We start from the raw sequence: 135,365 nt of genomic DNA, 5'->3' as shown, positions 1-135,365 counted from the left end.
CCGTGAAATCACCACAGTGTCTGTGCTGGCACTGCCCCTCCCCGTGCAAGGGGCCGTGAAATCACCACAGTGTCTGTGCTGGTAGTGCCCCTCCCCGTGCAAGGGGCCGTGAAATCACCCCGTGTCTGTGCTGGCAGTGCCCCTCCCCGTGCAAGGGGCCGTGAAATCACCACGGTGTCTGTGCTGGCACTGCCCCTCCCCGTGCAAGGGGCCGTGAAATCACCACGGTGTCTGTGCTGGCACTGCCCCTCCCCGTGCAAGGGGCCGTGAAATCACCACAGTGTCTGTGCTGGCACTGCCCCTCCCCGTGCAAGGGGCCGTGAAATCACCACGGTGTCTGTGCTGGCAGTGCCCCTCCCCGTGCAAGGGGCCGTGAAATCACCACAGTGTCTGTGCTGGCACTGCCCCTCCCCGTGCAAGGGGCCGTGAAATCACCACAGTGTCTGTGCTGGCAGTGCCCCTCCCCGTGCAAGGGGCTGTGAAATCACCCCGTGTCTGTGCTGGCAGTGCCCCTCCCCGTGCAAGGGGCTGTGAAATCACCACAGTGTCTGTGCTGGCAGTGCCCCTCCCCGTGCAAGGGGCCGTGAAATCACCACAGTGTCTGTGCTGGCAGTGCCCCTCCCAGTGCAAGGGGCCGTGAAATCACCACAGTGTCTGTGCTGGCACTGCCCCTCCCCGTGCAAGGGGCCGTGAAATCACCACAGTGTCTGTGCTGGCACTGCCCCTCCCCGTGCAAGGGGCTGTGAAATCACCCCGTGTCTGTGCTGGCACTGCCCCTCCCCGTGCAAGGGGCCGTGAAATCACCCCGTGTCTGTGCTGGCACTGCCCCTCCCCGTGCAAGGGGCCGTGAAATCACCACAGTGTCTGTGCTGGCAGTGCCCCTCCCCGTGCAAGGGGCCGTGAAATCACCCCGTGTCTGTGCTGGCAGTGCCCCTCCCCGTGCAAGGGGCCGTGAAATCACCACAGTGTCTGTGCTGGTAGTGCCCCTCCCCGTGCAAGGGGCCGTGAAATCACCCCGTGTCTGTGCTGGCACTGCCCCTCCCCGTGCAAGGGGCCGTGAAATCACCACAGTGTCTGTGCTGGCAGTGCCCCTCCCCGTGCAAGGGGCCGTGAAATCACCCCGTGTCTGTGCTGGCAGTGCCCCTCCCCGTGCAAGGGGCCGTGAAATCACCACAGTGTCTGTGCTGGCAGTGCCCCTCCCCGTGCAAGGGGCCGTGAAATCACCCCGTGTCTGTGCTGGCAGTGCCCCTCCCCGTGCAAGGGGCCGTGAAATCACCACAGTGTCTGTGCTGGCACTGCCCCTCCCCGTGCAAGGGGCCGTGAAATCACCACGGTGTCTGTGCTGCCAGTGCCCCTCCCCGTGCAAGGGGCCGTGAAATCACCACAGTGTCTGTGCTGGCAGTGCCCCTCCCCGTGCAAGGGGCCGTGAAATCACCACAGTGTCTGTGCTGCCAGTGCCCCTCCCCGTGCAAGGGGCCGTGAAATCACCACAGTGTCTGTGCTGGCAGTGCCCCTCCCCGTGCAAGGGGCCGTGAAATCACCCCGTGTCTGTGCTGGCACTGCCCCTCCCCGTGCAAGGGGCCGTGAAATCACCACAGTGTCTGTGCTGGCACTGCCCCTCCCCGTGCAAGGGGCCGTGAAATCACCACAGTGTCTGTGCTGGCAGTGCCCCTCCCCGTGCAAGGGGCCGTGAAATCACCACAGTGTCTGTGCTGGCACTGCCCCTCCCCGTGCAAGGGGCCGTGAAATCACCACAGTGTCTGTGCTGGTAGTGCCCCTCCCCGTGCAAGGGGCCGTGAAATCACCCCGTGTCTGTGCTGGCAGTGCCCCTCCCCGTGCAAGGGGCCGTGAAATCACCACGGTGTCTGTGCTGGCACTGCCCCTCCCCGTGCAAGGGGCCGTGAAATCACCCCGTGTCTGTGCTGGCAGTGCCCCTCCCCGTGCAAGGGGCCGTGAAATCACCACGGTGTCTGTGCTGGCAGTGCCCCTCCCCGTGCAAGGGGCCATGAAATCACCACAGTGTCTGTGCTGGCAGTGCCCCTCCCCGTGCAAGGGGCCGTGAAATCACCACGGTGTCTGTGCTGGCACTGCCCCTCCCCGTGCAAGGGGCCGTGAAATCACCACAGTGTCTGTGCTGGCACTGCCCCTCCCCGTGCAAGGGGCCGTGAAATCACCACGGTGTCTGTGCTGGCAGTGCCCCTCCCCGTGCAAGGGGCCGTGAAATCACCACAGTGTCTGTGCTGGCACTGCCCCTCCCCGTGCAAGGGGCCGTGAAATCACCACAGTGTCTGTGCTGGCAGTGCCCCTCCCCGTGCAAGGGGCTGTGAAATCACCCCGTGTCTGTGCTGGCAGTGCCCCTCCCCGTGCAAGGGGCTGTGAAATCACCACAGTGTCTGTGCTGGCAGTGCCCCTCCCCGTGCAAGGGGCCGTGAAATCACCACAGTGTCTGTGCTGGCACTGCCCCTCCCCGTGCAAGGGGCTGTGAAATCACCACAGTGTCTGTGCTGGTAGTGCCCCTCCCCGTGCAAGGGGCTGTGAAATCACCCCGTGTCTGTGCTGGCAGTGCCCCTCCCCGTGCAAGGGGCTGTGAAATCACCACAGTGTCTGTGCTGGCAGTGCCCCTCCCCGTGCAAGGGGCCGTGAAATCACCACAGTGTCTGTGCTGGCACTGCCCCTCCCCGTGCAAGGGGCCGTGAAATCACCACAGTGTCTGTGCTGGCAGTGCCCCTCCCCGTGCAAGGGGCTGTGAAATCACCCCATGTCTGTGCTGGCAGTGCCCCTCCCCGTGCAAGGGGCTGTGAAATCACCCCGTGTCTGTGCTGGCAGTGCCCCTCCCCGTGCAAGGGGCCGTGAAATCACCCCGTGTCTGTGCTGGCACTGCCCCTCCCCGTGCAAGGGGCCGTGAAATCACCACAGTGTCTGTGCTGGCAGTGCCCCTCCCCGTGCAAGGGGCCGTGAAATCACCACAGTGTCTGTGCTGGCACTGCCCCTCCCCGTGCAAGGGGCCGTGAAATCACCATGGTGTCTGTGCTGGCAGTGCCCCTCCCCGTGCAAGGGGCCGTGAAATCACCACAGTGTCTGTGCTGGCAGTGCCCCTCCCCGTGCAAGGGGCCGTGAAATCACCACGGTGTCTGTGCTGGCAGTGCCCCTCCCCGTGCAAGGGGCCGTGAAATCACCACGGTGTCTGTGCTGGCACTGCCCCTCCCCGTGCAAGGGGCCGTGAAATCACCATGGTGTCTGTGCTGGCAGTGCCCCTCCCCGTGCAAGGGGCCGTGAAATCACCACGGTGTCTGTGCTGGCACTGCCCCTCCTTGTGCAAGAGGCCGTGAAATCACCACAGTGTCTGTGCTGGTAGTGCCCCTCCCCGTGCAAGGGGCCGTGAAATCACCACAGTGTCTGTGCTGGTAGTGCCCCTCCCCGTGCAAGGGGCCGTGAAATCACCATGGTGTCTGTGCTGGCACTGCCCCTCCCCGTGCAAGGGGCCGTGAAATCACCACAGTGTCTGTGCTGGTAGTGCCCCTCCCCGTGCAAGGGGCCGTGAAATCACCACGGTGTCTGTGCTGGCACTGCCCCTCCCCATGCAAGAGGCCGTGAAATCACCACGGTGTCTGTGCTGGCAGTGCCCCTCCCCGTGCAAGGGGCCGTGAAATCACCACAGTGTCTGTGCTGGCAGTGCCCCTCCCCGTGCAAGGGGCCGTGAAATCACCACGGTGTCTGTGCTGGCAGTGCCCCTCCCCGTGCAAGGGGCCGTGAAATCACCACGGTGTCTGTGCTGGCACTGCCCCTCCCCGTGCAAGGGGCCGTGAAATCACCATGGTGTCTGTGCTGGCAGTGCCCCTCCCCGTGCAAGGGGCCGTGAAATCACCACGGTGTCTGTGCTGGCACTGCCCCTCCTTGTGCAAGAGGCCGTGAAATCACCACAGTGTCTGTGCTGGTAGTGCCCCTCCCCGTGCAAGGGGCCGTGAAATCACCACAGTGTCTGTGCTGGTAGTGCCCCTCCCCGTGCAAGGGGCCGTGAAATCACCATGGTGTCTGTGCTGGCACTGCCCCTCCCCGTGCAAGGGGCCGTGAAATCACCACAGTGTCTGTGCTGGTAGTGCCCCTCCCCGTGCAAGGGGCCGTGAAATCACCATGGTGTCTGTGCTGGCACTGCCCCTCCCCGTGCAAGGGGCCGTGAAATCACCACGGTGTCTGTGCTGGCACTGCCCCTCCCCATGCAAGAGGCCGTGAAATCACTGTGGGGTCTGTGCTGTCTCTATTCTGCCTCTGCCAGCAGCACTGGCGTGCACCAAACTCCCTCCCCCAGCGCAGTGCTCACTGCCCGTGCAAACAGGCCGGTGTCCTGGGGCCCCGCAGCTGCTGCCAGGCAGGGACACCGTCGGCTTCGGAGCAAGTTCCCCACTTCGTGGAAGCAACGCTACTGAGTGTGCAGCCAAGGTGCAGGAATGCACCGGGTGATGGAGCCATGCATGTGGGGGACAGAGCCACGCGTGGGGGGGATGGAGCCACGCACTAGGCGATGGAGCCATGCAGTGAGCCATGGAGCCACGCACCGGGCCACGGAGCCACGCATGGGGGGGGGTGGAGCCATGCACCAGGCGATGGAACCACGCACTGGGCCACAGAGCCACGCATGGGGGGGATGAAGCCATGCACCAGGCGATAGAGCCACGCACCGGGCCACGGAGCCACACATGGGGGGGATGGAGCCATGCACCAGGCGATGAAGCCATGCAGTGAGCCATGGAGCCATGCATGGGGGGGATGGAGCCATGCACCAGGCGATGGAGCCACGCACCGGGCCACGGAGCCACACATGGGGGGGATGGAGCCATGCACCAGGCGATGAAGCCATGCAGTGAGCCATGGAGCCATGCATGGGGGGGATGGAGCCATGCACCAGGCGATGGAGCCACGCACCGGGCCACGGAGCCACGCATGGGGGGGATGGAGCCATGCACCAGGCGATGAAGCCATGCAGTGAGCCATGGAGCCATGCATGGGGGGGATGGAGCCATGCACCAGGCAATGGAGCCATGCACCGGGCCACAGAGCCACGCATGGAGCCACGCACCGGGCCCTGGAGCCGATTAGACCAGCCAGTGCCCAGGGAACGTCGCTCCAGTTTGCAAGCCAAGTGCAGCCAAACTGAAGCCACTTTTACAGCGAAAGCACAGACCCGCTTGGGTGGCAGTTTGAATCCCGGTTTCAGGTCACACCTTAGCACCGCTGGCGTGAGCTGCTGGTGCGGACAGGCCCTTGGACCCCCAGCGCCGGGGACCGGAGGGGACGAGATGGGACCAGGTTCCCAGTGCATTTCGGAGGCGCTGACGTCGTTTCGGACGATGGGCCCCTGGACTTCCCAGCTTTTCCCTTGTGCCCTTTAGCCCCTGGGGCTGACTGCATGGCCCGCAGGCTGCGACCGGCTCCGATTGGAACAGGTCCCAGCAGCAGGAGGGACCCGGGGGATGGGCAGGCCAATTAACCCGGGAGCTAAATGGCAGGTTGCAGGGCGGCCAGCCCCTCCCCTACCTGTCCGGCTGCAGGTGGGGCCTATTAAAGCCCCGCCCCCTGCTGAGCCCAGCACTAGCCCGGGGTCAGACCCCCGCTGAGCCCCACAGCCGAGGCCTGGGCTGCTGGGCAGCAGGAATCCGGCTCCCCCGCCCCACTGGGGCCGAGGAGGGCCTGGCAGCGCCAGAGGGGCCGGTGGGTTGCAGCCCCCGGATGCCTGATGCAGCTGGCAGGTCGGGGGGGCCCGGGCACAAGGAGGCAGGGTTGCTGGCACACGATGCCCAGCCGTGGCACCTGCCTGGCCGCCAGCGCTCGCTCGGCAGCTCCCGGGCGGGGTCTGGGGGCAGAGGCTGCTCTCTGCCCCCCAGCGGGGCTGGGGGTGGCCCGGACGAAGGGCCGGGAGGGCGAGAGAGGCGACGCCCTGGGGTGACCGGTCCCTGCTTTTCCAGCCCGGCCCCGGGCGCCTGCCCGGCTGCCCCCAGCCTGCCTGTGCATCGACAGGGGAGCTGATGTGGGGCCACAGGGATGCAGCTGCGCTGAGCCCCCCCCGGCCCTTCCAGCCAGTCACTGCTACCCACCGGCCCCTCTGGCCGGGTCCCCCCGCGCTGCCAGGCCCTCCTCGGCCCCAGTGGGGCGGGGCAGCCGGATTCCTGCTGCCCAGCAGCCCAGGCCTCGGCTGTGGGGCTCAGCGGGGGTCTGACCCCGGGCTAGTGCTGGGCTCAGCAGGGGGCGGGGCTTTAATAGGCCCCACCTGCAGCCGGACAGGTAGGGGAGGGGCTGGCCGCCCTGCAACCTGCCATTTAGCTCCCCGGTTAATTGGCCTGCCCATCCCCCGGGACCCTCCTTCCGCTGGGAGGGGCTGGGGCAGCAGGAGCCTGATGAAGGGGTGGGGGGGCGATTAGCTGGGCAGGGCGTTGCTGGGTCATGACAGGCTGCAGGGGCCTTGGCTTCTGCCTCCCCACCCCCAGCCCCGCCGAGAGCAGCCCAGGGCCCCACGGACGGATAACGCCCTGCCCCACACCGGCCCCTCCACCGCGCCGTGATTGCTGGGGCCAGGAGAGAGCCCCGAAGGGGGTGTCGGGACGGGCGGACGGACGTGGTGTGCGGGGACAGATGGACGGAGGGACCCTGCCTCTCCCATAGCTCCAGTGGGCGCCGCACGCCTGGGCACCTGGTGGGTCTGTGGCCGCTCTCAGGGTCCCCTGGGGTAGGAGTCAGGGCTGCAGCCACCTGCCCTCTGAGCTACGCTGGCTCCCCCAGCCCTTCCCCACAGTGCCCAGGAACCTCCCAGGCTGGCACACGCCCGGGCCAGACAGCAGCCCCCCCCGAGAGCTGGGCGGGTCCCAGGCCGAGGGTCCCCCGGCCCGGCTGGGTGATGCCTCCCACAAGCAGCAGAGTCGGGCGCCCTCCAAGGGCCTGGCCGTGCCGTGGTCCCGCGCCCGCCGGGCTGGCCCAGCCTGGCCACCTGCTGACCGGGCAGGGGCTTCGCCCGCGTCTGCCGCTAAACTCCCGTCTGCGGGGAGCCCTGGCTACCCAGCCCTGCCCCGCCCCCCATCCACCGAGTCCCCCAAAGCAGCCCCCTGGCCTTGGACGGGCATCCCCGGGCAGCAGAGCCAGAGCCTGGCAGAGCCGTGCCTGCTGGATTCCCCCCGCCCAGGTAACACACAAGATACACGGGGCGGGGCGGAACCGGCGGCCAGGGCAGCGGGCAGTGCCGAGTGTGGGAACCACCAGCACTTCGGGACACGGACTCTCCTGCTCCGTGCATATGCCTGCGCGCATGCAAGTGTGTGTGTGTGTTCATGCATGCATGTGAGAGCATGTGTGCATGCACGCAAGTATGTGTGCCCAAGTGTGCATGGGTTTGTATGCACATGTGTATGTGCATGTGTGTGCACTTATGTGTGTATGTAAGCATGTGTGTATGTGTGTGTGCATGAGTGTGTGTGTGTAAGCATATGCACATATGTGCATGTGCTTGTGTGTGTGAATGTGTGTGTGTGCATGACTGTGTGCACATGCATGTTTCTACACAGGGCGCTTGCAGACGCTGCACACAGCCCAGGCTGCCTCGGGTGACAGGGCCCCGGGGACTGGGAGAGCTGGCTGGTTTGTAGTTCCCCACGGCCAGGGGCCGCGTGTGTGTGTGTGTGTGTATGTGTGTGTGCACAAGTGTGTGCACGCCCTGGGCCGCCCTTGCCCACACACCTCCCTGGGCGGTTACCCCTCCCCTCTGTCAAACTGCTCCGGAGAAACCACGGACTGGCGCAGTCTGCCCCACGCTGCTTCAGCTGAGCCCAGCAGGACCTTGGTGCAGCGGGGCCCCACGGCACAGCCGGGTGCCAGGGCTGGAATGTGGGGGGCTGACATTCCAACTAAGAACATGGGGTTCGAGCTCTCCATCATCAATCTCTGCTGAGGAAGCCGCTGCTCAGCCACCCACCCACCCACCCACCTGAAATCTGCCAGCACAGCACAGTAGGGGCCACGCTCCACCCCAGAGGCAGCTGCATTTCAGCGATAGCTGCAGAGCATCCCCATTCCCGGAGGCAGCCCTCAGCTGCACTGATGCAGAGGGGCGGCCCAGGAGCTCCCGTGCCCAGGACGAGCTGGCGCAGTGTCCTCCGGCCAGGGCTTTGCCATGGGAACCCGGCTCGGGCACCTGTTTTTGTTGCTGGGTTTGCTCCCCTCCCACTACTCCGCCCCCAGGCCAATCAGCTGGGCTGGGCAGGGCACCCGGGCAGGACCAGGCGTGGGTGCCCAGGGCCCCGCCCCATGCCCGCTAGCTGCCACCCTGCCTGGCGCTGCACAAACATTCCCTTGCTCAGGCCAGGGTAAATATTATCACAGGGCAAACAGTGAGTCAGCCCCTTTGTTCCAGGGGAGCCAGGGACCCGGCCTGTCCTCCGGCTGCTTAATGGCCCTGCAGCTGCAGACCGGCAGCTACTTATTAACCTCGGGCTGCAGCTGGCGCGGGGGGCAGCGTGCCAGCGGGAGCAGTTTGCCAGCGCAGCGCAGGGGCAGCGCGCACATAAGGGAAGCCTGTGGCTGGCGCTCGTGCCTGTACTGCATGGAGGCCCCCGGAGAGCCCATGGGACAGACGGACACGGCCCTGAGCCCCTGGCAGCCAGCACGCGGCGCAGCCCCGACGCACAACACGCCCAGTGGCAACGGCGCAGCAGCCGCTGCAGCGTGAAGCAAGCCCTGCCCGTCCCCAGCCTGGGCCCCAGACTGCCGGGGTGCCCGGCTCGCCCTCTGACAGCGCCCAGCGGGGGCTCGCTCCTCCCCGCCCCGCCAGGCTCAGCCTGGCACCAGACCAGGGGAGCCGGCTGCACGGGGTGTCCGGCTCAGCTTTCCCCGTTAGCACACCAGCCAGTAAGGCCAGGCTAGCGGGGGGCAGGAGGGAGGGACTGACTCTTCTGCCCCACAGCGAAGCCTGGCCCAGGGCGGGGGATTAGCCCATGGGGGCCTGAGGCCACAGGAGCTGAGGGGCAGGGCTCTGGCATCACACCCCTGTGAGCGCTGGCTGGGGACGTGCCCCCTCCGCCCTTGGCAGGCGGGCAGGAGCGTGGCCCCTCCCGGGCCGTATCTGGATCTGGACACGGCTCTCAGGCCTGAACTCTCCAGCGCCGGCACCACCCGTCCCGAATGCACCTGCAGTGGCTGCTCCGTCCTTCCCCAGGGCCCCAAGTCCCGACCCAGGGCTGAGGGTGGCACCTGCCAGGCTCCAGGGGGTGGCTCCGTCCCGGCCAAGGGGAGCACCAGCATTTGCAAGGGGAGGGGCCAAACAGCAGCCCGGGACTGAGGACGCATCAGAGCATAAGAACCTAGGAACAGTCAGACCCAAGGTCCATCCAGCGCAGTGTCTGTCTGCCCCAGTGGCCAGCGCCAGGTCCCCAGAGGGAGGAAACCGAACAGGCAATGATCAAGCGTCTCTCTCCTGCATCCATCTCCACCCTCAGACACACAGAGGCTGGGGACACCATTCCTTACCCAGCCTGGCTAATAGCCATTGATGGACGTAACCTCCATTAATGTATGTAGCTCTTTTTAAAACCCTGTTACAGTCCTCGCCTTCACAGCCTCCTGCGGCAAGGAGTTCCACAGGTTGACTGTGCGCTGTGTGAAGAAGAACTTCCTTTTGTTTGTTTTAAACCTGCTGCCCATTAGTTTCATTTGGTGGCTCCTAGTTCTTATATTATGGGAACAAGTAAATGAGGGTATGTCTACACGACAGCACTAATTCGAACTAACTTAATTCAAATTAGTTAATTCGAACTAAGCTAATTCGAACTGGTGCATCTAGACCTAAAAACTAGTTCGAATTAGCGTTTTGCTAATTCGAACTAGCAAGTCCACACTGAGTGGACCCTGAACTGAGGTTAAGGCTGGCCGGAAGCAGTGCCGGCAGGGCATCAGATGAGGACTTAGAGTGTGGAGCTGCTGTCTCAGGCTAGCCGAGGGCTGTGCTTAAAGGGTCCCGACCCCCACCCCGGACAGACAGTTCTCAGGGGTTCCCCGCTTGCAAAGCAGTCCTGGCTTGGAGTGCCCTGAATGCCCACACTCGGCACATCACAGCACTCGGCCATCAGCCCAGCTGCACTTACCGCAGGCTGCCATCTGGGGGGGGTGTCAATCGGGGGACTGCAGGAGAGCTTCCACCCCCAGAAGCCCGCAGAGCCAGCCCAGTCCTCCCCATCGGGGGCTCGTACCCCATTCCTCCCTCACCTCCTTCCACTTACCCTTCCCTAGCCCCTCTTCTTGATGTACAAAATAAAGGACACGTGTGTTCAAAAATAGAAACTCTATTGAACAAAACTCAGGGAGACTGGGAAAAGGAGGTGGGAGAGGGGAAGAGAGAGGGTGGGAGAGGGGAGGGTAACTAAAATGATCAGGGGTTTGGAACAGGTCCCATATGAAGAGAGGCTAAAGAGACTGGGACTTCTCAGCTTAGTAAAGAGGAGACTGAGGGGGCATATGATAGAAAGTTCTTTTTCACAAAGCAAATAGTCAACCTGTGGAACTCCTTGCTGCAGGAGGCTGTGAAGGCTAGAGCTAGAACAGAGTTTAAAGAGAAGTTAGATAAATTCATGGAGGCTGGGTCCATGGAGTGGTATTAGCCAGGGGATAGAAATGGTGTCCCTGGCCTCTGTTTTGGAAGGCTGGAGATGGATGGCACGAGACAAATGGCTTGGTCATTGACTTCGTTCCATCACCTCTGGGGTAGCTGGTGTTGGCCGCTGTCGGCAGACAGGCTACTGGGGCAAATGGACCTTGGGCTGACCCAGTACGGCCGTTCTAAGCTCAGGGCTCAGGGACGGGGGTCTCAGTGGACCACCTTGATTTTCATGCAAACCTGCTCCTGGCTGGCCAGGCTGGTAGCTCTCCTGCCCTAGACGGCCACTTTCCTGTGCCTAGTGCGGAGGTCGTGGATGAGGTCCACGATGTCCGCACTAGACCAGGCGGGCGCCCGCCTCTTGCGGCCCCGGGCAGGCTCCCGGGAGCCGCCAGCCTGGTCCCGGGAAGAGGGGGAGGGCTGGGTGGCAGCGGGTGGCTGGTTCATGCCGTGCCAGGTGCAGGGTCTGCTGGCTGGATGCTGGCAGGCTTGCACCTGGCACGGGCACCGTAGCCAGACCGTGACCCTTTAAGGAGTCCAGGGCTGGGAGGGGGGCAGACGAGTTTCCCTGGTAGTGCCTCCCACTAGTTTGAATTAAGTGGCCACACAGCCCTTAATTCGAACTGCTTAATTGGAACTAGGCTTAGTCCTCGTGGAATGAGGTTTACCTAGTTCGAATTAAGCGCTCCGCTAGTTCGAATTAAGTTCAAACTAGTGGTCTGCCTGTGTAGCGCCTAGCAAAGTTAATTCGAACTAACGGCTGTTAGTTCGAATTAACTTTGTAGTGTAGACATACCCTAACTTTTCCTTATTCACTTTCTCCATGCCACTCATGATTGTATAGACCTCTGTCATATCCCCCCTTAATCTCCTCTTTTCCAAGCTGAAAAGTCCCCGTCTCTTTAATCTCTCCTCATATGGGACCCGTTCCAAACCCCTCATCATTCTAGTTGCCCTTCTCTGAACCTTTTCCAGTGCCAGTATCTCTTTTTTGAGATGAGGAGACCACATCTGTACCCAGTATTCCAGATGTAGGTGTACCATGGATTTAGATAAGGCCATTCTCTATCCCATTTTTAATGATTCCTAACATCCGGTTTGCTTTTTTGACTGCCGCTGCACCCTGCGTGGACGTCTTCAGAGAACTATCCATGATGATGCCAAGATCTCTTTCCTGATTAGTTAAATTACCCCCATCATACTGTATGTCTAGTTGGGGTTATTTTTCCCAATGTGCGTTATTTTACATTTATCCACATTACATTTCATTTGCCATTTTGTTGCCCAGTCACTTAGTTTGGGGAGATCGTTTTGAAGTTCTTCACAGTCTGCTTTGGGCTTAACTACCTTGAGCAGTTTAGTATCATCTGCAAACTTTGCCACCTCCCTGTTTACCTCTTTCTCCAGATCATTTATGAATAAGTTGAACAGGACTGGCCCCAGGACTGACCCTTGGGGGACACCGCTAGTTACCCCTCTCCACTCTGAAAATTTACCATTTATTCCTCCCTTTGTTTCCTGTCCTCTAACCGGTTCTCAGTCCATGAAAGTGTGCTGGGCCCCGGCGCAGGGTGGGCTGGCTCGGCCACCCACAGGCAGGTCGGACAAGCAGGGCCCAGCTCCGTGGAGGGTCAGCCACAGAACCCACCTGCCCCGGGCAGGGACTCCCCTTCCCCCTGCAATTCCATCTATTTCCTTGCTGCAGCCCCACCCCCATTTTTCCGGCTCCGCCCCCACGGGTCTGTGACTCCGCCCCTCATGAGTCCCTGCCCCTCCTACCTGAAGAGGCCAGGATGGAGGTAGTCTCCTGTCAGCCCCAGCCTTGCTCCTCCCCTGAGGATGCAGCACCAGCGGGCATGGTCCCACCATGCCCAGCAGGGCCTGGAACTCGTGCCCACCTGGCTTTGGCCCCCAGGCTCCCTCCGGAGTGTGGACCAAGGAGAGCAGAGAAGCCCAACAGAGCCCAGCACCACCCCTGTGGGGCGAGACACGCTCAGCCCCCCTCAGCAAGGAGCAGGGAGAACACGCTCCTGCCGGGCCGCCAGGTCCCTCTGGTCGTAACATCTCGGGGGGGGAGCCGTGGGGTGCAGGCCCCCCCAGACCCGGCCCCACGTGCGCGGCCCTGCAGGTTCCCGTCCCGCTCTGCCCGCACGGCGCACACAGAGCCCTGTTTGGGCAGGATCAGCTGGGAAGGAGGCCCCGGGCAAACCGACGGGTCGCTCCTTTGGCAGAAGCAGCAGTGAGAGCCATGGGGCACCCCCAAGGGAGCCTCCTGGCGGGGGGGTTGGAGACAGTGCCGGGGCACAGGTGGGGAGTGCCGGAGGGCTGGGCGCAGGCGCTGGGCGAGGATGGCCAGGGCGCCGGGCGCTCGGCAGCAGGGCCTCGCCCACAAACATCCACCCGCTTGGGTTGCAACCGGACAAGGCAGGTTATAACCCAGCCCCCGTCACCCCCCCACTCTGGACCCCTGGCCCCAGGGGCTGCCTGGCCCGGCTCCCCCTGATCTCTGCCAGCCGGCGCCTGCAGGAAGCAGGCCCAGACCTTGGACCCGTCTGACCCCCCCGCATGCAGCGCAGCGTCACCCAAATGCCAGGGGCCCGAGCCCTGTGGCGCCCATAGCCCGGGGGGGAGAAGGCGGGCGGGGGCTGGACGCAGGAGACGGGCGCCGATTCCTGCACTAGCGGCTCTCGGACCCTGCCACGCCCACGAACGGCTGGGGGTGACGGGCCCCAGGCCGGGACAGGCAGGAGCCCAGATGCTGGTCCAGCCCTGTCCTGACCCAGGGTCCATTCCCCAGGGCTAAGCCCGTCCCGTGCGGGTCAGCCCAGCTCACAAGAGACTTTGCACCCCGAACGGCGCCTCGGCCCCAGAGCCCCCAGGGCCAGGAGGGGCAGGTGGCTGGCCGGCGTCGGCCGGGTCCCCTGGACAATGAGAAAGGGCTGCGGGTCCCCCTGCACCCCAAGGGTCTCACAGCCCTGCAGGGGGTGCAGCTGGGACGGGCGCAGGCAGTTGGCAGGCCCTGTGCCCAGGGCCACGGCCCATTCGGAGGGGCAGGCACCCTGCCCAGGCGGGGAACACACACGCCGGAGCCTGGGAGACGGGCCAGTTCTCTGGGCGCCTGGCTCCCCCTTGTGCTGAGAAAGGGGTTTGCACCAGCTGCTCCATCACTTTCTCAAGCGCCAGGCACAGGGCCCCGGGCTTCTCAGCTGCCCAACGGAAGACTCCAGGCACAGCCCCGGACCCGGCGCTTGAGGCCAGAGGGGCCGTGCCAGGGGTGACCACGCCAGCTCGGACCTGGGCAAGGAACGCAGGGACGGGGGCTTTTTGGGGCCCTGGAAAGCGCCGAGTGGCCCGTGCACCACACCAGGGGGTGGGCGTTCAGTGGCGGGAGCAGCCCATCCTGGGGTGCATTCGGGGAAGAGGCCCGCTAACGCCCCTCCAGTCGCAGGGGGGCGAGGGCTGGGGAGCAGTGGGGTGATACAGGCTCCAGACTGCTGTGATAAGCCATAAACCCAGGGCCTCTGCCCAGACCACGAGCGACAGGCTGCAGCCCCCACCCCCTTTTGGAAAGCAGAGGGCAGGTTTCCTTTCAGCATGAGGACTGATAGGCCGGGAATCAGGAAAGAGACAACGTTAACCTGTGGAACTCACTGCCACTGGATGGCCACAAGGCCGGGACAGTGCAGGTTTACAGCCAGGCAGTGCAGCCTTTGGGCAGTGAGAAGACGTGAGTTATCACGGGGGAAACCGATAACCGAGAGGCTTGGTCAGGCTACAACCCGGCCCTGCTCAAATGCACAGCATAGGCCAGGCTTTTCCACCCCGTACCGAGCCCACGGGACTTGGCTGAAGCACCCTCCTCAGAGGCAGCGTGGCTGGGCCGACGTCCTGCAGGACAATCGGGGGAGGGCTCAGCCACCTCCCGGCTGGGCACCGGTGCCTCCTTTGGACTCCGGCCGGGTCTGGATGCCGCTGCCAGCTCCTAACTTGGCAGAGGGTCGCATGGGTAGACACTAGCTTGGCACCTGAACCCTGCTCTGCTGCCTACCTGCCCGAGTGGGCACAGCCCTCCGTGCCTCAGCTCCCATCGATGCAATGGGCATGGCACACACCTAGCCTGGGGATCTCACTGCCACTGGATGGCCACAAGGCCAGACCTCCGCTGGGGATTTGCTCCCTGGGAAGGGTTCATGGCTCAGGTTTTTCATCTGAACAGGCTGCGCGGTTCCTGGAATCGGTCAGTGCCAGGGGTTTTCCTCAGCCCTGCAATCCCAGGGGGAGGGTGGCCGTATTTCCCTAGACCAGCGGTTCCCAAACGTTTCAGCATCAGGCCCCCTTTTTGACTTTTGAGAAAACCTCCCGCCCCCCGCCCCCCAAGGAAATATAGCAGCCAAACTTGTTGAGCGGATGCCTGAGCAGACAGACGGACCAGGCTCTTTCGTGGGAGGGGATTGACGGGTGGGAGGGAGGGAAGCTGGGTCACCTCGCGCCCCCCCTGGAATTTCGGCACGGCCCCCCAGGGGGGCACGCCCCCTAGTTTGGGAACCCGTGCCCTAGACTAAGTCTGGGGCACCTTGAACAATGAATCATATTCAAATGGGTTGGTCAAACACCCATTAAAGGGTACAGGGCCAAGAGTGAAATGCCTGCAAGCTGCATGGAAACTTTGTAAAGACACCGTCACAGCGGCTCAACTGGAGCATACGCCCTGGACTAAAAACTATAAAAAGAGAACCCAGAAAAGTGCTGCGGCGGCTTAACGCCCAAGCAAGGGTGCGTCTAGACAGCGGCACTATTTTGGGGTACTTCCAGTATCCCGAAATAGCGTTTTCTGCATCTTGACACCGCGCCTGTGATTTCGAAATATCTTTCAAAAGAACGGGCGCGCCATTCCAATGTCTCTGTAGACCTTGTTCCGCAAGGGTTAAGGGACGTTTCGGAATAGCGCTCTAGTTCAAAAGTGACTCAAAATACACTACACAATGTGCATAGCTCAAACTGTGCAGCTTATTTCAAGCTACAGGTGTAGATGCACCCTAAAAGGTCAAAAGATATCATTTAAAAAGTGGAAGTTAAATCCTAGAGAGGAAACTAGAAAGGAGCAGAAACTCTATCAAATGAAATGTTAACATAAAATAAGAAAAGCCAAAAAGGAGTTTGAAGGGCAGCTAGCCAAAACCTCCAAAAGTAAGAGCAAAAAACATGTTAGTACATCAGACGCAGGAAGCCGACTAAACAACCAGTGGGGTCCTTGGACGATCGAGATGTTAAAGGAGCCCTCAAAGACAATAAAGTCATTGCAGAGAAACTAAATGAATTCTTTGCTTCAGTCTTCATGGCTGAGGATATTGGGAAGAGTCCCAAACCTGAGCCATTCTTTTTAGGTGACAAAAACTCAAAAGGTAATAGCAAAATGTTTTTAAGCACATCAGAAGCAGGATCCTTTGGCCGACTGAGATGCTAAGGGAGCACTCCGAGATGATAAAGTCATTGCGGAGAAGCTGAATGAATTCTTTGCTTCCGTCTTCACGGCTGAGGATATTGGGGAGATTCCCAAACCTGCAACATTCTTTTTAGGTGACAAATCTGAGGAATTGTCCCAGATTGAGGTGTCAGTAAAGGAGGTTTTGGAATTAATTGATAAACTGAACAGTAACAAGTCCCCGGGCCCAGATGGCATTCGCCCAGGAGTTCGGAAAGAACTGAAATGGGAAATTGCGGAACTATTAACTGTGGTTTGTAACCGATCCTTTAAAACAGCTTCAGTACCTACTGACTGGAAGATCGCTAACATGATGCCAATATTTAAAAAGGGCCCTAGCAGCGATCCTGGCAATTACAGATTAGTAAATCTAACATCAGTACTGGGCAAATGAGTTGAAACTACAGTAAAGAACAGAATTGTCAGACACATGGATGAACATAATTTGTTGGGGAAAGTCAACGTAGTTTCTGTAGGAAAATCCTGCCTTACTAATCTACGAGAGTTCTTTGAGGGGGTCAATAAGCACGTGGACAAGGGGGATCTAGTGGATCTAGTGCACTTAGATTTCCAGAAAGCCTCTGACAAGTTCCCTCACCAAAGTCTTTTAAGCAAAGTAAGTTGCCATGGGATATGAGGGAAGGTCCTTTCCTGGATTATATATCCATGGGGCGCCCACATCTTGAATAGTGTGTACAGATGCCATCACCTCTTCTCAAAAAGATCTCTTGGCATTGGAAAAGGTTCAGAAAAGAGCAACACAAATGATGAGGGGACTAGAACAGGTCCCATGTGAAGAAAGATTAAAACTATTGGACTTTCCATCTTGGAAAAGAGGAGACGAAGGGGGGATATGAGAGACGTCTAGAAAATCATGAGTGGTGTGGAGAAAGTGAATAAGGAAAAGTGATTTACTTATTCCCACAATATAAGAACTAGGAGTCACCAAATGAAATGAACAGGCAGCAGGTTTAAAACAAGCCAAAGGAAGTTTTTCTTCACTCAGCGCACAGTCAACCTGTGGAACTCCTTGCCACAGGATGTGGTGAAGACCAGGAATTTAACAGGGTTCAAAAAAGAGCTAGATACATTCATAGAGGACAGGTCCATCAATGGCTGGTAGCCAGGCTGGGTAGGGACGTTGTCACTGGCCTCGGTTTGCCAGAAGCTGGGAATGGGCAACGTGATGATTCCATTTTGTTCACTCCCTCTGGGGCTGTCACAAGACCTAAGGACGTCAGAACGGCCACACGACGTCAGACCAAAGGTCCATCTAGCCCAGGGTCCTGTCTGCTGACTAGGGGTGACCCATGGAGAACACGAGGGGGCACATGGCCCCAAACGCCATAGGGGGGAGGAGCAAGGGGCCAGCTAGCAGCAGGCAGGGCCCCTGGCCAGTCTGGGGCACTATCGGGGAGGAGGGGGAACCTGAACCAGCTGCTCCAAGAAGCAGTCTTTTAAGGTATCAAGAAATGTTATCTCTGCGTCCTGTGCTGAGGTGACAAGTACCCAGCCAATATGGGGCTAGTTGAAATCCCCCACTAGTTTTGAGTTTTCTAATCTCCCTTAGCATTTCACAGTCACTATCACTGTCCTGCTCAGGGGGTCAATAATAGATCCCTGCTGTTCTGTTCTTACTATCGGAGCATGGAATTTCTATCCAGAGAGACTCTATGGAACACTTTGGCTCATTTCAGATTGTTACTTGATTTGATTCTACATTTTCTTTCGTGTATAGTGTCACTCTCCCACCAGCACGACCTGCTCTGTCCTTCCATCTAGCAACCAAGTCTGCTTGCTCAAGTTTATCTTTTGTTTTGTCATAACAATTTCTTCTTTTAAGGTGAGAATTTGATGAGTGTGTCCTGTGGGTACCTGCAGCCCTCTGACAGAGAGGACAGCTTCCAGAGACTGCAGCTTCTTTTTCTCTTATCTTTATCCAGCTCTTTTGGGGCAAAGGAGCTTGGGGTACTCCTGGGGGTGACTGCAAGTGTTCACCCATTTTGTTAGGGGATCAAAGCACTTGATGGCAGCAGCAAATCCCCCCAAATCTGTGAATTGGGATTCTGGGGAGAAGTTTTTTTGACCAGGGCCAGTGGAGGGAAGGTTTTGAAGCTCTCTTGCACGTCCCCCCTTCTGCACTCAGAGTGGGGAACAGCCCTGACCCGCCACGTAGCAGGCATGGCACTCAGGTGGGACGGCGCTCGTTGTTGTGTATCACACGCCCAAGAAATGCCTCAGGGCACCATGGCTCCAGTGGACCAGTCTCGCCCCTCGTGAGATCCCACTTCAGTGGCTCCTGCCACTACAGCCTCTCTGGGCAGCCCAGCGGGGGGGCCTGACAGACAGAGCTCCCTCCCCACACAGACTGCTCCTGGCTGCCTGGGACTCCCGAAGCTAACGCCAAATGGGACCATCTAGCCTGAACCCCAGGCTGGAGACCTGCCCCGAGCCCAGTGACCCGTGAGCCTGAAGCCATGGGTCCGGGTTTAGCGACTCCCCGGGACAGAAGGCGCCTCCACCCTCAGTAAGCTACTGCAATGGCCACTCGCCGTCCCGGTCAGAACAGGCATCTAATTCCCAGGGAGCTCGCCTGGCTTAGCTGCAAGCTGCTGGCTCCCAGCCACCTCTGCCTGCTAGATGGGAGAGCCCCGTGTGCAGTGGGCTCAGACCCTGCTCCGCTCACCCCCAAACCACCTCCTGACAAGCTAAACCCAGTCAGCTCCTTCAATCTCCCCAGCAGCACAGGCTCCTGGAGCTCAAACCCTTCTTCTGGCTCTGCACTGAGCCTCCCAGGCAGAAAAGCACTAAAGGAGATGTTGTGTTTCCCCAAAAGCACACCCCCTCCCTCCCTTCCACTCAGCCTGCCTGCACCACACTGGCCAAGCTACCTGTTCCCTGCCTCTTATATAGCACCACACTGACCACACCCCCTTTTCTGTCCATTGGCCTTCCCTTCCCCCAGGCTGATATGGTGCAACATCAATTCCCTTCCCCCAGAAATGCCCCCAGCTGCAGAAAGGTTCCTAGCCAATAGGAACCTCAGGCTGATTGCTAAGCACTCCTGTCTCACATACCGCTGCCCAGGGCTACTTTAGGGCTACGGCTACCCTGGCAGCTTCTTGCACAAGACCTCTTGGCTGTGTCTACACTGGCATGATTTTCCGGAAATTCTTTTAACGGAAAAGTTTTCCGTTAAAAGCATTTTCAGAAAAGAGCATCTAGATTGGCACGGACGCTTTTCCACAAAAGCACTTTTTGCAGAAAAGTATCCGTGCCAATCTAGACGCGCTTTTCCGCAAAAAAGCCCCGATCACCATTTTCACAATCGGGGCTTTTTTGCGGAAAACAAATCTGAGCTGTCTACACTGGCCCTTTTGCACAAAAGGGACTTTTGCCCAAACGGGAGCAGCATAGTATTTCCGCAAGTAGCACTGATTTCTTACAGTAGGAAGTCAGTGCTTTGGCGGAAATTCAAGCGGCCAGTGTAGACAGCTGGCTAGTTTTTCCGGAAAAGCAGCTGATTTTCCGGAAAAACTGGCCAGTCTAGACACAGCCCTTTTGCAAAAGAGTTCTTGTGCAAAATCTGTTCCACAAGAGAGCGTCTACACTGGCATGTGCTTTTGCGCAAGAGCATCCGTGCCAGTGTAGACGCTCTCTTCCGCAAGAGTTTCCTTGTGGGGAGAGGAGTAACTCTTCCGGACGAAGCCCTGTTTTACAAGGCTCTACTGTAAATTTACTTCTGGAAGAACGCTAGTGCAGTGTAGACAGCCGGCAATTTTTTGCAGAAGAACGGCTGTTCTTCCTCAAGAAGCTGCCAGTGTAGACGTAGCCTAGGAGTGGATCCCCAGGGACAGATTCCTGTTGCCCAGCCCCACGCTGGGTGCTGGGGGAGAGCTGGGGGAGCCCTGCCCCACACTGGGTGCTGGGGGAGAGCTGGGGGAGCCCTGCCCCACACTGGGTGCTGGGGGAGAGCTGGGGGAGCCCTGCCCCACGCTGGGTGCTGGGGGAGAGCTGGGGGAGCCCTGCCCCACATGGGCACTGGGGGGAGACCTGCAGGGCCTGCATGACGGAGGCAGGGAGCCGCTGTGGTGTGGCCAAAACTCGGCAGCCACGCCTGCTCCATGCTGGCTGTGTGATCGGAGCAAAGCCCATTCCCCCACCCCAGGCGCTGGCAGGGGAGAGTGGCTGCCAGGGGTGCAGCGCCCTCTCCTGCAGCCCCAGAAAGGAGCCCTGGGCAGAAGCCCCCTGCCCTGCACTGGGACCTGCCCCCCAGCACCTGCCTGGGGGAGGGCAGGGGCAGTGTCGCCCCCACAGGCCAGGAATGGGGCAATGTGAGCTGGGGGGCGGGTACTGTAGCCAGGTGCATGGGCCAGGCCTCGTGGTACTGACACCCAGCCGGGCACGGCTGGCAGGGGGGCTGTGAGGGGGGGGAGGGCTGCAGGCTGGAGCTCCCTGGGGTCGGCGGTGGCAGCCTGGCAGCGGAGGGACCCAGCGGGTGGGCGTATTTATCCCTTGCTCCGTTTGCCAGTTCACCCACGGAAATCACGTCCTGCAGGGCCCCGTGTGCCGTGCCCCTCGGCTGCCACTAGAGGGACTCCACGCCCTTCGGAGCCACGGGCTGCGGGCACCAGGGCTGCATGTGGGGGCCGGACACTTGGGGCCCGGCCCTGGGCTGTGTCTGTCCCCAGGCGCTTGGCAGCCCTGGGGTTTCTCAGGCCTCCCCCTGGTGCCCACGGCTGGGACTCCAGGCAGCGCCCGGGCTGTGGGGCGAGGCGGCTCGGGCCGAACTGGGGAGGCAGGGTCCTGCCCCTGTGGCCCTTTTGGAATCCCCCTCCGCCCCGCATCAGGAACACGGCCCCACGCGGCCTGTCGGTGCCCCGTGGCGGGTCCAGGCAGACCCCTGAGGCACCGGCAGCCAGACGTGTGCAGCCCCCTGGCCTGGCGCACCCCGGCCGAGAGGTGCAGGGAACGGAGGGCACACTGAGATTGGGGCATCATGCACCAGGCCCACAGCTTCCCTCCCGCCCCAGAGAAAGCCCCCACCCTCTCCGGAGCTCAGCCCGCGGGGGCGGGGGAGGGGAGCCCAGGGCAGGGGGGCCCTGGACTATGGGGGCCGTGGGTGCCTGGGGGGCGGCTGCAGCCTGCCTGGTCTGGGGCCACATACTGCTCCCCTCGGGGTGGGCGGGAGCACCACAGGGCAGGGCCTGGCACCCCGGGGCCCTTGCGGGGGGCCTGTGGGCACCGGCACAGGACCAGCAATGTGAGCGGGTGGCAGGGAGCTGTCCCCTTTGGGGGGCTGGGCCGAGCTGGCCATGGGCGTGTGGCTCACGCTGCCCCCAAGCCCACTGGGCACCCCAGGAACCGGCAGGGCCATTCGTCCCAGCCCCACAACCAATACCGGCCCAAGCCCCATGGCCAAGCACCCGGTGACTGGGGCCGTGACGAGGGGCTCGCCTCCCAGCCAGGCCATGGTGTGCTGGGGTGATGCAGGAACTGGAGGGGGGAGTCTGGGGGCAGCACCAAGAGCCGCCCCACCCCAGCCCCCAGCTTGCCCTGGCCCAGGGACCCCTTGGCCGAACTGGAGAGGCTGGGCAGCTGCCGCCGGCTCTCTGGGGAGCTGTCATGGGAGCGCTCTGCCGGGCGGGCAGGCAGCTATTCTGGGCAGCACCAGGCACTTCAGCTGTTGTGCATCCCACAAGGGAGCGGGGAGGCGGGCGGGTGCCCCCTGCCGGGGCAGGAGAAGCCAGCACCCAGAGCCCCAGGAAGGGCAGGGCCCCCCTCCCCGGGGAAGGCGGGTGGCCCAGACCCGTCCCACCTCCAGCCACGTTTTCCTGCTCGGTTTGCCCCCCGCCCTCCAAGGGAGGCGCCCGGGATGGGGAAACGGGGCACGCTCACGGGCAAGCGTCTCTGCAGCTCATGCGCTGCCCAGCTGAGCGGCTGGTTATCGCCGGGTCAGGTGCAGCCGGGAGTCACCGGCTCCCCAGCCCTCTTCTCAGCATCTCCTGGGGCTCGCAGAGGGAGCCCTGGCCAGGTGCAGAGACCGGGCCCCCTCTCGGCCAGCGGGGCAGAGGCTGTCACAGGGAGGTCTGCACAAGGCAGAGGTGACCCGGGGCCAGACAAGAGACACAACCCACAGGCCACTTGTCCCAGACCCCCGGGGAGCTGTGTTTGCAGGTGAGGGTCTTATGGGTTGCTAGGGGCTACCAGTGTAACCAGACGGTTCCCTTGGTTTCTCCTGGAAGCAGGCACCTGAAAATGGCAGGAGAGAGGCCTTGGCCTTGGTTCATCCATGTAGCCTGTTACCGGGACATTTAGGAAACAGAAGTCTCAGGGGGGTCGCCGTGTGAGTCTGTAAAACCCGCGAGGGGTGCGGCACCTGAGAGATGAACCAAAACATGTAGAATCAGGAGCTCTCTCGGGCAAACCCACCTCCTCAGATGGGTTGGAGTGGAAATGACAGAAACGGAGAGACCTAGATAACAGCAGAAGCCGTCTCTGTCAGTGTTAGGACCCCTGTGAATGAGGCTAATTAGACAGGATGCGTCCCGGTCAGAGCTTGTGATGTGGAAAGGTGCACACTGAATATAAGCAAACAACACGGGAATGCAGGGGCAAGATTAGAAAGGCGAAGGCACAAAATGAGCTCAAACTAGCTACAGGCATAAAGGGAAACAGGACGACTTTCTATAAATACATTAGAAGCAAGAGGAAGACCAAGGTCAGGGTAGGCCCATTGCTCAGCGAGGAGGGAGAAACAACAATAGGAAACTTGGAAATGGCAGAGGTGCTTAATGACTTCTTTGTTTCAGTTTTCACCAAGAAGTCTGACATGATGGGATGCCCAACACAGTGAATGCCAGTGGGAAGGGGGGAGGTTTAGAAGATAAAATAAAAACAGAACAAGTTAAAAATCACTTAGAAAAGTTAGACGTCTGCAAGTTACTAGGGCCTGATGAAATGCATCCCAGAATACTCCAGGAGCTGACAGAGGATGTGTCTGAGCCTTTAGTGATCATCTTTGAAAAGTCATGGAAGTTGGGAGAGTTTCCAGAAGACTGGAAAAGGGAAATCTAGCGCCCATCTTAAAAAGAGAAATAAGAACAACCCAGGAAACTACAGACCAGTCAGCTTAACTTCTGTGCCAGGAAAGATAATGGAGCAAGTAATTAAGGAATTCATCTGCAAACACCTGGAAGATAATAAGGTGCTAGGGAACAGCCAGCATGGATTTGTAAAGAACAAATCATGTCAGACCGATCTGAGAGCTTTCTTTGATTGGATAATGAGTCTTGTGAATGAGAGAGAACTGGTGCATGTGGGATACCTAGACTTTAGTAAGGCGTTTGATACGATCTCACACGATCTTCTTATCAATAAACTAGGGAAACACAACCTAGATAGGGCTACTGTAAGGTGGGCGCATAACTGGCTGGCTAACAGTTATTAACGGTTCACAGTCATGCTGTAAGGACAGAACAAGTGGGGTTCCGCAGGGGTCTGTTTTGGGACCGGTTCTGTTCAGTATCTTCATCCACGATTTAGATATTGGCATGGAGAGGATGCTTATTAATTTTGCCGATGATCCTAAGCCAGGAGGGGTTGCAACTGATTTGGAGGATGGGTCATAATTCAGAATGATCTGGACAAACTGGAGAAATGGTCTGAGGTCAATAGGATATGATTTAATAAGGACAAAGGCAAAGAACTCCACTTAGGAAGGAACAATTTGTGTCACACATACAGAATGGGCAGCGACTGTCTAGGAAGGAGTCCGCAGAAAGGGATCTAGGGGTCAGAGTGGACCAAAACCTAAATATGAGTCGCTGTGTGATGCTGTTACAAAAAAAGCAAACACGACTCTGGGCTGCATGAACAGGAGTGTTGTGAGCCAGACACGAGAAGTCCTTCTTCCGCTCTGCTCTGCGCTGATTAGGCCTCAGTTGGGCTGCGTCTAGATTGGCATGATTTTCCGGAAATGCTTTTAACGGAAAAGTTTTCCGTTAAAAGCATTTGCAGAAAAGAGCGTCTAGATTGGCACGGACACTTTTCCGCAAAAGCACTTTTTGTGGAAAGGCGTCCGTGCCAATCTAGACGCGCTTTTCCGCAAAAAAGCCCTGATTGCAATTTTCGCCATCGGGGCTTTTTTGCAGAAAACAAATCTGAGCTGTCTGCACTGGCCCTTTTGCGCAAAAGTTTTACGCAAAAGGGACTTTTGCCTGAACGGGAGCAGAATAGTATTTCCTCAAGAAGCACTGATTTCTTACAGTAGGCAGTCAGTGCTTTTGCGGAAATTCAAGCGGCCAGTGTAGATAGCTGGCAAGTTTTTCCGGAAAAGTGGCTGATTTTCCGGAAAAACTGGCCAGTCTAGACACTGCCTTGGAGTACTGTGTCCAGCTCTGGGCACCACATTTCAAGAAAGATGTGCAGAAATTGGAGAGGGTCCAGAGAAGAGCAACGAGAATGATTAAAGGTCTAGAGAACATGAACTGTGTTTAGTTTGGAAAAGAGAAGACTGAGAGGGGACATGATGGTGATTTTCAAGTATCTAAAAGGGTGTCACAGGGAGGTGGAGAGAAAAATTGTTCTCCTTGGCCTCTGGGGATAGAACAAGAAGCAATGGGCTTAAACTGCAGCAAGGGAGGTTCAGGTTGGACATTAGGAAAAACTTCCTGCCTGTCAGGGTGGTTAAACACTGGAATAAATTGCCCAGGGAGGTTGTGGAAACTCCATCTCAGAGCAGATTGGACAGACGCCTGCCAGGGCTGGTCTAGACGGGGCTGGGTCCTGCCGCGAGGCAGGGGACTGGACGCGATGCCTCTCAAGGTCCCCCCAGTTCTAGTGCTCTGTGATTCTATGTTAAAAGCAAGAGCCCACAGCTTCTACTGGCCACGGCTCCCCATTACTGAGCAATGGGAGCGGCAGGAGCGGTGCCTGCAGGCCAGGGCAGCCTGTGGAGACCCCCTGCTCTGCCTGTCTCAGGGGCTGCAGGGACACGCCACCACGTCCGGGGGTGCAATTCCCACCGGGCTAACGGCTCCAGCCAGGGCGGGTTCGGCGCTTGAGAACTCCCCGCTCCCAGAATTCGGCGGCAGCGTAAAGGAGAAATGAAAGTGGTGAGATGCACAGAGCGGTCGGGACCCAGCGCGTTGGGCTGGGAGCGGAGCAGGGAGGCCGGTGTGTGTGGGTGAGGGTGTCGCGCACACGCTGTGGGCATGTCTAGACGACATGCTCCCCTTGCCGACCGAGCCGCGTCTTCACTGCCGCGCTGTGCCGACAAGCCGCGGAGCTGGCACCGCGCGGCGGCCATTGTTATTGGAATGACGTGGGGGCTATTTAAATCCCCGCCTCGGTGACTGTTGGTTTGGCTAATTTACATGCCTCTCTTGGCGGAGGCTGTAGTCTAGACACACCCGTGTGTCTCTGGCAGAGATTTGCACTGCCAAGCTCCCTCCATCCCCCCCACCCCCGTGTGGAGACAGGGTACAGAAGGGGGGAGGGACACCCTGACATCAGCCCCCCCTTCTCCCTCCCACACCCTGCACAGCAAGCAGGAGGCTCCAGGAGGGCAGCCCCAAGGCAGAGGGCAGGAGCAGCATGACAGTGGGGGGAAGGGCAACTGAAGTGCCAGCGCTTGACAGCTTCCCGGCCAAACCAGTGGGGATCACCCATCAGAGGTGCCAAGATCTCCCGGTAGATCCCGATCGACTGGTTGGTGACCACTGAGTTAATGGCTTTGTGGCGGCCCAGGACTGCTGAGCTGGGGGTCAGTGGAACAGCCGAGCTTGGGTCAGTGGGGCAGTCTAGCTGCTGGTCAGTGGGGTGGCCAAGCTGAGGGTCAGTGGGGCAGTCTAGCTGCTGGTCAGTGGGGTGGCCAAGCTGAGGGTCAGTGGGGCAGTCTAGCTGCTGGTCAGTGGGGTGGCCAAGCTGAGGGTCAGTGGGGCAGTCTAGCTGCTGGTCAGTGGGGTGGCCAAGCTGAGGGTCAGTGGGGCAGTCTAGCTGCTGGTCAGTGGGGTGGCCAAGCTGAGGGTCAGTGGGGCAGTCTAGCTGCTGGTCAGTGGGGTGGCCAAGCTGAGGGTCAGTGGGGCAGTCTAGCTGCTGGTCAGTGGGGTGGCCAAGCTGAGGGTCAGTGGGGCAGTCTAGCTGCTGGTCAGTGGGGTGGCCGAGCTGAGGGTCAGTGGGGCTGTCGAGCTGGTGGTCAGTGGGGTGGCCGAGCTGGGGGTCAATGGGGCAGCCGATTTGGGGGTCAGTGGGGTGGCCGAGCTGAGGATCAGTGGGGCTGTCGAGCTGGTGGTCAGTGGGGTGGCCGAGCTGGGGGTCAGTGGGGCTGTCGAGCTGGTGGTCAGTGGGGTGGCCGAGCTGGGGGTCAGTGGGGCTGTCGAGCTGGTGGTCAGTGGGGTGGCCGAGCTGGGGGTCAGTGGGGCTGTCGAGCTGGGGGTCAATGGGGCAGCCGATTTGGGGGTCAGTGGGGTGGCCGAGCTGAGGGACAGTGGGGAGGCCGAGCTGAGGGACAGTGGGGAGGCCGAACTGGGGGTCATTGGGGCGGTCGAGCTGAGGGACAGTGGGGCGGCCGAGCTGGGGGTCAGCGGGGAGGCCGAGCTGGGGGTCAGCGGGGAGGCCGAGCTGGGGGTCAGCGGGGATGTGAGTACTGCGAGTGGCTGGTGGGCCTGTAAGGACGCAGCTTTTTTCCGTAGCCGTATTGGAAAGCCAGAAGCCATGGGCAGTGATGGGCAACCAAGGCCAGTGCGCCAGCCGCACGAGGGGCCCTCCTGCATCTCAGGGGCCGCAGGATGGCGGTAGCCGCGCCGGTCCCCTAGCAGGGGTAGTGTGCTCCCTGCGCAGGCACAGCGGGAACTCGGCAGGGGTGCCGACTGGCCAGAGCACGCTGTGACTGGGCGCGGAGGGAGCGCGCCGCTCTCGGCCCATGGGGGGCGATTCACACGCCCCTCCCTTCACCGGCCCCGGCCTGACGTGCGCGTGGCGTTGGTAACTCAGCCCTGTGCCGATGACACGGGGCGGAAACTGGAGCCCCCCCGACGGCCCTGATCCTGCCTGGCCAGCGAGACAAGCCCTGTGGGGAGCGGGGAGCCCTGGGTGCCAGCGTGGACGCGCCGTGCGGGGCTGTCGCTAGCGAGGGGACGTGGGGATTCCACTGTGTCAGGGCTCCAGCAGTGGGTGAGGGTGGGGGCCCCCAGAGCGTGTGTCGATGGCAGAGGACTTTGTGCGGGTACCAGGCCAGGCTGGTCCCTGCAGGGGCCGCTCCAGGACCTGAGGGCGCGTGTGCCGGTTGCTGAGCCTCAGAGAGACAGTGGGGCCAAGGGGGCAGAGCATGTGTTGGGGAGCTGACCCCTGGCTGGCACAGACAGGGACCTGTGGGGAGGCCTGTGGGCGAGGGAGCCCAAGGGGGCTGGGAGGCTGCGTGGCTCTGGCATCCCGGGGCCTGTGTGGGATGCACCAGGCCCGGCTCTTCCAGCCCGTGGCGCCTGAGGAGTGAGCGGCAGAGCCTCCGTAGGACATGCTCGGCACATGTGTGGGGGGGTCTCTCTCCGGCCCGGGGCTGACCCAGCGGACGGGACGGGTGGGCCAGCACTTAAGCTGAGCAGAGCCGACATTACAGGAGCAATTCACAGCCCCCCCACGATCATGATACACCTGGGGCAACCCAGGGCGTCGCTGCGCGCTACAGCGATTCCTGGCTTCGGCCGCGTACGTGGGAGTCGCCAGATGCAGCGTCCGGGGGCTTCCAAAGAGCCTTTGACTGAGCCCCCAGGAGCGGCTACTGGGCGAACAGGGCGGCACGTGTGGTCGGGGGCCTGAAACCTGCCGGGGACAAAACACAGGGTGACAGAGGACATGGTGTCCTGCATCGGCCCTGGGGTTCTGTACCGGGCCCTGATTAACCGTATCAGCCCTGGGGTCTGTACTGGGCCCTGATTAACCGTATTGGCCCTGGGGTTCTGTACCGGGCCCTGATGAACCATATCGGCCCTGGGGTTCTGTACCAGGCCCTGATGAACCATATTGGCCCTGGGGTTCTGTACCGGGCCCTGATTAACCGTATCAGCCCTGGGGTCTGTACTGGGCCCTGATTAACCGTATTGGCCCTGGGGTTCTGTACCGGGCCCAGATTAATCGTATTGGCCCTGGGGTTCTGTACCGGGCCCGGATTAATCGTATTGGCCCTGGAGTTCTGTACCGGGCCCTGATTAACCGTATCGGCCCTGGGGTTCTGTACCGGGCCCGGATTAATCGTATTGGCCCTGGGGTTCTGTACCGGGCCCTGATGAACCATATCGGCCCTGGGGTTCTGTACCGGGCCCTGATGAACCATATCGGCCCTGGGGTTCTGTACCAGGCTCTGATTAACCGTATCGGCCCTGGGGTTCTGTACCGGGCTCTGATGAACCGTATCGGCCCTGGGGTTCTGTACCGGGCTCTGATGAACCGTATAGGCCCTGGGGTTCTGTACCGGGCTCTGATGAACCGTATCGGCCCTGGGGTTCTGTACCGGGCTCTGATGAACCGTATTGGCCCTGGGGTTCTGTACCGGGCCCTGATTAACCGTATCGGCCCTGGGGTTCTGTACCGGGCCCTGATTAACCGTATCGGCCCTGGGGTTCTGTACTGGGCCCTGATGAACCGTATCGGCCCTGGGGTTCTGTACCGGGCCCTGATTAATTGTATCCACCCGTGTTCTGTACCAGGCCCTGATGTTCTGTATCGGCCCCAGCGTTCTGTTCTGGGCCCTGATTAACCGTATCCGCCCTGATGTTCTCTCCCAAGCCCTGATGTTCTGTATCCGCCCCCATATTCTGTACCTGGCTTGTGCTGTAATGAGGGTTATTAACGAACAGGGAGGGGAGGGAGCTAAGGCTCTGACTGGAAGAGATCAAAGCCAGCTGGGCTCTGTTGGATCTCGGGGCTGGGGAGCCGAGGAGGGAAATTCACGCCCCGCGTCCCCAGCCTAGGCAGCACTGACGTGGTATCCTCTCGCGCTCCCTGTGCGAGCCCCAGCCGGCGCAGGGCAGATGCAGGCACAGCTGAGCCCTGAGCGTTGGCTGAGCGGCCGTGCCGGGCCGGGGTCAGAGAAGCTGCCCCTGCAGGCGCTCGGCTCGGGGTCCCGCGTGGGCCGGGGCCGGGCGGGCCAGCAAACCAGCGGGAGGGGGGAGAAATGCGGGAAATGACCCGTGCGGCCGCGGGGGGCTGCTGAGCCGGGCCGGGCCGGACGTCCTGTCTCATGCAGAGCCCTGGGCTCGGAGCCGGGCACAGCCAGGGGCTGTTACTTCAGAGAGCCGCCTTGAGAAGCGGGGTCGTGCCCTCACTTACCCCGGGGGGCCAGGAATGGAGGGGGAGGGGAGAGGCGCTAACGGGGACCTGCCACGCGGCCTGGCCTGGGCACTGGGAACGCGCCCCCCCAGGAGAGCCAGGGGCTGGGAGCAGGCACCCAAACCAGCGCCCCTGCCGGCCTGGCGGCCACGGCTCATCCCCCTCGCCCGCTGCACTGTCCTCTGGGTGGGGTCTGGCGGCCTGGGGCCCCGTTCCCCAAAGGGAGGGAACAGCCGGCAAACTGGCTCTGCCGCTTTCGGAGGCCTGGAGCTGGGGCTGCCCTGGCCCGGGGGAGGGGGGCAGCATTGGGGGCGCTGGCCTGGGGGGCACCCTCAGACGCTGGGACTGGGGGAGGGTTTCTACCGGCTCCCCCCTGCCCCAGCCCTTCCCCTCTCCCTCCCCCGGCCCCAGACTCCGGCTGCACTGGGAAGCCAGCCCCGTTCACCCCTGCCCCACTACATCCCGCTGCACCCAGGGGTGGGGAGAGGAACCGACATTCCTGGGAGGAGCTGCGGGGCGGGCGTCTCTCACGGCACCTGCCCCTGCCCCAGCTCCGCCGGGGAAGTGGGGGAAAAGGCAGCGGGTGCGGCTCACCCTGCTGCCCGGCACCGGAGCCCAGCGCCCACAAGGCCCTGAAAGGCCAGGCAGGGCCGGCGTGGCTCCCTGGGAGCCTGGCGCCCCAAACCAGGAGGGGGGTGCTAGCCCACAAGGGGAAACTGGCCCCCGTGCCGAGGGCTGAGGCCAAGCAGGGCACCTGACATGATGGCCTGTGCCCGGGGCACGCCAGCCCTGGGCGAGGCACAAGGCTCCTTCAGCCCCACTGCTGCCCCCGGGGCTTTCTGGACTTGGCCCCGCAGCCCCCCCCCCGTCATCCCCAGCAGGCACTCGGGGCCAGCTGAACCCCCCCCCCCGCAGCGGTTTCCTAGGCGACCAGCAAGCTGGCACAAAAGGCCATGAGAGCAAGAGACGCGGCACAGGGCTCCGTGCGGGGGGGGGGGGGGATGGCCCGGCACAGAGGGCCGCTGTCGGCTGGCTCCTGGGCCTGCGCCCGCCCTCTCCCCATGGCAGGGCTGTGCAGGGCGGGCGTGGGGCAGGAGTGGAGCATTGCTGGAGCCTGGCGTGCCTTCCCTGGCCCACAGGGTCCGCGCCCCCCCGCGGGAGCCGCTGCAGCCGTTGCTGTCATGGCAACGCCATGTCATCCCATAGCCCCCGTTCCTCGCTGGGCACGGTGTATTGACCCCAAAGGGTTACCCCCCCATTTCCCCTGCCCCCCCCCAGCATCACAGCCACCCGCCCCAGAGAGGAGATGGAGTGGGTAACCCTTTGGGGTCAATCACCCCCCTCCAGGCAGCCGCTGAGGGCCAGTCCTTGGCCTGCCCTAGCTGGGCTCCCCCCATGGAGTGGCTGCTTCCCACGGGGGTGCCCCCAGCCTGGTGCCCGGGGACACCAGCGCTGCAGAGCTGAGACAAAGCCAACAAGGGCAGAGGAGTTGGGCATGTGCTGCAGCCTGACCTGCCCCTGGTGCCTCAGAGCCCCCCTGGCACCGCTTTGCCCTCAGGGGCAGGCCCAGTGGCTGGGACCAAGCCATGGCTTTGGCCTGCTGGGGCTTTTTCATGGCTCACACCAGTACAGAGACAGGCCCTTAGCAGCTCTTCCAGGGAATGTCCATTGAAAGCTTCCCTGCTGGGTGCAGCGTGCAGTGCGTGGCAGCATGAAGTAGGGGGCAGCGTGCAGTGCGTGGCAGCATGAAGTAGGGGGCAGCGTGCAGTGGGTGGCAGCATGCAGTGGGTAGCAGGGTGCAGTAGGGGGCAGCGTGCAGTAGGGGGCAGCGTGCAGTGGGTGGCAGGGTGCAGTAGGGAGCTTCATGCAGTGTAGGGCAGCATGCAGTGGGGAGCAGTGTGCAGTAGGGGACAGTGTGCAGTAGGGGGCAGCATGCAGTAGGGGATAGTGTGCAGTGGGTGCAGCGTGCAGTGGGTGGCAGCGTGCAGTAGGGGACAGTGTGCAGTAGGGGGCAGCGTGCAGTAGGGGGTAGCATGCAGTGGGTGCAGTGTGCAGTGGGTGGCAGCATGCAGTAGGGGGCAGCGTGCAGTGGGTGGCAGCATGTAGTAGGGGACAGTGTGCAGTAGGGGGCAGCGTGCAGTAGGGGGTAGTGTGCAGTGGGTTTAGCGTGCAGTGGGTGGCAACATGCAGTAGGGGACAGTGTGCAGTAGGGGGCAGCGTGCAGTGGATAGCAGGGTCCAGTAGGGGGCAGCGTGCAGTGGGTGGCAGCATGCAGTAGGGGACAGCGTGCAGTAGGGGGTAGTGTGCAGTGGGTTTAGCGTGCAGTGGGTGGCAACATGCAGTAGGGGACAGTGTGCAGTAGGGGGCAGCGTGGAGTGGATAGCAGGGTCCAGTAGGGGGCAGCGTGCAGTGGGTGGCAGGGTGCAGTAGGGAGCTTCATGCAGTGTAGGGCAGCATGCAATGGGAATCAGTGTGCAGGGGAAGCAGCGTGCAGTGGGTGGCAGTGTGCAATGTGGGGCAGCATGCAGCAGGGTGCAGTATGCTGTGGGGTGCAACAGCAGGTGGGGGAGGGATGCAAGGTCACTGCTTCCAGGGGACCCAGCCTGGCTATGCTGCTGCCTCACAGACACTCTATCCAGCTGGGGACAAACTCTCCAAGCCAACCAGCCCCCTTCCCAGGCTTCTCCTCAGGGGCCAGGGCGCTGGCCACCGATCGTGGATGGGACACAGGGTCCTGGGAGTTCAGGAGGCAGTCGGCACAGGAGGGCCTGGCTTGGGCATGGGCTTGGGAGGGCTGGGGGCCCTGGGGCAGCTCTGGAAATGGAGGGAGGGAGGGCGCCCCGGGGAGCTCACGTGGGGGGGCAGGTGGGATGGGGGCACATGGCAGCCTTGCCTGGGTGCTGCGGGCAGGGCGCTGCGTCTCGTGAGTAGTGCGCGTGGCCTGGATGTCTCAGAGCCGCCTGTCATCCCCAGATGGCCGCATGCTGGTCCGTGGCACTCGTCAGCGGGCGGCAAGACGTGGCAGCAAGAACATTGGCTGTGACAGGCTCGTCTGGCCACGCTCGGGAGGGTACTGGGGGGCGGGTTCTGGAGTCTGCGAGGGCTGCGGGGAAGGGCTCTGTGACGGCCCCCCCATGCTTTATGGAACTCAGCTTATGAATACAAATATGCCTAACTCAAAGGTGCTTTAGACAAAACCCCCATGTAACCTATCGATTTTAATGCTACCGGCTGCTGGGTCTGGCTAGCCGATTCCAGAGCATGTATCGTCCTTGGATGAGAAGTTAGAAGTGTGTCGTGGGAGCCGGTTTATAGTTTTAAATGTGCTAAGGACCCTAATCATTAGCACATCACTGGGTAATCAACTTAGCGACTTATAAACAGCCTGGTTTGTCCTGTAAGTCGGAGCGAGGGTTGATCTGGAGGGACATGTGACCATACCACCTGGTGCTAGGATCCATCTTGAACCTGGCATATTTCCTCGGAAGGGGGGATGCAAAACAAGATTCCCTCCTTGGAGGAGGATCTCTTTAAGCAATGGAAAGCCGTCGGCCTGGGTCTTTGGCTGGCCTGGGGAACAGTCTGGCACACCCTGAAAGGCTACAAAGAAGGCTGGAGACCCAAGTCAGAATAAAAGAGTTTGTTCCTGACTTGAAGATTATGCCTGAAATAAGAGCAGCGCGTTAGGGTAAGAATCTGCTTGCCGTACGTTTCTTAGTGGATCAGAGCTAGCTCTGCGATTTCTTTTCATTTTAATTTAGTAAATTACGTTGATCTGGCTGGTTTCACTTGCAGCCATTGAAGTCGTACTGCTGGGCCCTAACACAAACACTTTTGTTTACTATCAGGTCCAGTGTCAATAACGGCTCCCCAGGGGGATCAACCACTGTGCATATCTCTCTTTCATGGATAACAGGGGCAGACCATGATGAGCTTTCACTGTGGAAAACTTTTCCACGGACAAAGATGGGTTCATAGGGGGGTTCTGGCCCGTTTGGGGGTCGGATTCTTGGGTGCTGAGCCCTTAGAACTGAGTCCTCCCAGAGCTGAGCTGGTTCAGTGTCTGTGTCGATAACCCCAACTCTGTGCCTTAGCAGGGGGAAACCAGAGGATCCGGCCCAGGCCAGGATGGTGGGGAGCCCCAGAGAGCGGAAAGATGGGTGTCAGTGGCAGGATCAGCACACTGGGGAACAATCCCAAGGGGTCTTCTGTGACCCCATCCTGGCACAGGAGTATCTTCTGCCACCGAGATGGAAACAAACTTGCTCCCCATTGAGTGTGAACCAGGTTGTGCCTCGGCCCTGGGCCCTGCACCTGGCACTAGGGGGGGCACCTAGACTCTAGCTTGCAGTCACTGACCAACAGCTGGAGCCAGGTTAATGCCAGCCCCCCGCCTTCTTCCTTTCACTCTGCAGAGGAGTTGGAAGCTACTGACTGTGGCCCCCTCTGCCTCCTGGGGACTGGGCTTCAGAGCCCTGCAGACACCCTGGGAAAGCAGGGCCCTGGGGCGTCTGGTGCATCAGAACATCCGTCAGTTACCTGTGGAGGTGGGGAATTCAACCCCACATTGTGCCCAATCTGCCGGGGGCTGCTGGTGTCGGAACATGGGCCTGGCAGGCCGGGCCCGTCCTGGGGGGATCCAGGGGTCCGAGTGGCCAGAAATCTCCTGGCGGGGAGCCCAAGAGTGGAGCTGATCCGTGGGGGCACAGACAGGAGAGTGGGACTAGGGAGGGGGGTTACCTCTGTGTCTGGGGAGACGGATCCCAGTCCTGGGGGGCCAGGATTTGAAAGGACATTGAGAAAATGAGGAGGTGCCCAAACTGCCCGGAGAGTGGAGCAAACCCCTGGCCGGTGAAGGCACTTTCACTGCCTACTGAATACAGGGCCCCAAATGCCTGCACCTCTGCTGCTGGGGATGTTTCCCTACCCCCAGCCCCCTGTGTCTTTGGAACCAGTCCTCGATGCGCGGGCCGGTTTCTTTTTCCAGCGAGGGCCCCCAGTGGCCAGCAGCCCTGGCAGCTGAGGTTTGGGGTCCCCGTTGTCAGGGTGGCTTGGCGCCCCCCGACTGTTTGTGGTGTTTGGGTCCGGCCTGCACCCCGCGCCTCTCTGACGGCGTGTCCCCCCGCGAGGCACACACCCGCCGGTCGCCCCGTCTCTCCAGCGCAGGCCGCTCCGGGTGTGACTTGTCTCCCCACCCCCTCGCCCCGCAGCGCCGCAAAGGTGGGTTTCAACGAGGTGTCGCGTCTCTCCTCACTGACCGGCCGCCGAGGCTTCTTTTCATGGGAGCGGCCGGCCTGGCTCTCCAGACGGCGGAGAAACCCGAAGCCTGAACCAGTGCAAAGTGGGACCAGTTACGGTGCATTGTGACCTTACCGAAGGGCCGGCTCTGCTGACCTTTGACCTCTCCACTGCCCGATTTGGGCTCAGAGCTGGATCATTTCCATTGGGTGTCATGGGGGGGAGGTGACCCGATGTCTAGCTCTCCCCCAAACCCACAGAGCAGCTGTGCTGAGGGAGGTGTGTACATTTATGGTGGGGGGCTGGGTTTTTATTAATCCATGGTGTACGGATGTGGCCTGTTTCTGGAGCCAGCATGGGAGGCCAGAGCCTACGGCCTCCATCTGCAGCCAGACTGGCCGGTCCCCTCCTCGCAGTCCCTGTGTCCCGCCAGGCTGGCGAGGAGCAGCCCCCGTCCCAATGGGCTAGAAAAGTTGGTTCATAAAATGTTAGTGCAGGAACTGGTTCCATTCTAGCTACTCAGGACGCGAGAGCCACTCTGTGAACTGGGGTCCCACCGGAAGTTCTTGGGGACTGGCCCCCCTCAGCGCTGCCCGGCCACAGCCCTGTGCCGATGACACGGGGTGGAAACTGGAGCCCCCCCGACGGCCCTGATCCTGCCTGGCCAGCGAGACAAGCCCTGTGGGGAGCGGGGAGCCCTGGGTGCCAGCGTGGACGCGCCGTGCGGGGGGCTGTCGCTAGCGAGGGGACGTGGGGATTCTGCTGTGAGGCTCGTCCCTGGTAAATGACCCCGCAAGCCCGCAGAGGGACAAGGGTGCACCTGAGCCCCTAAAGGCGGGTCCAGGAAGCCCTCGAGCGTGCGAACGACGGAGAACTTTGTGCGACAACGCTCATACTGTCGCGCCTTTCTGGTCCCGTCCAGACCCTGGATTCCCCTGGGTTGGACGCGCCCCCAGGACAGCTCTGTGCCAGGTGGCTGGAGAGCGCCAGAGACGGTTGGGAACAGCAGGCCCCTCCCATGGAAAGGGCCCGTACAAAGACTCGGGTCTCTTTCCTGATCTCCCTTTCCGCATGCATTCTAAGCCCGCCCCACGTGCCTGCCGGGGCTTGTGGGGGCCACACCAGAGAGGTGGGACCCAAGACAACTGTTCTTGGGGCTCTTCTTCCCAACCCAGACATCGCCGGCTTCCCCCTGCGCCCCCCACCCTGCCCCTTGGCCAAGCCATTGACGTCGTAGAGCAATCCCCAGCCCCCGGGCAGCTGGAGTCCCACCTCGCCCCCTTTGCATCCCAGAAGCCTTTTCCCCAGCCTGGCAAGGGTGTCGCTAGCATTCCGATTTGGCATCATTCCCTTGCAGTCCAGATGCGTCCCCCAAGCCCTGGATTTCTCTGGAACCTGTCAGCAGGGAACTATTTTGTTTAGGTAGAAATAATACGATGTCATCGGCCTCTGGGGCTGCTTTCTGCTGTGTGCCTGCGTGTGTAATTCCTGGGATTGGTCCTTTGCTCCCGACCCTCTGAGCAAAGGGCTCCGTCAACAGTGCACAAAGGGGCCATAGACAAGTTTCGAGCAGCGAGGGGGATTAACCACCGGGGCACGCCACCAAGGGCAGGGCTGGCTTCTCCGTCTCCTGATGAAATTCTCTGGCCCACGCTACCCCGAAGGTCAGACTAGATGGAGTAATGGTCCCTTTGGGGGGCGGGGAATATGTTCCTTCTAAAACTCTGGGCTGTTATTTAGTATCTGCGATTTTAACTCGATTTTAACTCGGTCTCACTCTCCAGAGGTCTGGTCATTTTTCAAACCCTGCTAAATTATGGCCTTCATTGCATCCAGTGGCAGTGAGTTCCACAGGGTATCTGCGTGTTTCCTTTTCGTGTTGAGCTTGTCCCATGTCGTTGTCCCTGAACTGTTCTTGTCCCCTCTTGCTCACCCCTCCCTCGCTTTGCCTCCCAAATGTTCTGTCCCCTTTGGATGAGGTACTCCACGCCCAGCATTCTTGTCACCCTCTTTGAACGCCCTCTCTCTTTCTCCCAGAGTAAGGTGCTACTTAGCTGGAGTAACAGTGTCAGAATCCGGCCCTAGCAGACGTATTGGACAGTGTCGCTGTCGTGGCTTTTAACTGTGGTATTCTGAGCAGCCAGCCTGGCTCGGCAGCTCTGGGAGCCAGAACTGCACCTGCAGGACTGTCTCCGTTTGTAAACACCAGAAATACTCAGGGCTGGTCTAGGGATGTTAACTATCGAATTCTTATCGGTTACTCGACTAGTCTATAGCCCCCAGGGGGCGGGGCCAGCAGCCAGTGCGCTCCGGCCCCACCCCTGAGAAGCCCCCTGCCACTCCGCACGGCTGCCTCTGGATCAGTGCAGGGTGCAAGGCGGGAGCTGTCTGCGAGGGGAGCCAGTTCAAAAACCAGCTCCCCTCGTGGACCGGCTGCCTGTTGCCCCCTGCTGCTCCCTCTGATACAGAGGCAGCAGTGTGGGCTGGCAGCAGCCCCTGTCTCGAGGGGGGAGGGGCTAAGCTCCTGGACCCGGCGCAAGCTGGAACAGAGCCGGGCTCCCTGCCAGCCTGGCCCATAATGCACTTTGAATGTGGAGTTTTAAATGCCTGTCGCCCCACGCGGTTCATCGACGACACTGTTACGTCCCCAGGCTACGGGCGCCTGCCTTTCAAACCGGGAGGAAAGCGGGACTGGGCAGCGGAACTCACCCGCGGGGCTGCAGGTCTGGGCGCTGTCTGCAGACAGCCAGTGCCCTGTGGCTCGCTGTCTGTGTGCTCAGCAGCGGGGGCGCTGCGCAGTGCGGGTCCTGCCAGCTCCGAAGGAGGAACGCGAGGTCGAGCTTGCCTGCCTGCGGGTCGGACTCGGGGGCAATTCCCCAGCACGGCCCCATGGCGACGCCAGCCTGGCAGGAACCGTCCCGCAGTAACGGCGGCCGGGCTATGAGCCCTGGTCTGCGCTGGGAACCTCGGTAGGCCGCCAGTTTCTGCCCAGGGCTGCCAGTGCGGGAGCAGGCATCTCTCCAATGCCCCCAACCCTGTAGCCCTCTTTGCTGGGTTATTGCACTGCCCAGCCTTGGCGGCAGGCACAGCTCTCCCCAGCCACGGCCCAGGTGTGCTACGGGGCTGAGTGGGAGGGGGTGGAAAGGCAGATGTTAGCAGCTGGCAAAGAGGTGGCTAGACCAGGCCTGCACCCACCCCCTGGCACAGCCGACCCCAGGGCACTGCTGTGCCCGGCACCGCTTGGAGTTCACCAGGGACTCAGCCCCTCTCCCTGCACACAGAGGCAGCTGGGCTAGGGGGAGAGCTGGGGTTGGGGTCCCCGCTCTGGCCCTGGCTCCCTGAGTGCAGGGAGACTTGGGGGGGCAGTAGGGAGGGTGCTCCCTTGCATCCCAGGCAGAGCAGCAGCCAGTGCCAGGGCAGAGGCAGCAGGCGGGCAGATGCCACCAGCACGCAGCACGGGGGCAGCATGCAGTGCCCGCCGGTGGCGCTGGCAGAAACGGGCACGTCCACGCTCAGAAACCCCAGCAGCCCACAGCCCGCCAGTGGCCCTGGCCAGTGACCGGACACGGGGCAGCCCGGCCAGCGAGGGGGCAGTACGGGGCTCCACTGCGGCGCTGCCCCAGGGGGCGCTGCAATGGCCCGGGTCTCCCACACTGTCACACTCCCGGGGAGGGGGGAATGGCAAGGCCTCCCCCCCCCCGCACTGTGCGCTGCTGTGCACGCTGGCTCCACCCCAGAGGTGGCTGCAAGCCCCTGGCAGGGATCTCGCAGGCTCCCAGCGGGCCCAGTTCCGCACAGCCGAGCTCAGCGAGCTCTGCCCGCCAAGGAGCTCGCCACGCAGCGCCACGTGCGCCCCTCGGTCCTGCGCTGCGCGCTTCCCGCGAGGGGTGGCCGGGACAGCCGCGCGCAGCGCCCCCTCCCCGCGCGGCGGGGCCTGTCCATGGTGCTGCGTGCGCGGGCCGGGCCTGTGGTGCACCGGGCTCTGCCCTCGGCGGGGGGAGGGGCGCGTGTGCGCGCGTGTGAGCATCTGTGTGTGTGTCTGTGAGTGCGCGCGTGCCCGCGCGTGTCTGTATGCGCGTGTGTGCGTGCGCCCGTGGCGGGGTGTGTGTGTGTCTGGCGGGGTGTGTGTGTGGTGTCTGTATGCGCGTGTGTGTGTGCGCCCGTGGCGGGGGGTGTGTGTGTCTGGCGGGGGGGGGGGTGCGCGCCCGTGGCGGGGTGTGTGTGTGTGTCTGGCGGGCTGTGTGTGTGGTGTGTGTGTGTGTGTGTGTGTCTGTGCCCGTGGCGGGGTGTGTGTGTGTGTCTGGCGGGGTGTGTGTGTGGTGTGTGTGTGTATGTGTGTGTGTGTGCCCGTGGCGGGGTGTGTGTGTGTGTGTGTGTGTGTGTGCGCGCCCGTGGCGGGGTGTGTGTGTGTGTGTGTGTCTGGCGGGGTGTGTGTGTGGTGTGTGTGTGTGTGTGTGTGTCTGTGCCCGTGGCGGGGTGTGTGTGTGTGTCTGGCGGAGTGTGTGTGTGGTGTGTGTGTGTATGTGTGTGTGTGTGCCCGTGGCGGGGTGTGTGTGTGTGTGTGTGTGCGTGTGTGCGCCCGTGGCGGGGTGTGTGTGTGTGTGTGTGTCTGGCGGGGTGTGTGTGTGGTGTGTGTGTGTGTGTGTGTGTCTGTGCCCGTGGCGGGGTGTGTGTGTGTGTCTGGCGGAGTGTGTGTGTGGTGTGTGTGTGTATGTGTGTGTGTGTGCCCGTGGCGGGGTGTGTGTGTGTGTGTGTGTGCGTGTGTGCGCCCGTGGCGGGGTGTGTGTGTGTGTGTGTGTCTGGCGGGGTGTGTGTGTGGTGTGTGTGTGTATGTGTGTGTGTGTGCCCGTGGCGGGGTGTGTGTGTGTGTCTGGCGGGGTGTGTGTGTGGTGTGTGTGTGTGTGCCCGTGGCGGGGTGTGTGTGTGTGTGTGTGTGTGTGTGTCTGGCGGTGTGTGCGGGGTGTGCGCGTGTGTGTGCGCCCGTGGCGGAGTGTGCGCGTGTGTGTGTGTGCGCGCCGGTGGCGGGGTGTGCGTGTGTGTCTGGCGGGGTGTGTGTGTGTGTATGCCCGTGGCGGGGTGTGCATGTGTGTGTGTGCGCGCCCGTGGCGGGGTGTGTGTGTGTGTATGCCCGTGGCGGGGTGTGCGTGTGTGTGTGTGCGCGCCCGTGGCGGGGTGTGTGTGTGTGTGTATGCCCGTGGCGGGTGTGCGTGTGTGTGTGTGCGCGCCCGTGGCGGGGTGTGCGTGTGTGTCTGGCGGGGTGTGTGTGTGTGTGTGTGTGCGTGTGTGCGCCCGTGGCGGGGTGTGTGTGTGTGTCTGGCGGGGTGTGTGTGTGTCTGGCGGGGTTTGTGTGTGTGTGTGTGTGTGTGTTTGTGTGTGTGTGTGTGCGCGCCCGTGGCGGGGTGTGTGTGTGTGTCTGGCGGTGTGTGTGTGTGTGTGTGTCTGGCGGGGTGTGTGTGTGTGTGTGTGTTTGTGTGTGTGTGTGCGCGCCCGTGGCGGGGTGTGTGTGTGTGTCTGGCGGTGTGTGTGTGTGTGTGTGTGTGTGTGTGTGTGTGTGTGTGTGCGCGCGCGCCCGTGGCGGGGTGTGTGTGTGTGTCTGGCGGTGTGTGTGTGTGTGTGTGTGTGTGTGTGTGCCCGTGGCGGGGTGTGTGTGTGTGTCTGGCGGTGTGTGTGTGTGTGTGTGTGTGTGTGTGTGTGGCGGGGTGTGCGTGTCTCGGTGCGTGCCCCAGCTCACGCGCCGGGCTGACACGGGTGGTGTTTACACGCTCGCGGTGCACACTCTGCTCCCCCCGCCCGGCCCCTTGGCCGACGCTCCCCCCTCCCCCCGCCAGACCCCAGCCCCGAGGCACGGGGGGAGGGGGGTCTGGAGCCGGCGGGGCGGGGCCAGCGGCGGGGGGCGGGGCTTGCCTGCTTTTGCCCCCAGCCTCCCAAACTTTCCTGCAACTCGGCAGCGCGAGCCGCGTCCCAGCGCAGCCGGGCAGCCGAGGCTGGAGCGGGGCTGCCCCGGGCTGACGCAACGTCCCCGCCGGGACCCCCCGGCCAGGCTGCGAGCCGGCCCCGGGCGGCATGGAGGGGGTAAGAAGCGGGGCGCCGGGCCGGCGGGGAGGGGGCGCGGACCGGGGGGGGCGCAGAGCCGGCGGGGAGGGGGCGGGGAGCGGGGGGCGCAGAGCCCGCGGGGTCGGGGCGCGGAGCGGGGGGCGCAGAGCCGGCGGGGAGGGGGCGCGGAGCCGGCGGGGAGAGGGCGCGGAGCTGGGGGCGCAGAGCCGGCGGGGAGAGGGCGCGGAGCGGGGGGCGCAGAGCCGGCGGGGAGAGGGCGCGGAGCTGGGGGCGCAGAGCCGGCGGGGAGAGGGCGCGGAGCGGGGGGGCGCAGAGCCGGCGAGGCCGGGGGGCGCGGAGCCGGCGGGGAGGGGGCGCAGAGCGGGGGGCGCAGAGCCGGCGGGGAGGGGGCGCGGAGCGGGGGGCGCGGGGCCGGGGCGCGGAGCGGGGGGGCGCAGGGCCGGGGGGCGCAAAGGGGGGCGCGGAGCGGGGGGCGCGGAGCCGGCGGGGCCGGGGGGCGCGGAGCGGGGGGCGCAGAGCCGGCGGGGCCGGGGGGCGCGGAGCGGGGGGCGCGGAGCCGGCGGGGCCGGGGCGCGGAGCGGGGGGCGCGGAGCCGGCGGGGCCGGGGGGCGCGGAGCGGGGGGCGCGGAGCCGGCGGGGCCGGGGGGCGCGGAGCGGGGGGCGCGGAGCCGGCGGGGCCGGGGCGCACAGCGGGGGCTGGCGGGGGCTGGCTGGAGGGCGGCGTGTTGCCCGGTGCGCTGGGTGTTGCCCGCCCGGCAGGGAGCCGCAGCGGCGCTGGGGTCGGGGGTCCCCGGCTGCAGGACACAGGGGATCCGCAGTTGCCATGGTTCCCAGCATCAGCGCCCCGCTGTCAAAAGTGTCCCACCCCGCTGGGGGCGGTGCCCGAAGGGGGCTGGTACCCGGCCGGAATGCCCGGGGGCAGGCCATGGGCAGCGGGGCTGGGACGGGGGGGCGGTGCCCGCGGTAGAGGCGGGGCTGGGACAGGGGGAGGGGCGGTGCCCGGGGTGGGGGGGTAGGATTGGGGGAAGGGTGGGGCTGGGACAGGGGAAGCCCCCCCCACTTCGGTCGCCCGCCCCCCCGCGGGCCCAGGGCAGCTCCGCCTCTCCTCAGGCTAGGCGAGCCCGACCCGACCCGCACCTCCCCTCCTTGGGGCGCCCCAGCCCGGCGGGGGCCGGGGGAGACCCCGGGGCCGGGGGCGTCTCCATGTCAGTAATTTTCCACCCGGCATGTGGAGGGGCGGGCCCGAGGAGTAGTTACCACGTGGCGGCTGATGTAACCCCCCCCCCCCCCCGCTGCTTAAAGGGGTCGCTGCTGGGAAGCTCTGGGGTTCTGCTGGGGGCCCGGCCCTTGCTGGGGCTTTTTGACCTCCCCATAGGGGCCCCGAGGTCACTGACTCCCCCATAGGAACGAGGGGGTCTCCCCTCGGGGCTCCCTGACCCCCAGAGACAGGGTCTTTCCTCTCCCGTCACTGACCCCCCCATAGGGAACATTGGGGGGCTCCCTTCCCTGGGGTCACAGACCCCCCCCATAGGGAACATTGGGGGGCTCCCTTCCCTGGGGTCACTGACCCCCCCATAGGGAACATTGGGGGGCTCCCTTCCCCAAGGTCACTGACACCCCATAGAGAGGTGGGGGCTCCTCTCCCCCAGGATCACTGATGCCCCATAGGAAACATGGGGGCTCCCCTCCCCTGGGATCACAGACCCCACAGGGGTGGGTCTCTGCCCCAGACTCAGTTCCCTGGCAGAGTGGGGCACAGTATGCTGGCTAGACGGCTCAGTGTGAGCTCCGTGGGTCCCTAGCCCAGGTGGGTCCTGAGCCCTGGGGGTGTCCCCAAGCTGGGGAGGGGCTAGAGCTCCTAGGGGCCAGCACCCCCAGGGGCCGTTGCAATGGGTCTGAGAGGGACCGCCAGGACCGAGAAAGGGATCGCCAAGATCGAGAGAGGCAGCGGCAGCATGAGCTGGCCATGGCAGAGCGGAGAACCGGCGGGGCACCGGCTGCGCCAAGTGCGGATGGGCCCCAGGGTCCCAGGACTGCCAGATGCTTGGAGAGGCCCGTGGTGGCCCAATTGAAGGACATGGGTGACATAGACGGGTTCCTCAGTGCCTTTGAGAGGGCCTGTGGACTGCAACGGGTCCCCCCAGCTGACTGGCTGCAGGAGCTCATCCCTGCACTGAACCAGGAGGCGGCCGGAGTGCTCAGTCAGCTGGAGGACCTACAGCCCGGGGATTACAACCGAGTCAAGGAGGCCCTGCTGCACAAGTTCGGGCTGACCCCCGAGATGTACAGGAAGAAGTTCCGGGGGGTACAGAAAGGGCCACGGGAGACCTATGTGGATCTGGCCTCCCGCCTGGCGCAATACTGCCGCAAGTGGGTGTCTGGAGTCGGAGCCCAGACCGCAGAGGAGCTGCTCAAGCTGGTCATGATGGAGCAGTTCTATGAAGCGTGCCCACCCAAACTGAGGCTGTGGCTCAAGGACCGGAGACCAGAGAACCCCCAGGAGGCCGGGAGGCTGGCGGATGAGTTCACGGAGAGCCGGTCCGGGTGTGAACGGGAGTCCCGGAGAGAAAGGGAACCGCGCAGAGACCGGATCTCGGCTGAGCGACGGAGGGAGTCAACTACGGGGCGAGACCAAGGAACAGGTCGTCTGCGCCCCAGAGAACCAGCCAGGGCCTGGACAGAGACAGCCCAAAGCCTAACTTGCCAGCGCTGTGGGCAAAAAGGCCACAAGAGGGCTCAGTGCACCAGGTCCCGGGACCGGGGACTTTCCAGGGTTAACTGGCTGGGGCGGGAGGAAGGGCAGGCTGCCCCAGAGGCAGGGGCTGGCAGGCAAACCTCAGCTCAGAGAGAGGGGAAGGATGCTCAGTGCACCTCCCCTGGGAGGTCTGATTCTCAGGAGGCGGATTTCTCCGTGTACCGGGTGGGGGCAGGACGGCCCCTGCGGAGCGAGTGCCTCATACCCCTGGAGGTGGATGGTAGGAAGGTGACGGGCTTCTGGGACACGGGGGCGGAGGTGACTCTGGCCCGATCCGACATAGTGGCCCAGGAGCGGATACTACCCCACGCGCAGCTGACCCTGAAGGGCATAGACGGGTCCCCGTTTAAGGTGCCTGTAGCCAGGGTGCATCTGAAATGGGGGGCCAAGGAGGGCCTCAAGGAAGTGGGGGTGCACCCGCACTTGCCCACCGAGGTGCTGATGGGGAATGACCTAGAGGAGTGGCCCCATGGATCCCAGCGGGCTCTAGTCCCTACCCGGAGCCAGAGCCAGCGGGGGGCCGACAACGTGGGTCCAGGGAAGGACTCCTGGCAGCGTCCTCAGGGTCCCATCCCAGTGGACACGGGGTCCAGCCAGGCTGGGACTCCGGACCTAGGCAGAGGTGGGGGACAGATCCCGATCCCTGCCTCAGCAGCTGAATTCCAGGCTGAGGTGCAGGCAGACCCCTCCTTGCAGAGGCTGAGGGACCAGGCTGGCCTCCATGCAGCTCAGCCCCGGGGGAGAGGTGGCCAGGAGAGATTCCTGCGGGAGCGTGGGCTCCTGTTCCGTGAGTGGCTCCCCCCCAGGAAGGCGAGGGCATGGGGTGTCCAGCGGCAGCTGGTCGTCCCCCGAAAGTATCGCCTCAAGCTGCTGTATTTGGCCCACGATGTCCCCGTTGGGGGCCACCGGGGGATCCGGAGCACCCGGCTGAAGCTGCTCCAGCACTTCTATTGGCCAGGAATCTTTACAGCCGTGCAGCGGTACTGCCGGTCCTGTGACTCCTGCCAGAGGGGCGGGAAGGCCCAAGACAGGAGGAAAGCGGCTTGGGGGTCTCTACCCCAGATAGACCCTCTGGGCTTGCTGAGAGAGTTATGGGAGGGGAAGACCTCCCTGGATGGAGCTTCGGGGGTGGAAGCCGCCCTGGTTGTCCAGAGAAGGCTCACTGGGCTCATGGCCCCGGCCCGAGAGACCCTGGCCAGAGATCAAGGCCAGCGGAAGGGTGGGTGTGACCCCCGAGGACAGGCCTGCGCCAGTCGCCCTGGAGCGGGGCGGCGAGTGGACAGAGGGAAGCCAGCTCATGTGGGGCCTTGCCACGGCCGGCCTGAGTCAAGGGGAGCACCCATGTCCCCGGGGCGGGTTCCCACGCAGAGGACCCGAACTTCCCTAGGTCACGAGCGGAGTGACCCTGCTCAGTTCGCTCTCGGAGGGGGGAGAACTGTGACGTAGTGGGGGTAATTGCTGGGCTGTGGTGACCCCTGCTGTCTGGAGCAAGACCCAGCAGGGAAAACCTGGCTAGGCAGAGATAAGGCCAAACTGGTTGAACAAGTATGGCCAGACACCCCCCATGGAGAGGAACAAAGGAAGGTGGAATGCTGCCCTGACTGCGGGGGCAGGGCTGGAGGGGAATTTAGTTAGACGGTGGAAGAGCATGGAGGAGAGCCTAGGGGAAGGGGCTGGAGTTTAGGGGCCCAGTCTCCCCCATCTCAAGGGGGCCTGAGGCATCCTAGCCCAGTTCCTGTAACCAGATTACATCTGTGTTGCGCTGTGCTGGAGGAGCAATAAACCACCCTCAATTCCACTGGCTGGTGCAGTCTGTTTGTGCCATTTCGGGGTGCAGTGTGACGGCACGTTGGGGGTTCCCCGTCTCCTGCACCCCGAAATGGCACAAACAGACTGCACCAGCCAGTGGAATTGAGGGTGGTTTATTGCTCCTCCAGCACAGCGCAGCACAGATGTAATCTGGTCACAGGAACTGGGCTAGGATGCCTCAGGCCCCCTTGAGATGGGGGAGACTGGGCCCCTAAACTCCAGCTCCTCTCCCTAGGCTGTCTCATCCATGCCCTCCGACAGCCAGCAACCAACTCCCTAACTTCCAGCCCTGCCCCCCAGCCAAGGCAGCATTCCACCTTCCTTTGTTCCTCTCCATGGGGGGTGTCTGGCCACTGGTTTGCATAGTGACTCATCCTGTTTTGCTGGGTCGTGGTACCCACAGCAGCCAGTGGGGGTTCCCCCAGAGCCAGCAGCATAGAAACCAGCCAGGTACCCCCACTACGTCACAGTTCTCCCCCCTCCGAGAGCGAACTGAGCAGGGTCACTCCGCTCGTGACCTAGGGAAGTTCGGGTCCTCTGCGTGGGAACCCGCCCTGGGGACATGGGTGCTCCCCTTGACTCGGGCCGGCCGTGGCGAGGCCCCACATGAATTGGCTTCCCTCTGTCCACTCGCCGCCCCGCTCCAGGGCGACTGGCACAGGCCTGTCCTCGGGGGTCACACCCACCCTTCCGCTGGCCTTGATCTCTGGCCGGGGTCTCTCGGGCCAGGGCCATGAGCCCAGCGAGCCTTCTCTGGACAGCCAGGGCGGCTTCCACCCCCGATGCTCCATCCAGGGAGGACTTCCCCTCCCATAACTCTCTCAGCAAGCCCAGAGGGTCCTCTATCTGGGGTAGAGACCCCCAAGCCGCGTTCCTCCTGTCTTGGGCCTTCCCGCCCCTCTGGCAGGAGTCACAGGACCGGCAGTACCGCTGCACGGCTGTAAAGATTCCCGGCCAATAGAAGTGCTGGAGCAGCTTCAGCCGGGTGCTCCGGATCCCCCGGTGGCCCCCAACGGGGACATCGTGGGCCAAATACAGCAGCTTGAGGCGATACTTTCGGGGGACGACCAGCTGCCGCTCTACCCTCCATGCCCTCGCCTTCCTGGGGGGGAGCCACTCACGGAACAGGAGCCCACGCTCCCGCAGGAATCTCTCCTGGCCACCTCTCCCCCGGGGCTGAGCTGCACGGAGGCCAGCCTGGTCCCTCAGCCTCTGCAAGGAGGGGTCTGCCTGCACCTCAGCCTGGAATTCAGCTGCTGAGGCAGGGATCGGGACCTGTCCCCCACCTCTGCCTAGGTCCGGAGTCCCAGCCTGGCTGGACCCCGTGTCCACTGGGATGGGACCCTGAGGACGCTGCCAGGAGTCCTTCCCTGGACCCACGTTGTCAGCCCCCCGCTGGCTCTGGCTCCGGGTAGTGACTAGAGCCCGCTGGGATTCATGGGGCCACTCCTCTAGGTCGTTCCCCATCAGCACCTCGGTGGGCAAGTGCGGGTGCACCCCCACTTCCTTGAGGCCTTCCTTCGCCCCCCATTTCAGATGCACCCTGGCTACAGGCACCTTAAACGGGGACCCGTCTATGCCCTTCAGGGTCAGCTGCGCGTGGGGTAGTATCCGCTCCTGGGCCACTATGTCAGATCGGGCCAGAGTCACCTCCGCCCCCGTGTCCCAGAAGCCCGTCACCTTCCTACCATCCACCTCCAGGGGTATGAGGCACTCGCTCCGCAGGGGCCGTCCTGCCCCCACCCGGTACACGGAGGAATCCGCCTCCTGAGAATCAGACCTCCCAGGGGAGGTGCACTGAGCATCCTTCCCCTCTCTCTGAGCTGAGGTTTGCCTGCCAGCCCCTGCCTCTGGGGCAGCCTGCCCTTCCTCCCGCCCCAGCCAGTTAACCCTGGACAGTCCCCGGTCCTGGGACCTGGTGCACTGAGCCCTCTTGTGGCCTTTTTGCCCACAGCGATGGCAAGTTAGGCTTTGGGCTGTCTCTGTCCAGGCCCTGGCTGGTTCTCTGGGGCGCAGACGACCTGTTCCTTGGTCTCGCCCCGTAGTTGACTCCCTCCGTCGCTCAGCCGAGATCCGGTCTCTGCGCGGTTCCCTCTCTCTCCGGGACTCCCGTTCACACCCGGACCGGCTCTCCGTGAACTCATCCGCCAGTCTCCCGGCCTCCTGGGGGTTCTCTGGTCTCCGGTCCTTGAGCCACAGCCTCAGTTTGGGTGGGCACGCTTCATAGAACTGCTCCATCATGACCAGCTTGAGCAGCTCCTCTGCGGTCTGGGCTCCAACTCCAGACACCCACTTGCGGCAGTATTGCGCCAGGCGGGAGGCCAGGTCCACATAGGTCTCCCGTGGCCCTTTCTGTACCCCCCGGAACTTCTTCCTGTACATCTCGGGGGTCAGCCCGAACTTGTGCAGCAGGGCCTCCTTGACTCGGTTGTAATCCCCTGGCTGTAGGTCCTCCAGCTGACTGAGCACTCCGGCCGCCTCCTGGCTCAGTGCGGGGATGAGCTCCTGCAGCCAGTCAGCTGGGGGAACCCGTTGCAGTCCACAGGCCCTCTCAAAGGAGCTGAGGAACCCGTCTATGTCACCCATGTCCTTCAATTGGGCCACCACGAGCCTCTCCAAGTGGCTGGCAGCCCTGGGACCTTGGGGCCCATCCGCACTTGGCGCAGCCGGTGCCCCGCCGGTTCTCCGCTCTGCCATGGCCAGCTCATGCTGTCGCTGCCTCTCTCGATCTTGGCGCTCCTTCTCTCGGTCCTCTACTTCCAATTCCCTGATCCGCAGCTGGATCTCCAGCCGCCGCAGCTCCGCTGGGCTGGCCCCTGCCCTAGATGGGCTACGGCTTGCAGGCCTCCCGGGAGACGCTGTCTCATCTCTCCGTTGGGTTCCAGCGCTCCTCCCCCTCTCTGAGCCTGACACACTCTCAGGGGGGGTCTGGCTGCTTCCCCTGGGGACAAGATCCTGGCCCTGTGGCTGGTCATTCTCTTCCAGCTGGGTAATCAGCTGGGCCTTGGTTGCTTTCCGCACAGGCAAGCCCCTCTCTCTGCACAGCCCCACCAGCTCTGCCTTCAAGAGTCGGGCGTAGGCCATCTGCCCGCTGGGCCCCTCGGTGCAGACTCACCAGTCTAGTGCTGCAGCGCCCCACGATTCCCAGGAACCGCTTCGCTCTGTCTCCAGCACGCCTGGCTCCAGGGCTCTTGCTTCTACTGCGCCTTGTCGCTTGCCGCTGGGAGCTTCATCCACGGGGTGCAGTGCATCCCACTCCTGACACCAGTGTGACGGCACGTTGGGGGTTCCCCGTCTCCTGCACCCCGAAATGGCACAAACAGACTGCACCAGCCAGTGGAATTGAGGGTGGTTTATTGCTCCTCCAGCACAGCGCAGCACAGATGTAATCTGGTCACAGGAACTGGGCTAGGATGCCTCAGGCCCCCTTGAGATGGGGGAGACTGGGCCCCTAAACTCCAGCTCCTCTCCCTAGGCTGTCTCATCCATGCCCTCCGACAGCCAGCAACCAACTCCCTAACTTCCAGCCCTGCCCCCCAGCCAAGGCAGCATTCCACCTTCCTTTGTTCCTCTCCATGGGGGGTGTCTGGCCACTGGTTTGCATAGTGACTCATCCTGTTTTGCTGGGTCGTGGTACCCACAGCAGCCAGTGGGGGTTCCCCCAGAGCCAGCAGCATAGAAACCAGCCAGGTACCCCCACTACGTCACAGGTCTGACCCAGTCTCCTGGAGAGCCCCCTCAGGCCTGGGGAAATGGTTCCCCCAGCCACCGTGGCGAGTCAGACGCACTGCCCGGGTCGCCAGTCGCCCGCCACAGGCTGACGCGGGCGCTGCCCAGTGGCTGTGGGGAGGAGGGGCTGTGCTGGCAGCTGGGGGGGGGGGGGGTCAGGCACGCCCATCGCCCGGCGTGGGGAGGGACAGAGGACCTGAGCTGGACTCAGGGAGGCGGCGGGAGTTGGCGCTTCCAGAGCGACGGGTTGGAGCTGGTGGGCGCTGCTGGGCTGCCAGCCGCCGGAAAGGTCAGTGCCAGGCTGCAGGGAGCGTGGGGGAGCAAGGCTGGGATCTGGGGCACTGCCCCATGGCAGACAGCGCAGGTCCGGTCAGTGGGGAGCTTGGATTCCCAGCCCTGGCGTGCGCGCCGGGGCCCTGGCAGAGCTGGCACGGAGCTCCCGGCCCCTGGGCTGCGTTGACGGGGGGCCTGAGCCCAGCAGGGTGGTGGTGTGAGCTGCAGGGCTCAGCACGTGGGTCAGGAAGGCCCCTTGCTCCCCGAAGGACACAGCCATCTGCCCGTCCCACCGCCCCCCTGGGCCCGTGGGGAGTCCGGGGCCAGCCTCGGGGGACTCTCTTAACCCCACTGAGCAAACGTGCCGAGGGACGGGGCATCCTCCATCACCGAGCACCTTGAAATCCGGAGCACGTGTGTCCTGGCCCGTGTGAGAGCCGCTCCTCCCGCCTGCAGCCCCCCCGGACGATGCCCTCCGCTCCGGCGAGTGCCTGGCTGGGGACGAGGCCTGGGGCTGGAAGCTGAAGGCAGCCCGGGCCAAGGAGAAGCTGGCACACGAGTGGCACCGGGGAGCGAGCCCTCGTGCCGGGCTCTGTGCCGGGCGCCTGGTGCTCGAGGGTGGGTCGGGACAGCCCCCGGCTCCTCCTGCTCTGCTGGCCTTCCCGCCCCACACGGGGCCAGGTGGCCAGAGACAGCAGCGCCCTGATTTACCTACATGCAAATTGCCAGAGCCGGGCTGGGGGAGGGGCATTTGCCTGGCATTTTCCACCCCGGAGGGCTGCTAGCTGGGCTGCCCCATTTGCTGGCGGCTGAGCGGCAGCCACCTCGGGGCGCGGGCAGCAGCTGCTTGGCCAGAGCCCAGGCTGGGGCAGGCTGGGGAAGAGGCACCTGGACCTGTTGGCAGGGGGGGGGGGAGGGGCCAGGGCAGTGGGGGGGGGGGCCCTTGTGCCAGGCTCTCTCCAGCTCACCTGGAAGCCCCACTGGGTGAATGCGGGGCAGCCAGGCGGGGGGGCCACGGCACAGCCTGCCTGCCGGGGCGGGGCGGGGGGATTCGTGCCCCTCCCCAGGCCCCATTGTGCTTCTGCCCCCTCCGCGCCAGGGTAGGAGGCAGGGGCTGGGGGCCAGGCCAGGAGCCATTGGCCCTGGGCGGTGCCTCCTCCATCTTATCTCCCTGGCTCAGGCCTGGCCCCGGAGACCCCACCCTGCTCCAGCCCCACCCCCTCCCCGCTGTGCCCTGCCCTCCGACCAGCACCCCCCTCCCGCCGCCTGCTCCCTGCTCTGCTGGGCTGGCCCCCTCCCGCCCCACCCCCTCCCCGCTGTGCCCTGCCCTCCAACCAGCACCCCCCTCCCGCCGCCTGCTCCCTGCTCTGCTGGGCTGGCCCCCTCCCGCCCCACCCCACCCCCTCCCCGCTGTGCCCTGCCCTCCGACCAGCACCCCCCTCCCGCCGCCTGCTCTCTGCTCTGCTGGGCTGGCCCCCTCCCACCCCACCCCCTCCCCGCTGTGCCCTGCCCTCCAACCAGCACCCCCCTCCCGCCGCCTGCTCCCTGCTCTGCTGGGCTGGCCCCCTCCCGCCCCAGCCCAGCCCTAGCTCGCGCTTGGGGGCATGCTGGGCACAGGGCTGTGGGGGGTCCTGCCGGGTGCCCTGTCGGCAGCGCTGAGCCGGGGGCCCTGGCGGGAGGGCTCCTGGCAGCCGAGCAGGGTTTTGTCAGGGCGAGCGGGAGGCGCGCCGGGGGGGGGGGGGCTGCACCCCCAGGTCTGGCAGCAGCTGGTCCCCGGGACGGCCGGCCGCTCCGACCCAGGCAGCCGCGCGGTGCAGTGGGGCAGAAGGAAATCGCCTCCCATCTGTGTCCTCCGCGGCAGCTGAGCTCCAGGCCGGCCCTGCTCTGGCCGGGTCCCTCTGCTCCCGGCGCTGGCAGTGCCAGGCGCAGCCACACGCCTCCTCCAGCGCTGTCTGGGGGGCACGGGGCAGGCTGCCCCGGCTCTGCCCCTCACGCCCACCCCACAGCCCCTGCCAGCCCGGTCCTGCCCCCCAGCCCTGCCTCTGCCCCTCACGCCCGCCCCACAGCCCCTGCCAGCCCGGTCCTGCCCCCCAGCCCTGCCTCTGCCCCTCACGCCCGCCCCACAGCCCCTGCCAGCCCGGTCCTGCCCCCCAGCCCTGCCTCTGCCCCTCACGCCCGCCCCACAGCCCCTGCCAGCCCGGTCCTGCCCCCCAGCCCTGCCTCTGCCCCTCACGCCCGCCCCACAGCCCCTGCCAGCCCGGTCCTGCCCCCCAGCCCTGCCTCTGCCCCTCACGCCCGCCCCACAGCCCCGGCCCCCAGCCCTGGGCCTTCTGGGCATAGCTGCCAAGCCGTGGAACCGTTCAGGGATTGTCACGGGGAGACGTGGCCCCCGACCCCGCTGGACTCGAGGGCTGGGCCCTCCTTGAGGAGGTGCAGGGGGGCCCCCAGGGACGGGGGGGGGGCACTTCCCGACTGGCTCGGCGTCCCCGTGCCCGCGAGTCACTCCGGTCTCGTCCCTCCCCAGCTCTCCTGGGCGCTGTGCGAGGACTGACCCGCCGGGTGCCGACGTCTGCGTGCCAGCCACGTGCACCAGCAAGAGCGCCGGAGTGTGGCCAGGCGGGCGCCCCCAGCCATGGCCGACAAGTGCAGCGGGGGGTTACTGGTGAGTGCTGGGGGTCCCGCTGCCTGGGCCCTGCTTTGCTGGGGGGGGGGGGATTGGGCAGCGGGGGGGGTTACTGGTGAGTGCTGGGGGTCCCGCTGCCTGGACCCTGCTTTGCTGGGGGGGGGGATTGGGCAGCGGGGGGGTTACTGGTGAGTGCTGGGGGTCCCGCTGCCTGGACCCTGCTTTGCTGGGGGGGGGAGATTGGGCAGCGGCTGGCAGGCAGTGTGGCCCTGCCCATCGGAGGGGAGTCCGTGGCAATCTCCGGGAACCCCCCCACCCCCAGCCAGCTGTGCAATGCTGCCTGACTCCCTGGGGCGGGAGAGGCCCCTGTTCTGGGCAAGGCTGTCACCAGGCAGAGGCTGGATCGGGAGCCCCGTGTCAGGACCTGCCTTGATTTGCTGCATCCCACCCCACTGCGTGCCTCGGTTTCTCCGTCAGCCTGGCCTGGAGGGGCCGGGGGACTGGCTGGTGTCATGGCTGCTCTGTTCCGGGGCTTGCGCCTGGTGCTTCTGGAAATCTCTCCTGTGCCATTGACTGTCTGGGCGGCTGGGGGGGAGATTGCCAGCCCCCCCAGTGGGTGCTGGGCTCTGGTGCTGCCTGTCCCCATGCGGGACTTGCTAGGAGTTGGGCCGGCTCCAGCTTGCAGAGCTGAGCTTAGATCTTGCTGCTGCTGGCTCCCCTTGGGCTGTGGGGGACAGGCCCTCCTGGGCACCGTGCCACCCTCTCTCGGCTGGTGGGGCGGGAGCTGGGGGGGTAAGTGCAGTGCAGGAGCACTGGGTTGTCGGGGGTGGGGAGCTCGTCGTAGTTCCGCCAATGGGAAGGGCGGGGTGGCTGAGGGGGTGCTAGGGCTGAGCTCAGCCGCCTCCATCTCCTCTCACTGCAGTGGGGGTGCTGGATTGAGAGCCAGGTCTCCTGGTTCCTTCCTGACTGAAGGCGCCGCTCTGCCTCAGTTTCCCCTGGGGAGCAGTAGCACAGACCCAGCCAGGCTTGTCACCACGAGCTGGATGGGCCTGGCTGGGCTCCCTCTCCTCGTCACAGCTCTCCGGGCAGCAGCCGGTGCCCCCGGGCCTGTCTCTGGCAGGGCCTCGGCAGCCCAGGGTGAGGCCCGGAGGGACTCTATCTCCCAGCATGCCCTGCAAGGTGTGAGAGCCCTGCCCGGTGCAGCCCCACGTTCGCCGTGGTGTCAGCACGAGGGTCCTTGGCCCCGTGTGTTGGCTCGGGCTGTGCACACTCACCGGTGGGCTCTGATCACTAGTCCGTGCTCCCGTGAGCATGGGCCGGTGGGTGTGATGGCCGAGGCAAGGTGTGTAGTGTTGTGCCTCCCCCCCGCGCTGTCTGCCGATTGACTCGGTTCAGGGTTGCTGGGGGAGGGGGAAAAGGAGGCACTTTCCAGAGGGCCTGCAGGCCCCTTCCCAGGCCTCTGTATGGGAAAAGGGGGCTGTGCTGTGGGGCTGTGCGGATCTGCCATGGGGGTGGAGCAGGGGCCGGCTGTGGCATTTGTAAGGGGTCCAGCGGGCAGGGGCTGCTCTCACCGATGGGGAACTCGGGTCTGATCGCTGGGGGGGGATGCCAGGCCAGGTCCTACCCCGCTCCCTGTGCCCCCTGCGGTGTTGCCCATCCGCGTGCCCTGGAGACATGTGCCCATGTCCTGCCCCCCATCCTCCCTACAGCCAGATCTGAACCCCGTGCCCATGGTGCCGCCCTCTGCTGTCGCTCACTCCTGCCCCAAAGGGCCCCCCTTGGCGCTGCCCCCATCTCCGTCTCTTCTCCTGGGATCTACTGTCCCCTCCTCCTCCCAATCACTCGCCGGCAGCTGGGCTTCTGACTCCCTCCAGGGCACCCCGGTGGGGGGCTGGGAGCCCCTGACCAGCACTGGCCTTTGGGGGCACCGTGGCCTCCCCGGCTGTGCCAAGCAGAATGTGCGGGCTGAGCCCAGCCCCTGCAGGATGCTCCGCGGCATCTCCGCCCAGTCCCCGTTTCCCTGGCAACGGGGCTCGGTCAGTGGTACCCGGCGCAGCATCACTTGGCTCCAGCGAGGGGCAGGTCCGGGCAGCCCGGCCACACCCTGCATCTGGGCTGGGCTCTGGCTTTACCTCCCCCAGGAGCCGGGAATGAAGATACTACCCCAGGATGAATTGGCAGCTGGTCCCTCCTGCTCCCAAAATAGCCCTGTGCCCCAGCCAAAGGGAAGGGAGCCAGGCCTCCCCTGGGAAGCCTGAGCGCTGGAGGGGCGGGAGCGGTGTGTGCGAGCGAGCGGGTGTAGTGCTGCTCCGCACGCACTCGCCCGCCTCGGCTGTGCACACGCTTGTGCGCTCTGCACGCGCCCGCTTAAAGCAGCTTGGCTCCGGGCTGTGCACTGGCTCTGGGCGTGGATGCCAGCTCCGGCTCTCTCCAGTGCCCCTGGGGATGGGGTGTGCGGTGCCGGGCGTCCTGTGGCGGGGGATGAGCCTGGGAACTCCCTGCAGGGGGGTCTCCGGGCCGGGCGCGAGGCTGGGCTGCGGCAGGCGCGAAGCCGCCCGGCGTTGGGGACAAAACCCGGCTCTGGCTGGCGAATGCCTCAGCCCGTCCTGCCGGGCTCTGCAGCCGCCGGGCCAGGGCTGATGGGCCGTGGGGCCGGACCCATTTGGCTGTTGCAGAGCCAGGCTGGTTCCTGGGTGGTGCTGGGGGGAGCAGGGCCCCACAGCTCTGCCCCTGAGTGCCCAGCACCCGCCCAGCTGGGCACCCCATCAAGGAGAGTCTCCCCTGGGCACGCTGCAGAGCCAGTGACCCAAGAACCCCCTGTCCTCTGGTTGGAGGTGGAGGGGGCCCAGAGTCTATGGGGATGGGCTGTGGGATGAACCCCTCGTGTTACCAGCTTGCTGCCAGGGGAGGCCTGAGCCCGGGGTGGGGCGAGGGCTGTTGCGCACAGGCGGGCCCTCCGTTGCCAGCTCCCGGCTCTGGGCACGCCCAGGGCTGGCGGTGCGTTGCACGGCGAGGGAGGCTGCTGTCGTGTTGCCTGCAGGGGAAGCCCTGGTTGCTCACTGGGCACCGGGGGGGCCCCGGTCTGGATGGGGGGTGCCGGAAGTGCAGGGGTTCCGTGTCCTGACGGGCTCTCAGCCTCGGGGTGGCAGGGTGGTGTAAGAGCCCCGGCACCCACCCCGGGCCAGCCTGCACCCTCCCCCCCTTGCGCTGCAGGGCCCGGGGGAGGCTGCCCGCTGGCATGGACAGCCCCACGCCACCTGGCTCTGACACCGGCTGGGCTCTCCTGCCCCCTGGCCAGGCCAGGCTGCCCTGGTGTCACAGCTGCTCACACTCACGTGCCTGTGCCTTGCACACCCACCCGTGCACTCACACTCGGTCCCCGTGCGCTCACGCGCTGTCCTGGTACAGCTCCCAGCCAGCCCCCAGCCACGGCTTTGCGCTGCCCTGAACTGGGGGGCCTGGCACTGATGGGGGGAGCCATGGCAGGGCACCAGGCAGGCGTGAGGCCCCGGATCCGCTCCGCGTAAAGCTGCCAGCACATGGCCATGCATGGCTCAGTTCAGGAAGGCAGCGGGGGGAGACACGGGGGGCTGGCTAAGCCCCTCAACCCCGACTCCCAGCCCCCTGTATCCCGGCCTGTGCTCCCCCAGCCCCCTTCCTTCTCTGTGCTGGGTTGGAGAGGGGAGCCCGGCCCCCAGGCTGGAGGAGGGATGACCCCATGGGGCTGAGCCAGGGGGCAGGGCAGGCGCTGCTGGGGCTGAGGTAGAGGGGTCCCATGGGGCTGGGGGGGCAGGGCAGGAGCTGCCGGGGCTGAGGTAGAGGGGTCCCATGGGGCTGGGGGGGCAGGGCAGGAGCTGCCGGGGCTGAGGTAGAGGGGTCCCATGGGGCTGGAGGGGGGCAGGGCAGGAGCTGCCGGGGCTGAGGTAGAGGGGTCGGCCTGGGATGGGGGCAGGGCAGGCGCTGCCGGGGCTGAGGTAGAGGGGTCGGCCTGGGGGGGGCCAGGGCAGGTGCTGCCGGGGCTGAGATAGAGGGGTCGGCCTGGGAGGGGGCCAGGGCAGGCGCTGCCGGGGCTGAGGTAGAGGGGTCCCATGGGGCTGGGGGGGCAGGGCAGGCGCTGCCGGGGCTGAGGTAGAGGGGTCGGCCTGGGAGGGGGCCAGGGCAGGCGCTGCCGGGGCTGAGGTAGAGGGGTCCCATGGGGCTGGAGGGGGGCAGGGCAGGCGCTGCCGGGGCTGAGGTAGAGGGGTCGGCCTGGGAGGGGGGCAGGGCAGGCGCTGCCGGGGCTGAGGTAGAGGGGTCCCATGGGGCTGGAGGGGGGCAGGGCAGGCGCTGCCGGGGCTGAGGTAGAGGGGTCGGCCTGGGGGGGGGCAGGGCAGGCGCTGCCGGGGCTGAGGTAGAGGGGTCGGCCTGGGAGGGGGGCAGGGCAGGCGCTGCCGGGGCTGAGATAGAGGGGTCGGCCTGGGGGGGGGCAGGGCAGGTGCTGCCGGGGCTGAGGTAGAGGGGTCGGCCTGGGGGGGGGCAGGGCAGGAGCTGCCGGGGCTGAGGTAGAGGGGTCCCATGGGGCTGGGGGGGCAGGGCAGGCGCTGCCGGGGCTGAGGTAGAGGGGTCGGCCTGGGGGGGGGCAGGGCAGGAGCTGCCGGGGCTGAGGTAGAGGGGTCGGCCTGGGAGGGGGGCAGGGCAGGTGCTGCCGGGGCTGAGGTAGAGGGGTCGGCCTGGGAGGGGGGCAGGGCAGGCGCTGCCGGGGCTGAGATAGAGGGGTCGGCCTGGGGGGGGGCAGGGCAGGTGCTGCCGGGGCTGAGGTAGAGGGGTCGGCCTGGGGGGGGGCAGGGCAGGAGCTGCCGGGGCTGAGGTAGAGGGGTCCCATGGGGCTGGGGGGGCAGGGCAGGCGCTGCCGGGGCTGAGGTAGAGGGGTCGGCCGGGGGGGGGGCAGGGCAGGCGCTACCGGGGCTGAGGTAGAGGGGTCGGCCTGGGAGGGGGGCAGGGCAGGCTCTGCCGGGGCTGAGGTAGAGGGGTCGGCCTGGGAGGGGGGCAGGGCAGGCGCTGCCGGGGCTGAGGTAGAGGGGTCGGCCTGGGGGGGGGGCAGGGCAGGCTCTGCCGGGGCTGAGGTAGAGGGGTCGGCCTGGGAGGGGGGCAGGGCAGGCGCTGCCGGGGCTGAGGTAGAGGGGTCGGCCTGGGAGGGGGGCAGGGCAGGCGCTGCCGGGGCTGAGGTAGAGGGGTCGGCCTGGGGGGGGGGCAGGGCAGGCTCTGCCGGGGCTGAGGTAGAGGGGTCGGCCTGGGGGGGGGGGCAGGGCAGGCTCTGCCGGGGCTGAGGTAGAGGGGTCGGCCTGGGAGGGGGGCAGGGCAGGCGCTGCCGGGGCTGAGGTAGAGGGGTCGGCCTGGGAGGGGGGCAGGGCAGGCGCTACCGGGGCTGAGGTAGAGGGGTCGGCCTGGGGGGGGGGCAGGGCAGGTGCTGCCGGGGCTGAGATAGAGGGGTCGGCCTGGGGGGGGGGGGGCAGGGCAGGCTCTGCCGGGGCTGAGGTAGAGGGGTCGGCCTGGGGGGGGGGGCAGGGCAGGCTCTGCCGGGGCTGAGGTAGAGGGGTCGGCCTGGGGGGGGGGGCAGGGCTGGCTCTGCCGGGGCTGAGGTAGAGGGGTCCCATGGGGCTGGGGTGGCAGGGCAGGCTCTGCCGGGGCTGAGGGCTGCAGCCTGCACCGTTTGGGTTGCAGTAGGGCAGGGCCCCCGAGCGACTGCTCCCAGCTCAGCGCCCAGCAGCCCCTGGGTGTGGGGCCCCTGTAGGGCCAGTGGGGCTCCCTGCGGCCCTGCCCCGAGCCAGAGGCCCTGCTGCGGCGGTCTGGGGGCCGTGCGAGGGAGCTAATCCCCTTGGACAGCCGCCAGGGCCATAGAAATAGCATCATAAACCCAGCCCCGGCCCTGCCCCCTAATCCTGCAGGTACCTCCCCCCTTGCGGTGTGGCAGCCACGGGCCTGGCAGGGCTCCCCTGGAGTCTCCAGCCAGGCCTGGCTGCGGCTCGGGGGGGGGGGGGTCCTGCCGGCACGTCCCCCGGGCACCTCCGGGAGCTGTTGCATGGGGGCAGCTGCCTGCCCGGGGCCGCTTGCCCTGCGCCAGGGAGCACCTGGCAGGGGAGGGAGGCTCCGGCCAAGCTGGGGTGAAGCTGCCGTTCCTGTGCCAGCCCCGGAGCTGCTGACGCGACTGCTCCCCCAGCTCTGAGGGGGGGTCAGCGCTCGGGGGGGGAGCTCACTCCAGCCCCGGGAATGCAGAGGGGGGGCCAGGCCCGGACCCGTGCCCCCCATGGCACTGGGCAGCCGCATCCCGGGCTGTCTGTGCGGCTGCCAGGGCGGGAGGCCGCAGGGCTGGAGAGCCCTGGACATGCCCAGCCCGATGGGCGCAGGGACGGGGCTGCAGAGGGACCTGAGGGTGCCAGCCTGGCCCAGTGACCACTTGGCTGCGGGAGGGAGCCCACCCCAGGGGCACCAGGGTGGCCCAGACGGGGATGGGGCATTGGCACATCTTTCCCGCGTATGGCCCCTGCGATGGCGCCCGGGCAGCAGCCTCCCAGCCGGTGGGGGCGGGCAGGGAAGGGTGCTTTGTCCAGACTCCGGGAAGGGGCCGGGTGTCACCGGGGCAAGGGGGGGCTGGGGCCTGGTAGCAGGGCAGACAGAGGCGTTTGTGCTGCACCCGCTGCTCAGTCCTGGCTCAGGCACCTCTGGCCATGCCGGGGGAGTCCCGGACTGGGGGCGTGGAGCCCCACGTCCATCCCAGCCCCCCCCCCAGGCTGCAGCGCTGCCCCAACCCGGCTTTGCCAGGACGCACTGCCCGGAATAACAAGGCGCCGCTGGGGGGGGCACCGGGGGATTTTCTGCCTGAGTGCCCCGGGAAAATGAAGTCAGCGCCAGCTGGGAGGAAAAAGTTGTTCCAGGGTTGGCTGTGCCTGGCACCGGGGCTGGCAGCCCAGTCATGCCCTCCCCTGCACCCCGCCCCATCCGCCTTCCCGGCTCCCGGTGCGCCCAGGGCTGCTGTGACAGCCGGCGCCAGGGGGCCGGGGCCCCATTTGCACCCCCAGGGCCCGCTGCCTGCCCCTGCACTCTGCCCCAGTCCCCCACCCCCACCCTCCCAGGATTGGAGCCCTCCACGTGCTGCAGGCAGAACAGGCCACGGCCGGGTGCCAGGCTGGGGAGGGGTCGCTGGGGCAGCCCATGGGACAGGACCAGGCCCGGCTGCTAGCTGGAGGGGACGCGGCAGCACTGTTCTGTGGGGCTCCTGGGGCAGCCGGGGGGGGGGGCCTAGACAGGATTGTGCCAGGCCCGGGGAGCCACCCGCGAGAGACCCCAGGCAGGTCCCACCCAGGCCCTAGCCACGGGCCCAGCCAGAGAGGTGGGGGGGCAGCTGTCCCAGGCACTGCCAGGGCGCTGTGAGGCAGAGGGCAGCCAGCACTGAACCCCCAGCCGGGAGGGGCTGGGGAGACCCCGTGCACCCCAGAGAGGGAAGGAAGGGACGGGCTGGGCCAGAGCCCCCGCAGGGAGCCAGGGAAGGGGCATGAATTGGGGGACAGAGACTCCTGGGGGGTGGCAGGGAAGGTGGGGTCCCAGTGCTGGAGGAGGGACCCCCAGGGCAAAGGCAGAGGGAGGAGGGGCCTGCGGGGGAGCGCTGTGCAGGGGCCCCAGCCCGCGTGGCTGGGCGTGTCCAGCCCCTGCCGCACAGCCGGGCTGGCGCAGGGTTTGGCGCTGGAGCTGTCTGTGGTCTCACTCTCCCTGCCGGCGCCGGGGGGTGTCTGAAGATTCCTGTTACCCGCGCGCTCGCCCCGTCCCTCTGGGAGCCTCGTGGGGCCTTGGCCCTGACTTCCAGTGGCAGGGAGTCCCGCCGCCTCCCCCTCTCCGCTGGCTGCAGCGCCCCTGGGAGCAAGGCCCTGCTCCCCCGCCTGCGTGTGGTTTGCTCTTTCCTGGGCAGGGAGCAGCGGGCATGACAGAGACCGGGGGGGCGTCTCGCGAAGCAGCAGCAGCAGCACTGGGGCGCGGGGGCAGAACAAGGCCAGGAGGGGGACGTCAGAGCACTGAAAGCAGAAGCAGGTGCAGGCTGCGGTGCGCACGTGTGTCCCTTCCGCTCCGGTGCCTTGCGCTGAGCCAGCCTGCCGTTCCACTCGGGTTAGCGCCTCGCGAGCAGCGGGGACAGCTGGGGAAGCTGGGGGTGGGGGACAGCCGGGTGTGACCCGTGGGTCTGGGCTGCTCGGCGTTGTGCAGACACCGATACTGGCTCCCGTCGCTCGCCTCTGCCCCCAGCTACCTGCGGGTGATGCCCCCACTGATGTCGAGTGCCTGGGTAGCGGGGCCCATCCCCCCAGGCTGCGTCCAGTGGCTGCGGGACTGCACCGGCCTGCGGGGGCCAGCCCCGTGCCCGGGCTGTGCAGTGCCACGGCTGTGTGCGCCTGTGCTGGTGCACGGAAGGGAGGGGGCCCTGCGGGGGCCAGCTGTGTGCGCCTGTGCTGGTGCACGGAAGGGAGGGGGCCCTGCGGGGGGTGCCCGGGCTGTGCAGTGCCACGGCTGTGTGCACCTGTGCTGGTGCACGGAAGGGAGGGGGCCCTGCGGGGGGTGCCCGGGCTGTGCAGTGCCACGGCTGTGTGCACCTGTGCTGGTGCACGGAAGGGAGGGGGCCCTGCGGGGGCCAGCTGTGTGCGCCTGTGCTGGTGCACGGAAGGGAGGGGGCCCTGCAGGGGGTTCCCGGGCTGTGCAGTGCCACGGCTGTGTGCACCTGTGCTGGTGCACGGAAGGGAGGGGGCCCTGCGGGGGGTGCCCGGGCTGTGCAGTGCCACGGCTGTGTGCGCCTGTGCTGGTGCACGGAAGGGAGGGGGCCCTGCGGGGGCCAGCCCCGTGCCCGGGCTGTGCAGTGCCACGGCTGTGTGCACCTGTGCTGGTGCACGGAAGGGAGGGGGCCCTGCGGGGGGTGCCCGGGCCGGCACTGTGGCTGGAAGGCGGGAGGGTTTTGCAGGTGGGATTTTGGGTCCTTTGGCCGGGCACGGGGCTCCCCGCCGATTTGCTGCTGGCCTCGGCTGGCGAATGGGGGGCGGGCCGGGGCCAGCCTGGCGGCACGTGCTGCTTGCGAGCGGGCGCCACGTGTCCCTGCGAGTGACGGCCCGGAGCTGGCCCGTGCATGTGTGCCGCACGCGTGCGAGCGGGCCGCCTCCTCCGCCCACTCCCCAGACCCCAGATGGGCTCCAGAAAGCACAGCCCCTCCGCGGCCTGTCTCATTCACGCCTCGCTGGGCACCTTGGCTGCCTCCCGCCTGCCCGGGAACAGCTGGGGCGCTCCGAGCCATGGGGGGGCACGTTGGTGCCAGCATGCCAGGGCAGGGAGGTCTCACAGGGAGCGGGGGGGGACTCGTGAGCCCCCTGCATGGGCGGGCTGGGCTGGGTGATGCCGGAGCGCTGGCAGGGCTGCTGGGGGGAGATGGCCCCACCCCCCCTTGTGTGGGGGGCGCCAGGGACCAGAACCCGCCGGAGCCAGATTGCCCGGCTGATGGGCAGTGACCTCCCAGGCGTTGCCATGGAGACGTGGGTGATGCCGCGAACGGGGCACGGTGATGTCAGGAGAGGAGGGCGAGCAGCCGGGGTCCTGTCCCCTGCGGAGACGCCCGGGCGGGGGCAGCTCAGGAGGGAACCCGCCCCCTGGCTGTGTGCCGGAGCCTGCAGAGCCGGGCCCGGCAAACCCACCCAGCCGCCCGCAGGGTGAGAGGCGGGTAGCGACTCCCGGCTACATCCTCAGCCCGTCTGCCCTGGGCCCGGCCAGGAGCCTGCGTCCCCCCAGGCCCTGCCCTGCCCGTGAGCTGCCGGGGCACTGGCTGGGGGGCAGAGGCGTCCAGCCCCTGATCCCAGTGTGCCCTTTGGGGGCACCAGTGACCGGCACATCCCGGGTCAGGCCTGCCCCGATTCCTTCCTCGCCCTCTGTGCCCAGGCCAGGCCCCACCCTGCCTGCAGCCCCTTGTCTCCTCCTGCCAGCCTTGCTGCCCAGCCCGGGGCTATAGGCATGGCTGGGCAGACACCGACTAACCGGCCTCGGGGGCCATGGGCAGGGCAGGGCAGGAGGACGCGCGGGTCCGTCCGCTCTGCGATCCCCTCACGTCCGTGTTTCACCTGGCTCAGTGGCCCTGTGTCGCGGCGGCCGCGCACGGGCCTGGAAAGCAGCTCTCGCTCAGCCGACCCGAGCGCCGCCCGGACCCCTGGCCAGCCTGCCCCTCGCCCGGTCTCCTGACCCGCCTGGCCGGGTCCCGCCTGCCCCTCGCCGCCAGCCTCAGCACGCCCCGCTCCCGGCCCCTCCGGCCCTGCCCTGGCTGGCCCAGCCATACAGCGCCACCGCCCCGCTGGGCCCCCGGCTTTCTGGGCGAGTCCCTGCAGCGTTTCCTGGGGGGGGGCCGCGCCCCCGTCTCTGCCCAGGGCTCCTGGAGGCTGCTGTGTCTCCCTCCAGCTCGCTGGCTTTGCCCCGCAGGCCGCTCGGCTGCTCCTCGGGCTCAGCTTCTGCTGTGCTGGAGCCCAGGGCAGGCGCCTGGGCAGACGGGCACCGGGCGGGCGCTCCCTCCCAGGCTGGCTCGGAGCCCGGCTTTCTGGCCAAGGAGCCACAGCGCCATGCCGGGGGCGAGGGGCTGTTGGCAGCTGCGCTGCGTGTCGGGCCGTGCCCGGCGTCCCACTGGCCCAGGCCTCGGGCCACGCTTCCGGCCACGGGCTGGACGCGCCTCAGGGCTCCCCCCAGTGTGCCCAGGAGCCTGGAGTCCTTGGGGGGCATTGCCCTCTGCCCCCCACTAGCTGGAGGGGCGCCTTCCCCCTGGCCACGCGTGGCACTTGCCAGAGTGGGGGTGCCTGCGGAGTCGGGCTCATGAGAACTGCTGCCCCCCATTGTAGTTGGCAGCCCCCACCCGTGCCCAGTCTGCGCCAGGCTGCAGGCCCAGCCCCAGCCCCGCTCCCAATGGCATGGCCAGGCAGGGCACCCGCGACAGCTGGGGCAGGCAAGGGCAGGGGATTTAAATAGCAGCAGGGGTCTGCGCTCAGACACCCCAGTGCTCCCTGTGCCCCCCAGCCCCCCTTACACAGGGGAGAGGTTAGAACCCATCCCCCACCTCCCCTCACACACCCCAGTGCTCCCTGTGCCCCCCAGCCCCCTCACACAGGGGAGAGGTTCTAACCCATCCCCCACCTCCCCTCACGCACCCCAGTGCTCCCTGTGCCCCCCCAGCCCCCCTTACACAGGGGAGAGGTTAGAACCCATCCCCCCCTCCCCTCAGACACCCCAGTGCTCCCTGTGCCCCCCAACCCCCCCTCACACAGGGGAGAGGTTAGAACCCATCCCCCCCTCCCCTCAGACACCCCAGTGCTCCCTGTGCCCCCCAGCCCCCTCACACAGGGGAGAGGTTATAACCCATCCCCCACCTCCCCTCACACACCCCAGTGCTCCCTGTGCCCCCCAGCCCCCTCACACAGGGGAGAGGTTATAACCCATCCCCCACCTCCCCTCAGACACCCCAGTGCCCCCCCAGCCTCCCCTCACACAGGGGAGAGGTTATAACCCATCCCCCCACTGTTGACTCATATCCAGCTTCTAACCCCCAGGTCCTTTTCTGCAGAACTGCTACTTAGCCAGTCGGTCCCCAGCCTGTAACAATACTTGGGAATCTTCCGTCCCAAGGGCAGGACTCTGCACTTGTCCTTGTTGAACCTCATCAGATTTCTTGTGGCCCAGTCCCCCAATCTGTCCAGGTCCCTGCCCTCAAGCGTATCTGCCTCTCCCCCCAGCTTAGTGTCATCCGCAAACTTGCTGCGGGTGCAACCCATCCCCTCAGCCAGGTCAGTCATAAAGATATTGAACAAAACTGGTCCCAGAACAGATCCTTGGGGCACCGCTAGAAACCGACCGCCAACCTGACATGGAGCCGTTGATCACTACCCATTGGGCCTGACAGTCTAGCCAGCTTTCTATCCATCTTACCGTCCATTTATCCATCCACATTCCCTTAACTTGCTGGCAAGGATATTGTGGGAGACCGTATCAGAAGCCTTGCTAAAGTCAAGGTATATCACATCCACTGACTTCCCCACGTCCACCGAGCCAGTTACCTCCTCATAGAAGCTAATCAGATTGGTCAGGCACGACTTGCCCTTGGTGAGTCCATGCTGACTATTCCTGATCACCTTCCCCTCTTCCAAGTGTCTCAAAATGGATTAATGAGGATCCCTCCAGGATTTTTGCAGGGGCTGAGATAAGGCTGACCCGCCTGGGTCGTTGTCCTTCCCTTTTTTAAAGCTGAGCACTGCTTTGCCTTTTTCCAATCATCCGGGATCTCTCCCGATCTCCACGAGCTTTCGGAGATAACGGCCAAAGGCTCCTCAATGACATCTGCCATCTCCCTCAGTCCCCTCGTCTGTGTTAAGTCCAGGCCCATGGACGTGTGTACATTTAGCTTTTCTAAACAGTTCCTAACCCGTTCTCCCCCCCCGAGGGCTGTCACCTTCGTCCCATCTTGCGTCACTTAGCGCATTAGTCCGGGAGCCGACCTTGTCCGTGAAGACATTTAAACCCAGTCACATGCCACATGGGCAGGGCCCCAGGGCAGAAGCCCCCGTGCAAGAGGGGAGGGTGCTGGGGGCAGGACGGAGGAGGTTGGGTCTCAGCGTCGGGCCCACCCAGCGAGGGTCGGCAGTGCCAGGATGGGCGCTGAGGGGGCAGGCGATACTAGCACAGTGCCCACAGCCCTGGGCCGAGCGGAGTGACTCTGGTCTAAGCTAATTCTCCATCCCTCACGGTTGCCCTTGGCCACCTGTGGCAGGGAGTTCCCCAGGCCCATGCTGTGCTGCAGGGAGAAGGGGCTGGGATAGGGGGCAGAGTAGCCGGAGATGAGGCAGGGAGCAGGGACCCCATGGTGATGGCCAGGCTCTGTCATGGCTTTGGGGTCCTCACAGCACGGACCAAGCCCCCACCCCACAGCCTGCGGCTTCGGGGGGCAGATGCTCCGTGGGGCTCTAAGCTGGGGTAGCTGAGGGGGCTCAGTGCAGCGGGGTGAGCCCTGGGACTGTTCCCAGCAGGGCCGGGCTCTGAGCACTGGGGCAGAGACGGGTTAGGCACAGACACGGCCCCTCGCAAGCCTCCCCAGGGAGCACAGCACAGCCAGCCCCACCTGTCTGGGGGCTGGACTAGGGCACTGCCTCAATGAACCAGGACCTCCAGGTCTTCCTCACACCACGGAGCAACCCAGGTCTCCACTGGCCTCCCACCGGGGCAGGGGCTGGGCTGGGGCGCGCGTTCCAGGGGCTCCTCTGGCTCAGTTCTTGCTCAGTCGCTCCCTCCCTCGTGGCAAGTCCCTTCCCTGAGCACAGCCCTCCCAGGGCGCATCCGCCCCGCCCCGCCCCACGGCTGGTCGCTGGTCCCTGGGAGGGGTTGGGTGCTCGGGGCAGCAGCAGGCCCCGGCCCCCCCGCTGTGATGGGCTTACCCCGAGTTCTGGGCCGAGGGGGGCTCTACCGCAGGCTGCCGAGCGTGTGACCTCGGCGCCCAGAGGGCTGGTGCGTGGGTTAGCGCTGGCTCGGCACGAGGGCTTTTTCTGTCTGGCTTGCGGGTGCCCCCGGTGCCTGGCACGTCTGACCCAGCTGTGTGGACACAGAGCGTGGTGCCCGTACCGCGTGGGCCTGGTCCCGCCCTGCCACCCGGCGCCCGCAGGGGCACGAGGGCTTTGGGCCTCCCGCCACATGGGTGAGCAGGCGCTGCCCTGCCCCGGGAAACCAGCTCCTTGTCTCTGGCTGCAGTGGCTCCAGCCTTCCCTGGGCCTCAGTTTCCCTTCAGTAGCGTGGCCAGAGACAGGCCTTGGAGGTAACTCCAAGCTGGAGCCGAGCCTTCATCTGGGGATGTCAGGGAGGGAGAAGTGGCTCTGGGCTCTCCCAGCACCGAGATGCAGCCAGCTCTGGGCTGGAGCACAGCAGCCCTTTAACAGCCAGGGCCCCACTGAGAAAGCTACGGCCAATCCAAGGGAAGTGGCCAGGAGCTGGGGCATGCGGCACAGCACTCCCCACGGGAATGGGGGCGCTTGGAGAGGACAGGAGCCGCCGCCCCCAAGCCAGCTGGGTGGTTAGAACACAGTGTGACCTGGCCGCAGGGTCCTTGCACCCAGGGCTGGGCTGGCAGGGGCTGCAGGTCGGGAGTGAGGGGCACTGGCAGGGGGGGGGGCCAGGGCTGGGCTGGCAGGGGCTGCAGGTCGGGAGTGAGGGGCACTGGCGGGGGGGGGGGCAGGGCTGGGCTGGCAGGGGCTGCAGGTCGGGAGCGAGGGGCACTGGCGGGGGGGGGGCAGGGCTGGGCTGGCAGGGGCTGCAGGTCGGGAGTGAGGGGCACTGGCGGGGGGGGGGCAGGGCTGGGCTGGCAGGGGCTGTAGGTCGGGAGTGAGGGGCACTGGCGGGGGGGGGGCAGGGCTGGGCTGGCAGGGGCTGCAGGTCGGGAGTGAGGGGCACTGGCGGGGGGGGGCAGGGCTGGGCTGGCAGGGGCTGCAGGTCGGGAGTGAGGGGCACTGGCGGGGGGGGGGCAGGGCTGGGCTGGCAGGGGCTGCAGGTCGGGAGTGAGGGGCACTGGCGGGGGGGGGCAGGGCTGGGCTGGCAGGGGCTGCAGGTCGGGAGTGAGGGGCACTGGCGGGGGGGGCAGGGCTGGGCTGGCAGGGGCTGCAGGTCGGGAGTGAGGGGCACTGGCGGGGGGGGGCAGGGCTGGGCTGGCAGGGGCTGCAGGTCGGGAGTGAGGGGCACTGGCGGGGGGGGGGGCAGGGCTGGGCTGGCAGGGGCTGCAGGTCGGGAGCGAGGGGCACTGGCGGGGGGGGGGCAGGGCTGGGCTGGCAGGGGCTGCAGGTCGGGAGCGAGGGGCACTGGCAGGGGGGGGCAGGGCTGGGCTGGCAGGGGCTGCAGGTCGGGAGCGAGGGGCACTGGCGGGGGGGGGGCCAGGGCTGGGCTGGCAGGGGCTGCAGGTCGGGAGTGAGGGGCACTGGCGGGGGGGGGGGGGGCCAGGGCTGGGCTGGCAGGGGCTGTAGGTCGGGAGTGAGGGGCACTGGCGGGGGGGGGGCAGGGCTGGGCTGGCAGGGGCTGCAGGTCGGGAGTGAGGGGCACTGGCGGGGGGGGGGCAGGGCTGGGCTGGCAGGGGCTGCAGGTCGGGAGTGAGGGGCACAAGCCCTCAGTGCTCCTGAGTCCCCCCCCTCCACTGGCTGTGCTCCCCTGTCCCTCGCAGGCCGCCTGCGACACAGAGACTTGCGCCTGGTGCTGGGGTGGAGCCCAGCCGGCTTCCCCTCCGCAGCAGGGGATCCGTGGCCGGGTCCGTGTGCACCGAGCGGCGGGAGGAACGGCCCCGTGCCAGCTCGGGCCCCAAGCTGCTGTCCCCTGCAGCCAGGCTGAGCGTCCGTGCCTCGTGCGCAGGGAGCAGATGGGCGCAGGGCAGGCAGTGCCTGCAGCGGGCACCGGAGCTGCCACGGGAGGAGGGGCACGTGGGCCAAACCCCCCCGTCCCGTGGCAGGACTGCCAGCCCCCAGCCTGTGCTGCAGTGGGGCTCCGTGTCCTGGGGCGCTTGGGGCCAGGAGCTGGCACAGCAAGCCCCCCCCTCCCCGGTGCAGCGTCCCCTCCTCCAGACGAGCTGGGGGGCCCGGCGAGGGGCTGGGAAAGGGCAATTTAGAGACAGTTAATTAGCATCTCTTTAACCTCCCCCCCCCCCCCCCCCGTCCCCTGCCTATGACCTCACTGCCATCCCCATGGCAACCGGCTGTGATGCTGGCTCTGGAGGTGGGTGATGTCCAGGCATCTGGGTACGAGCTCCCTGTGCCCCCGCAGGCTCCCCGCCCGGAAAGGGAGGGGCTGCTGGGCAGAGCCTGGGGCCCCGAGGGGGTCTGGGGTGACACAGAGACCCCCCAGCAGGAGCAGCCCCACGGAGCCCAGCTGGGCCCCCAGCCTGATGGGCACCAGAGGGCAGGGCTGTGTGGGGCATGCGGGCAGGGCGGAGGCAAGGGGGGGAAGACCTGTGTGGGGCAGGGTGAGGGCAGGGCATGCTGGTGGGGCAGGAGCAAGGGGGGGCAGGGTGTGTGGGGCAGGGCGAGGGCAGGGCATGCTAGTGGGGCAGGAGCAAGGGGGGGCAGGGTGTGTGGGGCAGGGCGAGGGCAGGGCATGCTAGTGGGGCAGGAGCAAGGGGGGGCAGGGTGTGTGGGGCAGGGCAAGGGCAGGGCATGCTGGCGGGGCAGGGGTACAGGGGGTGGGGTGTGTGGGGCGTGGGGGCAGGGCATGCTGGCGGGGCAGGGGTACAGGGGGCGGGGTGTGTGGGGCGTGGGGGCAGGGCATGCTGGTGGGGCAGAGGTACAGGGGGCAGGGTGTGTGGGGCGTGGGGGCAGCTGCGGGGCAGGGGTACAAGGGGGCAGGGTGTGTGGGGCAGGGCGAGGGCAGGGCATGCTGGCGGGGCAGGGTGTGTGGGGCGTGGGGGCAGCTGCGGGGCAGGGGTACAAGGGGGCAGGGTGTGTGGGGCAGGGCGAGGGCAGGGCATGCTGGCGGGGCAGGGGTACAGGGGGCAGGGTGTGTGGGGCGTGGGGGCAGGGCATGCTGGCGGGGCAGGGGTACAGGGGGCAGGGTGTGTGGGGCGTGGGGCCAGGGCCGTGTGATGCTGGTAATTCAATGAGCTAATTTGCATCTAGTTCACACACGACTGCACGTTTTAGCTCCGGAGTCAGGGAAACTAGGGAGTCAGCATAGGGGCCACCCCATGGCACCCGCAGCCCCAGCGCCCGTCACCATAGCGCCTGGCGCCCGCCTGCAGCCCAGAAATACCCAGGGGGCGCTGTGGGGCGGGGGGCAGATGGGGCAGGCAGGGCTGGTCCCTGTGCAGCACTAGGGGGCGCTGTGGGGCGGGGGGCAGGCAGGGCTGGTCCCAATGCAGCACTAGGGGGCGCTGTGGGGCGGGGGGCAGGCAGGGCTGGGCCCAGGGCAGCACTAGGGGGCGCTGTGGGGCGGGGGGCAGGCAGGGCTGGTCCCAATGCAGCACTAGGGGGCGCTGTGGGGCGGGGGGCAGGCGGGGCTGGTCCCAATGCAGCACTAGGGGGCGCTGTGGGGCGGGGGGCAGGCAGGGCTGGTCCCTGTGCAGCACTAGGGGGCGCTGTGGGGTGTGGGGCAGGCGGGGCTGGTCCCAATGCAGCACTAGGGGGCGCTGTGGGGCGGGGGGCAGGCAGGGCTGGGCCCAGGGCAGCACTAGGGGGCGCTGTGGGGCGGGGGGCAGGCGGGGCTGGTCCCAATGCAGCACTAGGGGGCGCTGTGGGGCGGGGGGCAGGCAGGGCTGGTCCCAATGCAGCACTAGGGGGCGCTGTGGGGCGGGGGGCAGGCAGGGCTGGTCCCTGTGCAGCACTAGGGGGCGCTGTGGGGCGGGGGGCAGGCGGGGCTGGTCCCAATGCAGCACTAGGGGGCGCTGTGGGGTGTGGGGCAGGCGGGGCTGGTCCCAATGCAGCACTAGGGGGCGCTGTGGGGCGGGGGGCAGGCAGGGCTGGGCCCAGGGCAGCACTAGGGGGCGCTGTGGGGCGGGGGGCAGGCGGGGCTGGTCCCAATGCAGCACTAGGGGGCGCTGTGGGGCGGGGGGCAGGCGGGGCTGGTCCCAATGCAGCACTAGGGGGCGCTGTGGGGCTGGGGGCAGGCAGGGCTGGTCCCAATGCAGCACTAGGGGGCGCTGTGGGGCGGGGGGCAGATGGGGCAGGCAGGGCTGGTCCCAGGGCAGCACTAGGGGGCACTGTTCGGTGTGGGGCAGGCGGGGCTGGTCCCAATGCAGCACTAGGGGGCGCTGTGGGGCGGGGGGCAGGCGGGGCTGGTCCCAATGCAGCACTAGGGGGCGCTGTGGGGCGGGGGGCAGGCAGGGCTGGTCCCTGTGCAGCACTAGGGGGCGCTGTGGGGCGGGGGGCAGGCAGGGCTGGTCCCAGGGCAGCACTAGGGGGCGCTGTGGGGTGTGGGGCAGGCAGGGCTGGTCCCAGGGCAGCACTAGGGGGCGCTGTGGGGCGGGGGGCAGGCAGGGCTGGTCCCAATGCAGCACTAGGGGGCGCTGTGGGGCGGGGGGCAGGCGGGGCTGGTCCCAATGCAGCACTAGGGGGCGCTGTGGGGTGTGGGGCAGGCGGGGCCGGTCCCAGGGCAGCACTAGGGGGCGCTGTGGGGTGTGGGGCAGGCGGGGCTGGTCCCAATGCAGCACTAGGGGGCGCTGTGGGGCGGGGGGCAGATGGGGCAGGCAGGGCTGGTCTCAATGCAGCACTAGGGGGCGCTGTGGGGTGTGGGGCAGGCGGGGCTGGTCCCAATGCAGCACTAGGGGGCGCTGTGGGGCGGGGGGCAGGCAGGGTGTGACGGCGCGTTGGGGTCCCCCGCCTCCTGCACCCCCGAAATGGCACGAACAGACTCCGCCAGCCAGTAGAATAGAGGTGGTTTATTGCCTCTCCAGGATACAGCACAGCACAGATGTCATCAGGTTACAGGGCAGGCCTAGGATGCCTCAGCCCCCCTTGATATGGGGCAGGGGTCTCGGCTTCTAAACCCCCCAGCCTGTTGCTGAGGCTGCTTCCTCCATCCTCCCAGACAGAAACTAACTCACCCTCCTCCAGCCCTGCCCCCCAGCCAGGGCGGCATCCACCTTCCTTTGTTCCTCCCCATGGGGGGTAGCTGGTCGGACCGGTTTGGAGCCCCCTTTGCATAATGACTCGTGTTACAGACAGCAGAGGTCGCCACAGCGTTGGCAAGTTACCCCCACTACGTCACACAGGGCTGGTACCAATGCAGCACTAGGGGGCGCTGTGGGGCGGGGGGCAGGCGGGGCTGGTCCCAGGGCAGCACTAGGGGGCGCTGTGGGGCGGGGGGCTGGCAGGGCTGGTCCCAGGGCAGCACTAGGGGGCGCTGTGGGGCGGGGGGCAGGTAGGGCTGGGCCCAGGGCAGCACTAGGGGGCGCTGTGGGGCGGGGGGCAGGCAGGGCTGGTCCCAGGGCAGCACTAGGGGGCGCTGTGGGGCGGGGGGCAGGCAGGGCTGGTCCCAGGGCAGCACTAGGGGGCGCTGTGGGGTGTGGGGCTGGCAGGGCTGGTCCCAGGGCAGCACTAGGGGGCGCTGTGGGGCGGGGGGCAGGCAGGGCTGGTCCCAGGGCAGCACTAGGGGGCGCTGTGGGGCGGGGGGCAGGCAGGGCTGGTCCCAGGGCTGCACTAGGGGGCGCTGTGGGGCGGGGGGCAGGCGGGGCTGGTCCCAGGGCAGCACTAGGGGGCGCTGTGGGGCGGGGGGCAGGCAGGGCTGGGCCCAGGGCAGCACTAGGGGGCGCTATGGGGCGGGGGGCAGGCAGGGCTGGGCCCAGGGCAGCACTAGGGGGCGCTGTGGGGCGGGGGGCAGGCAGGGCTGGGCCCAATGCAGCACTAGGGGGCGCTATGGGGCGGGGGGGCAGGCAGGGCTGGGCCCAGGGCAGCACTAGGGGGCGCTATGGGGCGGGGGGCAGGCAGGGCTGGTCCCAATGCAGGTCCCAGGGCTCTGCTAGGCGGCGCCTTTCTGGCTTTGGCAGGAGCAGGGTGCCGGGTGGCTGCTCCCCAGACCCCACGCGCCCAACGGAGTTTTCTTTGCCCACGTGGAGCCCTGCGGCTTCCCCGCAGTCAGTGGGCGCCGTTGGGACGGGGGCTGCTCCTCGCCAGCCTGGCGGGACACTGGGACTGCGAGGAGGGGACCGGCCAGTCTGGCTGCAGACGGAGGCCGTAGGCTCTGGCCTCCCACGCTGGCTCCAAATAAAGATCTTCTCCTTACGTGTGTGTATACACCCTGTGTGTGCACTTTGTACCGTGTGCACCATGTATGTGCACGTGTGTGATTGGATGCACACTGTGTGCACCGTGTGTACGCACAGTGTGTGTGCTCGTACCGTGTGTGCACCGTGTGTGTATGCACACGTTATGGACATGCACTGTGTGGTTGTGTGTGCCGTGTGTGTGCGCTGTGTGCGCGCACGCAGAGGGACATTCCCTGTCACACACAGCGCAGGGAGACCCCACATGCTGGAGAAGGGGGGGTACGCCCTGTGTTGGGAGGAGTCTGGGGAGATAGGTCTGACCCCAGCCCCTCCACCCCTCTTCCTGCCAGTCGCACTTGGCTTCACCTGCCCCGCTCACCCCATGGCAGCCCCCTGTGCCAGCCCACCGGCCCCCGGCCAGGGCACAGGGATCTGCCCGGCTCCAGCCAGGCTGCCGCTCCCAGCATGGCGCTGGCTGGGCACGGTGTGCGCTGCCCATAGGACAGCAACAGGGATGGCGCTGGGGAGAGTGGGGGGTGCGGACTCCCGGTGCCGGGCATGGAGCCTCCCCCCGCGGCGCTGGCGGTGGCCACGCCTGGCCTGGTGCCCAGCAGGCACTGCCCCCCCTCCCTGCCCTGCCATCAGCTCCGGGGTGAGTCCAGCCCAGGGAGGCATGTGACCGGACGTTGCGCCAGTCCCTGGTGCTGGCAGAGCCGCCTGGGGGCAGGGAGCCAGCGGCCGGGGCAGGAGCCACACCAGGAAGGGGCCACAGCGGAAAGAGGGCTCGTGTGCTCCAGCACCTCCATCTGGGGGGCCGCCTGCGGTGCCAGGGCCCTGGGGGGCTCGCAGTCACTCCAGGGAATTCTCTCCCGGGCGCCCGTGTGCTCTGATCTGGGGTCAGGAAGGAATTCTGCCCTGGGGCACCGGCTGCTCGGAAGTAGGATAAACCGCAGCTCCTCTGCGGCGCGACTCACCCCGGCCTTGGCGGTGGCCGAGGCTCAGCCAGGGGTCGGGCTGGGGGGCGGTGCCCTGCCACCTGCCGGTCGGACTAGTTCACAATGGCCCTGGCCGCCCTTGGAGCCTGGGAGCGTGTTCGGAGCCTGCCCGTGCTGGTGGCCAGCCCGCCGGGGGGAGGGCGTGGGGGCCTGGCACAGGCCGGGGAAGGAGCCAGGCTCTGGCCCCAGCCACTGGAAGTGGGCGCAAGGCCCTAACCTGCCCACTTGCCCTGGAGTGAGCCGGGTGGACAAAGGCCTGGGATGAGCTGGCTCCTCTCCGTGCACGAGCACGTGTGAGAGCACGTGTGAGAGCACGTGTGCACCACTGCCGTCAGTGGGAACAGTCCAGGAGCCGGCTGGGAGCAAGGCCCCTGCTTTGGGGCTCGGGGCAGAGCCATGCTTGACCCGCGCTGGTGCCAGGGACCCGAGGTGCAGCAGCGCTGGGCCCACTGGTGAGGCTGGTTGTTGGGGTCCTGGACCTCAGACCTCACCCCGAGTCGCACCCTGAACCCTAAGCACCTCCCGCCGGCTGGCTTGTGTGTAAAAGGCTTGTCTCACAGTGAAGTGTCATTAGAGGAGGTTTTGGAAATAATTGATAAACTGAACAGTAACAAGTCACCAGGACCAGATGGCATTAAAAACTCTAATGGGAAATTGCGGAACTAACAACTATGTTTGTAACCTAGCCTTTAAAACAGCTTCTGTACCCAAGGACTGGAAGGTAGCTAATGTAACGCCAATATATAAAAAGGACTCTAAAGGCGATCCCAGTAATTACAGACCGGTACGTCTGACATCAGTACCAAGCAAATTAGTTGAAATAGTAAAGAATAAAATTGTCAGACACATAGAAGAACATAATTTGTGGGGCAAAAGTCAACATGGTTTCTGTAAAGGGAAATCCTGTTTTACTAATCTATTAGGGTGCGTCTAGAGTGCTGAGATTTTGCGCAAAAGCAGCTGCTTTTGCGCAAAAACTTGCCAGCTGTCTACACTGGCCGCTTGAATTTGCGCAAGAACACTGACTTCCTACTGTAAGAATTCAGTGCTTCTTGCACAAATACTTTGATGCTCCCACTCAGGGATAAGCCCTCTTACACAAGAATACTTGCGCAAGAGGGCCAGTGTAGACAGGCACCTTAATTTTTTGCGCAAGAAAGCCCGATGGCTAAAATGGCTATCGGAGCTTTCTTGTGCAAAAGCGCGTCTACACTGGGTACGGATGCTTTTGTGCAAAGGCATCCGTGCCAATCTAGATGCTCTTTTGCAGAAACACTTTTAACGGAAAAACTTTTCCATTAAAAGTATTTCCGCAAAATCATGCCAGTCTAGATGCAGCCTTAGAGTTCTTTAAGGGGTCAACAAACATGCAGACAAGGGGGATCCAGTAGATCTAGTGAACTTAGATTTCCAGAAAGCCTTTGACAAGGTCCCTCACCAAAGGCTCTTGTGTAAATTAAGTTGTCATGGGATAAGAGGGAAGGTCCTTTCATGGACTGAGAACTGGTTAAAAGACAGGAAACAAAGGGAGGAATAAATGGTAAATTTTCAGAACGGAGAGGGGTAACTAGCGGTGTCCCCCAAGGGTCAGTCCTGGGACCAATCCTTTTCAACTTATTCATAAATGATCTGGAGAAAGAGGTAAACAGGGAGGTGGCAAAGTTTGGGGACGATACTAAACTGCTCAAGGTAGTTAAGCCCAAAGCAGACTGTGAAGAACTTCAAAACAATCTCCCCAAACTAAGTGACTGGGCAACAAAATGGCAAATGAAGTTTAATGTGGATAAGTGTAAAGTAATGCACATCGGGAAAAATAACCCGACTATACGTACAGTATGATGGGGGGTAATTTAGCTACAACTAATCAGGAAAGATCTTGGAGTCATAGTGGGTCGTTCTCTGGAGACGTCCACGCAGGGTGCAGCAGCAGCCAAAAAAGCAAACAGGATGTTAGGAATCATTAAAAAAAGGATAGAGAATGAGAATATCTTATTGCCCGTCTATAAATCCATGGTACGCCCACATCTGGAATACTGCGTACAGATGTGGTCTCCTCATCTCAAAAAAGAGATACTGGCATTAGAAAAGGTTCAGAGAAGGGCAACTAAAATGATGAGGGGTTTGGAACGGGTCCCATATGAAGAGAGATTAAAGAGACTGGGACTTTTCAGCTTGGAAAAGAGGAGACTGAGGGGGAATATGATAGAGGTCTATAAAATCATGAGTGGTGTGGAGAAAGTGAATAAGGAAAAGTTATTTACTTTTTCCCATAATATAAGAACTAGAAAAGGAAGTTGTTCTTCACACAGCGCATAGTCAACCTGTGGAACTCCTTGCTGCAGGAGGCTGTGAAGGCTAGGACTATAACAGGGTTTAAAAGAGAACTAGATAAATTTATGGAGGTTAAGTTCATAAATGGCTATTAGCCAGGCTGGGTAAGGAATGGTGTCAGAGGGTGGAGATGGATGCAGGAGGGAGATCGCTTGATCATTACCTGTTTGATTCACTCCCCCTAGAGCACCTGGCGCTGGCCACTGTGGGCTGACAGGACACTGGGCTGGATTGACCTTGGGTCTGACCCCGTCTGGCCATTCTTATGTTCTAAGAAAGACGGGAGGGAGGCAGGGAGGAGGGAGGGGGGGAGGTGAGAGAGGGAAGAAGAGGAGAAAGGGAGGAGGGGAGGAAGGAGGAAGGAGAGGGAGGGAGGGAGGGGGGAGAAGGGGAGGGGTAAAACAGGCCAAAGGAATCAGCCAGGCACCAATTGCAGAGTTCCCGGTTCAGGGCGCAGCGGTGATGGAGCAAACGGTCGGCGTGAATCCCGTCTGGGCCCTTCCCCCTCGGCCCCTGTGGGGGGCGCTCCCCGTGGGGTTAGGGCGGGGGCGGGCAGGCGAACGGCCGGCGTCCCCAGGGCCTCTTGCAGCTTCTCGGGCCGGGAGGGAATCCCGTGGGTCGGGCTGGGGCCGGGCACAGCGCCGCGCTGGCGTCTGTCCTGGGGTCGGCGCATGGGCCAGCCCCCAGCCAGGCCGGACTCGGCTCCTCGCGGGCGCCCGCCTCGGCTCCCGGGCTGGTCTGCTGGGGCCCAGGGTCAGCCGGGTGTCTCTGGGCGGGCCCCTCAGCTGGGCCCCCCAATGCGCTGCCCAGCCTCCTGTTGGCGGCTCCCTGCGCGGGCGCTGGACACACCTGGGGCCCCACGCGGCGGTGAGACGGGCCCTGGGCAAGGTGGAGCCGCGGTGCCAGCAGGGAGCCCCGGGCCCGTGCTGCCCAGGTCCTCGTGGCTGGGCGTGTCCGGGGCACCGTCGGACCTGGCGTGAGGCCGTGGGGTGAGCAGGCCTGGGGCTGTGCCCTGTCTGCCAGGGCTGCAAGGTGCCACCCAAGGACCCGATCCCTGCATGCCAGCCCAGAGCGCACCCACGGCACGGCCCCCAGGGCCTGACCGCAATGCTGGCAGCCTGCAGCGCCCACCCCAGCTGCTGCCAATCAGGCTGAACAGCAGCCTCGTTAGCTCCGCCACTCAGCCGGCCGATTAGCCTGCACACGTGAGCTCCCCTCCCCCCACAAAGGGCTCAGGCCAGCACACCCCAGGCTAGGGGGCCCGAGGGGCCGGGTGGAGCAGGAGCATGGGGGGCAGAGGTAAGCAGCTGAGCCCCAGCAAGGGCGCTGCCGAGAGACGAGGGCCCACTCCAGCCGGGCACCCAGGCACGTGACCTGCTAATGGGCCCTGCGGCGGGGCGGCCCGGCCTCGTGCTGCCGGCAGGAGCGGGGGCTCCCGTGGGGCTGGGTCGCTTCCTGCCCCAGGCCAGGCTCGCAGAGCCCGCCCCATTGCTGTGGGGCAGCACTGATGGCTGGGGGAGTGGCAGAGCCCGGCGTGGGCTGGGGCTGTGGGGCAGGCACTGGGGCCCACTGGCAATGGGGCAGGCTGGAGGTGCCCCTGGGGGCTGTGTACCGTGGGGCAGACCAAGCGCCAGGCTCTGGGAGTCCTGGCTGGGGCTGTGGGGCAGGCACTGGGGCCCACTGGCAATGGGGCAGGCTGGGACAAGAGAAACTCCCCGGCCCCCATGCCCTGGGACCCTGTTCACAGCCGCGGAGCCAGGCTCCCCGATGGCTCGCTGGGGCTCTGTGGGTGGGAGGTGGCAGCCAGCCCCCTGCCCCAGGGTCCCTTGTCTGGGGGCCGGCCTGGGTGGGGCTGGGGGCTCTCCCTGGCTGTGGCGCGTGCGGGGCTGGCTCGGCCGCGCGGCGCGGGAATCGGGAGCTATGGCTGCTCCCGGTGCTGATAGAATGACACGCTCGGGCGCCCGCGCCGGAGGCAGATTGGAGCCGCTGGCAGCGCGCCCGCAACAGCTGCTACCGATCAGGAAGTCACATGCGGGGCGGGGGGGTGGCCCCCCAGCTCCCAGTGCAGGGCCACGGAGCCCCCCCCCGCAGGGCAAGGAGACGTGCCTGGGAGCCCGGGGGTGCCAGCTCCCTGCCCAGACAATGCCAGGTGCTCCGGGGGGCCCCTCTCGGTACCCACCTGGGCTGGCTGGCCCAAGGGGGGGGCTGGGCTGGACTGGGCTCAGAGCGGACACAGGCAGAGTCGGGGGCATGGTGCTGCCACCTCCCGGGACCCCGTCGTGCCCTCGCTGGCTGAGAGCTGCAGGGGGATCATGTCTGGGGGGCAGCCAGTTTGCCAGGGCAGGGCTCTGCTCCCTCGCCCCCTTGGCTCACCGGGCACAATTTCAGAAGCAGTTCCACCTATGGCAGGGCCGCGGGGCAGGGCCAAAGCCAGCTCAGCCCTGGGCACCCGGCTGCAAGGTGCTTGCTGGCCTCCATGCCCCTCACTCGCCGGGCGCTGGGCCCCCGGCTGCCGACAGCCCCAGCCCTTCCCTCGTGGGGCCCTGGTGTGAGGCTGCATTGTGCACCCGGCACGGCGCCGGCACCAGCCACCCCGCAGCAGGAGGGACTCGGCCCGGACAAAGCTCCATTCTTGCCCCAGGGAAAGCTGGGTCCAGGCTGCGCCAGGGGCACCTACCGGCGTCCAGCCCCTGCCATGGCACTGAGCACCAGTGCCGTGGGGCAGGGCCCAGTGCCCCGCGTGGGGGCAGAACGGCCCGGGGGGGATGGAGAGCAGCGTCTGGCCAGCACCCCGCGCGGCAACAGAAGAGCCCGGCGAAGGCAGGAGGTGGCTCCGGAGCCCCGTGTTCCCGCTCGGCCGAGGGGCGCGGGTGCAGTTCGCTGTCGGATTTGGGAGCAGGGCGCTGTTCAGAGCGGGCCCACGCGGGGGGCTGCAGGGCAGGGCTGCCTCTGCAAAGGGAACAGGCTGGCAAGGCGGAGAGCCACTGGCCTAGATCCCCTGCCCCATGCTGGGCTGGGAACCCCAGAGTCCTGAACCCCCTCCCCGAGTCCTGTCCCCCACGATTCCTGGCCCCCCCCCCCCGTGCCCGGCTCCCCGGCGCTGCTCCCGGCCCCACCCGTCAGGCATCACTTTAGTCCCAGGGGTCGGGGGGCCAATCCCCTTCCCTCCCAGCTCCGGGCTCGCGGTGCCGGAGGCAGCCCAGCCAAGGCTGCTGGACGGGGGGGGGGGGGGGGGCGGTGGGAACAGAGGTGCCTTTGTGCTGCCTCCGCTCGGCCCTGCTTTGTATGAGTCGCAGCCTCCAGCTTCCCTGCAGTCATGGGGGAGGAGGGAGGATCCGGGGGAGGCCTCTGTTCGGGGGGGGGGCTGCCTCCTCTTCTCCCTGCAGCACCTGCCCCTGCCTGCAGAGAGCCTGGGGCCCCGGCATCTGGGGAAAGAGTTGGAGCAGCTGTGGGGCTGGAATGGGCAGAACCAGCTGCTTAGTGCAGTATCTCCCCTCCCCCATCTCCTGGGGGGGGTCTCCAGTTGGCAGGGCCTTGGGGGAGGCGTCCCCTGCTAATGGCGCTGCCCCCACCTCTCTCCACAGAACGGCGCCGTCCCTGGGGAGCCGACCAAGCGAGACGAGAACGTGAAACGGGGCAACTGGGGCAACCAGATTGAGTTTGTGCTGACCAGCGTGGGCTACGCCGTGGGGCTGGGCAATGTGTGGCGCTTCCCCTACCTCTGCTACCGCAACGGGGGAGGTGTGTGCTCAGCGCTGCCTGGCCTGCGGAGAGCGGGCGGGGCCAGCAGGGGGCACCAGGCCGCAGGGAGTGGGCAGGGCCAGCAGGGGGCGCCGGGATGTAGGAAGCAGGTGGGGCCAGCAGGGGGCATTGGCCTGCAGGGAGTGGGCAGGGCCAGCAGGGGGCACCAGGCTGCAGGGAGCGGGCGGGGCCAGAAAGGGGCATTGGCCTGCAGGGAGCGGGTGGGTTCAGCAGGGGGTGCCGGGCTGCAGGGAGCAGGCGGGGCCAGCAGGGGATGCCGGGCTGCAGGGAGCAGGCGGGGCCAGCAGGGGATGCAGGGAGCAGGCGGGGCCAGCAGGGAGCGGGCGGGGCCAGCAGGGGGCGCCGGGCTGCAGGGAGCGGGCGGGGCCAGCAGGGGGTGCCGGGCTGCAGGGAGCGGGCGGGGCCAGCAGGGGGCGCCGGGCTGCAGGGAGCGGGCGGGGCCAGCAGGGGATGCCGGGCTGCAGGGAGCGGGCGGGGCCAGCAGGGGGCGCCGGGCTGCAGGGAGCGGGCGGGGCCAGCAGGGGGTGCCGGGCTGCAGGGAGCGGGCGGGGCCAGCAGGGGGTGCCGGGCTGCAGGGAGCGGGCGGGGCCAGCAGGGGGCGCCGGGCTGCAGGGAGTGGGCGGGGCCAGCAGGAAGCTTTGGTGAGGGGCTGGGGGTCAGCGGAGAGCTGGTGGGGCCGGGCTGGCTCCCTCACCCACAGCTCCCCTGACCCCCCGTCTCTGCCCCTCGCCCCCAGGAGCCTTCATGTTCCCCTACTTCATCATGCTGGTCTTCTGCGGCATCCCCCTCTTCTTCATGGAGCTCTCCTTCGGCCAGTTCGCCAGCCAGGGCTGCCTGGGCGTCTGGAGGATCAGCCCCATGTTCAAAGGTCAGAGGGCCTCCCGCCCCCCTCGGCGCACAGCCGCCCGTCCCGCCCCGGCACCCGCCCCGCCCCGGCACCCGCCCCGCCCCAGCACCCTCACCCGGCCTGCCCCAGCACCCACACCCGCCCTGCCCTGGCGCCCGCCCCAGCACCCACCCTGCCCCGGCACCCGCCCCAGCACCCGCCCCGCCCCAGCACCCACACCCGGCCTGCCCCAGAACACACACACACCCCAGCCAGTGTTTAGGCTCACACCTACCCTGTGCACACTCATTCCTCTCCCTGCACAAGCTCATGCACACCCCAACGCACGGTCACACCCACCTCTGCACACACTTGCTCCCGGCCCAGTGCTCACTCATGCTCACACCTGCCCTGGTGCGTGCTCACGCCCACCCCTCTTCATACTTACACTGGCCTTGGGTACACTCACACACACCTTGAGCTTGTGCTCACACCTGCCCGCAGATACTCACTTGGGTTTGCACACACCCCCTCACACTCTTCCTCTGCCCTCACAGCGTGCACGTTCCCACCAACACAGCCACAGGCTGCACACACTTTGGCACACTTTCCCCATGACCCTCGCCTGCACACTCGCTTGTGCACACACACATTGTCCACTCGTGCGTATGCTCCATTGCACACTCGTCCCTGTAAACATCCAACTTGGCCACTCACATGCACACTCACACACACACTGCTGTGCACAGAGCCTCCTCGCATACTCACCCATCTACTCACACACGCTCTTGAACACACGCTTTACATGCCCATTTGCACACACGTTTGCGTGCTTGGTCCGGTGTGCCCGCATACGCACTGCACACTTAACTGTGTGCACACGTGTTGCACACTTGCATGTGACTACACTTGTTGCACTCCCACCTACTCCCGCTCACTGGCTCTAGCGCTGCCCCTCCCCTCACGCGCTGCCTGTCCCCAGGCGTGGGCTACGGGATGATGGTGGTCTCCACGTACATCGGCATCTACTACAACGTGGTCATCTGCCTGGCCTTCTACTACTTCTTCTCCTCCATGACGCGGGTGCTGCCCTGGGCCTTCTGCTCCAACCCCTGGAACACGCCCGACTGCAGCGGGGTGCTGGACGCCACCAACGGCTCCGCCGCGCCGCCCCGCAACCTCAGCCAGCTCCTCAACCACACGCTGCAGCGCACCAGCCCCAGCGAGGAGTTCTGGAGGTGCCCGCCTGGAGCAGAGGGGCAGGGCGCTGTGCCCAGAGCCAGGCCCCAGGGCGGGATGGGGTTGACGTCCCTGCTGGTTGGAGTCCCCGAGGCAGAGGGCGGGGAAAAGAGATGGGGCAGAAAGGCTCTGGGGTATAGGGGTTGGACTCCAGGGCGGGGGGGGGGCTGCAGGACAAAGGGGCGGGGCAGAGGGGTGGAGCAGAGGAGCAGAGCTCTGGGGCAGAGGGGTGGAGCTGCAGGACAAAGGGGCGGGGCTCCGGGGCAGGTGGCTGCTGCTGGCGTCTCTCACACTCGCTCCCCGTGGGGCAGGCGCTACGTGCTGAAGATCTCGGACGACATCGGGAACCTGGGCGAGGTGCGGCTCCCCCTGCTGGGCTGCCTGGGCGTCTCCTGGGTCGTGGTCTTCCTCTGCCTCATCAAGGGTGTCAAGTCATCAGGAAAAGCAAGTAGACTGTCTGGCTCCTCCCCTCCCTAGGCCTGGCTCCTCCCTCTCCATAGCTCCTCCCCTCCTGGGCCTGGCTCCTCCCTCTCCATAGCTCCTCCCCTCCTGGGCCTGGCTCCTCCCTCTCCATAGCTCTTCCCGTCGGGCTGTGCATGGATCCAGAAGTCCAGTGCGACCCAGGGCTGGGTGCTGGCTGGAGCTGTGTGCTGCAGGGCTCCGGGAAATATTTTCACACGTGGGGACCGAAGCCACCCACCCCAGTAGCCCCAAGACCTCCCCGCCCATGGCCGAAGTCTGGAGCCTTGTTGCTCTGCAGGGGTGAAGCCCTCAGCTGCCCCGCTCCCCCCACTATGGTCCTGGGTTTTTATGGCACGTGGGGGGGTACCAGTCCTTCCCTCCAGAGCCGGCCCCATGACCCCACTACCTCTGGGCTGCAGGCCCCGGCTCTGCCCAGCGTGCCCCAACACAGGCGCCGGGGGAGACTCCGCCTGGGGGGCTGAGCCTGCATGGCACCTGCGCCTGGCTGCGTTGGCGACGGAGCGGCTGGGGCTCCCTGGGGCCAGCGCCCGGCTCCGCGGCTCTGGCAGTGCCGGCTCAGAGCCCCACGTCTCCGCCAGCACAGCTCCTACCGCGAGCCCTGTGCCAGGCGGTGCCCCTGTGCCGTGCCAGGCCCTTGCAGCCCCCCTGTCTGAAGCAGCTGGGCGCAGGCCTCGTCCACGGTGCCGCCAGGGTGCCCCGGGGAGCTCTGCCGGCACGGAGCCTGCCTCCAGGTGGCACAGAGAACGGCCGCTGAGCCGGGATCCGGGGCAGCCCCCGCGTGGGCAGGGCCAGGGCGGCGAGGCTGAGCCGTGGCTCCGTCCGTCCGCCCGCCAGGTGGTGTACTTCACAGCCACCTTCCCCTACGTGGTGCTCACCATCCTCTTCGTGCGCGGCATCACCCTGGAGGGCGCCGCCACCGGGATCGCCTACTACCTGACGCCCCAGTGGGACAAGATCCTGGACGCCAAGGTGGGTCTGAGCCGGGGACGCGCCGGGCGGGGGGCTCTGCCCTTCCCTGGGCACGGGAGTCTTGAGGAGGCTGCGTTGGATCCCTCGCTCCCTGTCCCCAGCCCTGCTGGTGACCACCCCCCCCGACCCACAGCCCCTGCCCCCCAGCCCGCCGGTGCCCCTGACTCCCGCCCCGCAGCCCCTGCCCCCCAGCCCTGCTGGTGACCACGCCCCCGACCCACAGCCCCTGCCCCCCAGCCCTGCCGGTGCCCCTGACTCCCGCCCCGCAGCCCCTGCCCCCCAGCCCTGCTGGTGACCACCCCCCCGACCCACAGCCCCTGCCCCCCAGCCCTGCCGGTGCCCCTGACTCCCGCCCCGCAGCCCCTGCCCCCCAGCCCTGCCGGTGCCCCTGACTCCCGCCCCGCAGCCCCTGCCCCCCAGCCCTGCTGGTGACCACCCCCCCCGACCCACAGCCCCTGCCCCCCAGCCCTGCCGGTGCCCCTGACTCCCGCCCCGCAGCCCCTGCCCCCCAGCCCTGCTGGTGACCACCCCCCCGACCCACAGCCCCTGCCCCCCAGCCCTGCCGGTGCCCCTGACTCCCGCCCCGCAGCCCCTGCCCCCCAGCCCTGCCGGTGCCCCTGACTCCCGCCCCGCAGCCCCTGCCCCCCAGCCCTGCTGGTGACCACCCCCCCCGACCCACAGCCCCTGCCCCCCAGCCCTGCCGGTGCCCCTGACTCCCGCCCCGCAGCCCCTGCCCCCCAGCCCTGCTGGTGACCACCCCCCCCGACCCACAGCCCCTGCCCCCCACCCCGCCAGTGCCCCTGACTCCCGCCCCACAGTCCCTGCCCCCCAGCCCTGCTGGTGCCCCTGACTCCCGCCCCGCAGCCCCTGCCAGCCCAGCCCTGCCGGTGCCCCTGACTCCTGCCCCGCTGCCCCTGCCAGCCCAGCCCTGCCGGTGCCCCTGACTCCTGCCCCACAGCCTCTGCCCCCCAGCCCTGCCAGTGCCACTGACTCCCACCCCGCTGCCCCTGCCAGCCCTGCGCCCCCAGCCCTGCCGGTGCCCCTCACTCCCATCCCACAGCCCCTGCCAGCCCAGCCCTGCCCCTCACCCCTGACAATGCCCCCCACTCCTGCCCCATAGCCCCTGCCAGCCCAGCCCTGCCCCTCACCCCTGACGATGCCCCCCACTCCTGCCCCATAGCCCCTGCCAGTGCGGCCCTGAGCCATCTGTGGCTGCCAACCCCAGCAGTGTGGAGTGGGGTGACCCTGGGCTGGGCTCCTGCCCGTCCCTCTGGGCCAGTGGTAACCTCTCTGTGTCTGCCAGGTCTGGGGAGACGCTGCCTCCCAGATCTTCTACTCCCTGGGCTGCGCCTGGGGCGGGCTCATCACCATGGCCTCCTACAACAAGTTCCACAACAACTGCTACAGGTGAGCGGCCCACCTGCTGGGACACGCCCTCCCAGCCCCGCCTGGCCACGCCTACTGACCCCCCCGCCTGGCCACGCCTACTGACCCCCCCCGCCTGGCCACGCCCACTGACTCCCACCCTCCCCCCGGCCACGCCCCCTGACTCCCACCCCTGCCTGGCCACGCCCACTGACTCCCACCCCTGCCTGGCCACGCCCACTGACTCCCAGCCCCCGCCTGGCCACGCCCACTGACTTCCCGCTCTCCCCCGGCCACGGCCCCTGACTCTCAGCCCCTGCCTGGCCATGCCCCCTGAATCCCAGCCCCCACCTGGCCACGCCCCCTGACTCCCACCCCTGCCTGGCCACGCCCACTGACTCCCAGCCCCTGCCTGGCCACGTCCACTGACTCCCCCCTCTCCCCCGGCCACGGCCCCTGACTCTCAGCCCCTGCCTGGCCACGCCCCCGACTCCCAGCCCCTGCCTGGCCACGCCCAGTGACTCCCACCCCCCGCCTGGCCACACCCCCTGACTCCCACCCCTGCCTGGCCACGCCCCCTGACTCCCACCCCTGCCTGGCCACACCCCCTGCCTGCCAACGCCCCCTGCCCATTCTCTGACTCACCTGCCCTGCAGGGACAGCATCATCATCAGCATCACCAACTGCTCCACCAGCGTCTACGCCGGCTTCGTCATCTTCTCCATCCTGGGCTTCATGGCCCAGCACCTGGGCGTGGACGTCTCCCAGGTGGCCGACCACGGGCCCGGCCTGGCCTTCGTGGCCTACCCCGAGGCCCTGACGCTGCTGCCCATCTCGCCCCTCTGGTCCGTCCTCTTCTTCTTCATGCTCATCCTGCTGGGGCTGGGCACACAGGTACCAGCGCCCGCCGGCGGGCAGGGCAGGGGCCCCAGGGATGGGGAGGGCAGCAGAGGGTGGGGAGGGCAGAGGGGGTGGCAAGGGGCAGCAGCAGAGCCAGGGCAGGGGCAGGGGGCAGCCGGCAGAGCCAGGGGCAGGGCAGGAAGCAGGTGGCAGAGCCAGGGGCAGGGCAGGAGGCAGCCGGCAGAGCCAGGGGCAGGGCAGGGGGCAGCCGGCAAAGCCAGGGGCAGGGCAGGAAGCAGGTGGCAGAGCCAGGGGAGGGGCAGGGGGCAGCCGGCAGAGCCAGGGGCAGGGCAGGGGGCAGCTGGCAGAGCCAGGGGCAGGGCAGGAGGCAGGTGGCAGAGCCAGGGGCAGGGCAGGGGGCAGCCGGCAGAGCCAGAGGCAGGGCAGGGGGCAGGCGGCAGAGCCAGGGGCAGGACGGGGCAGCCGGCAGAGCCAGGGGCAGGGCAGGAGGCAGCCGGCAGAGCCAGGGGCAGGGCAGGGGGCAGCCGGCAGAGCCAGGGGCAGGGCAGGGGGCAGCCGGCAGAGCCAGGGGCAGGGCAGGGGGCAGCTGGCAGAGCCAGGGGCAGGGTAGGAGGCAGCCGGCAGAGCCAGGGGCAGGGCAGGAGGCAGCCGGCAGAGCCAGGGGCAGGACAGGGGGCAGCCGGCAGAGCCAGGGGCAGGGTAGGAGGCAGCCGGCAGAGCCAGGGGCAGGGCAGGGGGCAGCCGGCAGAGCCAGGGCAGGAGGCAGACGGCAGAGCCAGGAGCAGGGCAGGGGGCAGGTGGCAGAGCCAGGGGCAGGGCAGGGGGCAGCTGGCAGAGCCAGGGGCAGGGCAGGGGGCAGCCGGCAGAGCCAGGGGCAGGGCAGGGGGCAGCCGGCAGAGCCAGGGGCAGGGCAGGGGGCAGCCGGCAGAGCCAGGGGCAGGGGCAGGGCAGGGGGCAGCCGGCAGAGCCAGGGGCAGGGCGGGGGGCAGCCGGCAGAGCCAGGGGCAGGGCGGGGGGCAGCCGGCAGAGCCAGGGGCAGGGCAGGGGGCAGACGGCAGAGCCAGAGGCAGGGCAGGGGGCAGCCGGCAGAGCCAGGGGCAGGACAGGGGGCAGCCGGCAGAGCCAGGGGCAGGACAGGGGGCAGCCGGCAGAGCCAGGGGCAGGGCAGGGGGCAGCCGGCAGAGCCAGGGGCAGGGCAGGGGGCAGCCGGCAGAGCCAGGGGCAGGGCAGGGGGCAGCCGGCAGAGCCAGGGGCACCATGCCCAGGCCTCGCACTGGCTGACGCTGGCTCCCGGCAGTTCTGCCTGCTGGAGACGCTGGTCACGGCCATCGTGGACGAGGTGGGCAACGACTGGATCATCCAGCGGAAGATGTTCGTGACGCTGGGCGTGGCCGTGGTGGGCTTCCTGCTGGGCATCCCACTCACCACCCAGGTAGGGCATGGGGCAGCCTGACCCCCCACTGTCCTTCCTGCCCCATCGCTCTGCGGAAGGGCTGGGGACCGTCCCCCCTTGCTCCGGCGTTCCGGACCCTGCCCGGGGTGGCTGTGGCGGGGCCGGGCGAGGCGACGCGGCGGGAGCAGAGCTGGGGCCCATGGCACTAGCAGCCGGCTCGCAGGTCCTGTGGCCTTGGCGCGGGCACGCTGGGCTTTGCCAGGGCTGTCGAGGGCCCTGTGCCTCGCCTGCCCCCTTCCTGCAGGGCCAGGCCGGGCGCCGTGGGCCCATGCAGTGCCGGGATAGGATAGCGTCCTGGCGGCAGTGCCAGGTGGTGCTAGGCAGCGATGCCCATGCTGGGTGGGGCTGGCAGTGTGTTACTGAGCAGTGGGGGAGGCCCCGGGCTCTGCCTCCCCCCCCCAGCCACAGCCAGACAGGTCTCCCAGCCGGCTGGGAGCAGGACCCCAGCGCCGCACAGACTGGTCAGCACAGGGACCAGGAGCAGCCAGGGCAGCCCACCCTGGGGAGAGGGGACCCCAGAGCCAGGGCCCTGCCCCCCTCCCTGCACCCTAAGCCAGTGAGACTGAACCCCCCCCCCCACACACACACGCATGCACAAGGCTCTTCTCCTGGCCTTTGCTGTCCCAGGGCACTGCTGGCCCCCTGGCCCGGCTCCAGGTTGCAAAGGGCATCGGCCTTGGTGCACGTGGGGGCCGCGGGGCAGCCTCACCTCAAATTCCCACCCTTAGCTAGCATCAGTCAGCGCCCAGGGAAACTGAGGCATGCGCACGGGGTTACTCTAGGACGGTAGCGCTCATGTTCACCAGAAAGTGAGTAAAATCCCTGCCGAGTCAGGCATCCGTGCCAAGCCGCAGTGGTCCTGCGGATGTTTTCCAGCCATGTGTGGAATGCATTTTGTGCCATGCACTAATGCATGTGCAGACGTGGACCACAGGAGACACAGGCTGTGGGCTGTGGGTGTGCTGCCAATCTGCTGGGCGGCGGTTGAATCTCTCCTGGTGCCCGCCCCAGCGCTCTGCTCACAGGGAGCCTGCCAGACAGGGATGGCGGTGCCAGGCCCCAGTGCCAGGCGGCCATGCCAAGGCCAGGAAGGAGGGCAGTGCCAGGCAGGGCTGGTGGTGCCCAGGCTGTCCCGCTCTGACCCCTGCTCTCCCCAGGCCGGGATATACTGGCTCCTGCTGATGGACAATTACGCTGCCAGCTTCTCCCTGGTCGTCATCTCCTGCATCATGTGCGTCTCCATCATGTACATCTACGGTAGGTCCCCAGCGCCATGGCAACCGTGCCACAGGTGGGGTACCTGGCCTGCCAGGAGCCAATGGGAACCCAGCTTGTGCAGACCCCAGCGCCAGCAGGAACAGGCTGCGCTCGGATGGGCTGGCCCACAGCGGGGAGAGGGCGCCAGGATGCGCGGGTTCTGGCCTGGCTGAGGGAGCAGGGTCTAGTGGTTAAAGCAATGGGGGTTGGGTGCCCAGGACGCTCGGGTTCTGGCCCGGCTGAGGGAGCAGGGTCTAGTGGTTACAGCAATGGGGGTTGGGTGCCCAGGACGCTCGGGTTCTGGCCCGGCTGAGGGAGCAGGGTCTAGTGGTTACAGCAATGGGGGTTGGGTGCCCAGGACGCTCGGGTTCTGGCCCGGCTGAGGGAGCAGGGTCTAGTGGTTACAGCAATGGGGGTTGGGTGCCCAGGACGCTCGGGTTCTGGCCCGGCTGAGGGAGCAGGGTCTAGTGGTTACAGCAATGGGGGTTGGGTGCCCAGGACGCGCGGGTTCTGGCCCGGCTGAGGGAGCAGGGTCTAGTGGTTACAGCAATGGGGGGTTGGGTGCCCAGGACGCTCGGGTTCTGGCCCGGCTAGGGGAGCAGGGTCTAGTGGTTAAAGCAATGGGGGTTGGGTGCCCAGGACGCTCGGGTTCTGGCCCGGCTGAGGGAGCAGGGTCTAGTGGTTACAGCAATGGGGGGTTGGGTGCCCAGGACGCTCGGGTTCTGGCCCGGCTAGGGGAGCAGGGTCTAGTGGTTAAAGCAATGGGGGTTGGGTGCCCAGGACGCTCGGGTTCTGGCCCGGCTGAGGGAGCAGGGTCTAGTGGTTACAGCAATGGGGGTTGGGTGCCCAGGACGCTCGTGTTCTGGCCCGGCTAGGGGAGCAGGCTCTAGTGGTTAAAGCAATGGGGGTTGGGTGCCCAGGACGCTCGGGTTCTGGCCCGGCTGAGGGAGCAGGGTCTAGTGGTTACAGCAATGGGGGTTGGGTGCCCAGGACGCTCGGGTTCTGGCCCGGCTGAGGGAGCAGGGTCTAGTGGTTACAGCAATGGGGGTTGGGTGCCCAGGACGCGCGGGTTCTGGCCCGGCTGAGGGAGCAGGGTCTAGTGGTTACAGCAATGGGGGTTGGGTGCCCAGGACGCTCGTGTTCTGGCCCGGCTAGGGGAGCAGGCTCTAGTGGTTAAAGCAATGGGGGTTGGGTGCCCAGGACGCTCGGGTTCTGGCCCGGCTGAGGGAGCAGGGTCTAGTGGTTACAGCAATGGGGGTTGGGTGCCCAGGACGCTCGTGTTCTGGCCCGGCTAGGGGAGCAGGGTCTAGTGGTTAAAGCAATGGGGGTTGGGTGCCCAGGACGCTCGGGTTCTGGCCCGGCTGAGGGAGCAGGGTCTAGTGGTTACAGCAATGGGGGTTGGGTGCCCAGGACGCTCGGGTTCTGGCCCGGCTGAGGGAGCAGGGTCTAGTGGTTACAGCAATGGGGGTTGGGTGCCCAGGACGCTCGGGTTCTGGCCCGGCTGAGGGAGCAGGGTCTAGTGGTTACAGCAATGGGGGTTGGGTGCCCAGGACGCGCGGGTTCTGGCCCGGCTGAGGGAGCAGGGTCTAGTGGTTACAGCAATGGGGGGTTGGGTGCCCAGGACGCTCGGGTTCTGGCCCGGCTAGGGGAGCAGGGTCTAGTGGTTAAAGCAATGGGGGTTGGGTGCCCAGGACGCTCGGGTTCTGGCCCGGCTGAGGGAGCAGGGTCTAGTGGTTACAGCAATGGTGGTTGGGTGCCCAGGACGCTCGTGTTCTGGCCCGGCTAGGGGAGCAGGGTCTAGTGGTTAAAGCAATGGGGGTTGGGTGCCCAGGACGCTCGGGTTCTGGCCCGGCTGAGGGAGCAGGGTCTAGTGGTTACAGCAATGGGGGTTGGGTGCCCAGGACGCTCGGGTTCTGGCCCGGCTGAGGGAGCAGGGTCTAGTGGTTACAGCAATGGGGGTTGGGTGCCCAGGACGCTTGGGTTCTGGCCCGGCTAGGGGAGCAGGGTCTAGTGGTTAAAGCGGGGGGAAAGGAGGGGAGCTGGGCGCCCAGGATGCCTGGGTTCTGTTTCCATTTGGTCCCTGTGGGGTGACGCCTGAGCCCCCCCCCCCCCGGGTACTGGTGAGGGCAGGGGCAGGCCGGGGACACTGTAAGGTGGGGGCTGAGGCTGCAGCAGCTGGCCACGCGTGAGGGAGGCAGCAGCCCTGGGTGCCGGCCTGGCACAACGTGAGGGCTGGGCGTGGCTGTTCCCTGCCTGGCTCCAGGTCCCCCGGGGGGAGGGGTGGATGCGCCCAGGGACATTGACCCCCCCCCGCGCTGGGGGGGCTGCCCAAGTGACACCCTGCCTGCGCCCCCAGGGCATCGGAACTACTTCAGGGACATTGAGATGATGCTGGGCTTCCCGCCCCCCCTCTTCTTCCAGATCTGCTGGAGATTCTTCTCGCCCGCCATCATCTTCGTAAGCGCGCAGCCCGGCTCGGGTGCCAGCCCGTGGGGGCGGGGGTGGGGGCGGGGGCGTGCCAGCCCGTGGGGGGCGGGAGGGGCAGGGGCGTGCTAGCCCGTTGGGGGCGGGAGGGGCAGGGGCGTGCCAGCCCATTGGGGGCGGGAGGGGCAGGGGCGTGCTAGCCCGTTGGGGGCGGGAGGGGCAGGGGCGTGCCAGCCCGTTGGGGGCGGGAGGGGCAGGGGCGTGCTAGCCCGTTGGGGGCGGGGGCAGGGGCGTGCCAGCCCGTGGGGACGGGGGCAGGGGTGAAGGTTTGCTTGGCTGTAGCCTCAGGACGCCGCCAGCCCTGCTCCTGCTTCTCGGAGGGAGTGTGACGGCGCGTCGGGCCCCCCGATCCTGCACCCCCCGTGACGGCGCGTCGGGCCCCCCGATCCTGCACCCCCCGTGACGGCGCGTCGGGCCCCCCGATCCTGCACCCCCCGTGACGGCGCGTCGGGGCCCCCCGATCCTGCACCCCCCGTGACGGCGCGTCGGGCCCCCCGATCCTGCACCCCCATAGCAGCCAGAACAGACTCTGCCAGCAGTAGAAGGGGTGGGGGGTTTATTGCTCCCCCCGGACACAGCCCAGCACAGACGTGATGGGGACACAGGAGTCAGGGCTGGGATGCCTCAGCCCCCTTGGGGTGGGGGGTCCAGCTGGAGGGAGCAGGCATGGCTGGGGGCTGGCTGTGGCCGGGGGGGCTAGCAGAATGTGGAGCAGGTAGGTTTGGGGCCCATGAGTCAGCCCCCAGCAGGGGGGGCATGGGCAGGCCTGGGGGGCCCAGCTGAGCCCCACTCCCGCTTCTGTGCCCCCCAGTTCATCCTGGTGTTCACGGTCATCCAGTACCAGCCCATCTCCTACAACACCTACGTCTACCCGCCCTGGGCCATCGGCATCGGGTTCCTCATGGCGCTGTCCTCTGTGCTCTGCATCCCGGTGTACGCCGCCTACCGGCTCTGCCGCGCCGAGGGCGACTCGCTGCTCCAGGTGGGGGCTCTAGGCCCCACTGCTGCTGTGGGGCGGGCTCTGGGCCCTGGCCAGCAAAGACCCCCCAAGCTGTGCCCCGGCAGGGGTTGAACCTGCCCTGGGGGCTGGGAGCCAGGCCTCCTGTGCTCTGGCCTCAGCTCCGGGGGGGTAGGGGAGGGCAGCGGGATCTAATGGGTAGAGTGGGGGCTGGGAGCCAGGACTCCTGGGCTATGTCTACACTGGCGGGTTCTTGTGCAAGAACTTTTGCACAAGACCACGTCCACGTGCTTTTGCACAAGAGCACCCATGGCGGTGTGGACGCTCTTCTGTGCAAGAAAGCTCCGCTGGCCCCACTCTTGCGCACGAGAGCGCACACGTGTTAGACGCGAGCGTAGCTCTCGCGCAGGACGCCCTCTCTTCCCACGCGTTACTGGAACCCGCCGGTGCAGACGTAGCCCTGCCTAGGGGGGTCGTGGGGGCTGGCGGGTTGACTTGGCGCCTCCTTCCCTGGGCCCCTCAGGCCTGGCCGAGTGTCCGGCTGCCCTCCGCTTGGGGTCGGTGTGGGGCAGAGGTGGCCAACCCGAGGGCTGCGGGTGGCTGGTGGCCTGGGGGCACAGGGCCATGGCCCGTGGCGGAGCTAACACCCCTTCTCCCTCTCTCTAGCGTTTGAAAAACGCCACCAAGCCCAGCCAGGACTGGGGCCCGGCGCTGGCCGAGCACCGGACCGGGCCCTACGCCCCGGCCCCCACGGCCCGCCTGGAGGTGCAGCCGCTGAACCCCGAGAAGCTGCGGAGCGAGGACCTCGCCCTCCCCGTGCAGGGCAGCAACGGCTCAGCCCACAGCCAGGACTCCAGACTGTGACCCGGCGCCCACCCCTGCGCCCCCCACCCACCCTGCCCGGTGCCACACCACAGTGCCCCCTGCTGGGGGAGCCAGGCTGCACCGGGTGCCACCGGGGGTCCCTGTCTGTGTGTCCCCGCCCCCGCCCCTCCCCCGGTGTGTGACCCTCATGTTTACAGTATGGGCCCCGCAGCCGGCAGGAGGGGAGCGGCTGCCAGGCCCCAGCCTGCCCCCGGTGGCGCCACTCGGCAAGGGCTGAAGGCACCGTGGAGGGCGTGCGGACCTGGGCAGAGCGGCAGGAGCCGGGGGGCAGCTTTGCCCAGTGTGTGACGGGGGTAGAGCAATGCCAGGGCCCAAGTGGCCCGGTGGGGGGGGGGGGGCGAGCTGCCATGTGGCCCAAGGGGCCCAGGCAACCCCCACAGGCCGCACAGATGGGGCCCAGGAGTGGCCGCCAGGAGGAATCGAGCCCCATTGCAGTGGGGCAGCAGCACAGAGTCAGTGGGGCTGGAGGCAAAGCCAAGAGCCTGCAGGGGTGGAGGGGGGGGGTGGGTCTGTCAGGTGCCGTGGGGGCTGGACGGCAGGAACTGGATCAGAGTAGTCCAGCCCTTTCCTCTGCCCCCCCCCCCCCCCCGGGCCTTCCCCACCCGGCTGGCCAAAGGGGGAGGGAGCTGCTGCTGGGGGGGGCACAGTTGTGCAGAGGGTCAGAGCCAGGGCCGTGTCTGGGGCAGGCAGGGGGCAGCCCCACATTGGGCACGAGCGTGCCTGGCAGAAAGCGTACACCTGCCCCAGGTATGGCCAAGCCCTAGGGTGGCACCCTGGCCAGCCGGCGCCCCTGGCAGCTGCCCCCGCGCACTCAGAACTGGAGAGCAGAGGGGCTGTAGGGCAGGACGGGGGGGGGCTCCCCTTTGCCACAGCTCACGCCCACAAGCACTGCTGCCATGGTACACGCATGGCACACGCACTGCCACAACACGCCTGGTCCACGCACTCCTCCCGTGTTACACGCATGGCACACGCACTGCTGCCACGACACGCATGGCACAAGCACTGCTCCATGTTACACGCATGGTCCGCGCACTGCTGCCACGGCACACACATGGCACAAGCACTGCTCCCATGTTACATGCATGGTCCATGCACTGCTGCCACGGCACACGCATGGCACAAGCACTGCTCCCATGTTACATGCATGGTCCATGCACTGCTGCCACGGCACACGCATGGCACAAGCACTGCTCCCATGTTACACGCACTGCTGCCACGGCACACGCATTGGCACAAGCACTGCTCCCATGTTACACGCATGGTCCGCGCACTGCTGCCACGGCACACACATGGCACGTACTGCTGCCATGGCACATGCATGGTATACACACACACACACAGAGCGCCATGTTACACGCATTGTGCCCGTGTTACACACATGGCATACATGTGGCCACAGCACACGCAGTGCTGCTATGGTACATGCACAGACATGGCACACAGACATGTGACATGCACTGCTGCCACCACTGCTGCCACAGCACAAACGGTACGCGCACGGTTCCCCTGTTACATGCATGTCACATGCACTGCTGCCACAGTGCACACATAGCACACGCATGGCCCCACCGCTGCTGCCACGACACATGCACAGAGATGCTACATGTGCTGCTCCCCTGACACATGCACAGACACACTCTTCCCACCGCACATGTGCAGCCACGCATGGCCCATGCGCACGCGCTGTGCGCACACACACACACACACACACACACACGTTGCCTGGTGGCACGGGGCTGGGCTGGGCTCAGCGTGTGCCTAGTGCAGTGCCCTGCAGAAGCAGCAGTGGGGCCGGGTCCCAGTGCCAGCCGCCAGCCAGGGCAGGCCCCAGCAGGGGGGTGGAGGGTCAGGCCCTGCCCCACATGTGCTGGCAGGGTGGCAGACGGGCGTTGCTGGGCTCGCCCCAGGCCCCATGCAGGTGGGGAGCAGGCAGCTGGGGGCGGGGCAGTGCCCCAGCCTGTTGCTATGGAGACACATGAGGCCCCTGGAGCCCCTGGGCGCGGGGGGGGGGGGGGGGGAACTCCCTGCCCCCGACAGGCACGTCTCTCTGCCTCAGACAAGTATTAATGGCGGGTGGCTCCCTGTCCACAGCCCCCCAGGAAGCTGCCCCCCGCGTTGGGGTTGGCTCAGGCAGGCACTGGGCCCGGTCCCTGCCCCCGCCGGTCGCCCTGCCGTGCCTGAGGCGGGCAGGGGGCACGTGGCGCCCTGGGGTGGCTCAGGCCACGGGGAAGGCGTTTGGTGGGGCTTGGGCAGGGGCCACGGGCAGCAAAGCCACGGATGCACGGCTGGGGAAGGTGCCACGGGGGGGCCTGTGGAGCCCAGAGGGCACCTCTCCCCGGGCGCCACGCCCGGCCCCACGCCGACAGCGCTGCACTACTTCCTGCATGGATCCTGTGCCCCGCCCTCGCCCCTCGGATATTAGCACTACGGAGCTGGGCCCGGGCCACGCCCGGCGTCGAGGTTTCACGTCTGATAGAGTTTAATGAAATTTCTATTCCTGCGTCCGCGTGCTGGCTGCGTTTCTGGGGGGAGCGAGCGGGGCCCCTGGCACTGCCCGCCCTGGCGCAGCGGGGTCCTCCACAGCCGGTCCCAGCCCCACAGCCCAGGCCCCCAAGCCAGCCTGGGGTTGGGAGACCCAGCACCTGCCCCCCGGCGGCCCATCTGCCCAGAGGCAGGAGCACCGCAAGGTGCCAGTGGGTAGGCAGCTGCCCGCCCTGCCCACGCAGGGGGCAGCCAGGAGGGGGCGCTGCCCAGTACCAGGTGCAGGGAGCTGATGCCAGGGAAAGGGGCCGGGCCCTCCAGGAGGGCAGGAGCCAACTGGAAGGAACTGGAGCTAGAGTGGGGGACCCCCCATGCCCGACTGTCCTGCCCTAGCCAGGCGCCTGGCAGCCCAGCAGCCTCAGGCGGCGGCAGGAGATGGGGCGTGGCGGCGGGCGCTGCTCCGTGGGAGGCGAGGGGAGGAAGGCCAGGCTGCAGGCCGGGCCGGCAGGAGGGGCCCCGGCTCCCCGCGGTGCTGCGCCCCGGTCCTGGCACTCAGCACTGCCGTCTGTCTGTCCTTGCCCACTGGCCCAGCCCCGGCGCCCCCTGGCCAGGCTGCCCAGAGAGGGGGGCACTGGGCCCGTGGCGCTGCCTGGGGCTGACGGTGCCGGCCCCAGCCGGGACCAAGTGGGTGCCAGGCCGGGGCAGACGCTGGCCGGTGCAGGGCTCCCCAAGCCCTCGGGGCAGCTGCAGAGCCAGGAGACAGGGCAGTTAGCAGGGCACGGCCGGGACGCCCACCCCACAGCCCAGCCCGGGAAAAGCCCTGGGAGCAGGATCCGGCCATGCCCCACCCCTAAGCGCCCGCCAGCCTGCAGAGCCCAGCAACGGGCCCCCTGCACGCACCACGGCCATGCCCCACCCGCTGCCCCCCAGGTTCCCAGCCAGCCCCCCACTTCCACCCTCTGCCCCCCGGGGTCCCAGCCAGCCCCCCACTCCCACCTGCTGCCCCCCGGGTTCCCAGCCAGCCCCCCACTCCCACCTGCTGCCCCCAGGTTCCCAGCCAGCCCCTCACTTCCACCCTCTGCCCCCCGGGGTCCCAGCCAGCCCCCCACTCCCACCCGCTGCACCCCGGGTTCCCAGCCAGCCCCCCACTCCCACCCTCTGCCCCCCAGGGTCCCAGCCAGCCCCCCACTCCCACCCGCTGCCCCCCAGGTTCCCAGCCAGCCCCCCACTCCCACCCTCTGCCCCCCGGGGTCCCAGCCTGCCCCCCACTCCCACCCTCTGCCCCCCAGGGTCCCAGCCAGCCCCCCACTCCCACCCTCTGTCCTAGGTTCCCAGCCTGCCCACCCGCTCCCACTCGCTGCCCCCCAGGGTCCCAGCCTGCCCCCCCCACTCCCGCCCTCTGCCCCCCGGGGTCCTAGCCAGCCCCCCTGCTCCCACCCGCTGCCCCAGGGTCCCAGCGTGCCCCCCGCTCCCGCCCTCTGCCCTCCAGGGTCCCAGCCAGCCCCCCCTCTGCCCCCCAGGGTCCCAGCCTGCCCCCCCGCTCCCACCCGCTGCCCCAGGGTCCCAGCCAGCCCCCCACTCCCGCCCTCTGCCCCCCAGGGTCTCAGCCTGCCCCCCCCACTCCTGCTCGCTGCCCCCCAGGATCCCAGCCTGTCCCACCCACTCCTGCCCGCTGCCCCCCGGGATCCCAGCCAGCCCCCTACTCCCACCCTCTGCCCCAGGGTCCTAGCCTGCCTCTTACTCCCACCCTCCGCCCCCCGAGGTCCCAGCTGGCCCCCTACTCCCGCCCTCTGTCCTGGGGGCTCAGCCTGCCCCCCACTCCCACCCGCTGCCCCCCGGGATCCCAGCCGCCCCCCCCCACTCCCACCCACTGCCCCTGGGGTCCCAGCCGGCCCCCTATTCCTGCCCACTACCCCTAGGATCTACAGCCCTGACAGTGACCCCCCATCTCTGGTGCCCCCTCAATGCCAGACCTGAGGGGCTTGAACGGGCTGAGAGTCAGGGCTCCCCATGGGCCAGCCCTCCTGAAGGGGCTTACCTGGGCTGCCAGGGGGGTGCAGGCCCAGGGCGCTGGTCCCCTGGGCAGAAGCCAGGCCCGGGCTCAGACTGGCCCTGCTGCAGGTCCCGCTCCATGGCTCGCCTCTGCTCCTGCAGCTCTGTGCACAGGGGAGGGGCTGCTGAGAGGCCTGACCTGCCCCCCACCCACTGGGGTGCAGCCCTGCAGGGCACTGAGCAAGGAGGAGCTCTGCCGGCCTGCGGCTCCTCTTCCTCAGAGCCACTAGCACAGCTGGCTCCTGGCTGCCGCACGCACGTCCCTCCCCAGAGCCAGCTGCATCTCCAGGCTGGGGACATGGCCCGGCAGCCTGACCAGGGCAGGCAGGCTGGGCACTCCCCGCAAGGCCCCCCAGGAGGAGGGTGGGCCCCTTACCAGCCATGGTTGGCTCCTGCGCCGGCTGCATGGGCCCCGTGGTGGCTCCGTGTTCCTCCTCCAGGCAGCGCTGGGGAGAGGCAGAGATTCAGAGCCCAGCCTGGCCCACTGCCCCTGGCCTGCAGAGAGGCACCTTTGTTGTTGTAGGGTCTCTCCCGCCCCACGCCCGGGACTGCCTGCAGCACGTTCCTCCAGGGGGCTGGCCCTGGCCCCTGCTGCAGCACTGCCCGGAAAAGGCTGGTGAAGCATTTCCCCACATACGCTGGGCTCGCCACCCCCGCCCAGAGCCAGAGAAGCCAGGAGTCCTGGTTCCCCCTCACCCCCCCGCTCTAACCACTAGTGCCCACTCCCCGCCCAGGGCCAGGAATGGGACCCAGGAGTCCTGGTTCCCCCTCACCCCCCCCCGCTCTAACCACTAGTGCCCACTCCCCGCCCAGGGCCAGGAATAGGACCCAGGAGTCCTGGTTCCCCCTCACCCCCCCGCTCTAACCACTAGTGCCCACTCCCCGCCCAGGGCCAGGAATAGGACCCAGGAGTCCTGGTTCCCCCTCACCCCCCCCCGCTTTACCACTAGTGCCCACTCCCCGCCCAGGGCCAGGAATGGGACCCAGGAGTCCTGGTTCCCCCTCACCCCCCCGCTCTAACCACTAGTGCCCACTCCCCGCCCAGGGCCAGGAATAGGACCCAGGAGTCCTGGTTCCCCCTCACCCCCCCGCTCTAACCACTAGTGCCCACTCCCCGCCCAGGGCCAGGAATAGGACCCAGGAGTCCTGGTTCCCCCTCACCCCCCCGCTCTAACCACTAGTGCCCACTCCCCGCCCAGGGCCAGGAATAGGACCCAGGAGTCCTGGTTCCCCCTCACCCCCCCGCTCTAACCACTAGTGCCCACTCCCCGCCCAGGGCCAGGAATAGGACCCAGGAGTCCTGGTTCCCCCTCTCCCCCCCCGCTCTAACCACTAGTGCCCACTCCCCGCCCAGGGCCAGGAATAGGACCCAGGAGTCCTGGTTCCCCCTCTCCCCCCCCGCTCTAACCACTAGTGCCCACTCCCCGCCCAGGGCCAGGAATGGGATCCAGGAGTCCTGGTTCCCCCTCACCCCCCCGCTCTAACCACTAGTGCCCACTCCCCGCCCAGGGCCAGGAATGGGACCCAGGAGTCCTGGTTCCCCCTCTCCCCCCCCCCCGCTCTAACCACTAGTGCCCACTCCCCGCCCAGGGCCAGGAATGGGACCCAGGAGTCCTGGTTCCCCCTCACCCCCCCGCTCTAACCACTAGTGCCCACTCCCCGCCCAGGGCCAGGAATGGGACCCAGGAGTCCTGGTTCCCCCTCTCCCCCCCCGCTCTAACCACTAGTGCCCACTCCCTGCCCAGGGCCAGGAATAGGACCCAGGAGTCCTGGTTCCCCCTCACCCCCCCCGCTCTAACCACTAGTGCCCACTCCCCGCCCAGGGCCAGGAATGGGACCCAGGAGTCCTGGTTCCCCCTCTCCCCCCCCCCCGCTCTAACCACTAGTGCCCACTCCCCGCCCAGGGCCAGGAATGGGACCCAGGAGTCCTGGTTCCCCCTCACCCCCCCGCTCTAACCACTAGTGCCCACTCCCCGCCCAGGGCCAGGAATGGGACCCAGGAGTCCTGGTTCCCCCTCACCCCCCCGCTCTAACCACTAGTGCCCACTCCCAGCCCAGGGCCAGGAATAGGACCCAGGAGTCCTGGTTCCCCCTCACCCCCCCGCTCTAACCACTAGTGCCCACTCCCAGCCCAGGGCCAGGAATAGGACCCAGGAGTCCTGGTTCCCCCTCACCCCCCCCGCTCTAACCACTAGTGCCCACTCCCCGCCCAGGGCCAGGAATGGGACCCAGGAGTCCTGGTTCCCCCTCACCCCCCCGCTCTAACCACTAGTGCCCACTCCCCGCCCAGGGCCAGGAATGGGACCCAGGAGTCCTGGTTCCCCCTCTCACCCCCCCCGCTCTAACCACTAGTGCCCACTCCCCGCCCAGGGCCAGGAATAGGACCCAGGAGTCCTGGTTCCCCCTCACCCCCCCGCTCTAACCACTAGTGCCCACTCCCCGCCCAGGGCCAGGAATAGGACCCAGGAGTCCTGGTTCCCCCTCACCCCCCCCGCTCTAACCACTAGTGCCCACTCCCCGCCCAGGGCCAGGAATGGGACCCAGGAGTCCAGGTTCAAAACATTGTTCCTGCCCCAAGCTCTACCCACTTGCCCATGCTGCCCCCCAATCCCTCCTGCAGATCTTGCTCTGAGAGCTGACATGGGCGGGGGGGCGGGGGTGGCTGCCCGGGACTGGGCCGCCCCGACCCCAGGCATCCCGCAGCCCCCCAGGACAGCTCTCCTGCAGCGCCCCCCCTTAGTGCAGCCAGTGCCGGAGACCTGCGGGCACCAGCTCAGCCAGCCAACCACAAGGGGGCCGCGATGGCCCCTGTGAGCACCCTGCTGTGGGGCCAGCCCCAGACCCTCCCACCCACGGGTCCCGGGAGCCTGCGCTGCTGGGGAGGGGCCGGGAGCTGCACGTCTGGCTTCTCCCCAGCCCCTGCCTGGAGCATCTCCCCAGCTGCCGCCTGCACCGGGGCGGGAGGGCCCCCCCCCCCCCGGCCCTGTGGGGCTCTGTTGGCAGGGCCGGGGCAGGTGGCTCCGAGGGGCGCCGCAGCTCAGGGCCCTACCTGCAGGTGGCAGACGTGTCTCTCCAGGGCCTGGCACTCTTCCTCCAGCAGGGCCCTGGCAGAAGGGGGGGTTAGGGGGCACCAGGGGCATGGGAACGAGGGGGCCAGGTCAAGGGTCCTGGGCACCCCCCCCCCCCCCCGCGCTTGGGCATGTGCCCCTCCCAGCTCCTCTCTCACCAGGGGCCAGAGTGAACCCGCTTCCCAGGGGCCCCAGCCCAGCCAGTGCCCCTCACTCCTGCCCCATAGCCCCTGCCGATGCCCTTCACTCCCACCCCACAGCTCCTGCCCCCCCACCCTGGGCTCCCCCAGCCCTGCCAGTGCCCCTCACTCCTGCCCCATAGCCCCTGCCGATGCCCTTCACTCCCACCCCACAGCTCCTGCCCCCCCACCCTGGGCTCCCCCAGCCCTGCCAGTGCCCCCCACTGCTGCCCCCCCACCCTGGGCTCCCCCAGCCCTGCCGGTGCCCCCCACTGCTGCCCCCCCCACCCTGGGCTCCCCCAGCCCAGCCAGTGCCCCTCACTCCTGCCCCATAGCCCCTGCCGATGCCCTTCACTCCCACCCCACAGCTCCTGCCCCCCCACCCTGGGCTCCCCCAGCCCTGCCAGTGCCCCTCACTCCTGCCCCATAGCCCCTGCCGATGCCCTTCACTCCCACCCCGCAGCTCCTGCCCCCCCACCCTGGGCTCCCCCAGCCCTGCCGGTGCCCCCCACTATTGCCCCCCCACCATAGGCTCCCCCACTGCTGCCCCCACACCCTGGGATCCCCCAGCCCTGCCGGTGCCCCCCACTATTGCCCCCACCCTAGGCTCCCCCACTGCTGCCCCCGCACCCTGGGATCCCCCAGCCCTGCCGGTGCCCCCCACTATTGCCCCCCCACCATAGGCTCCCCCACTGCTGCCCCCACACCCTGGGATCCCCCAGCCCTGCCGGTGCCCCCCACTATTGCCCCCACCCTAGGCTCCCCCACTGCTGCCCCCGCACCCTGGGATCCCCCAGCCCAGCCAGTGCCCCTCACTCCTGCCCCATAGCCCCTGCCGATGCCCTTCACTCCCACCCCACAGCTCCTGCCCCCCCACCCTGGGCTCCCCCAGCCCTGCCAGTGCCCCCCACTGCTGCCCCCCCACCCTGGGCTCCCCCAGCCCTGCCGGTGCCCCCCACTGCTGCCCCCCCACCCTGGGCTCCCCCAGCCCAGCCAGTGCCCCTCACTCCTGCCCCATAGCCCCTGCCGATGCCCTTCACTCCCACCCCGCAGCTCCTGCCCCCCCACCCTGGGCTCCCCCAGCCCTGCCAGTGCCCCCCACTGCTGCCCCCCCACCCTGGGCTCCCCCAGCCCTGCCGGTGCCCCCCACTGCTGCCCCCCCACCCTGGGCTCCCCCAGCCCAGCCAGTGCCCCTCACTCCTGCCCCATAGCCCCTGCCGATGCCCTTCACTCCCACCCCGCAGCTCCTGCCCCCCCACCCTGGGCTCCCCCCACCCTGCGGGTGCCCCCCACTATTGCCCCCCCACCATAGGCTCCCCCACTGCTGCCCCCGCACCCTGGGATCCCCCAGCCCTGCCTGTGCCCCCCACTATTGCCCCCACCCTAGGCTCCCCCACTGCTGTCCCCCTACCCTGGGCTCCCCCAGCCCTGCCGGTGCCCCCCACTGCTGCCCTGCAGCCCCAGTCCCTCCCCCCAGCTCTACCAGGACCCTCACTTGCCAGGGTGCCCTGAGGGGAGCTGGGTGGGTTCCTGGGAGCAGAGGGGCAGAGACGCGGCCGTGAGCAGCACTCTGAGCCCGAGAAGCCCCCTGGAGTCCTGCACCGGGGCTGGGCTGGGCTGGGCGGAGGCTCTGCCAGTCCCTGGCTCACTTACCGGAGCTGGGCCCGAGCCTGATGGATGCGGGAGACGCTCAGCTTGTCCTTGAGGGGCTCCAAGTGGTGGACGAGGCTGGCTGGGCTGGGGCAGAGCAGAGACAGGGCTTGCCAGGGGCCATGCCCAGATGGGAGGGAGGTAGGGAAGGGAGCAGCACCCCCTATGGGAGCCTGGCTGACAGCGCAGGCTTGTCTGCCTATCCTGAGGCGGGGAGTTCCACAGGCCCACAGACCTGGGCCTGGCAGAGGTTGCTAGTGAGTGGGCAGGGCCGGGGGCCAGGAAGGGGATGGCAGGGCCTGGGGGAAGCAGCGTGTGTGTTGGGGGGGGGACCCACACTCCCACTATCGCCAGAGCACCAGGAGCTGGGGGAGGGGAGCTGGCGGAGCCAGACAGCAGAGTGCCGAATCTCGGGCACCCTTTTCTGAGCATTCTGGTGCAGCGCAGCTGTCTGGACGTGGCGTACCATGCACGGCGGGGCAGGGGCATGCGGGGACGGAGGGGTGCCCAGCGCCAGGGGGCTGCGATGCAGGAGCCAGGATCCAGCACACACTAGCCGGCCCCCACCCCCCAGGAGCGCTGCCCAGTGCCCCAGGTCCAGGACAGAGGCGCAGGAGGGCCCAGATACCAGTGACAGGCCCATGGCTGGCTGACGAGCAGAGGGGCAGAAGCAGCGGGCACCGTGCCCGGGCACAGACCCACCTGGGGCTGGTGGTGCCAGACAGGCCTCCATCCTGTCCCGCCGGCTCCCCTCCAGCGCTCGGCCCCAAGGCGAAGCTGACCACGTGGGGGCTGTACTTGGCAATGGCCCCGGCTGTGTCCCTGTGGCAGAGACATGGCATGAGCCCCCTGCCCTGGGCCGGGCCCTGGGGGGCTGGGCTAAGGAGCCCATGGGGGGGGGCTCTGGTGCCTAAGGAGCAGGCCCAGGCGGCATGAAGAGCTGGCGTACGAGGCGGGCATTGGGGTGCCCCTGAGCAGGGACCCGGGCTCCAGCCAGGTGATGCCCAGGGCAGAGGGTCCAGAGCTGCTCAGGCTGACAGATGGGCACAGAGAGCCGGTGGCAATGGGAAGGACCAGGCGTCCTGCTGCCTGGTGGGGTCCCCAGTGCCCAGCGTGTTCCCGGGCACCTCGCTCAGCTGCGGGCTCCCTGCACGTGACCCTCAGCCGGCCCAAGCTGCATCCTGCACTGCCGGGGGAGGGGCTGCCCAGGTGCCCAGCTGGCTAAGGCCCTGCCAAGTGCTGCTGGGCTGGCACAGAGAAGGAAGGAACTTCGGATCCCTGGCCCCAGGCAGAGAGATACAGCCAGCCACGAGTGCAGCCACGCGGGCCGGCCGGGCTCAGCTCCCCACGCAGGGCCAGCCACGAACGCAGCCACGCGGGCCGGCCGGGCTCAGCGCCCCACGGCACGGCCAGCCATGAGCGCAGCCACGCAGGCCGGCCGGGCTCAGCGCCCCACGGCACGGCCAGCCACGAGCGCAGCCACGCAGGCCGGCCGGGCTCAGCACCCCACGGCACGGCCAGCCACGAGCGCAGCCACGCGGGCCGGCCGGGCTCAGCTCCCCACGCAGGGCCAGCCACGAATGCAGCCACGCGGGCCAGCTGGGCTCAGCGCCCCACGGTACGGCCAGCCACGAGCGCAGCCACGCAGGCCGGCCGGGCTCAGCTCCCCACGGCACGGCCAGCCACGAGCGCAGCCACGCAGGCCGGCCGGGCTCAGCTCCCCACGGCAGGGCCAGCCACGAACGCAGCCACGCAGGCCGGCCGGGCTCAGCTCCCCACGCAGGGCCAGCCACGAACGCAGCCACGCGGGCCGGCTGGGCTCAGCGCCCCACGGTACGGCCAGCCACGAGCGCAGCCACGCGGACCGGCCGGGCTCAGCACCCCATGGCACGGCCAGCCACAAACGCAGCCACACAGACCGGCCGGGCTCAGTGCCCCACGGTACGGCCAGCCACGAACGCAGCAATGCGGACTGGCCAGGCCCAGCTCCCCACGCAGGGCCAGCCACGAGCGCAGCCACGCGGACCGGCCGGGCTCAGCGCCCCACGGCACGGCCAGCCACGAGCGCAGCCACGCGGACCGGCCGGGCTCAGCGCCCCACGGCATGGCCAGCCACGAGCGCAGCCACGCAGACCGGACGGGCCCAGTGCCCCACGCAGGGCCAGCAGCGAGCGCAGCAATGCAGACCAGCCAGGCCCAGCACCCCACGGCACGGCCAGCCATGAGCGCAGCCACGTGGACCGGCTGGGCTCAGCGCCCCACAGCATGGCCAGCCACGAGCGCAGCCACGCAGACCGGCCGGGCCCAGTGCCCCACGCAGGGCCAGCAGCGAGCGCAGCAATGCGGACCGGCCGGGCCCAGCGCCCCACGCAGGGCCAGCAGCGAGCGCAGCAATGCGGACCGGCCGGGCCCAGCGCCCCACGCAGGGCCAGCAGCAAGCGCAGCAATGCGGACCGGCCGGGCTCAGCGCCCCACGGCATGGCCAGCCACGAGCGCAGCCACGCAGACTGGCCGGGCCCAGTGCCCCACACAGGGCCAGCAGCGAGCGCAGCAATGCGGACCGGCCAGGCCCAGCACCCCACGCAGGGCCAGCAGCAAGCGCAGCAATGCGGACCGGCCGGGCCCAGCGCGCCACGCAGGGCCAGCAGCAAGCGCAGCAATGCGGACCGGCCGGGCTCAGTGCCCCACGGCATGGCCAGCCACGAGCGCAGCCACGCAGACTGGCCGGGCCCAGTGCCCCACGCAGGGCCAGCAGCGAGCGCAGCAATGCGGACCGGCCAGGCCCAGCACCCCACGCAGGGCCAGCAGCAAGCGCAGCCACGCGGACCGGCCGGGCCCAGTGCCCCACGCAGGGCCAGCCACGAGCGCAGCCACGCAGACCGGCCGGGCCCAGCGCCCCACGCAGGGCCAGCAGCAAGCGCAGCAATGCAGACCGGCCGGGCCCAGTGCCCCACGCAGGGCCAGCCACGAGCGCAGCCACGCGGACCGGCCGGGCCCAGCACCCCATGGCATGGCCAGCCACGAGCGCAGCCACGCGGACCGGCCGGGCCCAGCACCCCACGGCATGGCCAGCCGCGAGCGCAGCCACGCGGACCAGCCGGGCCCAGCGCCCCACGGCATGGCCAGCAGCGAGCGCAGCCACGCGGACCGGCCGGGCCCAGCGCCCCACGGCATGGCCAGCCACGAGCGCAGCCACGCGGACCGGCCGGGCCCAGCGCCCCACGGCATGGCCAGCCACGAGCGCAGCCACGCGGACCGGCCGGGCCCAGCGCCCCACGGCATGGCCAGCCACGAGCGCAGCCACGCGGACCGGCCGGGCCCAGCACCCCACGCAGGGCCAGCAGCAAGCGCAGCCACGCGGACCGGCCAGGCCCAGTGCCCCACGCAGGGCCAGCCACGAGCGCAGCCACGCGGACCGGCCGGGCCCAGCGCCCCACGGCATGGCCAGCCACGAGCGCAGCCACGCGGACCGGCCGGGCCCAGCGCCCCACGGCATGGCCAGCCACGAGCGCAGCCACGCGGACCGGCCGGGCCCAGCACCCCACGCAGGGCCAGCAGCAAGCGCAGCCACGCGGACCGGCCAGGCCCAGTGCCCCACGCAGGGCCAGCCACGAGCGCAGCCACGCAGACCGGCCGGGCCCAGCGCCCCACGCAGGGCCAGCAGCAAGCGCAGCCACGCGGACCGGCCAGGCCCAGTGCCCCACGCAGGGCCAGCCACGAGCGCAGCCACGCAGACCGGCCGGGCCCAGCGCCCCACGCAGGGCCAGCAGCAAGCGCAGCAATGCGGACCGGCCGGGCCCAGTGCCCCACGCAGGGCCAGCCACGAGCGCAGCCACGCGGACCGGCCAGGCCCAGCACCCCACGGCATGGCCAGCCACGAGCGCAGCCACGCGGACCGGCCGGGCCCAGCGCCCCACGGCATGGCCAGCCACGAGCGCAGCCACGCGGACCGGCCGGGCCCAGCGCCCCACGGCATGGCCAGCAGCGAGCGCAGCCACGCGGACCAGCCGGGCCCAGCACCCCACGGCATGGCCAGCCACGAGCGCAGCCACGCGGACCGGCCAGGCCCAGCACCCCACGGCATGGCCAGCCACGAGCGCAGCCACGCGGACCGGCCGGGCCCAGCGCCCCACGGCATGGCCAGCAGCGAGCGCAGCCACGCGGACCGGCCGGGCCCAGCACCCCACGGCATGGCCAGCCACGAGTGCAGCCACGCGGACCGGCCAGGCCCAGCACCCCACGGCATGGCCAGCCACGAGCGCAGCCACGCGGACCGGCCGGGCCCAGCGCCCCACGGCATGGCCAGCAGCGAGCGCAGCCACGCGGACCGGCCGGGCCCAGCGCTCCACACACCACCACTCCCAGAATTCCAGCTGGGGGCAAGAACCAGCTGCACACCCGGATTTAGGCAGGGTCCTCGGCTCCCTGCCCACGGTACTGGGGACAGTGCGGGATGCCCTCATCCCAAAGTGCCCCCCCATGCCCACTGGGCCATGCAGGTCTCATGGGGGGGGCAGCTCCCCACACACAGTACTACCAGGAAGGGCGGGGGACCCAGGCAGGCTGGTGGGGGGAGATGGGTTCCATTTCTGGGTGCTGAGCAGAGACAAGCCCCCCCCCCCCCCCCCCCCCACCGACATACATTGCAGGAGTCTGAGAAAGGGAAAGGTTCTGCAGCATTTCCATTAAGCGTTTGTGTGCCTCGGTTTCCCTTCCAGTGCCACTGCAGGGAAGCTGAGCCCAGAGACACAGGCCTGGGGGGAGGCTACAGGAAGGAATCAGAGCCCAGGGGTTCCCCACAGTGCGGCTGGCTTGGGCTGAGCAGGGCCGGCACACTGCAGACCCCTCCCAGACCGCGCCAGGGCTGGGTGGGCCACGCGGCTCAGCGCCCGCCCGGGTACCTGCCCTCCTCGGACGCCTTCTGCTGGAGGCCGAGCAGCAGCAGCCGGAGCTCCCGTCTCACCAGCTCCTTGAGGTGTGGGGGGGCCGTCAGGAGAGCCCAGGCCCCGTCCCCCTGCGGGGGGCACCAATCCAGCCTGGCACAAGCCGAGCGTGCCTCCTGCCACAGCTCCGCCAGGGTCGCCACCTAGGATGTGGGGCAGGAGAGGTGTTAGCTGGGAACGCAGCCCCCAGCCCCACGGCACTGCGCAGGGATCCGCGGGGGGGGGGGGGGGAAGCGCCTCCAGCTCTTCTGGCCCCTGTGCCTGTCTGCACCAGGAATGGGGACCCCCTGTGTGCACCCCCACCCCACGCCGGCCCCCCCAGCCCCAGTGGGGCAGGTGTGGGGGCGGGGCCTCCTCAGGTGGGGTAGGGGTGGGGGCGGGGCCTCACCTCCACATGTAGCTCCAAGCTGCGCTCCACCAGCTCTGCCCCCAGGATGCTCCTCACCTCGTGCCGCTCGCTGGGCCCCACCTGCTCCTCCACCAGGCTCCACAGGGGGGGCAGGGGCTGCCCGGTGCCGCCGGGGGCAGGGAGCATGGGGGCAGCGCCCGCTGCTGGGGGAGAGGGGAGGTCAGGCGGGCACGGCGGGGGCACCCCATCCTCAGGCTGAGCTCCAGCCCCCACAGTCCCCAGCACGTCCACCCCACAGCCCCTCTGCCGACACATCCACCCCACGGCCCCCTCCGCCCCTCCCCCAGCACGTCCACCCCACAGCCCCTCTGCCGACACATCCACCCCACGGCCCCCTCCGCCCCTCCCCCAGCACGTCCACCCCACGGCCCCTCTGCCGACACATCCACCCCACGGCCCCCTCCGCCCCTCCCCCAGCACGTCCACCCCACAGCCCCTCTGCCGACACATCCACCCCACGGCCCCCTCCGCCCACCCCCCAGCACATCCACCCCACGGCCCCTCTGCCAACACATCCACCCCACGGCCCCCTCCGCCCCTCCCCCAGCACGTCCACCCCACAGCCCCTCTGCCAACACATCCACCCCACGGCCCCCTCCGCCCACCCCCCAGCACATCCACCCCACGGCCCCTCTGCCAACACATCCACCCCACGGCCCCCTCCGCCCCTCCCCCAGCACGTCCACCCCACGGCCCCTCTGCCAACACATCCACCCCACGGCCCCCTCCGCCCCTCCCCCAGCACGTCCACCCCACGGCCCCTCTGCCAACACATCCACCCCACGGCCCCCTCCGCCCCTCCCCCAGCACGTCCACCCCACGGCCCCTCTGCCGACACATCCACCCCACGGCCCCCTCCGCCCCTCCCCCAGCACGTCCACCCCACAGCCCCTCTGCCGACACATCCACCCCACGGCCCCCTCCGCCCCTCCCCCAGCACATCCACCCCACGGCCCCTCTGCCAACACATCCACCCCACTGCCCCCTCCGCCCCTCCCCCAGCACGCCCACCCCACGGCCCCTCTGCCGACACGTCCACCCCACTGCCCCCTCCGCCCCTCCCCCAGCACGTCCACCCCACGGCCCCTCTGCCGACACATCCACCCCACGGCCCCCTCCGCCCCTCCCCCAGCACGTCCACCCCACGGCCCCCTCCGCCCCTCCCCCAGCACGTCCACCCCACGGCCCCTCCCCCGCGCACCGAACCCGCAGAGCCCAAGCAGGGGCCGGCTCCGCCCCTTCCAGCCTGGCGCTCGGCGCCCCGCCCCCCGTTGCCAGGGTAAACTCCTCGTCTCCATAGCGAGGTCCCGCCCCCCGCCAGCTCGGCCCCTTTAAAGGGGAAACGGCCAGAAAACGCCGGTGGGCCCCCCCTTGCCAAGGCGAGACTGGAAGAGACGGGGGCGCGGGGGGCCGGAGGGGGGCTGCAGGGGGCAGGCGCTGGGGGGCAGGGGGGTGAGGGGCCCGGGGGCAGGCGCTGGGGGGCAGGGGGGTGAGGGGCTCGGGGGCAGGCGCTGGGGGGCAGGGGAGGGTGAGGGGCCCGGGGGCAGGCGCGGGGGGCAGGGGGGTGAGGGGCTCGGGGGCAGGCGCTGGGGGGCAGGGGAGGGTGAGGGGCTCGGGGGCAGGCGCGGGAGGCAGGGGGGTGAGGGGCTCGGGGGCAGGCGCGGGGGGCAGGGGAGGGTGAGGGGCTCGGGGGCAGGCGCGGGGGGCAGGGGGGTGAGGGGCTCGGGGGCAGGCGCTGGGGGGCAGGGGGGTGAGGGGCCCGGGGGCAGGCGCGGGGGGCAGGGGGGTGAGGGGCTCGGGGGCAGGCGCTGGGGGGCAGAGGAGGGTGAGGGGCTCGGGGGCAGGGGAGGGTGAGGGGCTCGGGGGCAGAGGAGGGTGAAGGGCCCGGGGGCAGGGGAGGGTGAGGGGCTCGGGGGCAGGCGCTGGGGGGCAGGGGAGGGTGAGGGGCCCGGGGGCAGGCGCGGGGGGCAGGGGGGTGAGGGGCTCGGGGGCAGGCGCTGGGGGGCAGGGCAGGGTGAGGGGCCCGGGGGCAGGGGGGTGAGGGGCTCGGGGGCAGGCGCGGGGGGCAGGGGCGTGAGGGGCTCGGGGGCAGGCGCTGGGGGGCAGGGGAGGGTGAGGGGCTCGGGGGCAGGCGCTGGGGGGCAGGGGGGTGAGGGGCTCGGGGGCAGGCGCGGGGGGCAGGGGGTGAGGGGCTCGGGGGCAGGCGCTGGGGGGCAGGGAAGGGTGAGGGGCTCGGGGGCAGGCGCGGGGGGCAGGGGAGGGTGAGGGGCTCGGGGGCAGGCGCTGGGGGGCAGGGGGGTGAGGGGCCCGGGGGCAGGCGCGAGGGGCAGGGGGGTGAGGGGCTCGGGGGCAGGCGCTGGGGGGCAGAGGAGGGTGAGGGGCCCGGGGGCAGGGGGGTGAGGGGCTCGGGGGCAGGCGCTGGGGGGCAGGGGAGGGTGAGGGGCCCGGGGGCAGGCGCTGGGGGGCAGGGGAGGGTGAGGGGCCCGGGGGCAGGCGCGGGGGGCAGGGGGGTGAGGGGCTCGGGGGCAGGCGCTGGGGGGCAGGGGAGGGTGAGGGGCCCGGGGGCAGGCGCTGGGGGGCAGGGGGGTGAGGGGCTCGGGGGCAGGCGCTGGGGGGCAGGGGAGGGTGAGGGGCCCGGGGGCAGGCGCGGGGGGCAGGGGGGTGAGGGGCCCGGGGGCAGGCGCTGGGCGTGGAGGGGGCAGGTCACTGTCTGGGCAGAGGCCCCCTTTGCTGCCGGGCAGGGCTGGGCGGGGGGGTCCCTGCCCCACGAGGGAGGTGCGGTGTCCAGGGGCAGAGGGAGGCCGCACTGAGCTGGGGGCCGGCCGGGGCTCACACTGGGGCAGTGAGCCAAAGCCTCTGGCCTGGGGCGCTGGCCGAGGGGCCGGGAGAATCCCTCTGGCTGCTCCTGTCGGGGGGGGGGGGGGGGGTATTTGCAGCGCCTGGAGGCAGAGTGGGGCAGATGGGGCCACCAGCCACTGACCTGGGCTCTTGGGACAGGCGCCCGGGTACCACAAGCTGCCCGGCTGCACCTGCTGCTCCCTGGAGCACTTTCCCCCAGGTCAGGCGCCGGCCACAGGTCCCCCCGCGGGAGGGGCGGGCTGGGGGGGTCTCTGCAGCTGCTGCCACGTGGGCTACTGCAAGGGCCACCCTGCGGCCAAGTGTGACGCGCTCCGTCGCTGCTGCTATGGCCCCCCCCCCTTGCAGGTGCAGAACCCCCTGGGCCACAGCGCCTCAGACCCCCAACCCCTCATCTCCCACACGTGCAAAGCTCCCCAGCCCCCCAGCTCCTGTGGGCCCCCGTGGCCCCCTCTAATCTTCCTCAAACAGCCCTCCCCCACTTCCTGCTGGGTTGCAAAGCCTCCCCCGCTGCCCTAACCTCCCACAGGTGGCTGGGAGCAAGGCCAGCCCCCCGGCTCTTCCCAGCCCAGCTCCAGGCCTCAGCGGCTCAGAGGGCCTGGGGGCAGAGGGTGGCCCTGGCCCTGCTAGGGTGGATGGGGACTCTGCAGCAGGCCTCGCTCCCCCCCACACCCCTCCCCCAACAAAGGCCCTGAATTTTCCAAACTTTATTAAATAGAAAAGTCTGGTCGCTGGGACCAAAAGCTGCATTCCGGAGACGCTCAAACCAGGTCAAACATTCAAATGTACAAAAGTCAACAGGGCCCTGGCCCGGGCATGCTGCCCGCTGCTGCCCCCCTCGCCCCCGAGCAGCGGGGCAGGGCTCCCCACACAGGCACTGGCTGCTTCTCTGCCCCAGCTCCAGGACTTGGCCGGGACCGGGCCCAGGCCCTGCCCGGGGGCTCAGCACTGGGGAGGAGCAGGCTGGGCAGCAGGGGGGTTGGCTGGGCCCCCACTTCCCCCAGTTTGCCCCCAGCAAGGCCAGGGATGGAGCCTGGGGCACGGGGTCGGCAGGCAAAACTGTACAAGGAGCCTGCCTCGGGCAGCAGAGCCAGCAGGGCTCCCCCGCCCCGGGCAGGCAGCAGCCCCAGCCAAGGAGCACCCCACTTGCCCAGGCAGCAGGGAAAGGTGCCAGAGAAAGAAGCCCCGCCCCCAGACCAGCTGGGCTGGAATGTTGTATTGTAAAGGCCCCTGCCGGGTGCAGCAAGCCCCGAGCCCCCCGTTTCTGCACTAGCAGTCACTGTGGTGTGACCCACCTAGCGGGGCTCTGGGACTCCTTCCCCACTGGCTGCAGCAGCCCCTGGGAGAGGCTGCAGGGAAGGAGCAGCGCAGACAAGGGCTCCCCCCATGTGTAACTGCCCCTTCCAAGTCCCCCAAGGACACTGCTGCTGTGTGTGGGAGGGGCCAGCCCATGAGCCCCTGGGAGGGGGAAACTGAGGCACAAAGAGGGGCAGGCACTTGCCCAAGGTGTGCGCCTGGGGCAGAGCCGAGAGCAGGACCCAGGCTCTGAGCACTAGCTGACGCGGCCGAGGAAGACAGCGAGAGGGGCTGTGTCCGTGCTCGGAGCCCTCGGCCCTGGGGCAGCAAGGCACCCACCTGGCAGGGAGCCTCCCTGGGCCCGGCAGAGGGCTCTGCTCCCTCCCCCAGCCACTCTGCCCCGCGAGCACCCACGGGAGGGAGCCCCTGGTGCTGAGCAGGCCAGGGCAGAAGGGAGGGGGGGGTTACTCCCGGCGCAGAGCAGACCCGGCCCCAGGCAAGCTGCAGGAGCAGCTCCGTCCTTGGATCCCCTCAAACGGGCGGGGGGCTCGTTGGCCAGGGCCAGAAGCCCCCCTCGCGGGGCAGTTCTGCACAGCTGGGGCAGCGCCCGGCGGGGATCCTGGCGCAGTCACGCCCAGCAGGCCAAAACGTCCTGGTTCCAGCTGCACGGCCAGGCCGAGGCTCCTCCGCAGCCGGCCAGCCCAGGGCACGGAGCCTCCCCTGCCGCCTCGTGCGCCCAGGGGCTGGGCGAGCCAGTGACGGCGCTAGCCCCGGGCTGGGCGCGGGGGCGGCCTGCCGATGTCCACCGTGACATTCGTGTACATGGGCCAGCGGGTCACTTCCACCAGCCGGTACTGCAGGGAGCTGATGCCGTCCCGTTTCATCGTCACCTTGGTGTTCTGGATCTTGGCGAACCTGCCGGAGGCGTGGAGCAGTGAGCAGGACCGGCAGCAGTAGGGGCCATGGCCAGCGGTAGCCGCGCCAAGCAGGGCCAGCCACAGCTCCGGGCAGCCCTCGGGGCTCCAGTCCCTGCCGGGCGGGGCCAGTCACAGCTCCGGGCAGCCCTCGGGGCCAGTCACAGCTCCGGGCAGCCCTCAGGGCTCCGGTCCCTGCCGGGCAGGGCCAGTCACAGCTCCGGGCAGCCCTCAGGGCTCCGGTCCCTGCCGGGCGGGGCCAGTCACAGCTCCGGGCAGCCCTCGGGGCTCCGGTCCCTGCCGGGCAGGGCCAGCCCCAGGGAAGAAGCGGCTGCCCTCTTGCCCAGCCAGCACGCCAGGGTCTAAAGGGAGCAGCTTCACCAAGGCCAGGCGGTGAGTCTGTGGCAGAGAGAAGGGAACCCAGGTATCCTGACTCCCAGCACAAGAGCCAGGATTAGCCAGGGGCCCGCCTGGAGGCAGAGCTGACGCCCCAGGGGTTGGGTGAGGTGACCCCACGGCGAGGGGCAGGGGGGGCCGGGCAGGCTCCCTGGGCTGTGCCCAGCCGTGGTGCCCACGGGGCACTGGGGGGAGCGACCAGGCGTGGGGCTCACCTCTGCGGGTTGGGCTCGTTGTGTTTGTCGCGCTCGTGTTTGATCATCCGGTACCTGCCGATGCGGATGTCGGGGCGCGACACCTTCATGCCGTTCAGAGAGATCCTGGGGACAGAGGGTGCAGCTCGCGTCAGCCCCCCAGGGAGACAGTCACTGGCCTGAGCCCCACCCCACAGGGCCCTGCCCTCCCCACGCTGCTCCCACCGGGGCTGGGCGCTTTGGAACGGCCACGCTCCCGGCTCCTCTGGGGCAGGACAGACAGTGCAAGGGGGTTGGCCCGGCAGCACGGGGGGAGGGGGGAGCTCACCAAGGGGGCTGGCCCGGCAGCCGGGGGGGGGGGGGGAAGCTAACCAAGGGGGCTGGCCCGGCAGCACGGGGGGGGGGGGAGCTCACCAAGGGGGCTGGCCCGGCAGCGGGGGGGGGGGGGGGGGGGGGGGGAGGGAGCTAACCAAGGGGGCTGGCCCGGCAGCGGGGGGGGGGGGGGAGGGAGCTAACCAAGGGGGCTGGCCCGGCAGCACGGGGGGGGGGGGGGGGTTTGCTCACTAGGGCGGCTGGCCTGCCAGCGGGGGGGGGGGGGGGGGCTCACCCACCGATTGAAGATGTCATCGTCCTCCCCGCCCCAGCCCCAGTACTCGTTGGGGAAGCCGTTGATCTTCAGGAACTGGGACCGGCTCAGGCCAGAGACGCCCCCGAAGTAGCCGGCGTAGGGCAGCCTGCAGGGACAGGCAGCAGCTGGCGTCAGTGTGGGCACCAGAGCCGTGGGGGGGGGGGGGGGGCTGGGCTGGGCTCTCTGCCCCGGGGCACTGGCCTATCCCAGCTCTGGCTCTGCACTGGGGCCGGGCCCCCAGGCACCAAGCGCCACAAAGACCCCTCTGCCAGCCCCTGGCTCCCTCTCCCACCCGGCCTGCTCAGCACGGCGCTTCCTTTCCCCTCCACCCCATGCCAGGGTGCACCCCCCGGGCCTCGCGCTTGGGAGGGCGCGCACTGGCCTGAAGCTGAACTTGTCCATGGCGACGGCGAAGTGGCGGGGCTGGCCGTAGCAGCGGTACAGGTTCCGGTCGTCCATGGGCACCAGGTCCACGTCGCTGAAGATGAAGCAGTCGTAGTCGGCCTCGTCCTTCAGCGCCTCCAGGAAGCCCACGTTGAGCAGCTTGGCCCGGTTGAAGGTGTCCTCGCCGTACTGCGCGGGGACAAGCGTCGGGGTGCACAGGGAGGGGGCTCCCCAGAGATGAGCCCTGCCCGCCGCCCCGAGCACCCCGCTGGCCGGGCCCTCCCACGGCCCCTCTGGGCTGCAGCCGCCCTGCTCGGCTGGGGACGCCGACCAAGGCCTCGGGGCACCGGGGCGGGCTGAGGCGCCGCTGGGCTGCACAGCCACAGACCCGCACAACATGCCCAGTCTCAGCGGCACGGGCCGGAGTCCCTCTGCACCAGCCCTCCCAGGGGCACCCCCACACCTGCCAGGGGGTCTGCCCTGGGCTCAGCCAGCACAGCGGGCGTAGGGAGCCAGTCTGGCCACCCAGGGCCCGGCCTGGGCTCAGCCTCCACCTGGGAATTGGAGACCCTGAGCCGGGCCTCCGGGGTGCGGGGGAGGGGATACCCGTGGCCCTGCCCGTGGCCCCACCTGGTTGATGATGTAGATGCCGTAGGCCACCTGCTGCCGGCGCAGGATGGGGTGCAGGTAGTGCAGCCAGTAGCGCAGGTGGGGCTCCCGGTGGCGGAAGGGGATGAGGATGGCCACCTTCTGGCGGGGCTGGCAGTCCCGGGGCGCGTACTTCCCGCCCGCCTGCACCTCCGGGTTCTCCCGCTGCACCCGCTCCATGCTCATGGGGGAGCTGAACTCAATGAGCAGCCGGCCAACTGGGGGGCAGGGAGCCGGTTACCAGCCAGCCGCACTGCCCCCCACGGGGCGGGCTGTGCCCGGGAGTGCTCCATGCCAGTGGGGGACAGGGAACCCCCGGGCATCAGGGTGCAAAGCCACCAGCCCCGTGCCCAGGGAGCCCCCATGCCAGGCTCCGTCCCCCTGCCCCGGGGCTGCCCGGTCAATGTGGCGGCGCCCCGAGTTTATTACCAGTTCCGCTAACCAGTGCTTAGTGCCAGGGCCTGCCGGTTCCTACCCCCGCCCAGGCACCGTTCCGCGCGGCCCATGGTGAGCCCCAGACCCTATGGGGACGTGTGGGGCAAGGCCGGAGATGGAAGCCTGCACCCAGCCCAGCCCCCCAGCAAGGTCAGCCCACAGCGTGGGCCGGGGAGCCAGGCTGGCAGCACGGCCCGCACCTGGCAATAACCCTTGTGACATGGGGGACGTCCACTCTTGGGGGCTGGGCCCACTCTGCTGGACAGTCACTGGTTGCTGGGTGGGCTGGGGGGACCCCTACTGGCCGGTGTCTGTAGCACTGCCCAGCCCTGGGAGGGGGAGAAGAGACTGCACATAACCATGGTTAGCAACTTCTCAGCTGGCCAGCGGAGGGGTTTGCACACAGGAGGGGGTGGCTGCCTGGGGGAGGAGGGGTCTGTGGGCGGGAGAAGGGGAGTCTGAGTGTGGGAAGCAAGGAGGGAGCAGACTAAACCCAGCAGGGGGTTCAGGGGCCTGTGAACCCCGCCCCCAAGGGAACTAGGGCGGCCGGCCGATCCTACACCTGCATGGAGCACACGCTGGGCTGTGTCTCGAGAAGCAATAACCCTCCATGCTCCACTGGCGGGAGGAGTCATATCTGGCTGCGGTCGGAGGTGCAGGGTCGGGGTCCCCGAAGCGCCGTCACACCCCTCCGGGCCCCCCACACCTCAGGCCTGCAGCTGGCAGTGCCTCCGCCGCAGGGCAGCGTGACGACGCAGTCGGGGTCCCCCTTCCTGCACCCCGTAGCAGCAGGAACAGACTCCGCCAGCAGTAGAATAGAGGGGTTATTGCTCTTCCAGGGTACAGCCCAGCACAGAGGGGGGTGATTACAGGAGTCGGGGCCAGGATGTTTCAAACCCCTGGGCTGTGTCTAGACTGGCAAGTTTTTCTGCAAAATCAGATGATTTTGCAGAAAATCTTGCCAGCTGTCTACACTGGCCACTTGAATTTCCAGAAAAGCACTGACGATCTCAGGTAAGATTGTCAGTGCTTTTCCGGAAATCCTACGCTGCTCCTGTTCGGACAAAAGTCTTTTTCCGAAAGACTTTTGCGCAAGAGGGCCAGTGTAGACAGCACAGGACTGTTTTCTGTAAAAAAGCCCCAATGGTGAAAATGGCGATCGGGGCTTTTTTGCGGAAAACTGCGTCTAGATTGGCCACGGACGCTTTTCCTCAAAAAGCGCTTTTGTGGAAAAGCGTCCTGCCAATCTAAACGTGCTTTTCCGAAAATGCTTTTAATGGAAAACTTTTCCGTTAAAAGCATTTCCGGAAAATCCTGCCAGTGTAGACGGAGCCCTGGGGTTAGGGGTCTATCACCCCTAGGCCTCAGCCCCAGCAACCTCAGTCCCTCTCCCTCACGGCTCCAGCCCAGACCGACCCTTCCCCCAGCGCTCACTTCCTGTGTCCCCTCTTCCCTTAACCAGCAGAACTGGTCTGGCCACTGTCCTGAGGCCCCGCTTGCTGGGGTGCTACAGACCCCGCCAGTGGGGTCCCCACCGCCCAGCACCGCGACCAGCCAGGGGCTGACACTGCACCACAGGCAGCCACGTGGGCAGGGAGCTCAGCGCCGGGCACTGCTCTGGCCTGGCCGCCTGCCCAGCACGGGCGCGTCTCAGCCCTGCACGGTGCTTGGGGGCCGGACAGGCCGCGGGCCCAGGGAATGGCTAGGAAGCCAGACAGCCCCGGTGACCTGGCTCAAACCCCGAGACCGTGGGCCACAAACCAGGGAGCCCAGCCAAGCCCCAGTGCCCTGGGCCGGCACCACGGGGACCCCAGAGGTGGCGGCTGGACAAAAGGTCCCCATCGCTGCCGTGAGCTGAGCTGCCAGCCCATCTGTATCTTGCTGGGGGCAGCGCTCACACTCTCGTGGCCCCCCGCGCGCGCTCACACTCTCGTGGCCCCCCCCCGCGCGCTCACACTCTCGTGGCACCCCCCCGCACGCGCTCACACTCTCGTGGCACCCCCCCGCGTGCTCCCTCTGCTTCGTTGTGCTGTACGTGAGCGCAGTGCCCTGTGCTGTTCTGCACTTACTCCGTGTGGACGCGTGCGTGCCTGCAGGAGGGGTGGGCCGAGCACAGCTCACTGGGGACCTGTGTTCAGTCTCTCACCGCCTGAGGGCCCAGGACAGCAGCTAACACCTTGGGCCAGGGAAGCGACGAAGCAGGAGCTGGGGCTGCCTGCAGGGCTGGGGGTAGGAGTTTTTGGCTGGTTTAGGGGGACCAGAGTCTGGCTGGCTTAGGGGGCTGGGCAGGGGTCCTGGCTCTGGACCCCCCTCTCCACAGGATGGATTGTCCTGACTGCTCCTGGCTCATAAGAACGGCCAGACGGGGTCAGACCCAAGGTCCATCCAGCGCAGTGTCTGTCTGCCCGCAGTGGCCAGTGCCAGGTGCCCCAGAGGGAGGGAACCGAACAGGGAATGATCAAGTGATCTCCCTCCTGCCATCCATCTCCACCCTCAGACACACAGAGGCTGGGGACACCATTCCTTACCCAGCCTGGCTAATAGCCATTAATGGACTTAACCTCCATTAATTTATTTAGTTCTCTTTTAAACCCTGTTAGAGTCCTAGCCTTCACAGCCTCCTGCGGCAAGGAGTTCCACAGGTTGACTATGCTCTGCGTGAAGAAGAACTTCCTTTTCTTTGTTTTAAACCTGCTGCCCATTAATTTCATTTGGTGGCTCCTAGTTCTTATATTATGGGAACAAGTAAATAACTTTTCCTTATTCACCCTCTCCACACCGCTCATGATTTTATAGACCTCTATCCTATCCCCCCTTAGTCTCCACTTTCCAAGCTGAAAAGTCCTAGTCTCTAATCTCTTTTCAAATGGGACCCGTTCCAAACCCCCAATCATTTTAGTTGCCCTTCTCTGAATTTTTTCTAATGCATATCTTTTTTGAGATGAGACCACATCTGTACGCAGTATTCCAGATGTGGGCGAACCATGGATTTATATAAGGCAATAAGATATTCTCTGTCTCATTCTCTTTCCCTTTTTTAATGATTCCAAACATCTTGTTTGCTTTTTTGGCTGCTGCTGCACCCTGCGTGGACGTCTCCAGAGAACGACCCACGATGACTCCAAGATCTTTCCTGATTAGTTGTAGCTAAATTAGTCCCCATCATACTGTACGTCTAGTTGGGGTTATTTTTCCCGATGTGCATTACTTTACATTTATCCACATTACATTTCATTTGTCATGTTGATGCCCAATCATTTCGTTATGTGAGATCTTTTTGAAGTTCTTCACAGTCTGCTTTGGTCTTAACTACCTTGAGCAGTTTAGTATCGTCCCCAAACTTTGCCACCTCCGTTTATCGCTTTCTCTGGATCATTTCTGAATACAGGAGTCCCCGGGTTACATGGATCCGACTTACATCGGATCCCTACATACAAACGGGGTGAGGCAACCCCGCACTAGCTACTTCCCCCCAGCAGACCAGGGAGACGCGGAGCGGCTTTTCTCAGCAGACACCTCAGCTTGAGAATAAAGGACTGAGGGAAGTGAGGTGTGGGAGAATAAAACTGAGCTCTGGAGAAATGTTTGGCTAGAGTTTCCCCTACAATATGTACCAGTTCCGACTTACATACAGATTCAACTTAAGAACAAACCTACAGTCCCTATCTTGTACGTAACCCGGGGACTGCCTGTATGTGAATAGGGCTGGTCCCAGGACAGAGTGCTGAGGGACCCACTAGCTACCTCTCCATTCTGAAAACTGACCATTTATTCCTACCCTTGGTTTCCTATTGTTTAACCAGTTCTCAGTTCATGAAAGGATCTTCCCTCTTATCCCATGACAACTTAATTTACGTAAGAGCCCTTGGTGAGGGACCTTGTCAGAGGCTTTCTGGAAATCTAAGTTCACTAGATCTACTGGATCCCCTTCCCCACATGCTTATTGAGCCCCTCAAATAACTCTAGCAGATTAGTAAAACAGGATTTCCCTTTACAGAAACCATGTTGTCTTTTGCCCAACAAATTATGTTCTTCTGTGTGTCTAACAATTTTATTCTTTACTATGGTTTCAACTAATTTGCTCGGTACTGACATTAGACATACTGCTCTGTAATTGCCGGGATCACTGCTAGAGCCCTTTTTAAATATTGGCGTCACATTACCTATCTTCCAGTCATGAGGTATGGAAGCTGATTTAAAGGCTAGCTTACAAACCATAGTTAATAGTTCCGCAATTTCCCATTTGAGTTCTTTCAGAACTCTTGGGTGAATGCCATCTGGTCCCGCTGACTGGTTACTATGAAGTTTATCAATCAATTCCAAAACCTCCTCTACTGACACTTCAATCTGTGACAAGTCCTACAAAGGATGGGTCAGGTTTGGGAATCTCCCTCAAACTCAGCTGTGAAGACTGAAGCAAAGAATTCATTTAGTTTCTCCACAATGACTTTATCGTCTTTAAGTGCTCGATCGTCCAGGGGCCTCACTGGCTGTTTAGCCGCCTTCCTGCTTCTGATGTACTTAAAAAACATTTTGTTATTACTTTTCGAGTTTTTGGCTAGCTGTTCTTCCAACTCCTTTTTGGCTTTTCTTATTCCGTTTTTACACTTCATGTGGCAGTGTTTATGCTCCTGTCTATTTACCTCACTAGGATCTGACTTCCACTTTTTAAGTCTTTTTATCTGTCACTGCTTCTTTTACCTGGTTGTTAAGCCACAGTGGCTCTCTCTTAGTTCTTTTACTGTGTTTTTTTAATTTGGGGTATACATTTAAGTTGGGCCTCTATTATGGTGTCTTTGAAAAGCATCCATGCAGCCTGCAGGGATTTTACTTTAGTCACTGGACCTTTTCATTTCTGTTGAACTAACTGCCTCATTTTTGCATAGTTCCCCTTTTTGAAATGAAATGCCCCAGTGTTGGACTGCTGCGGGGTTCTTCCCACCACAGGAATGTTAAATGTTGTTATATTATGGTCACTAGTTCCCAGCGGTCTGGTTATAGTTACCTCCCAGGCCAGATCCTGCGCGCCACTCAGACTAAATGGAGAATCACCTCTCCCGTTGTGGGCTCCTGTACCAGCTGCTCCAAGAAGCAGTCAGTTAATGTATTGAGAAATTTTGTCTCTGCATTTCGCCTTGAGGTGATGTGTACCCAGTCAATATGGGGATAATTGAAATCCCTACTATTATTGAGTTTTTTATTTTGATAGCATTTCATAATCACTATCACTCTTCTGGTCAGGTGGTCGATAATAGATCTCTACTGTTATATTCTTATGAGAGCATGGAATTACTATCCATAGTAACAACAAGTCTGCGCTACACTGTGTCCCTGTGAACCAATAAACCTTCTGCTCTACCTGCCGCCTGAGAGGCACGTCTGGCTGCGGGATGGAGGGGCGAGCCCGGGGACTCCCCCACACCCCGTGACACCATCGCCTCCCCACCAGCAACGGCCCCAGGTCGCCCAGCCAGGCCCAACAGCCCGTCCCACTCCCGGGCGCTAGTTCCTCTGGGAGCTACGGAGGGTGTGTGTGGGGGTGAGGGGGGGACTTCGAAAGAGGTCAGCACCTGTTTCTGCCCTACTCTGCCCAACCCAGCCAGCCCCCCCGCCCACTCTCCCACCCAGATCCGGCCCAGCCCCACACTCCCTGGCCCGCCCTCCAGCCCAGCCTGTCCCAGGCCTCCTGGCCCCCCCTCCCACCCAGCCCAGCCCCACACTCCCCAGCCCGTTCTCCAGCCCAGCCGGCCCTGTGGAGCTCACCTAAGCCGGGCGGCGCGTCCGGGCAGGGCAGGACGGGCGCCTCGGTGACGGAGCGGTTGGCGCCGGGCTTGGCGCTGGGGGCGTGGGTGCCGCGGGGCCGGGAGGCGTTGGCGGGGGGCTGGGCCCGCGAGGCGTTGCGCCCGTTGAAGCGGCTGAAGAAGGCCAGGTGCTGGGCGTAGACGTCGAAGTAGAGGATGACGATGATGACGAAGTGCAGCAGGCACAGCAGCAGCACGGCCTTGCAGATCCTCTCCAGGGTCACTCCCAGGAGCAGCCTGGTCATCTTCTGGGCACTGGCGGGCACGCATGTGCGCCAGGCTCCGGGGCAGCTCCCGCCAAGGCGCCGCTCCTGCCCGGGGAGCCAACCATCAGGCCAGGCCCCTGAGCCCCTCTGAGCCCAGAGAGAGGCGGGTCCCCGAGGGCCTCTGGTGCCCTGCCAGAGGACAAGCCTGCCCGGAGCAGCCCCCCGGCCCCCTGCTGCTGCCCGCCTAGCGCCCCCAGGACCCCACTGCAGCCTGCCTAGTGCCCCCAGCACCCCTCAAATCCCCAGCACTGTACTGCTACCCGCCTAGTGCCCCCAGCACCCCTCAAAACCCCAGCACCGTACTGCTACCCGCCTAGTGCCCTCAGCACCCCACTGCCGCCCGCCTAGTGCCCCCAGCACCCCTCAAACCCCCAGCACTGTACTGCTACCCGCCTAGTGCCCTCAGCACCCCTCAAACCCCCAGCACTGTACTGCCGCCCGCCTAGTGCCCCCAGCACCCCTCAAACCCCCAGCACCGTACTGCTACCCGCCTAGTGCCCCCAGCACCCCACTGCCGCCCGCCTAGTGCCCCCAGCACCCCTCAAACCCCCAGCACCGTACTGCTACCCGCCTAGTGCCCCCAGCACCCCACTGCCGCCCGCCTAGTGCCCCCAGCACCCCTCAAACCCCCAGCACTGTACTGCTACCCGCCTAGTGCCCCCAGCACCCCACTGCCGCCCGCCTAGTGCCCCCAGCACCCCTCAAACCCCCAGCACCGTACTGCTACCCGCCTAGGGCCCTCAGCACCCCTCAAACCCCCAGCACTGTACTGCTACCCGCCTAGTGCCCCCAGCACCCTCAAACCCCCAGCACCGTACTGCTACCCGCCTAGTGCCCTCAGCACCCCTCAAACCCCCAGCACCGTACTGCTACCCACCTAGTGCCCCCAGCACCCCACTGCCACCCGCCTAGTGCCCCCAGCACCCCTCAAACCCCCAGCACCGTACTGCTACCCGCCTAGTGCCCCCAGCACCCCACTGCCGCCCGCCTAGTGCCCTCAGCACCCCTCAAACCCCCAGCACTGTACTGCTACCCGCCTAGTGCCCCCAGCACCCTCAAACCCCCAGCACCGTACTGCTACCCGCCTAGTGCCCTCAGCACCCCTCAAACCCCCAGCACCATACTGCTACCCACCTAGTGCCCCCAGCACCCCACTGCCACCCGCCTAGTGCCCCCAGCACCCCTCAAACCCCCAGCACCGTACTGCTACCCGCCTAGTGCCCCCAGCACCCCTCAAATCCCCAGCACCGTACTGCTACCCGCCTAGTGCCCCCAGCACCCCTCAAACCCCCAGCACCGTACTGCTACCCGCCTAGTGCCCCCAGCACCCCACTGCCGCCCGCCTAGTGCCCCCAGCACCCCTCAAACCCCCAGCACTGTACTGCTACCCGCCTAGTGCCCCCAGCACCCCTCAAACCCCCAGCACCGTACTGCTACCCGCCTAGTGCCCCCAGCACCCCTCAAACCCCCAGCACCGTACTGCTACCCGCCTAGTGCCCCCAGCACCCCTCAAACCCCCAGCACTGTACTGCTACCCGCCTAGTGCCCCCAGCACCCCACTGCCGCCCGCCTAGTGCCCCCAGCACCCCTCAAACCCCCAGCACCGTACTGCTACCCACCTAGTGCCCCCAGCACCCCACTGCAGCCCACCTAGTGCCCCCAGGACCTCACTGGCGCCCGCCTAGTGCCCCCAGGACCCCACTGCAGCCCACCTAGTGCCCCCAGGACCCCACTGGCGCCCGCCTAGTGCCCCCAGGACCCCACTGGCGCCCGCCTAGTGCCCCCAGGACCCCACTGGCGCCCGCCTAGTGCCCCCAGGACCCCTCAAACCCCCAGCACTGTACTGCTACCCGCCTAGTGCCCCCAGGACCCCACTGCCGCCCGCCTAGTGCCCCCAGGACCCCACTGCCGCCCGCCTAGTGCCCTCAGCTCCCCTCAAACCCCAGCACCATACTACTGTCCGCCTAGTGCCCCCAGCTCCCCGCTGCTGCCAGCCTAGGGCCCCCAGCCCCCCTCAAGCCCCCAGCACCGTACTGCTGCCAGCTTAGGGTCCCCAGCTCAGCCTTTTCCTGGGGGGGATACAAACTCCAGGCCTGCTGCCCCCACGCAGGGGAAGCCAGAGTTCCTGTCCCTTCCCCCTTCCAGCCGAACAGCAGAGGCGCAAGGGAGTTGGGGGGCCAAGGAGAGACAAACTGGGCACCAGCCAATCGGAGCCACACGCTCCGGAGGCCCAGCCTGGCCTGGGTACGGCTGGGCTCCTGCCCCGGCTCGTGCGCTGGGCCTGCGCCTCCCCCTTCCCCCCCCCAGCGCCAAGCCCTGGCCTCCCCTGGCGCTGCTCTGTCCCACGCTCGCGAGCTCCGGCTGCTCCCGCCTCCCCGCGCTCGGCCGGGGCACCCGCTGGCTTGGGGCTCACCTGGCTTGTTTCGCTGCCCAAGGGGAGCCAGCTGTCTCCCCCCCCTCACTGCTCTGCCACCTGCGCCTCTCCTGCCAGCTGGCACCCCCTCCTGGCCACGCTAGGGCCTCGCTCCCCTCGGGGCCCCTCCGCCTGCAGCCCCTGGTGCCCCCAGGCCGCCTCGCGACTCAGCCTCTGCAGGGCGGGCTTGGGGTTTCCCCTTCCTGGGGCAGGGAAGTCACTTCTCTCAGGCTTCCTGTGCCACGTCCCCAGGGCCGGACCAGCTGTCTACTCTGGGTTCCGGCCCACGGCCCCTCAGCTCAGCAGCCAAGGCCTGCTCCACCCCAGAGCTTGCTGCATTCCCGGAGCCCTTCCCTCACCCCCCCCCCCCCCCACTCCTCCCAGCCCGATTGCCACGCTCACTCTGGCAGGCGGGCACACGCACACCGGCCTTTCCCACGGCCTCATGCAGCGATACCTGGGGCCAAGGAGGGTGGGGCCGCGCCTGGGAAGCAGGGACTGCGTGGGGACCATCAGCAGAACCCGAGTTCCCAGCCTGCGGCCGGCCCCTTGGGTGCACCCAGGAATCTGAAGCAGAAGCCGAGCGGCTGTCCGGCCGCCCCAGCCCCAGTCTGCGCCCCAAGAAGGAGCCTGGGACGTCGCCGCGGCTCGGGGAAGAGGCACCCCGATGGCGACCAGGCTGGAGAACCTGCCTCCGGCGACAGACGGGTGCCTGGTCAATTCACGAGGAGCAGGCCCCGGGGGGACTTGAGCCCCGGCTACCGGCACCCCCAGAACACAGGGCTGATGGCAGCTGCTGGATGCAGGACGAGCTGTACCTGCGAGGGCAGCCGGCCGCGGGGGGGCTGCAGCCCCAGCAGCGTTGGACTCGTGCTGGCTCGTTGCGAGGGCTCAGCCAGGCCCCGGGGGCCTCACCCTGCCCGGAGCGCGCCCTCGGCGCCCCGCGCTGCAGGTTAACAGTACGCAGGATCCCCCTCGGCCTCTGTCCCAGCAGCCTGCCCCAGGGGCATGGACTGTGTGTGTGTGTGGGGGGGCTGTCTGCTCTGTGCCCGGGTCCCCCTGCGCTGGGCTGTGCGATTCCCAGTGACTCCCCCACGTGCACTGGCCCAGACACCGCGCTGAGCCGGAGGAGATGAGGTAGGCAGAGACCAACACGAGGCTTCGGGGAAGGGTCAGCTGCTGGCTGGGGGACATGAAGGAGTGAGCCTAAGCTGGGGGCTGGAGGTCTAGGGGGTGATGGACCCCCCACCCCAAGGGGGCTGAGGCAGCCTGGCCCAGGCTCCTGTAGCCACATCACGTCTGTGCTGGGCTGGACCCCGGAGAAGCAATGAACCCCCCGTTCTACTGGCCGGCGGAGTCTGTTCTGGCTGCTACGGGGGTGCAGGATTTGGGGGAACCCTGACTTGGCATCACAGACTGTACCCCAGGAGTGCCTGGGGGGAGAAGGCATGGCCCTACCAGCTCCCCCCCGCACAGTGCTGCCCTAGGGCCACCCAGAATCTAGCAACAGGCGATCCTGCTCCACACGCTCTGAGACTCGGCGACTCTCCCTCGGCCGAGGGCGGTACAGGGCTTAGGACTAGGCGGATCCCAGGCAGGGGAGCGGCGGCACAGACATGCACCGGTTCCGTAGTCAGGCGGGTGGAACCCAGCCCTTGCTCCGGTACCTGCCTGCAGCCTCCTGGCTGGGCCGAGCCTCGGGCAGGTGACCCGAGCAGGCTGGTGCAAGGTGGCCCGCCCAAGTCTGCGGGAGCCAGAGACAACGGCTCAGCGGGGTACATAGCCCCCCCCATTGTCACTGCACTGCACGCCCAGCCGGAGCCCGCCAAACGCCAGCGCCGGGCAGGGCGCGTCCGGAAGCTCAATCGAGGGTAACCAGAGCCCAGCGCCTACGGATCGCCCCAGGTCCCAGGGATCCCCCCTGCCTGCCAGCCCCGAACACCCCCACCCTCAGCGCAGGCTGCCAGTGCAAACAGCCACAGCCCCTGCAAGGGAGATGGGGGGAGCCAGCCCCAGAAAATGCCCCTCCCTACAGCCGAGGGGCCCCCCAGTCTGGCGGCTGAGCAGAGAACTGACAACGCGTCTGCTTCTTTGTGACAGGGGTGGGCGACTCAGTTTCCCTCTCCCCGGTGCGCTAGCCGGGGGGGGGGGGGTTTCCAGACGAGCAGGGCGGCGTGCGGGATGAGGAGGCCTCGCAGCGGCTCTGTCCCGACACCGAACCTCGGCCGAGGCCTGCGGGGCAAGGCAGGAGGCGCTGCAGCCCAAGGCCCGGTCTGGGGGCGTGGGATGGGTGAGGCTGGCGAGGCGGCGGCTCAGAGGTGCGGTTACGGATTCCAGCAGGGCTGGGGGCGTCCGTGGAGCAGGAGGGGCCGCGCCCAGGGGACAGCTGCCCCCAGCTCCCCAAGCACCAGGTGGGCAGCAGGCCCAGCCCGTGGAGCCGCGCTGGGGAGCAGGCGTGAGGCGATGGCCCGGGGCCAGGGAAAGCGGCAGAGGCAGCCTGGGGCACGCACGAGGCAGCAGCGGAGCAGCGAGTGGAACGGCACGCCCTGTGCTCGGAAGCCAGCGCCCTGCGGAGCGGGAGTGCAGCCGGCCGGCAGGCGGGGCGACACGGCGTCTCTGGGGAGGCCTGCAGGGCCACGTGCCCCCGCGCTCCCAATGCCTGAAGCCCTGCAGAGCTGTGTACCCCCGGCCGCTCAGCCACGGGCAATGGGGAGGCCTGCGAGCTGGCAGCTCCCTACACGTGCCCACAGGGCGACCGCAGAGCTCGCGGGATGCTCCGCACGCCGGCCAGCGCCCCGGCCCGGCTCCGACACGGTGCCCGAGTGCCCAAGGCGGAGCGACAGACCTGCCGCCCCCGGCTGGGGGCACCCGAGACCAGGGCCCTGCACCCAGCTCTACCACATCCCTGCCTCAGCCGCCTCGCTGCCAGCATGGCACAAGGCCCCGCCCGGGCCCGCCTCAGCCCATCGGAGCAGGCACGAACCCCCAGCCTGCCAGCGCGGTTAGGAGCCCCCCCCTCGGCCTGCCAGGGCGGTTAGGAGCCCCCCCCTCGGCCTGCCAGCGCGGTTAGGAGCCCCCCCCTTTGGCCTGCCAGGGCGGTTAGGAGCCCCCCCTTTGGCCTGCCAGGGCGGTTAGGAGCCCCCCCCTCGGCCTGCCAGGGCGGTTAGGAGCCCCCCCCTCGGCCTGCCAGCGCGGTTAGGAGCCCCCCCCTTTGGCCTGCCAGGGCGGTTAGGAGCCCCCCCTTTGGCCTGCCAGGGCGGTTAGGAGCCCCCCCTTTGGCCTGCCAGGGCGGTTAGGAGCCCCCCCCTCGGCCTGCCAGGGCGGTTAGGAGCCCCCCCCTCGGCCTGCCAGCGCGGTTAGGAGCCCCCCCCTTCGGCCTGCCAGGGCGGTTAGGAGCCCCCCCTCGGCCTGCCAGGGCGGGAGTGAGCTCCCCAGTGCTGGCCCCGGATGGTCGCACCACCGTCCTCCTCGCAGCCTGCCCCCTTGTACCCGGAGCTCTGGCATCCCACAGGCACACCCCTGCAGCACCTCCAGGGCACAACCGCCCCCAGCCCAGCCCCCGAGAGAGTCTTGGGGGCAGGGGAGGGACCCCGAGCCCGTGGCATGGGGGAGGGCCGCAGGAGTCCCTGAATGGGCCGGGTATGTGGCCCCCGGCGGGTGGGAGGGCCAGGGGCGTGGGCTGGGCGCTATGAACGGCCCCGCCCAGCTATTCAGCCAGCGAGCCGGGCAGTCGCCACCGCGACCGGAGCACGGAGCACCCCAGCGAGCGGCGCCCTGCCCAGCTCCTGCCCGCCACGGCGCTCTGAGCGGGGCAGCTCGCCACGCAGCGCCCAGGGCTCAGCTCCGTCACGCCCCTCGGGGCTGCTCTGCCCAGGGGAGCAAAACGCCCGACTCCGTTTGGAGCTACGTGGCTTCGCTGCTCCCCGTTCCCGGGGCCATGGAGCCCGGCTGCGTAGGGATCCCACCGGCCCCGCGAGGGGCTCAGCAGCCGGGGCAGGGAGCCCGCGCTGAGCGTGAGAAATGCCTCTTGCCAGGCCAGCCATGGCCCGGGGCAGGGAGCCCGCGCTGAGCGTGAGAAATGCCTCTTGCCAGGCCAGCCGAGGCCCGGGGCAGGGAGCCCGCGCTGAGCGTGAGAAATGCCTCTTGCCAGGCCAGCCATGGCCCGGGGCAGGGAGCCCGCGCTGAGCGTGAGAAATGCCTCTTGCCAGGCCAGCCATGGCCCGGGGCAGGGAGCCCGCGCTGAGCGTGAGAAATGCCTCTTGCCAGGCCAGCCGAGGCCCGGGGCAGGGAGCCCGCGCTGAGCGTGAGAAATGCCTCTTGCCAGGCCAGCCGAGGCCCGGGGCAGGGAGCCCGCGCTGAGCGTGAGAAATGCCTCTTGCCAGGCCAGCCGAGGCCCGGGGCAGGGAGCCCGCACTGAGCGTGAGAAATGCCTCTTGCCAGGCCAGCCGAGGCCCGGGGCAGGGAGCCCGCGCTGAGCGTGAGAAATGCCTCTTGCCAGGCCAGCCATGGCCCGGGGCAGGGAGCCCGCGCTGAGCGTGAGAAATGCCTCTTGCCAGGCCAGCCATGGCCCGGGGCAGGGAGCCCGCGCTGAGCGCGAGAAATGCCTCTTGCCAGGCCAGCCATGGCCCGGGGCAGGGAGCCCGCGCTGAGCGTGAGAAATGCCTCTTGCCAGGCCAGCCGGGGCCCGGGGCAGGGAGCCCGCGCTGAGCGTGAGAAATGCCTCTTGCCAGGCCAGCCGAGGCCCGGGGCAGGGAGCCCGCGCTGAGCGTGAGAAATGCCTCTTGCCAGGCCAGCCGAGGCCCGGGGCAGGGAGCCCGCGCTGAGCGTGAGAAATGCCTCTTGCCAGGCCAGCCATGGCCCGGGGCAGGGAGCCCGCGCTGAGCGTGAGAAATGCCTCTTGCCAGGCCAGCCATGGCCCGGGGCAGGGAGCCCGCGCTGAGCGTGAGAAATGCCTCTTGCCAGGCCAGCCATGGCCCAGGGCAGGGAGCCCGCGCTGAGCGTGAGAAATGCCTCTTGCCAGGCCAGCCATGGCCCGGGGCAGGGAGCCCGCGCTGAGCGTGAGAAATGCCTCTTGCCAGGCCAGCCGAGGCCCGGGGCAGGGAGCCCGCGCTGAGCGCGAGAAATGCCTCTTGCCAGGCCAGCCGAGGCCCGGGGCAGGGAGCCCGCGCTGAGCGTGAGAAATGCCTCTTGCCAGGCCAGCCGAGGCCCAGGGCAGGGAGCCCGCGCTGAGCGTGAGAAATGCCTCTTGCCAGGCCAGCCATGGCCCGGGGCAGGGAGCCCGCGCTGAGCGTGAGAAATGCCTCTTGCCAGGCCAGCCATGGCCCAGGGCAGGGAGCCCGCGCTGAGCGTGAGAAATGCCTCTTGCCAGGCCAGCCCTGGCCCGGGGCAGGGAGCCCGCGCTGAGCGTGAGAAATGCCTCTTGCCAGGCCAGCCATGGCCGGGGGCAGGGAGCCCGCGCTGAGCGTGAGAAATGCCTCTTGCCAGGCCAGCCGAGGCCCGGGGCGTGCAGCTAGGCACAAAGACCGCAGGCCAGCCAGGCGAGGCGCGATCCTGGGGAGCAGGGACTCTGAAAACGGGGGGGGGGGGGGGGGGTGCTGCGATCACCTGCCCACGAGCTCCCAGAGCTACCCCAGCCAGAACGGCGCACACGGGAGCAGCCGCCAACTTGCCAACGCAAAGGTTAAGGAGGCCGCTTTTAACGGCGAGGGTAATTAACCCTTCCCGGGGCTGGTTCTCCCGTTCTAGGGGCAGGTCTCAGGCCTGGGAGACCCAGGAGGTCAGACCGGCTGCCCACACCCGCACCCCGCTGTGCCAGCCCCCCCATGCCAGCCCCCCACACCTCGCCGTGCCCCACTGGGGATCTCACACGAACCACGGGCGAGAGCCTCCTGCCCCGCGCGCCAGCTCCCCCACACCCAACCTTGCCTTACATCTGGGGGCAAGGAGCGCAGGGGTGTGGAAACAGAGTCAAGGGTTCACAGCAGCTGCACGCCCGAGAAATCTCTTCTTCTTCCTCCCTTATCAAGCGTGTGGCCGGCCTGGTCCGTGCCAGCGGGTGGGCGGGGCGAGGGCCCAGGCAGAGCCCATACATGGAGCGTGCTGCGAGCAGAGCCAGGCCAGTGACTTGCTGCGAAGAAGCGGCTGGCGCGCTCCACCCTTTCCCTGTTTGCCAAGGACCAGTGAGCGCAGCCCGGACGCGCCGTTGGGATGAGCACGGCCCCGTTGGGGCCCAAGCAGCCATCCCACCGAACGGGGGGCTCAGCAGCCACCCCAGAACACACAGGGGCACCCACACACAAGTCAACAGGGTCACAGCTCGCACGAACTCAAAACAAACCCCAGCTTGGGTCTAGTGGCCCAGCGAGGGCAGGGGCAGCCCCTGGGGACACCAGGCAGGTGCTGAGCAGTGCAGGGTGCCAGGGAAAGGCAAGAGCCGCGCCCACCCTGCGTGCCAGCCCCTTGCTGTGCCAGCCTGCACACCCGCAACTTACTGTGCCAGCCTGCACACCCGCACCTCGCTGTTCCCCCCATGCCAGCCCCACTGCGCCCTGCCTTGCCAGCCTGCACACCCGCAACTTACTGTGCCAGCCTGCACACCCGCATCTCGCTGTTCCTCCCATGCCAGCCCCACTGTGCCCTGCCTTGCCAGCCTGCACACCCGCACCTTACTGTGCCAGCCTGCACACCCGCATCTCGCTGTTCCCCCCATGCCAGCCCCACTGTGCCCTGCCTTGCCAGCCTGCACACCCGCACCTTACTGTGCCAGCCTGCACACCCGCATCTCGCTGTTCCCCCCATGCCAGCCCCACTGTGCCCTACCTTGCCAGCCTGCACACCCGCACCTTACTGTGCCAGCCTGCACACCCGCATCTCGCTGTTCCCCCCATGCCAGCCCCACTGTGCCCTGCCTTGCCAGCCTGCACACCCGCACCTTACTGTGCCAGCCTGCACACCCGCATCTCGCTGTTCCCCCCATGCCAGCCCCACTGTGCCCTGCCTTGCCAGCCTGCACACCCGCACCTCGCTCTCCCCCCCGTGCTAGGCCTGCCGCACCCGCCGTGCCAATCCCCACACCCGCACCTCGCTGCGCCCCCCTGGGCCGGGCCCCCCGCTGCAGCCAGGCCCGGGCGGGGCGATCTCACCGGGCTGGCCCGGAAAGGCCCCGGCGATGCCCAGCGCCTGCGGCCGGGGCCGGGCGGAGCCCTCGGGCTGCCACTCGCCCCGGGAGCGGCCGGGCCGGAGCGGGGGGGGATCCGGGGGTGGAACGTCCCCCCCCCGCTCCGAGCCCAGCCCGCAGACCGGCCGCGCGCCTCGCCGCCCGTTAGCCCCCCCGCACCCCGGCCCCGCCCGGCCCCCCCGCTCGAGGCGCCAGCCAGGGCAGACGGGGGGGCCGGGGGGGCGGACAATGGGCGGAGGGGACCTCGGGGGGCGGTTGGGGGATCCGGGGGGGGCGGGGGGCCCCGAGGGGGGGCGGTTCCGGGGGGGCGGTTGGGGGACCCCGGGGGGGGCGGTTCCGGGGGGCGGGGGGGCCGCGCTCACCCGGCTCCGGGGGTCCAGGCGCGGCGGCTCCGGCTCCCCCGGGCCGGGCGGGCTCAGTGCGGGCGGCTCCGGCTCCTCCGCCTGCCCCGCAGCCCGGCCCCGTCAGCAGCGGCAGCGCCCGCTCCGGGCCACGGGGCGCCCATCCCGGGCCGCGGGGCCTCCCTCCGCACCAGCAGGCCCCGCTCGCTCCGCAGCGCCCCGCCCCCGGGACTGGCCCCGCCCCGCCCCGCCCGCAGGCCCCGCCCCCGGGACTGGCCCCGCCCCGCCCGCAGGCCCCGCCCCCCGACACTGGCCCCGCCCCGCCCGCAAGCCCCGCCCTCCCCGAGACGGACCCCGCCCCTGCCAATAGGACCCTCCCGTCATCCATAGGCCACGCCTTCAAAAGACTGGCCACGCCCATGACCATGGGCTCCACCCCCAGGACCGCCCATCCCCTACGTCCACCCGGCCCCTTCACTCAGTCCCTGGGTTCCCCTGCCCCCCACTGCCCCCCACTGCCTGTCTGGGGGCAGGGCCCTGGGGCTCCCACACCAGCGCTCAGGGACAATGCAGGGGGAAGTGTGGGTGGGCACCGCTGGGTAGGGGTGGTGCAGGATGGGGGGCATGGGGGAGCTGATGCAACAGGCACCAGAGGGTGGGAGTCAGCCAGGATGGGGCCCAGCGGGGGGGTGGGGCCAGAGGGCACCCATGCTACATACCAGGGTGACAGCCAAGAGGCGCTACACACACTTCTGGGTGACACCATGTGTGCCACGCGTGGGCGGGGCTCCCCGAGTCACCTGACTGCAACGTTAAATTCTGGCTCCACCCCCTGTGGGAAGCATGGGGGGGGCTGTCACAGACAAGCGGCCTCCACCTCAGAGCCACCAACCCCTGCCCTGGCCTTAGGGCCACTGCAGGACGGGCCCCCAGGATGTTCCTCCACACCCCAGTAGGCCAGAGGGCTCGGCTGGAGCCAGGGACCAGGTCGAGCTGCGTCTCCCACCTCACCGTGTGCCGAAGGAGCCCTGGGCGAGCGGGGAGCCGGCGCAACGCAGCCTGTGAAAGCTTTGCACGCAAACAGCGCGGCAGCCGACCTGGGCCGACGCTCCGTCATACCCGCTGGGGGGCGCCGGTGGCTGCAGCTCCGTCAGCTCCCCCCCCAGCGGGGGCCAATACAAGATCCTGCCTCACCCACCTTCTCTCGCTAACGGTGACACGTCTCCCGGGGTGCCCGTGTCTGGCAAAGCCAACGGGGAGTCCTGGGGCACCGGAGCGACTCACCATTTACATGGGCAGACGCTCTCGTGGGGAAAACCCACTTCGCCAGCGTGCTCCGTGCATCTGACAAAGCGGCTTCTACCCACCGAAGCTGCTGCCCCTTGCCCACATAAATCGGTGAGTCTCGGGTGCCTCGGGACTCCTCGCTGTTTTACAATGTTACAGCTGCCTGGGTGCTTGTGTAACCCCCACCGGGCAGCTTTGAACCTGGGGCCTCTGAAGCTTAGTATAGGCGCGGCAGCTATGAAGCCAGCCGGGTCTCAGCTCTGGCTGCAGAGCTCCCTGCTTCTGGTCTCTCGCTGGAAGTGGTCTCAGTGCCTCTGCATGGGACAGTGACCCCCAGGCGTGTGGGTTACACTAGGCCTGTCTGCACACGAGGGAGCGTCCCAGCTGGGAACGGACAAGGGCCAGCTTCCAAGGCTGAGACAATTGTGAGGAAAATGTCAAAAGGCCACGTGCGGGGCGGGCCAGCCTCAGGCTGCAGTGCTCCCCACCCCGAGCAGTCCCACAATTGGGAGCGAGGCCTTGGTGGGTTAAGAGGAGGAGGCGACAGCAGCGGCTCCCCCACCCCCAAAAACAAGTGGGAAAAGGGGGCGCGGGCAGCGAGGAGCAGACCCCGAAAGCCAGGCCGTGCAGCCTGCTGGGCGGAAGCGAGCAGCATCGGTGACGACGAGCCTGTGGGGAAGAGCTGGGCAGGATCCGTGAACGGATCAGGCAGATGCCAAACCCTAGTAACAGCCCTGGCTGCAGTTCGTGTAGAGCGTAACCCTGGGAATCCCAGCTGGACAGCGGTTTGAAGGAGGCAGGGGGACGTGTCCATGTCGGACAGTGACAACGGACCCATCTGAGGCCCTCAGGAATGAGGGAAGATGCCAGAAGGCAAGGTCACAAGGGAACATTGCTGCCCGCCCGACGGGATAACTTGCACTCAAAAGACTTGGCTGAGGAGCCTTTGCACCCCCCCCCCCCCACTTGGCCACATGTCAAAGGTGCTGCCGAGGCCTGAGGAAAGCTAACGCTGGGCTGCGTCCAGCCCGTTCACCCGCTGTCAGTCCAACCCAATCTGGCCAAGACGGCGCATGGTGCGGAGCCAGGGAAGGGCAGTGTGCCCTCCGTGTCTAAGCCATTTCTGAAAACGAGACCCTGAGCGCGCGGGGGGCTGTTCATTTCCCATCCCCCCAAGCCGAGTGCACTGGCGCGCTTTCACGAGCTTCACCCTGGACAACACATCTGCACAGGGAATCTAGCCAGCCGCGTGCTCAGCCGGCAGGACTACATGGGTGCCGTGTCTGCTTTCTCCTGGAATAGGTGGGCAGGGATGAGGCTGACACCACCCCAGGGGACCCCTGGCTAGGAGGCCCCTTGCTCCCACCTGCCCTGAGTGTGAGGGGTCCCTGTCAGTATTGGCCACGGCTCAGCTCAACGCCGGCAGCCCTGCTCTGCCCCTAGGCCCAGCTGTCCTGACACCCACCCCTGCCGGGCATCCCTTGGCATCCCCCTGCAAGGCCCAGCCCTGGCCCACCAGACACTTGTAATCTTCCCAGTGCTGCTGCGCCTCGCTTACCAGTCCCCCTCCAGCTCCTCGTCCCGCACAACCCGCCCCTGGTATTTCTGCAACCCAGAACCGAGATTCCCAACGCAGGTAGAACGAATGGAACCAGCTGGTTCTAGATCGAATATTAGCAGATTTTCCTGGCGTTTCTCAGGTTCCTAACAATGGATTTGGGTAAAACAAAAGGAAAATGAACATGCTGCATTTAAATTACTTACTTTTATGAAGTTCATTTTTATTTTGGATTTCCTAAAAACTCATATCGTTCGCAGGGCAATAGTCAGGTTACCAATAACATTTTTTTCTAGTTTTCAAACCTTCAGCATTGATTTAGCTGGGCCAAAACAGAGCACTGCTCCAAAGTCTCCGTTTGACCGCTTTTCTGGTTGGTTTGAAGGGGAGCCGGCCCACCCCTGGCCCACCCCGTTGTCCTGGCCCAGCCAAGCCCAGACCTCGCTTTACGTTATGAGCAGAGGGAGCTGGATGCTGAGTCAGGGTGCCTAGCCCTCACCGTGAGGAGTTCCGGGACAGACAGGCAAACTCTCTGAAACGTATGGTAGAAAAGGAAACATGCTTCCTAGAGCCAGAACCGAATGCACAAGCCATTCTAGCTCCCCACAGCTTTCCCCCAGCGTTAACCTGGCCGGCAGCGCTCCAGGCGTACGTCCGGCCAACTGGCAGCTTGTGCTGGAGGAGTCCCTCTGCACCACCAGAGTTCTGAGCAGTCCCTGTGTTCTCTTGTGAACAAGGTAACCCTTCCTGCTCGCTTCCTCCTCTTGGAGAGGTCACCAGGGGCGATTCTAGGATGTGATAAGCATTTGGCTCAGGCAGGCAATAGGCAGCCAGAGCAAAACACACAAATTAACATGGAGCAGACAGGTAACAAGGAAGTATTTCTTCACGCAGTGCACAGTCAACCTGTGGAACTCCTCGCCAGAGGATGTGGTGAAGACCAGGACTGTAGCAGGGCTCAAAAAAGCGCTAGATAAATTCATGGAGGACAGATCCATCTGTGGCTATTAGCCAGGCTGGGCAGGGAAGGTATCCATAGCCGCTGTGTGTCAGGGGCTGGGAATGGGTGAGAGGGGAGGGATCACTGGATGGTTCCCCGCTCTGGTCACTCCCGTTGGGGCACCGGGCGCTGGCCACTGAGGGCAGACAGGACACTGGGTTGGATGGGCCTTTGGTCTGACCCAGCCTGGCCGCTCTGATGTTCTTCCAGTGACCAGCCCCTGCTCGCAGACCCCCAGAGCAGGGTGTTCAGGGCCCTAGCTCAGTGTGCATTAGCCCTGCCCACAAGGGAGCCCCCAGCAGGTGGGGCGGTGTTAGGCAGAGGGAGCCCCACGCCCCACGGGGAAGGGCATGCCTTGGGAGGCAGAGCCACACTGCCCGTCCAGGCCGTGCCAGAGCCAGCGAGCTCGTTACCTGGGGCATGTCCCACGGCCGATCCCGACCCGGCTGGTGACACGCTCAGGGAGACGAGACAGGCTACAAGCACAGAAAACCCACTGATCCCTTTGACTGGATACACGCCCCGCAGGGACTCGCCAGGCACTAGGAGTGTCTACTTCTGGAGCAGCTAGTCCTGGGCCCCGAGAGAAGAGGCCATTCTTGATTGAGTCCTGCTGGGGCACAGGAGCTGGCCCGAGAGATGCCATCCTGGGGGGAGGGGATACCCGAGACACCCCCCTTTGTGTGTCAAAAAGGGAGCTGACAAAACCATTGAAGCTGGTTCCATGGAAATTAAAAGGTGCAGCGAGAAATCGACAAGCACGAAATTCCTGGAAACTAATTTAAAAAACCCAACCCCATGCAATAAAGGCTCAAATGTCTACCCACAGCGGGGGGCGGAGCAAGGGGACCAACCAAATGCCACCGGGGCTAAAGAGTCACAAAGGCAGGTGGAGGCAAAAATGAGCTCTCTCTGAAAGACTGGAAGTCGAACGCCACTGAGGAAAGCAAAGGAGCAGAAACCAGCAAGCCAGGCGGGACGGGGAATGAGGAGGGTGAAGGGCAGCGAGCAGCACCCGCCCCAGCAAACCCCTGGGCCGAGGGAGCCTGCCCGGCAGCGTGCAGGGAGGAGGTGCTGGCGGAGCCTCGCAGGAAGACGCGGCTAGGCTGGGGTGCCGAGGTGGAGCCCCACGCCTGAGCCACCCTGGTAGGCGACAGACTGGCCGGCGTGTCCCACAGGGAGGGGGCAGGAGAGGTCTGGAGAAGCGCCAAGCAGCGCCAGGTGTGTCCTTGGCCCCCTCTCCTCTTGGGGGATTCCTTTTCTTTTTCTTATATAAACGATGAGCAGCCCTGGGCCCTTAGAGCCAGCGAGCATCCATGGGTAACACCCACTTCGCTCAGGAGCTGTGTTAGGGCCTCTGCGGTGCCCCAGGACTGCTCGTTGTCCTCACAGTGAGACTGACCCGGCTCCCCTCGGAGACGGCACTTGGAGCCCACTTCATGGGCCCAGTTGCTGTGC

General features: G+C 66.8%; 3 protein-coding genes across 11 annotated transcripts; 1 reads left to right on the top strand and 2 right to left on the bottom strand.

Annotated features, from left to right (window-relative positions):
• The first annotated feature begins 40,582 nt into the window (after positions 1 to 40,582).
• SLC6A9 (solute carrier family 6 member 9) lies at positions 40,583 to 92,992 on the top strand. 3 transcript variants are annotated; one of them, XM_075935793.1, is made up of 14 exons: positions 40,583 to 40,745; positions 51,818 to 51,955; positions 78,571 to 78,727; positions 79,485 to 79,616; positions 80,557 to 80,812; positions 81,125 to 81,257; positions 82,131 to 82,265; positions 83,569 to 83,672; positions 84,287 to 84,524; positions 85,789 to 85,923; positions 87,102 to 87,201; positions 89,558 to 89,658; positions 90,497 to 90,667; positions 91,310 to 92,992. In XM_075935793.1, the coding sequence occupies exons 2-14, from the start codon at positions 51,926 to 51,928 to the stop codon at positions 91,505 to 91,507; spliced, it is 1,890 nt and encodes a 629-aa protein (XP_075791908.1). In that variant the 5' UTR covers positions 40,583 to 40,745; positions 51,818 to 51,925; the 3' UTR covers positions 91,508 to 92,992. The 3 variants fall into 3 exon arrangements, with proteins under 3 accessions (XP_075791908.1, XP_075791909.1, XP_075791910.1); XM_075935794.1 differs by lacking the exon at positions 40,583 to 40,745 and adding an exon at positions 49,169 to 49,309; XM_075935795.1 differs by lacking the exon at positions 40,583 to 40,745 and adding an exon at positions 51,598 to 51,723.
• Positions 92,993 to 93,992: 1,000 nt separating this feature from the next.
• On the bottom strand, positions 93,993 to 107,617 carry CCDC24 (coiled-coil domain containing 24). Of its 5 annotated transcripts, none has more exons than XM_075935800.1 (9): positions 107,515 to 107,617; positions 106,293 to 106,453; positions 105,863 to 106,047; positions 101,664 to 101,783; positions 100,965 to 101,048; positions 99,114 to 99,168; positions 96,441 to 96,510; positions 96,051 to 96,168; positions 93,993 to 94,756 (listed from the first exon to the last, which is right to left on the bottom strand). In XM_075935800.1, the coding sequence occupies exons 1-9, from the start codon at positions 107,609 to 107,611 to the stop codon at positions 94,402 to 94,404; spliced, it is 1,245 nt and encodes a 414-aa protein (XP_075791915.1). In that variant the 5' UTR covers positions 107,612 to 107,617; the 3' UTR covers positions 93,993 to 94,401. The 5 variants fall into 5 exon arrangements, with proteins under 5 accessions (XP_075791915.1, XP_075791911.1, XP_075791912.1 ...); XM_075935796.1 differs by lacking the exon at positions 107,515 to 107,617 and adding an exon at positions 106,675 to 106,778 and having other exon boundaries at positions 105,867 to 106,047; XM_075935797.1 differs by lacking the exons at positions 99,114 to 99,168; positions 107,515 to 107,617 and adding an exon at positions 106,675 to 106,778.
• A 2,244-nt stretch (positions 107,618 to 109,861) lies between these two features.
• Positions 109,862 to 130,304, bottom strand: B4GALT2 (beta-1,4-galactosyltransferase 2). Of its 3 annotated transcripts, none has more exons than XM_075935790.1 (7): positions 130,084 to 130,304; positions 119,828 to 120,176; positions 113,612 to 113,847; positions 112,980 to 113,170; positions 112,581 to 112,703; positions 111,991 to 112,095; positions 109,862 to 111,494 (listed from the first exon to the last, which is right to left on the bottom strand). In XM_075935790.1, the coding sequence occupies exons 2-7, from the start codon at positions 120,108 to 120,110 to the stop codon at positions 111,230 to 111,232; spliced, it is 1,203 nt and encodes a 400-aa protein (XP_075791905.1). In that variant the 5' UTR covers positions 120,111 to 120,176; positions 130,084 to 130,304; the 3' UTR covers positions 109,862 to 111,229. The 3 variants fall into 3 exon arrangements, with proteins under 3 accessions (XP_075791905.1, XP_075791907.1, XP_075791906.1); XM_075935792.1 differs by having other exon boundaries at positions 109,862 to 111,380; positions 130,084 to 130,300; XM_075935791.1 differs by lacking the exon at positions 130,084 to 130,304 and adding an exon at positions 122,545 to 122,677.
• Positions 130,305 to 135,365: the final 5,061 nt, after the last annotated feature.

Source organism: Pelodiscus sinensis, chromosome 9 (genome assembly GCF_049634645.1).
Source record: "Pelodiscus sinensis isolate JC-2024 chromosome 9, ASM4963464v1, whole genome shotgun sequence".
NCBI classification, from domain to species: domain Eukaryota; kingdom Metazoa; phylum Chordata; order Testudines; family Trionychidae; genus Pelodiscus; species Pelodiscus sinensis.
Note: the sequence above shows the minus strand (reverse complement) of the source record. Positions and strands in the feature narration are given on the sequence as shown.

Excerpts from the sequence above, each read along its gene's own strand:
- SLC6A9 (XM_075935793.1), top strand. The coding sequence starts at position 51,926 with ATGGCCGACAAGTGCAGCGGGGGGTTACTG. Across the intron at positions 84,525-85,788 it reads TGCTGGGGCTGGGCACACAG|TTCTGCCTGCTGGAGACGCT; the intron begins GTACCAGCGCCC and ends GGCTCCCGGCAG. Across the intron at positions 87,202-89,557 it reads CTCCATCATGTACATCTACG|GGCATCGGAACTACTTCAGG; the intron begins GTAGGTCCCCAG and ends CTGCGCCCCCAG.
- CCDC24 (XM_075935799.1), bottom strand. The coding sequence starts at position 106,568 with ATGTGTCGGCAGAGGGGCTGTGGGGTGGACGTGCTGGGGACTGTGGGG. Across the intron at positions 99,169-100,964 it reads CAGGCTCGGGCCCAGCTCCG|GGCCCTGCTGGAGGAAGAGT; the intron begins GTAAGTGAGCCA and ends CCCTTCTGCCAG. Across the intron at positions 96,511-99,113 it reads GACACGTCTGCCACCTGCAG|CGCTGCCTGGAGGAGGAACA; the intron begins GTAGGGCCCTGA and ends GCCTCTCCCCAG.
- B4GALT2 (XM_075935790.1), bottom strand. The coding sequence starts at position 120,110 with ATGACCAGGCTGCTCCTGGGAGTGACCCTGGAGAGGATCTGCAAGGCC. Across the intron at positions 112,704-112,979 it reads ATGGACAAGTTCAGCTTCAG|GCTGCCCTACGCCGGCTACT; the intron begins GCCAGTGCGCGC and ends CTGTCCCTGCAG. Across the intron at positions 111,495-111,990 it reads AACGAGCCCAACCCGCAGAG|GGACTGGAGCCCCGAGGGCT; the intron begins GTGAGCCCCACG and ends CCCGCCCGGCAG.